The sequence below is a fragment of the Nicotiana tabacum genome, chromosome 22 (assembly GCF_000715075.1).
Source record: "Nicotiana tabacum cultivar K326 chromosome 22, ASM71507v2, whole genome shotgun sequence".
NCBI lineage: Eukaryota > Viridiplantae > Streptophyta > Magnoliopsida > Solanales > Solanaceae > Nicotiana > Nicotiana tabacum.
The window spans coordinates 34567351-34711529 of record NC_134101.1 but is presented as its reverse complement, the minus strand read 5'-3'; the positions used below and the strand labels follow the sequence as shown (position 1 = coordinate 34711529).

General features: G+C 39.3%; 7 protein-coding genes across 8 annotated transcripts; 4 read left to right on the top strand and 3 right to left on the bottom strand.

The window, feature by feature from the left end:
- Nucleotides 1–12383: 12383 nt before the first annotated feature.
- On the top strand, nt 12384–18675 carry LOC107775245 (ubiquitin-conjugating enzyme E2 34). 2 transcript variants are annotated; one of them, XM_016594960.2, is made up of 10 exons: nt 12384–12568; nt 14930–15070; nt 15515–15569; nt 16002–16040; nt 16228–16291; nt 16428–16489; nt 16588–16627; nt 17457–17484; nt 17804–17895; nt 18085–18675. In XM_016594960.2, exons 2-10 carry the CDS (start codon nt 15014–15016, stop codon nt 18341–18343), a joined length of 696 nt encoding a protein of 231 aa, XP_016450446.1. In that variant the 5' UTR covers nt 12384–12568; nt 14930–15013; the 3' UTR covers nt 18344–18675. The 2 variants fall into 2 exon arrangements, with proteins under 2 accessions (XP_016450446.1, XP_016450447.1); XM_016594961.2 differs by lacking the exon at nt 12384–12568 and adding an exon at nt 12647–12784.
- An 875-nt stretch (nt 18676–19550) lies between these two features.
- Nucleotides 19551–21443, bottom strand: LOC107775246 (RING-H2 finger protein ATL60-like). Its single transcript, XM_016594962.2, has one exon. The coding sequence runs from the start codon at nt 20759–20761 to the stop codon at nt 19859–19861; it is 903 nt and encodes a 300-aa protein (XP_016450448.1). The 5' UTR covers nt 20762–21443; the 3' UTR covers nt 19551–19858.
- Nucleotides 21444–44018: 22575 nt separating this feature from the next.
- Nucleotides 44019–45025, bottom strand: LOC142175795 (zinc finger BED domain-containing protein RICESLEEPER 2-like). Its single transcript, XM_075242791.1, has 2 exons — nt 44392–45025; nt 44019–44134 (listed from the first exon to the last, which is right to left on the bottom strand). Exons 1-2 carry the CDS (start codon nt 45023–45025, stop codon nt 44019–44021), a joined length of 750 nt encoding a protein of 249 aa, XP_075098892.1.
- A 16744-nt stretch (nt 45026–61769) lies between these two features.
- Nucleotides 61770–65691, top strand: LOC107807224 (O-fucosyltransferase 36). Its single transcript, XM_016631567.2, has 3 exons — nt 61770–63270; nt 63510–63759; nt 64802–65691. Exons 1-3 carry the CDS (start codon nt 62033–62035, stop codon nt 64976–64978), a joined length of 1665 nt encoding a protein of 554 aa, XP_016487053.1. The 5' UTR covers nt 61770–62032; the 3' UTR covers nt 64979–65691.
- A 27950-nt stretch (nt 65692–93641) lies between these two features.
- LOC107812150 (uncharacterized) lies at nt 93642–100246 on the top strand. The gene is made up of 8 exons (XM_016637182.2): nt 93642–94456; nt 94573–94637; nt 94720–94818; nt 95533–95580; nt 98039–98108; nt 98280–98351; nt 98755–98883; nt 99538–100246. The coding sequence occupies exons 1-8, from the start codon at nt 94259–94261 to the stop codon at nt 99679–99681; spliced, it is 825 nt and encodes a 274-aa protein (XP_016492668.1). The 5' UTR covers nt 93642–94258; the 3' UTR covers nt 99682–100246.
- A 1037-nt stretch (nt 100247–101283) lies between these two features.
- LOC107812149 (26S proteasome regulatory subunit 7 homolog A) lies at nt 101284–109802 on the top strand. The gene is made up of 10 exons (XM_016637180.2): nt 101284–102028; nt 103419–103500; nt 103628–103719; nt 103813–103890; nt 105781–105842; nt 106613–106757; nt 106914–107132; nt 107210–107391; nt 107909–108084; nt 109365–109802. Exons 1-10 carry the CDS (start codon nt 101936–101938, stop codon nt 109520–109522), a joined length of 1287 nt encoding a protein of 428 aa, XP_016492666.1. The 5' UTR covers nt 101284–101935; the 3' UTR covers nt 109523–109802.
- Nucleotides 109803–110773: 971 nt separating this feature from the next.
- Nucleotides 110774–117215, bottom strand: LOC107812147 (protein STRUBBELIG-RECEPTOR FAMILY 6-like). Its single transcript, XM_016637179.2, has 16 exons — nt 116392–117215; nt 115869–116004; nt 115686–115757; nt 115528–115593; nt 115348–115419; nt 115184–115255; nt 114757–114828; nt 114600–114665; nt 114430–114489; nt 114031–114344; nt 112963–113249; nt 112522–112790; nt 112023–112155; nt 111495–111625; nt 111228–111384; nt 110774–111114 (listed from the first exon to the last, which is right to left on the bottom strand). The coding sequence occupies exons 1-16, from the start codon at nt 116480–116482 to the stop codon at nt 111007–111009; spliced, it is 2106 nt and encodes a 701-aa protein (XP_016492665.1). The 5' UTR covers nt 116483–117215; the 3' UTR covers nt 110774–111006.
- Nucleotides 117216–144179: the final 26964 nt, after the last annotated feature.

Below are 144179 nucleotides of genomic sequence, written 5' to 3'. Positions count from 1 at the left end.
TCTGTGGTTACGAGACTAGAGCGGATCTTCTTATGATCTATATGACTGACTTTGAGGTCATCCTTGCCATGGACAGGTTGTATCCATATCACGCCATCCTTGATTGTCATGCCAAAACTGTTACCATGGCGATGCTAGAATTTCCTAGATTGGAGTGGAAGGGTTCGTCTATCAGTGCATCTAGTCGGGTTATTTCTTTTTTGAAGGCTCGACACTTGGTCGAGAAGGGTTGTTTGTCTTATCTAGCCTATGTTCAGGATACTACCACAGAGACTCCGGCGATTGATTCAGTGCCCGTGGCCCGGGAGTTCTCCAATGTGTTTCCTTCTGATCTTCCAAGCATGCCACCAGATCATGATATCGATTTCTATATTGATTTGGCTCCAGGTACCCAGACTATATCTATCCCATCATACCGAATGGCTCTGAAAGAGTTGAAGGAGCAGCTTGAGGAGTTGCTAGCAAAAGGGTTCGTCAGACCGAGTGTATCGCCTTGGGGTGCACCAGTGTTATTTATGAAGAAGAAAGATAGGACTATGCGGATGTGCATTGATTACCGCCAGTTGAACAAAGTTACCATCATGAACAAGTACCTATTGTCGTATATTGATGACTTGTTTGACCCGTCGCAGGGTGCCAGGGTGTTCTCATAAATCGACTTGAGATCGAGGTACCATCAGTTGAAGATTTGGGATTCGGGTGTTCCAAAGACTGCTTTCCGGACTAGATATGGCCATTATGAGTTTCTAGTGATGTCCTTCAGTTTAACTAACGCCCCGGAGGTATTTATGGATTTGATGAACAGGGTGTTCAGGCCATATTTTGATTCGTTTGTCATTGTCTTCATTGATGACATTTTGATCTACTCGCATAGCATGGAGAAGCACAAGCAACATTTGAGGGTGGTACTTCAGACCTTGCGGGAACATAAGCTATATGCTATGTTCTCCAAGTGCGAGTTTTGGCTAGATTTTGTAGCATTCTTGGGGCATGTTGTATCAGGCGAGGGTATTAAGGTTGATCCCAAAAAGATTGAGGCAGTTCAGAGTTGGCCCCGTCCTACTACAACGACTGAGATCAGGAGCTTCTTGGGGTTAGCAGGTTATTATCGCCGGTTTGTGGAGGGCTTCAAATCTATTGCAGCACCTTTGACTATATCGACCCAGAAGGGTGCTCCGTTCCGATGGTCCGATAATTGCGAGGCAAGCTTTAAGAAGCTCAAGACCGGATTGACTTCAGCACCAGTATTAGTGTTACCTTCTGATTCAGGGATGTATACAGTGTATTACGATGCTTCACGCGTTGGTTTGGGTTGTGTATTGATGCAGCAGGGGCGAGTTATTGCATATGCTTCACTTCAGTTGAAGCTCCATGAGAAGTATTACCCTGTACATGATTTGGAGTTGGCCGCGATTGTTCATGCTTTTAAGATCTGGATGCATTATCTTTATGGGGTGTCCTGTGAGGTTTACACTGATCATCGCAGCTTGCAACACTTGTTCAAGCAGAGGGATCTCAATTTGAGGCAGCGCAGGTGGCTTGAGTTACTAAAGGACTATGATATTACCATCCTTTATCATCCAGGCAAGGCGAATGTAGTTGCAGATGTCTTGAGCAGAAAGGCGGAGAGTATGGGTAGTTTGGCCTTCATTCCAGCAGAGGAGAAGCCATTAGCTTCGGACATTCAGTCCTTGGCTAACAAACTTGTGAGGTTGGATATTTCTGAGCCCAGCCGAGTTCTTGTATGTGTCGTTGCTCAGTCTTCACTATTCGAGCAGACCAAGGCTTGCCAGTTTGATGATCCGCACTTTTTAGTTCTCAGTGAGACGGTACTATACAGTGGTGTCAAGGAGGTTACTATCGGTGTGGATGGCGTTCTGCGACTCTAGGGTCGCCTATGTGTTCCTAATGTTGATGCCTTGAGGGATAAGATCCTAGAAGAGGCACACAGTTCTCAGTATTCTCTTCATCCAGGTGCTACGAAGATGTATCATGACCTAAGGCAGCACTATTGGTGGCGGCGGATGAAGAAGGACATAGTTGAGTATATGGCGAGGTGCCTAAATTGCAAGCAGGTCAAGTATGAGCATCAGAGGCCAGGTGGCCTACTTCAATAGATGACTATACCTGAATAAAATGGGAGCGCATTACTATGGACTTCGTAGTTGGGTTGTCGCGGACCTTGTAAAAGTTTGATGTAGTTTGGGTCATTGTCGACGGTTTGACCAAGTCGGCACACTTCATTCCGGTTGTGACCACGTACTCTTCAGAGAGGTTGGCCCAGATTTATATTTAGGAGATTGTTCGGCTGCATGATGTACCTATTTCCATTATATCAGATGGAAGCCCTCAGTTTACTTCGAATTTCTAGAGAGCAGTATAGAGTAAGTTGGGGACCCGTGTAGAGCTCAGCATAGCCTTTCATCTGCAGACTGACGAGCAGTCGGAGCGGACAGTTCAGATCTTGGAGGATATGCTCAGAGCAGATGTGATTGACTTCGGAGGGCAGTAGGATTGATTCTTGCCTTTTGCCGAGTTTGCTTACAACAATGGTTATCAGTCCAATATCGAGATGGCTCCATTTGAAGCTTTATATGGTCGGCGATGTCGTTCTCCCATCTGATGGTTTGATCCCGGCGAGGCTAAATTGTATGGTACTGATTTGGTGAAGGATGCCTTGGAAAAGGTAAAGTTGATTCAGGAGCGATTTCGCACAGCACAGTCCAGACAGAAGAGTTACGCGGATCAGAAGGCATGTGATTTATCTTTTATGGTGGGCGAGAAAGTTCTCTTGAAGGTCTCGTCAATGAAAGGGATCATGAGGTTCGGAAAGAAGGGCAAGTTGAGCCCAAGGTTTATAGGTCTGTTCGAGGTGTTGAAACGAGTTGGGAAGGTTGCTTATGAGCTTGCTTTGCCTCCCAGTCTATCGGGAGTTCATCCTGTTTTCCACGTGTCTATGCTCCGGAGGTTTCATGCCGACTTGTCACATGTGTTAGACTTCAGCACGATTCAGTTAGACGAGAGCCTGGGTTATCAGGAGGAGCCAGTTGCCATTGTTGATAGATAGGTTCTCCAGTTAAGGTCCAAGAAGATTTATGCAGTAAAGGTTCAGTGGAGGGATCAACCAGTCGAGGAGGCGACTTGGGAGACCGAGGAGGACATGCGGATCAGATATCCACACTTGTTCAGCACTCCAAGTATGATTTTAGACCCGTTCGAGGACAAACGTTTGTTTAAGAGGTGGAGAATGTAACGACCCGACCGATCATTTTCCTTTCTAGGTCCTCGTTCAACTAACTAAGACTCCCTGTATGTGCTTTTACTGTTTTATGACTTGCGGGGATGGTTAGTTCGGGAATTGGAAGGGTTCGGGTTAAAATCAGAACACTCGGTTCCTTAAGGTTGGCTAAAAGGGCTAAGTTTGACTTTGGTTAACATTTTTTTGTAAACGACCTCGGAACCAAGATTTGAAGGTCCTAATAGGTTCGTATGATGATTTTGGACTTGGGACGTATGTTCGGATCGGGTTTGGATGACCCGGGAGTGTTTCAACGCTTAATATTGATAGTTGGCACCTTGAAGGTTTTAAATTTCTTTAAATTTGGTTTAGAGTGGGTTTTGGTGTTATCAAGGTCTGTTTGGGATTTCAAACCTGGGAATAGTTCCGTATGGTGATTTAAAACCTGCACGCAAAATTTGGTATCATTCCGAGTAGTTTAAGTATGTTTTGGCGCTTTCGGAGTAAGTTGGAAGAACTTGAAGTTCATAAGTTGATTCAATTTAGTTTGGGGTGTGATTCTTAGTTTTGATGTTATTTTATACGTTTCGAGGGTGCGAGCGAGTCTGTTTTATGATTTCAAACTTGTTGGTATATTTGGGCGGGGCCCCGGGGGCCCCGGGTGTTAATCGGACGAGGCACGGACCAAGTTTTGGACTTAGAGGAAATGGCTGAAGCATCCAGCTTCTAGTGCAATTGCACCTGCAGAAGGCCAGCCGCATGTGCGAGCTCGCAGAAGCAAGCCAGCAACCGCAGAAGCGGCCTAGCAAAGGCTGCCCAGGAATCATAAAAGCGGGGGGAGGACCGCACATGCGAAGGCGCAGGTGCGAAGCAAACGATCACAGAAATCGGGGAAGGCACAGGTGCGACGTGCTCACTGCAGAAGCGAGCCGCTGGTCGGAGAAGCAAGAAATCCAGCTGAGGGGAGGACCGCATATGCGAGGCCCTTTTGCAGATGCGGTAAAGGAGCCGCAAAAGCGGAAGTCTTGGAGGCACTGAGCTTCATTTATTACGGGACTTAGGCCATTTCTAACCCATTTCTCTCACTTTTTGGGCAATTTTGGAGCTTCTTGAGAGGGGTATTCACCTAGCAACTTGGAGATAAGTAAATTCTATCTAATGTAAGTTAAATACATAGATTATGGGTATATTGTAACATCTAAATTTGTGAAAATTATGGGTTTAGATGAAAAATTTAGGTTTTGATAAAAACGGGGCTTAACCACAAAAATTGTTATGGAATTGAGTGCAAACTTTATATTTGAGTTCGTGAGGTTATGAGTAACAACTTTCTTCGAAAATTTCTGGAATCCGGGTATGTGGGCCCGGGGATAAATTTTAGGAATCCTTCAATTGGAGTTGAGTAATCACTCTAATAGTTAGAATATGAACTTTTGAATATATATTGATTGATTTATACAACATTTGACTAGTTTTGGATTGTTCGGCACCGAGTTGAGGCTTTAGAGTGAATTTGAGGCTGAAAAGTGAGCTTTGAGATGAGGTAAGTCTCTTGTCTAACCTTGTACGTGGAAATTTACCCCATAGGTGATTTAAATTAATGTTTGCTTCTAATTGTGGGGTCTACGTACGTACGAGGTGACGAGAGTCTGTGTGTAGCTACTAATTATGCTTATGTCAAGGTAGTTTTAGGACCCAAATCATGAATATTTTTGAAATGTTTACACCCTACTTGTTAATTAAAGTGCCTAAATTATATTAGAACTTATTAGAGGAATTGTGAAAGATCGTTAATGGAATTTGTATTACATTGTGTATTAGCCTTTAATAACGTTTAAGTCAAATGCTTATAAAGTATCATCTCTTCTTGTGGAGCGGGCAGAACGCCTCGACAGTAGATAGATGCATCTATGGTTCGTGCCACTCGACCCTCGGCAGTGTACACATTATTCTGGATCTGGTCGTACGATCTCAGCATAATCGTGCGTGATAATACTCGAAGTTTAATTATACATTTGATATCATTTCATAGCTTGAGAAGTTGAAATCATATATGACTGAATTAATTTGGGAATTTCCATATGTGAAAGAATTATTTATTTCCTGCTTGTTAATGAGTTATTATTATTATCATCTATATAACCCATGCTTATTTAGAACTTTTGTATTGATATTGTTAGCACATAGTAAGTGTCGATGTCTACCCCTCGTCACTTCTTCTTCGAGGTAAGACTTGATACTTACTGGGTACATGTTTGGTTAACCAAAGAATTAGATTCTCAGTCAAAGCCTATTTTTAGAAGTACTCGGGTTACTGATAATCAAGAAATTCAATATTCTCTCAAATATAAGAAAGGAAATCGGAATCAGAAATGGCAAAGTAATCAATAGAAAGCACAAGAAAATAATAATATTCCAATGTTCATCAGAACGTGTCCTTATAAGTGAAATTCCCTTCCCTTATATAGGAATTTACAAATATAACGTTTCTTCCATTTTATGACAGAATCATTATGAGCATTAATGACATTAATGAAACGTTATAATTGACAACCGTAACTGTTCATGAAGATTATGTAACGGTTTCGATTCTTCTTCCACATTAATTTTAGGTTCATGAATCTTCCCTCTTAACTGTCTTGATTCATCCTGTATGTGTCTCTTCACTGAATAATTTAGGCTCGGGCAATCGTACCTTTTCATCTCGTGAGTGATTTGCTCGTACCTGTTGTAAATCGCGACTCTTTTAATGCGACACTCCAGTTGTCATCTTCTTAGTAATCCACGTATCTTGCCATGTCATCCTCATATAATTCCACGTGTAATATTTATTTTTTACCAATACAATATTATTTATATACTCACGCTACACTTCAGCACTAACCGTGCAGGATCTGAGGTAGGTGCATTTGGTGGACATACCGATGCGCATCCCCGTTACCCGGAGGCCTAGTGGTGAGATGCTTCCTGAGCCATTTCGCAGCACCTAGAATCTCTCCTTTGCTTTCATTTTCTGTCTATTTTTATTTCAGACAATAGCTAGAGTTTGTATAATCTATTAGCGCTCATACACTTGTGACACCAGGTCTTGACACACACACTAGTAGATTTGTTTTTGGTTTTGGATTATTACTATTGTTATGCTTGCACTCAACTGCTTTCGTTTTATTTATTCAAATCTGTTGTTTCTTAATCTTTTAACTAATGGAATTTAAATACTTGGAAATTTATTAAAAAGAGGAAATCACATAGTTAGTCCATCGTTGGCTTGCGTAGCGGCGACGCTGGGCGCCATCATGCCCTATAAGAGAATTGCTCGTGACACTTACTCCGCAAAGGGTTGCTTGTTATGCTGAATTTAACATCGAAGACGATGAAACTCTGAAATATGTTTTGAGGACTTCGGATGGACACCGGGAACTTCTTGTGATAAAAATGCTGAAAATGTACGTCAAGTCTAAAGACGTTCGCAATATTGGAGTTCTGTAAAATAGGGATAACCCTCAATCATCGAGTGGTATTTTTGGAGCAGTTTTATCCGAACAGGTTCCGTTTGAAAGAGTTTGGCCAGATCTAAACTTATCTCCACGGACGAATAAGGAGCGAGGACATAATTTCTCCCCAAGTTTACATAACCCACACACCGAGTGGTAAATTTCGATTTTCTTTTATCTTAGTATGTTTTTTTTATGTATCATATTCATACTAACACCTATATATTTCAAAGGGGGTACCGTCCAGATATGAATTTTTACAAGTTATGAACCAACGGACAGTTGGAATATGTCCAATTTCGGTGTTTTGGATCATGGTGGTCCATCTGGGAGTCATCAGCAAGTCGATAATGTGCATCATGGGATATCAACAGATTATGAATTGTAAGTTAAGAGATAAAGTTAATATATAATGTTGGGATGAATTTGAGAAACTTATTATTTTGTTGGTTGTGTAGTGAAAACGAGCAACTTGAAGGTCTTGTCATTATTCTAGTTTTAAACTAATAAATAATCCGAAAAATAAAAACACATGCGCAAATTATGTAAAACATCAATAATTTTACTATTAGATATTTAATGTCATATATACAACTCAAAATACATATCAATAAGTCCAACAGCCTGTATGCTTTAAAGCATTGGATGGCCTGAGGCGCATACCATCCCGCCCGGCTATGCTATCAGGATCATCCTCATCACGTCAACTCTTTATCGGAGGATGCGCTGCAGCATGATCGTCAATAAGACTAGTAGGCTCAGTAGAAGCGGTCGTTGGGCTATTAGTAACCTACAAAATAATAAGATATTTTAGTATATGAAATATAGAATACTAACGTACGTGTTAGCAAAAACTTTTAATGGTCAAACCATGGTCTCATCGGGCTCCTAAATAAGATCATCCGTCTCCGACAAGCGAGTATTGCACAATGTGGCCTCCATGATGGGTGATGACAAAATCTTTAAAAAAAATATAAAAATTTTAGATATTACTGACTAATCTATAAGGTAAAAATAAATTGAAGTAATAGTAATACAAACAAACACGCGCCTGAGTAGCCACACAATGCTCCGTGGGAACTCTCCGAAGTGCACTGGAGTAGATGAAGGATGTGACGTCTCGACCTATTGTGATGTCTCCCTATCTGTGCCTGAAAGATCCTCAGCATCCCTCGATAATAAGCCATAACTCAGTTGTCGCCCACTATGCACCTCTCGTATCGGACGATCCTCAATAACCCTCCATGGCTCTAAACGATCAGGAAAATACTGATCCCAATCATACTGCATAATGGCGGTGCCCGCAATCAACACTGGAGCTGACGGGGTCAATTGTGAAGTCCCTGGTGATAGCTGAAGCTGAATGACGGCATATTATGACGAGCATCGTATGGCTCAGGGTAGTCACTTGATTGATCATCTCCAATACCCTTCACGGGTGCCTTAATTCCCCCTTGCTGGGGACCCCGTCCTCGTCGACCACCACGACCACGTGGGCCACCCTTTCCTTCTCTGGCCATACATGCCATGTCTAACATGTACTAGGGCCACGTGTGGCCCATGATGGTACTCCTCAGGCAGCACATAAGCAACCTCGTAACCTAACCGCGCATCCTCTTGGGCAGCTCTCAATATGTAAGAAGCAAGATCAGCAACCCGACGACCAAACCCGTGCACAACTATCGCTCTGTCGCCTGTAAGTTGTAGCATCTCCAGTCCCAACTGGTAGAAATGGTGTAAACCAGTAGCTTGCATAGGATACAAAATATTAATTAAGGAAGGATTGTAAAGTAATGTATTATGATAAATAAGTATATCAAAAAACATACTAGTGCCCCATGCCTCCCGGCGTATGGAACGTACCGACCACTAGCGCGATGAACGGGATTCCCAATCAGAAGGTGAGTAACACTGCGATACCAACCCATGTACTCATGCTCCCCGTCCAAATGGTCATGTGGAGGGTATGGCAGAATCAGGCCATATCTCTGATCCCAATCCTCTATCGGGGCCTCTAGACACGCCAAGTATGTCTGGTCGACCTTGCAACGATCATCCCGCTGGTAATGTGGGAAATGCCAAGTGTGCGGAATAGGTATAAGCTGGTGTCGACCAAAACGTCAAAGGACTCGCTCGGTGGAATGATGCTTGACTATATCGAGACATATAAGTGGGACTAAAGACATCCACATAGCTCGACCGCGGGAGCAATAATCTGGCAATCCAGCTATAAGCTCGTCGCTGTATGGGCACCATATGAACTATTTATTAAACACAAAAATCGTGAGTAAACACAAGACGCATCAAACATTATCAAACAAACTTAAGTATATATGTACATGAGTGTCTTCAAGTAAATCCAACAGATCCCTATAATAAGGGAGATGATGCCGAGCCTCGACCTCGCGGGCATGGCCTCGCTTATCTACCCACCTCTCAGCAAGTGGTGGAAACGGTAGAGGTGGTGCATTTGAAGCTATCGGTGGGAGAGGTGGCTGGATCTGCAGGAACCGCTCCCAGGCCCAAACCTAATATTGATTGGGGACGTAAAATTTAAGTCATTTTTTACTATCTCTGTTATAATAATGAAAAGAATTGATAATTTTATCACCTACAACAGCGGAATAAAACCGGTGACGTTTCTCATGGTGCACATGGACGACCTGCACAAGTGCCTATAAAGGTAGGCTAGAACAACTCCACCCTAGCTGTAAGTAGATAACTCATCTAGCCGCTCCAGATAATGCAGAAATCGCAAGCTAACTAGGTTTCTCGAAGTGTTCGGGAACAGAATACCACCAAACATCATCAGCAGCAATAACCTCGTCTGCCGGTCGATAGCCTCTGGCGGTGATTCGTCAGTAATCTCCACGTGCAGCGCCACCAGATACTGCCTAACGGGCGACAATTGCAATCGACTGGCACCACTCAAAGCAGTTGGCTCTGCAGGCTGGAAACCGGTGAGCCAATGCAACATATATAGATAGTCCTCTCCCGTATAGTCCCTAAGAGCATGCGGGTAGCTGACAGTCATACCATCAACGGGCAACCCGAATAGAACCTCCACGTCCTCTAGCGTGATGGTAGCCTCGCCGATAGGTAGATGAAATGTGTGTGTCTCTGGTGGCCACCGCTCTATCATAGCCGTTATCAGGGGCCAGTCGAACTGCAACCGACCGATCTCTATAATCTGGCAAAACCCTGTCCGCTCAAGGTGTCTAACTGTACGGGGATGAAGCGGGTGGTCCCTAATGAACTCCCAAAGATCGTCTATACGTCTAGGGTGGAAGATCTGAGACAGACACTGTCCATCCCAGATATGTGAAGACCTATGGCCACCTTAGAGCAACAGTAGCTCTCGAACAACAGGTCCAAGATGCACAGAGGGAAGCTCCATGACGATGTCTGTAAATTAAACAATATTAATTAAAATATTTTTCTCTTTAATCGTTTAACATCTTTAAATATATTGCGATATTTTTTATATTAATATTTAATCGATAAAGTTTCTATATTATTACGTATGTGGATAAATTTTCTATATTAATATTTTATATGTTAGTTTCTTATATTTTTTGACTAAAATTCGGTAGGGTTTTGTTTGTACTGTCTTCTTTTTTCAGATATTTTTGGGTTTTATGAGAATTAAATATTTAATTTTCATAACTAATCAAAATATATTTTATAATTATTCATATACAAAATACTTAGGTTGATAAATTTTATATATTATTATTTATATGTTAGTTTCTTATATTGTTTGACTAAAATTCGACAGGGTTTTGTTTGAACTGTCATTTTTCCCCCAGATATTTTTGGGTTATAAGAGAATTAAATATTTAATTTTCATAACTAATCAAAATATATTTAATAATTATTCATATAAAAAATACTTAGGTTGATAAATTTTCTATATTAATATTTTATATGTTAGTTTCTTATATTTTTTGACTAAAATACGGCAGGATTTTGTTTGAACTGTCACCATCTTTTTCAGATTTTTTGGGTTATAAGAGAATTAAATATTTAATTTTCATAACTAATCAAGATATATTTAATAATTATTCATATAAAAATACTACAAACTTAATACTAAATAATATTCAATTTATTTTATTCGTAACGATTTGTTTATTAACTTTTATATTTTACCCAAAAATCTGGCAGTGCATCTTTTGTACTGTCAACTAATTATTTTATGATTCATATCTAATATTTGATTGTTATCTAGTAATACATTTAATAAACACTTAATAATTGATTAACATTTGATCCATAATTGAGTACTCTAGTCAGGTTAGTTAATGAGGGCACATAGTTTTTATTTTATATTTCCCCCGTCTCATATTATCAGTCGTGGTTACTAAAAATAGTTGTCTCAAATTATTTGTCAATTTAAAAGTTCAAGACAAAATTGATTATCTTTTTTCTTTTTTACCCTTAGTAATAATTATCCTTGGATACTACAACACCTAACTTTGTTCAAATACCAATGAAGAAAGATTAAATATTAAGACATGAATAAGGGTAAAGTAGTCAAAATCCTATCCTAATTAATTTTTCTTAAGAGACGTATACAAGAGAATCATGACAGATAATATGAGACGAGGGAGTACTAAAGAATCCTAAAGGGCAATAAAGTCACACTACTCTAAATGGCCATAAACAACATCAACTAACATAAACTAAAATTTATTATCAGTTTTACTAGGCTAAAGGGCACTATATAACAATAAAAGGCACAACATAACACTAAAGGGCACTAGACAACAATAAAGTCACATATAACACTAATTATTCAACAAAGGAACAATATACAATTTTCATGATTTTTGCACATAAATAAACTAATCCGAATAAAAAATTAAATATATTAAAAAACGGTCACAAAAAGTATACAACACAGTAAAAACAAGTAATTAGATAATTATATACATGAGTTTTACTATAAAAGTGATTCGCAATACCTCATTTTAGAATTTTTTGAATTGAGAAAAATTGAATATTTGACCACCGAAACTAGCAATAAAATAGATCCACTACACGACAACGTCTTGGATCGGGTGTTAGCTCGCTAAAATAATGAGGGGACACGATTTTTGGGGGGACGGGTGGGCTCCAATGGAGCTTTAAGCTTTAAGAAAAGGGAGGACCGTTTTTTTGTTTCTGTCCGCGAGGAAAAAGACTGAGCATTTTTTAATATAGGTATAGCGCATATATGCGATGCGCTATACCTACCTGTCTTTTCAACTTCAGGTATAGCGCATCCTGTATATGCGCTATACCTGTACTTTGACCGATATTTGAAAATCAGGTATAACACATGGATTGCATGCGCTATACCTTAACGGACGCCGTTAAGGTATAGCGTATGCAATTCATGCGCTATACATAAAATGGTCATCAGTTGTTTTTTCAACCTATTTTTGTGCTTTGAGTGCAAAAAAGTCACATTTTGGTTCCGGACTCTGAAACAAAATCCGGAACCAAAATGTGGCTTTTTTGGACTCAATGTGTCCTTAATTTTTATATTAATAAATGACAAAATTAAGCAAACACGAAATACAGTTTAAAAGCCAAATTGTACCTTTTCCCCAAATAGGAAAAAGTCAGCTCCGGATAGTACTTGTTACTATTATTATTGAATTAAACGTTCATCCCAACAAAAGGAGAGTCGGCTGCAAAAGGAAAAGAGTCAGACAAGTCCTGCGAATTTCATTAGAAAGAGGGGTCAAAGCTAACTTATTTTTGAACTGGGCCACTCCTCACTACAGATCAAGCACGTCAGATTTGAGATTAATTCTCTTCTTGCGTTCCATTTCTTGCTCGATCTTCGGTAATCTCTTCTCCTCATTTTTCTCTATTTATACGTTCACGTGTCATTGCTTTTCTTCATTTCGACTATCTAATTATATCCTCAATTCATCATTTTTTTTTTTGTTTTTACTACTATACGAATTGATTTTCTTTGTTTGTCGACGAGTGTGTTTCGGAAAATTGGTTTTTGTTGTCCCGTCGCTAGTCTATTAATTCGACATCTTGTATTGCTGCGGTGAGAATAATGTACTTTAATTACGTATTATGCTTTAATTGCGGGTTATTTTGCAATCTAATTTGTTGAATTTTGTCCTGTGCTATGAAGTCTGCATAATTTTGGATTTATGTGGACTATATTGGAGTTTGTTTGGTCCATCGGATGTGAATATGTGATTGCTGAGAATTGGGCTTGTTTGAAACTTGAATATGCAACATAAGCTTAAAAGTATTTATAATATATACGCGTACAAGTTAGAAAAAATATCTTTTTAGGTGGTTAAGGAAAGCAAAATCAGACTGTTAGCAATGGTGAATTACGGAGGTCGGAGAGAACAGAATTAGGTTGTACTTGTGAGTCTGATTATTTATTGTGTTTGCTAGCACGCAAAGCTTTAACCTTTCTTTGCTATGATATCCATGAGGGGGAACGGGCTGGCAAATGATTCTGAAGCAGACAGAGTAAAAGCACATTGATATTTCTTTTGCCATAGTATAGTGGATGATTCTATATCTGGTTTGTGGTTCAATTGGGATCTAGAGAATATATAGCAGTCTTTTTACTCTTGTACCTTAGCTGTTTTCTCTTTTTGCTTTTATAAAATTTATTCGTCAGGCTCTTTTTTTTATGAAGTAAATTAGATTCATTAAAGATGCAAAGAGTACAAAAGAGATAGGATAATTAGCTCCATTACAAAAGCCTGTGCTACTATCAGGGAGCTAATGAAATCCACAAAAATATCAGCACTATTAACTGGGGTAATAAGATAGTTCCAGCTAAATAAGTTAACTAAACACGCAACCTTGAGGGAGTAGAGTGGAGTTGAAATGCCATCAAAACACCTTCGGTTCCTTTCTTTCCAAACACACCAAAAAATTGCAGCTGGCACCATTTTCCAGATTTTTCTGATGTATTTGTCAACTCTCCAGAAATACCAACTTTCGAAAGCTTGCTTTATTGATTGTGGCATAACCCATTTCAGACCAAAGGTAGTGTAGAAGAAGTTCCAAGTTTCTTTTGCAACTGAGCAGTGGAGGAATAGGTGGTTTACACTTTCTGACTGTTGTTGGCACCTGTAGCATTTGTTAACTAGTGTGATGTTCCTCTTGATTAAGTTGTCTTGAGTGAGACATGCCCCATTTAGAGACAATCATGTGAAGCAAGTCAGGCTCTTGAACAAGCAGTATAAAATATTGTGAACACTGAACAACTAGATAATGTGGTTCTCAAGGTAGCTTGAAAGACTTAGGTTCACTAAAATTTCATGTGTGGTAATAGATTGTACTTTTCTTGGCTTTGTACCTGTTCATATGCAATAGATGTATGAGTACAAAGGATGGACACCAGCACCTTCAGCCTAGGGGTGATCAGCCATCTCCAAAGAGGCCCAATCCCCAGAACAGCTTCTATTTATTGATTTGACATGACTATGGCGATATGCCACGCTCCTTCCATAGGGTCTTGATTTAGTATTCAGCCATAAACAGCTTATTGTTTGATTTAATCACGTAAAATTGTGTTGCTTTACGAAAGTCTAAGAAGAATCAAAATCGATTTTCAAAAAATGGAAGGTTGGAATAAAAGATCATGCCTTAACACGAGGGCTTGGTGAGGCAAAGTCAATTCCAACTGAGCAGGAATAGAGGCAAAAGAAAACACTGTTCATATTGGAGTGAATCCCAATCTTATTAGTATTTTGGTTAACAGTTTTCAGGTACTTTATATTTGTTTCCTTCTTATTTTATGACTTCTTTGAAGATTATTACTTTCCTTTTAATTAGTCTATGAATTTCCCTTTTTGTTTAAGTTAGTTTATTGAGTGGCTAGATTAGGAACCCTAGCTAGCTTAATATTAGAGTTATTAGGGTCCTTTTTTCACATATAGGATTCCTTGTGGTTCATAGGATCCCTTCAATTCCTCGTTTCACCACTGTTTCTAAGCCTTTGTTCTTGTGGAATTGATGGCCATGCTTAGCTGGAGGGGATAAGAAAATTAAGAAATGGAATTCACATAGCTAATGGCTTTACCATCTTTCTTTATGGTCTGCAGTCTGCATTGATTGCTATCGACTCAAGTTTTCTTCAAGTCTCATATACTAACACCCTTCTTACTTTGGGGTTTCCTTAAATTAAAATTGCTTATTTAATTTCTTATGTTTACAGGTGGTGGCATTTCTTTGCAGTCAAGAGAATAAGTGAAGCTTCCAAGGATCATCTCGTAGTTTTCTTCCATTTTGAAGCTTAGATATGGCAGAAAAGGCATGTGTAAAGCGGCTCCAGAAGGAATATAGAGCACTTTGTAAAGTATGTAACCTTTTTGCTGCTGGGAATATATTATACATAAATTTGTTGCATTACCAAACAACTTCCTTTACTCTCCCATGAATGAGGAAGACAGTCTCGCTACTTAAAGCGTTGGTCAACCACATTGGATCTTACATGTTATGAACCCTACTTGTGACTTTCATCTTCTTACCCCTCATGACATTACCACTCTAAATTTGTCATTAGCATTTGTTAACTTAGTTGAAGTTCGCTTTTCTCCTCCCCATTGCCACTTGCCAGATGTGAAAGTTTGACACTTGTATCTTAATTTCTGTCACAACTAAGAGCTAAGTTTTATTTCATTGACTTGATACTGGATGGCATCTCCTATGGCTTTGTCAACTGGTCTCTTCTTTGCTGTGTTTGGACATTTTCTACTGTGCTCTGATTCCTCCGAAACTGATGAAGCTTGTTATATTGCAGGAACCTGTCTCCCATGTTGTGGCCCGCCCTTCTCCAAATGATATTCTTGAGTGGCGTAAGTCCCTACTGCTTGTTCTCTATACCTGTATTTCTCAATATACTCGGTTAAACCTTTAGAATTGTATGAACTTTGTGTAGTTCCTTTTTATTATAAGTAAGCTTTGTTTTATTCTTTTTCCTCTTGATACCTCCTCTGTATGAATATTTGTTTCTTCTTCTTTGCGTGCCATGCATCTAAACACACTGTTGGTTATGCAGTCTAATAAGGAATGAACTTGGCTTGAATCACCTAAATGCACTGTCGATAATGCAATCTGATTAGGAATGAAATTGGCATGTAATCTGATGCTCTTCTTCTAATACATATTGTTTTACTAGGCTAATAGGCTTATTTGCCAGTAATGATCTTCTTTTAGATTCTTTTCATCAGATAACTCATTACCTGTTTTTCCTAATATTCCTACTTTTACATAAATCTCATGTCCAGATTACGTGTTGGAGGGGAGTGAAGGAACACCCTTTGCAGGTTTCTACTTTCTCTAACTTTGGTATTTATTGTGCAATGAACTAACACTGTTAGGTGATGCGGTCTTCTTCCTAGACCCCGTTTTCACTATCTTTTTGTCACCTCCGAATACTTTTCTCATTTTTCTCTGAGTTATTCTTGCTCTTGTGGTTGTTGCTTGTGAAATGCCGCCAACTCCAATAATAAGGTGGATATTATTATGGGAAGATTAAGTTTCCTCCAGAATATCCATTTAAACCTCCAGGAATCAGGTAATCTAAGCTCAGATCAGTTTGATATTCCCGGACTTGTTTCTCTTTTAGCAATGTATCTCTATAAGGCTTTCCTTTTTGTATTTTTTTTTTTTTTTTTTTGGAATCACCTCAACTATGTTTGCTTCGTCTGTAGCATGGTTACTCCAAATGGAAGATTTATGACGCAAAAGAAACTCTGTTTATCTATGAGTGACTGTAAGTGTTTTTGGAGTTGCATTCTAGTTACAATTGCTTGTTGCTTCGAGAGGATTCCATGTTCCTGACCTTCAATTGGCATATTTATTGCTTCACAGTTCACCCAGAGAGTTGGAACCCTATGTGGTCTGTGTCAAGGTAATAAATTACAATATACTTATAAAGATAAAATATGGTGATTTGTCTGGAAATAGTTGCTTTAGGGCCTATATGGTACAAGAACTTTAATTTTTTCTGAAAATATGAGAATAAGGGACATTTTTTGAATTGAATAAAACCTGTTTTATAATTAAAAAATGTGTTTCACCTCTTCCTACTTATTAGAAAGAGGTGTATAACTTGTAAAACCTTTGGAATTCAGCGTTAAAGGAATAAAAACAAATTAAAGATAAGAAATGAAACATTTGCTTTTCAGAACCACTTCTCTCTTTTCACCGCAATTCTCGCCTCACTTCTACCCATACAAAGCCTCAACCTAGGCATCCCCTTCACCCCCACCGTTTCCCATTGTTTTCTTCCTCCATAGCTCTGCTTTCAGTCAATTCCTTTTTTTGATAACCGAGAGATTCCGAGGGCCAGTGGCGCAATGTTTGAAATTCGGTGGATAATGGCCCACCTTTGTACCCTTCTCCACTTAAATACTAGACTTTTGTCTACGGCAGGGTTCGAACCCGTGATCACATGTTACGCGCTGCACTCTTACCACTAGACCAAAGCCCTTGGGGCTACTATTCAGTAAAATTTGTTGGAAGAACTTTATTTGCTTACCAGACTTGTTTCTACTTTTTTGTTATTATTTTTTATAATTAAAATATGATCCAAAAAATTTTCTGATTACTTTTCAGAACAAAACAGCGAAGGCATGTCCTCTTAATTGTTCTACAAAGATGAACGTGCTTACAGTTCTTATGTTGGCTGCATAATTCCTTTTTTTCATTTGAACTGATTTCCTCTATTTCCCATGCAGCATACTCACGGGACTGCTCTCATTTATGGTAAAGTTCCTGCAAGTCATACAAAGGATCTGCATTCCGTCTCATCACTTATTGTTTTCTGGGTTGTGCTCTTTCTTTTAGTTCATGTTCATTTTCATGACAGTTTTACATTCTTCTGTCTCTGTCCCTTTTTGTGGAAATTTCCATATTCGACGCCTGCATTATCCACAATGCATGTTGGTGCTATCTTGAAAACCATAGACGACTAAATCCATGAAATAATCTTCCATAATTCCTTTGTTTACAATCTCTTTTTGCTTTGTGAAGCATTCGTTTGCATTAATGGTAACTTTTATGTCTACCCATGCATTTCATACAGATGGACAACAGTCCTACCACAGGCAGTGTAACAACAACAGTTGCTGAGAAACAGAAGCTTGCTAAGGCTTCACTTGCTTTCAATTGTAAAAAGTGAGTCAACTGCAAGCCCGATGCTGCATACCTTGTAAATGTTTCAGATAATCGCCTTAAGCTGTATAGTTCCCACAGTACAAGATCTGTTTCATGAGAAATTGATCTACTATTTTCATAATATTGTGAATTGTTTTCACTGCGCCTTTTATTTGATCCCAGTTAACTTACTAATTATTTTTATGACAGCCCAACCTTTAGAAAATTGTTTCCAGAATATGTGGAGAAGTATGAAGAGCAGCAGCTCCTGGTGCATCCTGTTCAGGAGCAGGTGTCAACCATGCCAACACAAGCAGAAAATTCTACACCCTTGTTGGATGGTCTGAATAAAGTAGAACCCCATAAAGACATGAAAAACCAACAGAGGAAATCTTGCCCAACTTGGTTATTGCTATTGCTAGTATCAATTTTTGGCGTTGTAATGGCTCTGCCTCTACTTCAGCTTTGATGGTGATTGATTTCCATTAGGCAGGAAACATATTATTGTGTTACGCTGTAGAACAAAGCATCCAGAAATCTGTGGTTGTGTATTCCTTATCTGGGTTACTACTGATTAGTGCAAAATGTTCTAGGTTTTTCATATACCTATCAGGAATGTATAGGCATGGCCCTAGTGAAGATCAAACTGATCTCTAAAGTCTAGCTGATGTGTTTTCCTTTTCTAGTTTAGTAGTGTCTTGTCACGTCTAATATGAAATTCTGTGTTGTAATACGTAGTGAAGGGCACAGAGTTGCAAATGGTGTTTGTTTTCCTTATTTTTACCTCTACTGTTTGGAAAATAGTCTTTTTCTTTGGTACTTTTTTTCGGCGGTAGGAGTTATGGTTATCGAGCTTGTTCAGGAATGCAATCTACTAATCTACGTACTTCCCTTAAAAATCTATTCTGTATTAGTGCTTTTTTTTTTCTTTTTCCCTTTGGAGGTTGATCAGTCTTCCTAATACTTGTTTAAACGTGAGAATGTGAATTAGCATCCCAAAACACTAGTGTAATACACACACAAAAAAAAAAATGTGCAGTGTGTATGTACCACTACGTTGAATATTTGAACCTAAACTATGTAGAAGTATTGAAGGATACTTTTGTTCAATGATTGAAAAAATACCCTGGCAAGCTGTTGTGGTTACAATAAAATTTGGTAAAATGCAAGTTTAGAAGAGAAAATCTAATTTCCCATAAAATAGTCATGCGCCAATCCTCACCAAATAGTCAGGATAATTTTTCTTTTCTTGTGGCAAAGCACTTGCCTTATTCACCTTCAAAGACTACGCAAAGACAAACAACACATTTTATTTGTTAGATTCTCTTTTGGCAAAAGGCTTGCCTTTTCACCCTTACAGACTTCACAAAGACAAACAAGACAACCTAATTGTTAGATTCTCACATCGGAGTGGGATGGATTATTTGCCTCTTTATATTATTTTGGACTCAATGGACAATCCTCACCTCGTGAGCTAGCTTCAATGGACAATCCTCACCTCGTGAGCCAGCTTAGAGATTGAGTTAAGCTCAAGGTTCATTTCTTAAACCAAATAATCCATGTACTTTTAGGCCAAATACGGTGTGATCTTAGATTTGGGTGTCCACAACTATAAGCCTTCAGTTATAACTTTCCACAGCATAAATTTAGAAGTGATTGCTGAAACAGACAAAATTCATATGAAGAAAGAAAGCTGAAACTGTGATCATATCATTGTAGCAGCCAGAAAATATAAGAAAACTAACAGTCATCGAAATAACTGAAAATACTCTTCTGTAAGAGAAAGATTGCTCCATTCTCAAACAGAGAAGCCCACTGCATTGTTTACACATATACAATATATTCCCTGCCTATATGCAGATGAATGTTTCAACCTTTACATCTGCATCAAGAATCAAAAACTTTGAACAAGTGAATGAGAGTTCTGGAGATACCATTCTATAGCAAGCACCAGAAACTACCGATCGAAAAATATGAATTCTTACTAGCTCTGGCCTCTGCCTCCTTGTTCTACATCCACAATTCCGGGACTAGAAGGATTAACCCTTCTATCCCTACTCAAGAGCCTTTTCAAAGACCTCAATCTTGTGGACATTATTGGAGATTTCTGTTCATCTTCTGCTTCATTTGTCTGGTTAGGAATATCAATTACCAATGCTACACAACGCCTATCACTCGTAGAGGCAAATGACGACGACAATGATGATGGTGGTGGTGGTGGTGGAGGACAAGGCGCGTGAGAAGAAGAAGAATTAGGACCTTGTAAAGAGTCCTCCAAACTGCTCACTTGAGTCTCATTTCCCCAAAACAAGATATTAGTTGGGAAATTTGCCACCTCTATAGAAACTGAATTCTCTTCTTCCACAGCAGAGGTGGGATTCTGATCATCAGAAGATATATTGGAAACAGGATTTCTACAAAGAGGGCAAGTGGAATGAGATTGAAACCACATATCAATACAATCCACATGAAATCCATGATTACATTTAGGTAAAAGTCTTGCCTTTTCACCTTCAGATACATCACAAAGACAAACAGCACATTCTAATCCATCTTTGAATTCTTTAGGATTGAATAAAACTACGGGAATAGTTTTTAGGAGTGTGGGGTCCAGGCCCCGGCGGAGAGCGGATGTAACATTATTCACTTCTTGATGATGACTGGCCGAAGAAAAGTTGAAGCCGCGCCGCCGCCGTGTGCTGGCGTTAGGGTTGCCACCGTCTACTTGACGGCGGCGGTTCCAGAACCATTTTGAGTAAAGGTGGAATAAGAAAACGAAGACTATCACAAGTAAGATAAGTACAATAGCTACCACCATTATCTTTCCAGTGAGCTCAAACATACCTGACTCGTCTATTTTACCAGGGGTGTGTGAAGCATCTTCCATTTTCAGACAACTATTTTAAGAACCAGAAACAAGAACAAACTGGGATTTTTCGCCGGTGCTGCTACAAGCAACAAAGGGCGAAAAAGGAATAATGGAAGATTATTAAGTTTTAATTAGGATCTGACAACTGAAATTAAAACCTAAAGAAATATTATCAAGGCAAATAAAACCCAAGTGTCAGAGTTATAAGAAATGAAGCAGAATTTTGGGTTTTAAGAATAAACCCAGAAAGGAAATTTCTCGTATTGTCTATAAACTTTCTGAGAATGAAAACTAAGTAGGAAAAAGTTGTGAAAGAACACAGTAGAAAGGGAAAAGATGATGGAAGATTTAGCTGTAGTTGGCATATAAAATGGGAGCTGGGACTAGAGATGCTACGACCTATTACTTGAGGTGTGAAGATTGAAGAAGATAAAAGTTTGGTCTTAAGAAGGAGACAAACGGCAGAATTAGGAAATAGAAGAAAGTGTGTAGATTCTTTAGGAAAATGACAGTGGAAGGGATATTTAGGAAAGAGGAGTCAATGAGGAAAATGGTCAGGGAAAGACTCTCACCAAAGGCTGCTGCGGCGTCTAGAATGAGTAGTACTATAATGTAGAATAGATGAAACGACGAACAAGATTTCAAACTTCAAACAAACAAGTACCCTCTAACACTTTCCTTTATCACTTCAACAATTACCGGGGAAGCTTCTGCTCTGACCATGGTTTAATGGCGAAGTACAATGAGTTTTTTTCGAGAGTTAAAATAAGTTTTTTTTAATCCCAATTTTTTCATATGCATTTTATATATTTTGAATTGGTAACTATTATTACTTAATATGCATTTGACTTTTGAAATTCGACTCCGCCGTATAAATTGGGACATATGAAATACTAGGTTCGGCCGAACTCCTATCTTACCCACTAGATTCGTCTTAAAATTTCAAAGTGACAACATGTATTAGTGAAAAAAAGGCATGACACGTGGACTATTAACGAGGTGACAGGGCATGGTATGTGGACTATCAATAAAATGACAAGTAAGGGTCTTAATTAGATGAGTTAAAGAATGCGGAAAAGGCACGGTAAGAATACCTACGGGGTTACACTGAGAAAAGAGCCGGACCTGACAGCTGTAAAAGGGAAAACGGGAACGAAATGAATAAAGGCTGTCAAAAAGGAAAGATATACGATCCTGTCATAAATAAAGAAGAGAAATCAATACGGTTACAAGAAATCTTTAGCCATAAATATTTCCGTTACAATTGTATATGGTAACGGACAATCAAGGCAATTAATATCATTAGTGAGCCCGAATTAAGTAAGGGAATCGTTATAATTGTATGCTCCTATATAAGGACTGAAACCTCATTTGTAATGATATTAGATAATTATTGAAATTTATGTAATCATTCTTTACTTTATTCTCAAGGTTCTAACTGTAATTTTGGGAGTGATTATTAATCTGTTTCATATTTTTTTTGTCAATTATTTCCATTCCTTGATTTATTCTTTAAATTATTGGGAAAGTGAAGTAAATCTTGGTTATCAGTAACCCGATTTCTTCTAGATATTGACTTTGATCGAGAAATCTATTTTTGGGTTAAACGCAACAACCATTAGCTAAAAGAGAAGTTGTGTCGAGATTCTCTCAGGGATGGTTTGGTACAATAGTGGGATAAATCAGGATTCTTAATAGGATTACATATCCCATGTTTATATGGGATAATTTATTCCAACATTTTAATGTAAAATTTATCCCGAAATTAGCTAATATCTATAATCAAATATGAGATGAATACTATTTTAAATTTTATCCTTGGATTATTATCTTTATCCCTTGCACCAAATGACCCCTTAAGACTTATGTACAATGGCGGACCCACGTGGTGGCTAGCGGGTTCAGTTGAACTCGCTTCACCAAAAAATAATACTGTATATATGTATAAATTAGGATTAAAACTGTGTAAATTTTGTATAAATATTTTATTTGAACCCACTTGACAACTATCATTTTACGACTAAAATTATGTACTTTTAAGATTGAACCCGCTTGCACAAAATCCTTAGTCTGACACTGCATATGTAACCAATAAAATTAGGGAGCCTAGGGTTCGTTTACTTATTTAAAAGTATTAACAGTAATTTTATATTGGAATTTTGATATAATTTTATACAACATTCAATGGTAGAAGAAAGATAACAATTCAAGGATTAATTAATTGATAAGAATAAGACTAGTAAAATGGTACGATTGCTCTTCAGCCAATAGTCTTATCTGCATTCGTTCTTAAGATTAAAATTAAAACTTAAATTTATTTAATTTAAAATCAAAGACATACTTTAAGTTGTACATTGCATATCTTATTTTAATATCATTCACCAAACAAATCATAAGTACAACTTATTATTTATTGATCCAACCAAACAACCCCATAAGGAATGAGTAGTGGAGGTTGAGGATGCCACGCCCGTAGGCAGTGAACCCCAGTAGTGAGTTGAATATTCAAAACTCAAAAGGCTTCGTCGAAACAAAAAAAATTCATTTCTATTAATGCTTATGAGTTATATATGTCTCTTTTTCCGTGGTCTAAAATTTCATTGAGAATGGTACTCTTATTTTTAGATTATTATCTAAAAGTTGTAAGTTATGCAGCTATAAATTATGTAATATTAGTTCAACGCAAAGACGTCTCAATAAAATCCGTGGCCTAAAACCAAACTTTAATTAAGGGCCTTGATTTTTTTTTTTTTATCTATAGTATAGTTATCTTGTAAAATATAGTATGTAATATTGCATTGGTTCCTTTTTTTCTTTCTTTCTTTTTGTCTATAGTATAGTTATCTTATAAAATATAATATTAATATTCACATTGATAAGAAAATTTAAGTTAATAAGATGTTAGCCACGTATTTACAATTGGTTACGTTTGATCTTATTGTAAAATAATGTTATTTATCAATATGAAGATTTGAGTATCTTAATTCAAAGTTCTAAATATTTTTCTATTTGTTAAAAAATAGATAGTCTTTCTTTATAAGGATTTAGTATTTTTGTTTTCTTTTTTCTATAAACTTCAATATTGTTTAAACAACAATAAGATAGTAAATCCACGACTAAAAATATTTTTGGGACCCCAATATTTAGGGGGCCTAAAGCAAAAGCTTTACTAGCCTCCCCTCGAGCCACCCCTGGTTCAATGAGATGTATTGACTCTTCTAGAAAAGAAATACTGGCTTGTTACCTGAACGATGAACCTCATTAATTTCTTTTGCCAAAATGTCACAGAGTTTGAACGTTTTTTTGACCAAAAGGAGAATTATCTGACTCAAGGACTTTTTTTTTTTTTTCAATTTGGTTGGAGCAAAAGCTAGGCAATCCAGCCCCCTAAAGATTAATTTATGAATTATTGTGTGTTATCTAACTTCGCTCTATCAGATAGTTAGAACAGCTTTACTATAACTATATAAGTTATTTTCCCTACTTCAACAATGGTTGCACGATAAGAGACCTCATTCTATAATTGTTAAGTTTGAATACCTAAAATAAACATTTCAGTATTTTAAATTCGATATGTATATGTTGTTGGTGATTAGTTAATAGTGAATCTTCCTATAATTGTTAAGTGTGTGTTGTTTTCTTTTGGTTTTTCCTTATAGCGATGAAGTATGGGCATTGGTGGATTCGGCACCAAACTAACGTTATGTGTGCCATGATTTGTGAAGCGGAGAAAGTCAAAAAGAATCCTTGGCCATTCCGAGATTTCAGCGTATTAATATGATTGCTATTAAATTAGTACTATTTGTTAGCACAAGAGTTATGGACAACATGATGTTTGCCAATTTATTTTTCCTCCTAACTCCAAACCCACTCATCTCTTCCCTAAGCCTGCTCCTATTCCTATTCTAGGCTTTCTACTCTTTTCTTTTCCTTTCATTTCTTTTCTTCAACAAAAAGATCATTTCCAGCACATGCATGCATAGGGCGTATCTAGCCTTATCGTATCGGGTTTATTTGAACCTAGTACAATGCTTTTGATGCGGATCATAATTTATGTGTAAAAATTCATTAATATTATAATAAATAGTAGCTATTAATTTATAACTTATAACATGTTCAATGTTAAAATACTCAGATATTGAACCCATAGGGGTCGTTTAGTGTACGGGATAAGGTGGTACTAAATTTATACCATGTTTGATTGACTGTATAAATTTATCCCGGAATAAATTTATATCGTTAATCAAAGACTTAATCCTGAATATTCATTTTATCTCATCTTATCTCATTAAACTTGGTATTATTTTATCCCACTTTTCAAGTGGGATAAATTAGTGTAGGGATTATAATCCTGCGATTATAATCCCGAAATAAATTAGTCCGCGTACCAAATGACCTCTATCCATAGAGTTTAAATCTCGAATCCATGTGTGCTTGCATAAAGTGATCTGAAGTTTGTTGCTTACTCTCATGGGTGTTTAATAACAACTGTTTAGTGATGGAGACTGAAACAAAATTGACGAGTTTTATTGTTTTATTTATGGTCTGTCCCTATTGCAAAGGCAGCAAATATGCACATGGAATAGACCCAATAGATATTAATTTGTGATCATTATTCTTGGCTGTTACGTTACTGTTCCTCAATAACTCACTCTTCATTCTTCTATCAACCACTCTGGATATACATAATCCAAGCTTTCTTGAGCTCAAGCCATTCGAATTAAATTTTTGGATTCAGCATGGTAAAAATCAACTATACAAAAAGTTGTAGAATTCTCTCTTTAAATTATGTTGTTTTAAGTGTTTCGGATGGGCTTAGTCTAGTTTCTTAATAACTTACGAACAACAATTTAAGTTAATTAATGGTCCAGGCAGCTTGTGAGAGTGTACAACCACAAAAATGTTGTATAAATCTACAAAGTTGTAGCAGATGGACTCACATTGAATATTGTACTGAATATCCTAAGCTAAAATCTTAATGTTGTTATTTTTATGAATCAACAACTGTGTCATCCCCTTGGCCGTCTCTAAGATAAACATTAAGCATGATCTTTTTCTAACCTTCTACACATCTTTAGCTTTTTGATTGCAAGTGGATTTGTAACTTAGCAAACATAATTATTTACTTGGGCCGAGTATGGACGTCCCCTTCTCTATATACTGTATATCAAACTTAAGTAACCAGATTTTCTAAAGTTTATTTACCAAAGGTAACTATATATATTCTTTACGATTTATATACATTCCATTAAGGGATTCAGTTAAGCACCTTCAATTCACGGATTAGCGCCTTAAATTAAGGAATTCAATTACACTCTTTTTTTTTATTTTCCCTTTTGCTGTATTTTTCATTCCAGATTTGCCTAACAAAAGAAAGGCCGCCAGAGTAATTTTCTTGCCAAACTCAGAGTTCTCAGAGCATTTTTACGACCAAATTTGAAGGTTTTTTTACCGTCTTATTCTTTTATTTTTTGTCATTGCTCAAGAAGAAAAGAAGATCATTTGAGGTTTCTTGTAATCGAAGCTTGAAATCGTTGGCTTCGATTCGAGTTTGATGAAATTAGTTGAATTAGGCACTGAATTTGCTGATTCAGGACTCGACGTTGAAAATTCGGTTCGAAAGTGAAAGAATTCAACCTCAAAATCGAAAGAAACCAGCTTCATACTGGCGACTATGGAATTTGCAACAAATGGATAAATGGCAACAACTCGATAAAATTGTTGCTATAGAATAGATTTTTTGGCAACAAAATTTTCTTGTTGGCAAACATGTTAATTTTGTTGCCATATGCTATGATTTAGATAATAAATTTTAAATTTTAAAAATGGCATCAACCTTCTAGCAACAACTATAGTATTGTTGCCGAATTTTAATAAATGGCAACAACTAATTTTAGTTGTTGCAAAAATTAGAATTTTTAACATAATAAAATTAAATTATAAAGAGAATTGGCAACAATAAAAATTTTTGTTGGCAATGCACGTTAAATTGCCAATGAGATGCGTGGGCTGTGGCATAAATTTTTTCAATTTTCCGCCAAAATTAAACGCGGCAAACCTTTCGCCTTTTAATTACTTTTCTCGGACTTGTAGCCACGGGCGGCCCAAGAAAATTGGTGGCCTAAAGCCAATTTTTAATTTGGGGCCTTTCAGAAGGAAAAAAATTTATCATAATATCGATGATTCATTCCGATATTTCTACACATAGAACAACATAATTTAGCGCAATTGTCGCACAATAACTCACTTAAACCAATAAAATATAGGGCGAGTAATGTGCTAAAAGTATAGAATTTTGGCCTAACATAAGTTGTTAATAGTTTCTTTTATAAATAATTTAGTCTCTCCTAAGATATTGTTGATCTTAGATAATATAACCAAATTCATATAGATACCTCACTAATGATGTCACTCGTAAAATTTAAATAATAAAAAAGTTTTATATTCGCGACAAGGGTTTAGGAGGAGTGATTCTCTTTCTGTATTTTTTGCTCAAACGGTTACATCACTACTAAATTAAAAGTTATCTTGACTACCCTAAAAATTGTTGTGAGATGTATTTGATCCAACTTACCTTAATTAAATATATTGAGTTCGAGTCCTGCGGTTAAAAAAAATTCTGTTAAAACGTGTTCTCTCTTTTACTAGGTCTTACGCGGTACGAATCTAGATTAGTCGGGGTTTCAATACAAATACGAGTACAAAAATAAAAGAAAGATTTGGGGCCCTCAAAATTTGGAGGCCTAAAGCCTTTGCTTTAGTGGCTTGACCCTTGGGCCGCCCCTGCTTGTAGCTCACTCTCTAGTAACCATTCTTGCTAGGGTTTTTCTTATCAGTTCTACTTGAAAGAGCCCTTCCCCTGCTGCGTCCTCCTTGTTGCGTCATGTTGCTGCTGATCGGAGAAGAACCAGTAAGAACTTTATCTTCAATTTCTTTACCCGGTTGCTTCTTCACTAAATTATGAAAAATCAATTTCTGTGATTGTCTTTTATTAGTGAAGTACTTAATTGGGTATAAGTATCTTAAATTCTTGGTTGAATACATACGCCGCCTCTTAAACTTGTCCGAATTTTTCATTTAAACACTCGAACTAAAAGAGAAAAAGAGAAATCGCTTGATTTTGGGCCTTTAAAAAATTGTAGACTAAAGTCATATACAGAGAGTGTCTTATACTTTGGAGAGAAAAAATTAGAAGAAAATAAAGAATGCAGATATAATGTGATTTTGTGGTGTTATGCAAAATCGCCAAATTGAGATATTATGGCCATAACATGCTATGCTTTCTGTGCTCGTTTATGTGATATACACAACTGTGGATGCTAAAAATTTTACAAGTTAAATAGAAATACATCAATAGGCTATAACTATTTTATTTTGTGAACAGTCCCCCTACCTTTACAAATTACAATTGTGCACTGTAGCAGGAAAGATCACTACAACAGAGAAAGAGCATAGTTTTGCTTAATAGTTTGATAAAGAAAAAAATTGGAGTGCCTTGAAAGCTACTTGAAATTGTTATTTGTCCTCGTCCTGGTACTGAAAAATTGATTAGTCAGGCCCTGAAATTTGGGCCACTACAAATCTAACAACCATATATAGTACATGGTAGGATTTCTATAGTAGGTAGTTAGCTCTCTTCTTTTATGTTATATGGTGTTGGTTCTTATTTGATGATTTCTTAGCATTAGCTTGGTTATAAGAACTTTTTTATATCATTCATTGCTGCCCAAATTTTTTTTTTTTGATATGTACTTGTTTACTTTATAGTTTTCTTTTATAAAAAATATAATTATAATTTATCTTTTTTAGTAGGATGAGGATGAGTAAAGCAACATAGCTAACAATATGGTTCATCTAAAGATCAGGCTATTAGAAGAAGATTTACTTTTTGGGTTGTTATTAGATTAGAAATAATGACCTGTAGATGCTTTTTTTTAAAAGTAAGAACATGTGTTTTAGTAGTACTTAGTTTTTTAAAGTATGTAAATACTTAGTGCATCAGTTGTATTGACCTTTGCAAATATATATATCATGTATTAATTTATATATATTTGTGATATTTTAAAAGAAAATGTGAATTGTGTATGTAACAACTATTTTGTGTGCAGACGAGGACTATAAATATGATGGATATTAATTGAATATGATAATAAGTGTATGAGGTGTATTTGAAGTAATATAGGGCATAAGGAGAGCCCTTGGAACAAATCAAGTTTGAAATTACATGATAGACTAAAGTTCCAAATGAGTATACACAAGACCTAACTTTGAATGAGCATATCTATATATATATATATATATATATATATATATAAAGCGTTATGCAATGTACAACCTATAAAATAAAAAATTTTCGAGTCTAGTTTTCTATTTTCTAACTCTTCAAACTGTTTTTCATTTGGATATTCCTACAAGAAGTTAAGACCAAATTACCAAAGGCTGGCAGAGGAGTGAACTGGGGATGCGAAGCATCCGGAGCCGCGTCCGAAAGAAAGGCTGGCAGTGAAGTACAGCCATAGCATCCGGGTCCGCATCCGAGCTTCAAAGAGGAGTGAACTGGGGATGCGAAACATTCGGGGCCGTCCAAAACCCAGAAATCTAGGCCTATAAATACAAAATCGGGAAAATATAGTATTTTGTGTATTGGGGGTTAGGGTTCTTGAGGCGAAGAGGTAATTTTGAGCTCAAATTAAGTCCAATCAACAAAGGTAAGTTGTTAATGATATTTTGGGTTAATGTTTATCAATATACATGAGTTCTAACATCATTTTTACATCCAAATACTAGATTTCATCGTCAAATCCTCAAGAACACAAATATTACCAAAGTTGTAATTTTTCAAGATTGATTTACTAGAGGTAAAATTAACCAATGCTTCAACTCGTTTATTATGAGTAGTTAGAAGTATTTGAAGTATTTGTTACAAGTTTTAATGGTTGAAAGATTGGATTAAGAAACTCTAGTTCATTGAATGAATAGTACTTTTGAGAAAATAAGAGAAAAGATGAATGGTAATCTTGGCGATACAATTCAAGAATACAATGAACCTATGCAATTATTTGTTAGCAAAAGATGGAAGTGATCAACTAAGTAATCACCTGAATTGTACATTTTGCAAATGTTCATTATGAAAGATGATGAATAGTAACTTGGTGGCATTAGACAATTGATGTAGTATCATTAATGACTTTGAATGGGTATTTGTCACGACCTAAAAATCTCACCCGTCGTGATGACGCCTATCACGATACTAGGCAAGCCGACAACAGCAATAACCCACAATTTTTTTTAAATACTGAAAACATAACAATTAATTTAAGGGGAAATCTCCCACCAACACTGAATATAAATTTACTCCCAAAATCCGGTGTCACTAAGTACATGAGCATCTATACATTACAAGTTTGGTAAACCCGGTCTATAATAATCCGAGACTAAATACAATAAACAAGGGATAAGGAAGGAGAGACAAGGTCTGCGAAACATAGCAGTTACCTCTGAATCTCTGGAAAATCAACTGTGTGAAAGAATCAACACCCACTGTATCCGAGATCACCTAGATCTGCACACGAAGTAGAGGGTGTAGTATGGTGTAACGACCCGACTTGTTGCTTTAAGAATTAATGCCCCGTGCAGTGACTTAAGGTCTCGAGCAACTTTATAATAAGTATTTTGACCCGCGGGTGTGGTCGAGTTTGATTTTTCGGAAGATTCGGAATTAATCAAAAGAAACAATCCTTAATTTGAAGCTTAAATGGAAAGAGTTGACCGGAGAGTTGACTTTTGAGCAAATGACTCCGGAATAAAATTTTGATGATGTCAATAGCTCCGTATGGTGATTTTGGACTTAGGAGCGTGTCCGTAAAATTATTTGGTGGTCCGTAGTGGAATTAAGCTTGAAACGCCAAAAGTTGAATTTTTGAGAAGTTTGACTGGGGGGTTGACTTTTTGATATCGAGGTCGAAATCCAATTTTGGAAATTTGAATAGGTCTGTTATGTCATTTATGACTTGTGTACCAAATTTGAAGTCATTCCGAATTGATTTGATGTGTTTCGGCACAAGATATAGAATTTGAAAGTTCAAAGTTCATAGATTTAGATTTGAGATGCGATTCGTCGTTTTGATATTGTCTGATATGATTTAAGAATTTGACTAAGTTTGTATGATATTTTAGGACTTGATGATATATTTGGTTGAGGTCCTGGGAGTTCTCGGGTGAGTTCGGATACCTAACGGATCGAATTTGAATTTGGAGGAGGAGCTGAAGCAGCTAGGCATCTGGTATGATCGCACCTGCGCGAAAAAGGGCCGCAGGTGCGAGCTCGCGGATGCGAGGAATTAGTCGCAGAAGCGGAAATGCATAGGCTGGCCAGGCACCGCGGGTGCGAAAAATATTACCGCGGGTGCGAAGCCGCAGGTGAGAAGAATTCACCTCGGGTGCGAAAACCCTGGGCAATACAAAAACATAGGGGTTCCGAGGTTTTGCCATTTTTGTGCATTTCAAGCTCGGATTGGGCGATTTTTGAGCAAGGTTTTCATGGGAAAACTTGAGGTAAGTCCCTTGTGATCATTTCTACTTTATAATATTGAATTATCATCGAATAATCCGATTAGATTACATATTTTTTAGGTGTAAATCGGGGGTTTGAACTTAGGAATTTGAAAACGAAAATTTAATAGTTGGAGGTCGAGTTGTTATTGGAATTTGATAAAATTGGTATTGTTGAACTCGTATCGGAATGGGTGTTCGGATTTCATGAAAATTTTGTTGGGTTCCGAGGGGCGGGCCTCGCGTTGACTTTTAGGAATAAATTTTTAAGTCTGCGTATTATTATCCGGAATTATTTTCGATGAATTTTAATGAAGTTATACAATTAATTTGGTTAGATTTGAGCGGTCCGGAGTTCAATTCAAGCAAGAAGACGATTTTGGAATATCGGCATAACTTCAAAAAGGTAAGTGTCTTACTTACCCTCGAGTGGGGGAATTACCCCTTAGGCATCGAGTCTTATGTGCCATTTGTGAAATGTGAAAAGCCGTATACGCGAGGTGACGAGTACGTACTTGGGCTTATACGTGCAAAATTTTATTGGATTAAAGTCTTAGGCATTATTGTGTAGTAAATTGGGTAATCGTGGATAATTATTAAATCATTTGTTTGTCATGCCTAAATTCTTGTTGTTGAATTTATTTTTATATGATAATTTGATGAAATTATTACTTGTATATTTATGTGAATTCCGTGAGTTTGATGGTTAATATTTATTGGAATTTAATTTCATTATGGATTTTCCCTCTTCAAATAATTAATTAAGCAAGGTTAAGAAGAAGTGTTAATATAATTATCTAAATTTACATTAATGAAGGCTTTGCTTTTTGTTGAGTAATTTATATCTCTATTGATTATTTTTGGGTGTTATATACATTGTGTGGAGCCTTGGGCTATTTGTTGTGAAATTAATTAATTTTATTATATCTTTGAAAATTGGTTGTGTCCATTGGACAAATTGTGATATGAATTGATTTTATTATGTTGTCGTGATAATTTTTCGTGTAAATTGTTGTGTTGTGTGAGTTATTATTTTGGGGATATAAGGGTAGCATTTCACCGTTGATATTATGTGGGTATAAGGGTGGCATTTCACTGTTGTTGTGTTTGTTGGATTATTGTCTGGGCGGAGCGATAAGGGTGGTAATAGGGGCGATAAGTGTGGCTATTGATATTGTCTGGACGGAGCGATAAGGGTGGTTGTAGGAGTGATAAGGGTGGCAATAGGAGCGATAAGGGTGGCTATTGTCAGGGACGATATGTGATGATGTGTGGTGGTGGTGTTGATGATTTTCATGTGATGTTGTGATTTTTTTGTGTTTATTTTTATACCTTGTGCAATTTGTCTTGTTGTTAGTAAATTGATAACAATCTGATTTATGTTGAAATTGAAAGCATGTGGTTATTGCCAGCGGATTATAAAATGAAATGTGGGTACGAGGTGCCGTGAGTAAATAATGAGGATATTTGGCACGTGAATTGTCCGTGCAGTTGTGATATTAAATATGGGCACGAGGTGTTGTGATGAAATGATAATGATATTTGGCATGTGAATTGTCCATGCAGTTTTTATATGAAATGAGGGCACGAGGTGTCGGAGAAATATGATGATTTAATTATGGGCACGAGGTGCCGTGAAAATATGAAAAATGGGCTGAGACCCGTATTTACGAAAAATATGAAAATGGGATAAGACCCGTATTTTTATGATTTTGAAACGAGGTGTCACATGGTGACTCTTTAATCGAAAGAATTATATTCAAAATATTTATTTGAAAGGATTTTTATTCGAGAAGAATTATATGAATGAATTGTATTTGAAAGATATTTATTCGACGAAATTATATTTGAAAAAGAGTTTTATTCGTAAGAATTATATGTGAAAGATATTTAATTGAAGAACTTGATTTAACTGGGTATAATTGTATCTATTAATTATTAAGCGATATTAAATGGTGATTTTATTGTCTTACTGTGCATATCATTTGTTGTTTTATGTTGCCTTGATGTTATTTGTTTCCTATTATTTTGTATATTATATTGCACAAGTTATTAGACTAGTGAGTGTCTTGACTGTACCTCGTCTCTACTCCATTGAGGTTAGTCTTGATACTTACTAGGTACCGACCGTGGTGTACTTATACTACACTCCTGCACATTTTTGTGCAGAGCCAGGTATTGAAGATATCGGACTTAAGCAGAGTTAAAGCGGGATCGTAAGGATTCAAGGTAGAGTTGTTTGGTCGTCGCAGTCCCTTGGGGTCTTTTCATTTCATTGTACTATTAATTTGTAGTCAAACAGTATTGCATATTCGGTCCTCATGATCATTCCATGTATTCAGTTAGAGTTCGTGGCTCAGTACTACCAGTCTTGGGAGGTTATATATTGTAATTATTTTCGCTGTTAGTTTCTATAAAAACAAATGGCTACAAAATATAACTGAAATCGGTTTACCTAGCCTTAGAGACTAGGTGCCATCACGACGCCTATGGTGGAATTTTTGGGTCGTGACATATGGGTACAACCAACTCATTAAGTAACAATAATAAATAAAGAAGTGAAAGTAGTGACGAGCTTCTCAGCTTAGTCCAAATACAGTACTTTCCAACATAAAAGGATATGCATGCTCTCAAGTTCAACATTTAAAATTTCACATAAATTTTATATCAAATTTGACAGACAAAAAAAAAATCCCGAAATTTCCAAAATTGGGATATATGACAACTGAAATGCAGCAAATAATGCAATCAATGCATCCTCTCAGAGTAACAATCACACAGTCCTTCCATTCACTCCAACTTCACAGTCACTATTTTCTCACAGTCACTTAGCACTCGGCGCTCGGCACTCGCACTCAGTAGGTACCTACGCTCACTCGGGGTGTGTACAGACTCCGGAGGGGCTCCTTTACCCCAAGCGCTATATCAAGCCAATCATGGCATAGAACAATGAAACATGCTGTGGCGTGCAGTCCGATCCCATAAATATCCTCACAATTAGGCCCTCGGCCTCACTTAGTCATCAACCTCTCTAGTCTCTCGAGCTCAAGATGTCATGAAAATCAGCCCAAAAATGATAATATGATGCATAAATAAATAGCAACAGAGACTGAGATATAATATGAAATGAATGAACATGACTGAGTGTGAAATTATAATTTGAACATATAATTCAACCACGAAAATGACCCCAGTAGGTACCAATAATATCAACATATGTCTAACCATGATTTTATTTTACATACGAGTCTCAACTCAATTTCCTCTGACACGTAGAGAATGTACTGATATCAACATATTATTCAACTACACAGTTCCATGGAATTTGACCAAGTCACAATTCCTACGGTGCACGCTCACACGCCCGTCACCTAGCATGTGTGTCACCTCAAAACCAATCACATAACACATAATCCGGGGTTTCATACCCTCAGGACCAAATTTAGAACTGTTACTTACCTCAAACCGTGTAATTCTTTATTTTGCTATGCCCTTTCTACGAGAATTGGTCTCTGAAATCCTCGTATCTAGCCACAATTAATTCAATTTAGTCAATACCAATTATTGTAATTAATTCCACAAGGAAATACTAATTTTCCAATAAAAATTCGAAATTCACTCAAAAGTTTCCTGTGGGGGCCACGTCTCGGAACCCGACAAAAGTTACAAAATATGAATGCCCATACAACCACGAGTCCAACCATATAAATTTCACCAAATTTCGACATCAACTCGACCCTCATATCTTCAATTATAGTCTTTGAAGATTTCTACCATTTGCAACCCAATCTTTACCCATTTGAACTCAATAATCTTTCCATAAACATTATTGGTATGTGTATGCATAAATAATACTCTAACATCCAAGAATCATGCTCTTAATTACCCATCTTTACCCAAACTCAAAATTGAAGACTAGGGGTTAGAACCTTATCTCTTGGGTAAAGATCTTGTGATATTTTCTTGTTGGATTTAAAGCTTGAATAAGATCTTGATGAACAAAGCACTTGAGCTTCTTCCTCTCTCTAGAACACTCTCCCTTCTCTTTAAAAATATCAGATTTTGGCTCAAAAATGAGCTTCAAAGACTATAAATCAAAGTTGGGTTGGGTAAAAAATTAGAAAGAATGGAAGTCCCGACGCAGTTATGCAATCGCATAACACGTATGCGGTCCGCATAACGGCCGCATAATTTGGCCTCCAAAACTGGGCGTGACTGACTCAGTGTGTGGTCATTATGCGGCCCGCAGACCTGTTCTGCGATCGCATAATACAAAGCAGAACGGGTCTGCGGTCGCATAATGCACCGCAGATTTTTCTCAAATCTTGCCTCACATCTGCTTCACTCTGCAGCCATTCTGCGGTCCGCAGAGTGATTCTGCGGTCGCATAATGGACCGCAGAAACACATTTTTTTTTGCCACAAATATTCTTTTACTACCCAGTGCATTGTTCAATCCAAAAGGTTCGAGCTCGCGGGAAATTTCTATAATCTTTGTACTAATTGATCTATCTCAACACCACAATACCTTAATTTTCCTAGCAAAAATTCTCCGGGGTCGTTATACATAAGTCAACATCCAGTCAACCTTTCAACTTAAATTCTAAACCTTGGAACTAAGTGTTCCAAATCATTCCAAAACCTCACCGGACCCTAACCAATTACCCCGGCAAGTCAAATAACAATCGTAAATCACAATTTGAGCAGTAAATGGGAAAATGGGGTTGTAATACTCAAAACGACCGACCAAATCATTACATTCTCTCCCTCTTAAACAAATATTCGTCCTTGAACGAGTTTAGAATTATACCTGGAGTCTCAAATAGGTGTGAATATTTGATCCGCATCTCCCGCTCAGTTTCCCACATAGCTTCTCTGACTGGCTGGCCTCTCCACTGCACTTTCACTGAAGTTATGTTCTTTGATCTCAACTTTCGAACCTGTCGATCTAAAATAGCCACCGGCTCCACGTCATAAGTCAAATTACCGTCCAGCTGCACTGTACTGAAATCCAAAATATGAGACCGGTCCCCGACATACTTTCGGAGCATGGATTTATGGAACACTGGATGAACATCTGATAGACTGGGTGGCAAAGCAGGTTCATAAGCCACTTCTCCAATTTTCTTATGTATCTCAAAAGGCCCAATATATCGAGGGCTCAACTTGCCCTTCTTTCCGAACCTCAACACACCCTTTATGGGTGAAATCTTTAGCAGAACCTTTTCCCCAACCATGTAAGCAACATCACAGACCTTCCTGTCAGCATAACTCTTCTGTCTAGACTGCGTCGTGCGAAGCCACTCCTGAATCAATTTAACCTTCTCCAAAGCATCCTGAACTAAGTCAGTACCCAATAGCCTAGCCTCACCCGGCTCAAACCAACCACCGGAGACCGACATCGTCTCCCATATAAAGCCTCATACGGAGCCATCTGAATACTCGACTAGTAATTGTTATTGTAAGCAAACTCCGCGAGTGGCAAATATTTATCCCAAGAACCTCCAAAAATAAATGACACAAGTGTGTAGCATATTCTCCAATATCTGAATAGTGTGTTCGGACTGCCCGTCTGTCTGAGGGTGAAATGTTGTACTCAACTGAACCTGTGTGCCCAATTCTCGCTGCACTTCTCTCCAAAACTGTGATGTAAACTGCGTGCCCCGATCTGAAATGATGGACCTCGGCACACTGTGTAGGCGAACAATCTCATGGATATAAATCTCAGCCAACCGCTCCGAAGAATAATTAGTACCGACTCTGAATAAAATGCACGGATTTGGTTAACCGATCTACCATCACCCAAACCGCATCAAACTTCCTCAATGTCTGTGGAAGCCCAACTACGAAGTCCATGGTAATGCGCTCCCATTTCCACTCCAGAATTTCAAGCCTCTGAAGTAATCCTCCCGGTCTCTGATGCTCGTACTTTACCTATTGACAATTTAAACACCGAGCTACAAACCCAACTATATCTTTCTTCATTCGCCTCCACCAATAATGCTATCTCAAATCTTGATACATCTTTGCGGCACCTAAATGAATGGAGTACCGCGAACTGTGAGCTTCCTGGAGAATCAACTCATGCAAACCATCTATATTAGGTACACATAGCCTGCCCTGCATCCGTAATACACCGTCATCTCCAATAGTGACTTCCTTGGCATCACCGTGTTGAACCGTGTCTTTAAGGACAAGCAGATGTGGATCATCATACTGGCGCTCTCTGATGCGATCATATAAAGAAGACCGAGAAACCACACAAGCCAAAACTCGATTCTGCTCGGAAACATCCAATCTAACAAACTGGTTGGCCAAGGCCTGAACATCCAAGGCTAAAGGCCTCTCTGTTACCGGTAAGTATGCTAAGCTGCCCAAACTCTCCGCCTTACGACTCAAGGCATCGGCCACCACATTGGACTTTCCGGGATGATAAAGAATGGTGATATCATAGTCCTGAAGCAACTCCAACCACCTTCGTTGCCGCAAATTAAGATCATTCTATTTAAACAGATGTTGTAGATTCGGTGATCGGTATAAACCTCACAATGGACACCGTACAAGTAATGCCGCCAAATCTTCAAGGCATGATGCTAACTCAAGGTCGTGGACCGGATAATTCTTCTTATGTACCTTTAACTGTCTGGACGCATAGGCAATCACCCTACCGCCTTGCATCAGTACTGCGCCTAGACCAATACGCGACACACACAGTATAACACCCTGCACATGTAGGCAACACCAATACTGGAGTTGTAGTCAAACTGTCTTGAGCTTCTGAAAGCTCTCTTCACATTCATCCGACCACCTAAACGGAGCACCTTTCTGGGTCAATTTAGTCATAGGCAATGCAATAGACGAGAAATGCTTCACGAAGCAACGATAATAACCAGCCAAGCCGAGAAAACTAAGAATCTCAGTAACTAAAGATGGTCTGTGCCAACTCTGAACTGCCTCTATTTTCTTCGGATCCACTTTAATCCCTTCACTGGACACTATGTGTCCCAAGAATGCCACCGAACTAATCCAGAACTCATACTTAGAGAAGTTGGAATATATTTTCTCATCTCTCAGCCTCTGCAATACAATACCCAAGTGTTGGGCATGCTCATCTTGGCTACGTGAGTACACCGGGATATCATCAATAAATACCACAACAAATGAGTCAAGATACGGCTGGAATACGCTATTCATCAGGTGCATAAATGTTGTTGGGGCATTGGTTAGCCCAAATGACATCACAAGAAATTCATAGTGACCATAACGAGTCCTGAATGCCATCTTTAGAATATTCAAATCCCGAATTTTCAACTGGTGATACCCCGATCTCAAATCAATTTTGGAGAATACCCTCGTTCCCTGAAGTTGGTCAAATAAATCATCAATACGCGGCAAAAGATACTTATTCTTGATTGTAACTTTGTTCAGTTGCCTGTAATCGATGCACATCCTCAGAGTACCATCTTTCTTTTTTACAAACGAAACTGGTGCACCCCAAGGTGACACACTAGGCCTAATAAACCCCTTTATCAAGAAGTTCCTAAAGTTGCTATTTCAATTATTTCAATTCAGTTGGTGCCATACGATACGGAAGAATAGAAATGGGCTGAGTGATCGGCACCAAGTCAATATCGAAATCACTATCCCTGTCGGGTGGCATACCCGGCAGGTCTGTAGGAAATACATCCGGAAGGTTTCGCACTACCGGTACTGAATCAATAGTAGGGGTATCTGCATCAACATTTCTCACAAGGGCCAAATATGACAAACACCCCCTCCCCACCATACGTTGGGCCTTCAAATAAGAAATTACCCTACTCGGAACATAATCTAGAGAACATTTCCATTCGACCTTTGGCAACCCCGGCATTGCCAACGTTACAGTTTTTGCGTGACAGTCCAGAATAGCATAACATGAAGACAACCAATCCATACTTAGAATTACATCAAAATCAACCATACGGAACAATAAGAGACCAACTCTAGTCTCTAATCCCCCAATAGTTACCACACATGACCGATACACACGGTCCACAATAATAGTATCGCCCACTGGCGTAGATACACGAACAAGTGAAACTAAGGGCTCATGGGGCATATCCAGATAATGAGTAAAGTACAATGACACATACGGATAAGTAGAACCATGGTTAAATAATATAGAAGCCTCACTATGGCACACTGAGACAATACATGTGATCACTGCATCTGAAGTAACATCATCTGGTCTGGCAGGAAAAGCATAGAATCGGGCTTGACCGCCACCTGATCGTCCTCCCCCTCCTGGGCGACCCCTAGCTGACTAACTCCTACCTCGTGCTGACTGGGCGAGTGGTGAAGCAATTGGTGCTGAAGTCGCAGTCTGACTCCTCTGATGCACTGGACCTCCCGAGCGATGAGGACACTATCTCCACATATGCCCAAATTCCCTACACTCAAAGAAACTCCTTGGTACTGGTGGTGGTGAGGACTGAATTGGGCCCCGAGAACCAGAATAACTGCTAGAAGCACCCGGTGCAAATGAACCCTGAACTGAAGGAGCATGGGACGAACTCTAGGCTGGAAGGGCACTAAGAGATGACTGGCCCTGATGAGAACTATAGAACCCTAGACGGATGGTGCACCACGGTGAACTGGACGACCCGTTTGAGCGTGTCTATAAGGACGACCCCTGCCGCGGTAAAATTGACCCCCTAAAGGAACACCGCTAAAATCACCTGGTCCAGAAGGCCTCTTGGCCTCCCTCTCTTCACGTTTCTGACTGCGAACCATCTCTATCTTCCGAGCAATGTCAACTACCTCATCAAAAGTAGCAACTGATACTCTCTCCCGAGTCATAAGTAACCACAGCTGATATGTGAGTCCATCAATGAACCTCCTAGTCCTCTCCCTATCAGTAGGAACCAACCAAACTGTGTGATGATCCAACTCAGAAAATCTCATCTCGTACTGCGTTACAGACATGCCATCCTGATGTAACTGCTTAAACTATCTGCGTAGCTCCTCTCTGCGAGACTGCGGCACGAACTTCTCCAAAAAGAGAACGGAGAATTCCTTCCATGTAAGTGGTACTGCACCAACTAGACTGCGCCTCTCATAAGCCTCCTACCATCTGAAGGCAGTCCTAGAAAACAAAAAAGTAGTGAACGAGACTCCACTGGTATCCAGAATACCTGCTGTCCGAAGCATCCGTTGACACTTATCCAGAAAACCCTAAGCATCCTCTGACTCAGCACCGCTAAATGATGGAGTCGAAGCCTCCCAAATCTCTCAAGTCTCCTATGCTCATCATCTGCCATAACGGGGACTACCGGGGCCTGAGCAGTTGCAGCCGGCTAGGTTGGTAGTGCCCCTGGTATCTGAAGTCCCTGCACTACCTGCTCTGGAGCACGGGCAACGAGGTATAAGTACCTCCCCTGGCCTGAGAAGTGGCTGGTGTGGCCTGAGCCAAAACCACCTGAGCAAGGCCAGTGCAAACTTTCAATATGTGAGCCAAAGCCTCCTGTAGGCCTGGAATCTCGATGGGCTCAGCTGGTGCCTGAGCGGGTACCACCGGCTCAACTACATCTGGAATCTACTATTGAGTTGGAGCAACTGGTGGTGCTAGAGGTGCTACTCCAACTGCTGTACGAGCAACACCCCGACCTCTACTTCGTCCCCGGCCTCTACCACGGCCTCGGCCTCTCGCGGCCCTAACTGGTGGCACTGGTGGTTGACCATCCGATCCGGTAGTACATGTCCTCACCATCTGTGAGATAATAGAATAACAGAATTTTTAGTTTCCGAAATCAACAAGTTCACATGATAGAATACAAGAAAGTAAAATTTTCCTAAGGGTTCGGCAGCCTCTCGAAGATAAGTATAGACGTCTCCGTACCAATCCGCAAGACTCTACTAAACCTGCTCAAGACTCGTGAGACCTATGTAACCTAGGCTCTGATGCCAACTTGTCACGATCCAAAAATCTCAACCATCGTGATGGCGCCTATCTCGATACTAGGCAAGCCGACAACAGTAATAACCCACCATTTCTTTTAAATACTGAAAATATAATAATTAATTTAAGGAGAAATCTTCCACCAACACTGAATATAAATTTACTCCCAAAACCCGGTGTCACTGAGTACATGAGCATCTATACATTACAAGTTTGGTAAACCCGATCTATAATAATCTGAGACCAAATAAAATAAATAAAGGATATGGAAGGAGAGAGAAGGTCTGCGAAACATAGCAGCTACCTCTGAATCTCCGGAAAATCAACTGTGTGAAAGAATCAACACCCACTGTATCCGGGATCACCTAGATCTACACACGACGTTGTAACGATCCGGCCGGTCGTTTCGAGAGTTATAGCCCCATTTTCCTCATTTCTACTTCTTTTTGTGTTATTCAGCTATATTATATTATATCGGGTTAGTTGGTTCAGGACCGGAGTGGTTTCAGATTGAATTGAGACACTTAGTCTCTTAAGTAGAAACTTAAGTTAGAAAAGTCAACCGGATGTTGACCTATGTGTAAACGATCTCGAATATGAATTCTGATGGTTACTTTAGCTCCGTTAGGTGATTGTGGACTTAGGAATGCGTCTATAATATGATTTGGAGGTCCGTGATAGAATTAGGCTTGAATTGGCGAAATTGGAAATTTGGCGCTTTCAGTCGGCATTGGAAAATTTGATATCGGGATCGGAATGGAATTCCGAAAGTTGGAGTAGGTTCGTAGTGTCATTTGTGATGTTTTTGCAAAATTTGAGGTCATTCGGACGTGGTTTGGCTAGTTTTGGCATCGGTTGCCGAATTTAAAAATTTAGAAGTTCTTAGGCTTGAATCCGAGGGTAATTTGATGATTTGATATTGTTTTGAGTGATTCGAAGGTTCGGGTAAGTTGGTATGTTGATATATGACTTGTTCGTATTTTTGGTTGAGGTCCTGAGGGCCTCGGGGTGATTCCAGGTGGTTAACGGATTTGTCAAAGCTGGAAAATGCAGCTGAAGCTGCTGCTACTGCTATTTTCGCACCTACGAAAGAAAGAGTCGCAGGTGCGAGGCCGCTGGCGCGTAGGGAGTGCGCAGGTGCGGGCAATGCTGGGCTAGGCAGGTTGTGCAAGTGTGAGTTTGAGGTCGCATCTGCGAGCCCGCAGGTGCGAAACCTGGGGCGCAGATGCGGAAAGGAGATGCTGGGCAGGCTTCGCAGAAGCGGAGGAGACGTGCAAGTGCGCTTTCGCAGGCGTGGGGTTTTGGGCCGCAGATGCAGAATCTGGGCTCCTTAGTGAGTTTCGCACCTGCGATGAATTTTTCCGTAGGTGCGGTGGCGCAGAAGCGTGAAATATTCCGCAGGTGTGAAAAACCTGGGCAGAAACCATAAATAGAACCCTTCGCGATTTTGGTTCATTTCCATCATTTTCGAGTCGGTTTTTGGATCTTTTGGAGTGATTTTTGAAGGGTGATTCAAGGGCTATCACTGAGGTAAGTTTCTTGAGCCCTAATACTCGTATATTTGGTGATTTCTCATTGTTTAATCATGTAATTAGTGAAAACGAGGGGTTAGGACTTGGAATTTTGCGAGAGTAATTTAAGGATTTGAAGGATCAAACGATTTCGAATTTTGATGAATTTGGTATGGTTAGATTCATGAGTGAATGCGATTTTTAGTTTTGTAAATTTTGTTAGATTTTGAGACGTGGGCCTGGGGGACGGGTTTGAGCCAATTTCGGGTTTTGGTCTAATTTTGTAGCTTTTCTTGTGGAATTCATTCCATTAGCGCGTATTGATGGTATTGTATTGATTGTGAATAGATTCGGAGCATTTAGAGGCCGAGTCTAGAGGCAAGAGCATTGCGGGGTAGAGATTTGACCGGTTCGAGGTAAGTAACGACTGTAAATCTAGTCCTGAGGGTACGAAACCCCGGATTTGTTTTGTATCATTCTAATATTTTTAGTGACGCACATGCTAGGTGACGGGCGTGTGGGCGTGCACTGTTGGGGTTTTGTGACTTGGTCCGTCCCGAACAGCTGTAAAGTTGCATATTTTGTTGAAACTATATGATACTTATATGTTTTAGAAAAAGTTTATGTAAATTGGTTTGAATGCCATGTTTGGGCTAGGGGTGGGCATTCGGTATTTCGGTTCGGTATTTAAGAGTTTTGGTTCGGTATTTCGGTATTCGGTTTATCAATTGTGTATATCAAATACCGTACCAAAGTATTTCGGTACGGTTCGGTATTTTTTATTTTGGTTCGGTACGGTTTCTGTTTAATACATATTCATGTGTCGTACTACCAAGTGCTAAGAGCCTAAGCATTAAGCAAAAGGCAACAACACTAAATAATCAAATCCGCCATTCTGATTTCTGCCTAACAAAAGGTGTATAAGTAAGGCAGCACCACAACACTAAATAATCTGCCAACTGCTATTCTACCTAATAAAAGGCAGCAAGGAAGCAACACTAAATAATAAAGTAAGCAAGCCAGAAACACTAAATAACAAAAGGCGTGTAAGAGCACATGATTATCACATTCACAGCAAGTACACACCTGATTATCACATTCCTAACAAGTACTTGAAAGGGAAAAGAAGTAAATAAATATCACAGCAAGCTCAGATAGTAACAACTACTAACGAGTAGCAGCAACCAGCAGAATTAAACACAGTGCAACAAAAACATAGAGGGCATCCCTCTATTCAAGTTTACACTAATAGTCTCAAATCAACTTAGTCTTAATTCTTAAATACGGATTTCGGGAAGACGCTCAAGACAACGCCTAATATGCTTTCTTAAACAATATGTGTCATCCCTCTTTGGATGAACATTAGGAGCACGGGTCATGATTGCACTTGAACCTAAAAAAAAGATAAATCATAAGTTAGAATATTATTTTTTTGATGATAATAAAACAAAACTACAAAAGTATATCACCAAACAAATAGAGTATTAAACTTACCACTCAAGTTACAAGTTGCAACTATACATCAAACAATGCTAGTAGTGCTTGCATTATTTTCCATATCTAAAGATAATTCGACCAAATATGTCATATAAATAAACAAGTATGATATATTATTTTGAACTAAAATACACACAAAATATTAAAGCTAACCAAACTCGAGTTCCTCAAGATACTCCCAGTCTTCTTCAACACTAATAGGATTCTTTTCTTCTCTAAGCCAATATTGAACACAAACAAGAGCTTGCACACATTTAGGAGTCAATGAACTCCTAAATGAATCAAGAATACGGCCACCGGTGCTAAACGCACATTCTGACGCCACACTAGAAATTGGAATGGCCAACACATCACGAGCCAACTCTGAAAGAATAGGAAATCTAGGAGCATGTGTTTTCCACCAACTTAAAATATCAAATTCTTCACTAAAAGGCTCTTGTTCTTCACTAATGTATTTATCCAACTCCGATTTAGCACCCTCACTTTCATTGTCTTCCTTTTGTTTCTTCAAGTGAAGCTTCGTCTTTATTAATGATGCAGTTAAAATACTCCCACTAGATGTATTAGATGTGTTATTAGATGAAGTAGAACTAGATGGAGATTGAGGACAAGATCCAGTTGAATACTTTTTTAGATACTCTTCAAACAAAGAATTCATATAAGCATACACCTCATCATTTATTTTCTTCCCTTTTTCCTCCCCAAAAAGTTCTTCAAGTGCAAGACTAACATATTCAAATTTGTTACGTGGATCCAAGGCGGAAGTAATAAAAATCATTTTATTCATCTTTTCAGGCTCACCCCAATACTTCTTGAACTTTTCTTACATCCGCTCAGCCATTTTTCTCAAATGCTCATCCTCACTAATTAAACACATTTTCAAATGATAATAAAGTTCAGATACATCCTCAAAATGAGAATTACAAGTGACATAACGTGAACCTGAAACGTTTTTGGTGAGCTCGTGAAATCTTGTAAGAAACGCTATCACATTCCTCACATTCACCCAATCATCAGATTCAAGAGGACCTGCACTACTACCATCTTCACAAAGATGAGAACATAGATAAGCAGAAAATCCATCATCAAAAAGATGAAACTTGTCAAAGGCCTTTTCAAAGTTTTGTGCTCTATCCAACATAAAATAGGTGGAATTCCACCTAGTAGGAACATCCAAACATAATGTTTTGGTACATTCTAACTTTACATGTGCACAACACTGTTTGAATTTTAAGGTCCTTGCAGGTGAAGATCTCACATACCTCACAATATTTCTAAGACATGTGACAGAAGCATCAATTTCTTTCAAATAATCTTGCACAATTAGATTTAGTATATGAGCCATGCATCTCACATGAAGATGTTTACTACTCATCATATTAGTTTTTCACATATCTAATTTTTTAGACAATTCTTTGACTGTGACATCATTTGAAGAAGCATTGTCCACGGTAATAGTGAACACCTTATCTAATTTCCATTCAAGCAAACAATTAGAAATAGCTTTAGCCATCTCTTCACCCTTGTGACTAGTGATAGGGCAAAAATTTAGTATTCTTTTATGCAACTTCCAATCCCTATCAATGAAGTGGGCTGTCAAACATATATAATTTATTTTTTGCAATGAAGTCCATGTGTCTGTTGTGAGGCAAATTTTTGGTTTTGCTTCTCTAAAAGACCTTTTTAGATTTTGCTTCAATTCACCGTAAACTTCATAACAATCCCTTGTTATTGTTCTACGAGAAGGAAGACGAAATAATGGTTGAGTTATTCTCATAAAATTCATAAAGCCTTCCTTTTCTACAAAGCTAAATGGTAGTTCATCAATAACTATCATCTCAATTAAGGCCCTCCTAACCACTTCTTGATCAAATTTCCAAAGCGATCCTCCATCATTTTGGCAAGATTAAAAATTTATCTTTGTTTGACTATTATCTTTATCAATGTAAGGTGGGTATTCTTTGCATCTAGCTAAATGATTTTTCAATCTTGTTGTTCCATTCCTAGACGTATTAGCAGCATAAGCTTGCTTATAATATCTACACTTTACTTTACCGACCCCATTTACCGCAAATTTATCAAAATGTTGCCAAACTTCGGATCGAGGTTGCATGGCTTTTCTTTTCTTAGAATCTTGAGTATCAATTGTGTTGGTGTTGCTATCTTCAATAATAGGTAAACTTTTAGTTGAACCGGCATCACTTACTCTACTTTCATCCGCCATCTATACAAAATTAAAACAAATATAAACACAAATTGAGACTAGAGTTGAGTTTAGATAATCAAAGTCTAAAATGGAGGTTGACAAGTATTTGACAAGGATATCTATGAGTTTCTGGGCTACTGTTTCCCTAACATAATTTTGTAATCTCATTAGAGATATATTTATGTGATTATCTTTGACTATAAATACTAGTAATTGAGAGCAAGAAAAAATAATATTATGCAAAGAGTGGAATCTGGAAGTGAGTCTTCATGTCAAAGTTAGTAACCTTCTATAAGACAATTAATGTAGACGTTCAGTTTCCTTTTTTCTTTTACAAATATAGAATTTGTTAGCTGATTTCATTATTATATCAAATGAAGATAATCAAAATAAAGTACGCCACCTAACAAGAAAATGCCTCTTTGCACGCCACCTAGTGAAAGATAATCACATAAATTCTTTTTGCTTGCCCACCCCTAGTTTCCACTCATTCAAATCTTGTAGTTTAATAACTCTACTAAAAAACTAATCCCACTCTTTACAAGTTTACATGTCACTGGAATCTTTAGGTTCAAAGTTGAATTTTTCAGAACTTGTTTATGAAGAGATTAGCCATTAAAAAAAATAAGTGGCAAAACAAAGAGTTTTCCTTATTCCAAGAACTACCAATTAATCTACCATAAATTATTATAAAAAACTGAAGATTGAAGAATGAAAAGTTATGAACCTTTTGAAGAGTTGAAGATTGAAGAATGAAGGTAAAAAATAAGGAAACCAGCAGTCACACTTGAGAGTCGTCGGCGCCGAGGTCGTGAAGTCGCTGTGACATCGTCTGACTCGTCTCTATCGCGCCGAGGTTCTCATTTTTCTGAGTTATCTCTCACAGTCATAGCTCTTTGCCTCTTTAGCTAGGTTTCTGTTTCTCCCTTTCTAATTTCCTGTAGTGAAGTGAAACTAGGAAAATACTAAAGAGGGTAAGAGTTGGGCCTTATTGGGTTGGGTTGGGTACTAGGGCAGTGTAGAGAATTAGAGATACAATATATTAGGTTGGGCTTGGCAGTATAGGTCCAACATAAAATTCTTTAAAATTCGGTATTTCGGTGTACCGAAATTTCAAGATCCAAATACCGAGGACCGAACCGTTATACCAAAATACCAAAAATATAATACTGAATTATACCGAAATAACGAAAAAACCGAAACCGAAATATTGAATTAATTCATTCCGGTTCGGAATTTGGTTTTTCAGATTTTATGCCCACCCTTAGTTTGGGCCTTGTGCCACTGCTGTTTGGACCCTCAGGGGCCTTTTCTTACTATGCTCTCACTGTTTTCGATTGAAAATCTATACTCAGTCATGTTTATACTTGTTTATCGCATACTTAGTTTTATGACTCTATTTTGATGCATATAAATATTTTGGGCCGAATGCCCTGTTTTACTGAAATATCCGAGTGGCTTGAGAGGTTTATGACTGAGTGAGGCCGAGGGCCTGATTTGTGAGGATATTTATGGGATCGGGCTGCACGCCGCAGCATGTTGCATATTTATGGGATCGGGCTGCACGCTGCAACATGTTTGATATAGGCCAAGGGCCCGAGTGATTTATGCCATGATTTGGCTTGATATAGCGCTTGGGCTGAAGAAGCCCTCCGGAGTCTGTACACACCCCCAGTGAGCGCAGGTACCTGTTGAGTGCGAGTGCCGAGTGCTGAGTGACTGGGAGGCATGAGTGATTATGAGGTATGCCCGATTGGCAAGAGTGATTGTGAGGTATGCCCGAGTGGCACAAGTGACTGTGAGGTTTGCCCGAATGGCTGTTCATGATTTCATCATTTTTGCTCACCTTTGCATTTTTCCTCTATTTGAAAACTATTGAAAAATATCTTTAAATGATTTTTTAGTGGAACTGGGTTTAAACGAGATGTTTGATTCAAATTCTGATTTTAAAAGCATGTGGTATTTTACTAAGATTTCCTTATATGAACGTTATATGCTTTATTGCTCGTCACTACTGCTCAGTCTTTATTTATTGTTGTTACTTACTGAGTTGGCACACTCACATTACTCCATGCACCTTGTGTGCAGATCCAGGTATAGCTGGACACGGTAGCGGTTGTTGATTATTCTGATTGCAGATTTTTCCCAGGGATAGCAAGGTAGCTGCCTGGCGATCGCAACCCTGCTCTTCTCCCTCTTATCTTCCTTTAGTTGTATTTAGCTATTTTCCAGAATGAGTTAGTCTTGATATTGTTAGACAGATTGTAGTAGATGCTCATGACTAGTGACACCCCGATATCGGGCTTTTCTCTTTCCGCACTTTTGTTTTGATTTGAACTCCTTTGCGAAGGTTTTTATATTAAATAGCATTGAAATTATCTTTGAAATGAAAATATCGGTTTGTTTTGGAAATGAGTCGGCTTGCCTAGTTCCACGATAGGCGTCATCACGATAGGGGTTAGTTTTGGGTCGTGACAGATTGGTATCAGAGCCTAGGTTACATAGGTCTCACGAGTCATGAGTGGGTTTAGTAGAGTCTTGCGGATCGGTACGGAGACGTCTGTACTTATCTTCGAGAGGCAGCAGAACCTTTAGGAAACTCCACATTCTTAAATTCTTGTCGTGCGAATCTGTTAATTCTAGTAACTAAACATCTGTTGTTTCATTCTCTCACAGATGGTTAGGACTCGTGCTACCAGTCAGGAGGGCCAGCCACCAGTACCACCAGCCAGGGCCACGAGAGGCCGGGGCCGCGGTAGAGGTTGTGTTAGGGGAAGAGGTGCAACCCATACAACAGCAGGGGCAGTACCTGCAGATCCACCGGTTGTCCCTGATCAGGACCAGGTTCCAGTTGTTGATGCACCAGCTCAGGCACCACCTGTGCCTATTGTGATTCCAGGCCTTCAGGAGGCTCTAGCTCAGATTCTGACAGCATGTACTGGCCTTGCTCAGGCGGTCTCTATTTCGATGGCCGCAACCACTTCTCAGGCCAGGGGAGGCACTCAGACTCCCATCGCTCGCATACCCGAGCAGGTTATTCAGGGACTTCAGACACCGGAGGCACCACCAGCCTAGCCGGTTGCAGTTACTCAGGATTATGTGGTTCCCGCTATGCCTGAGAATAATCAGTGTAGGTTGGAGAGGTTTTGGAGACTCCAGCAACCACCTTTCAGTGGCACAAAGAGAGAGGATGCTCAGGACCTTTTGGACAGGTATCAAAGGATACTCTGTACTGTTGGTATTCTGGAGACTTGTGAGGTCTCATTCACTACCTTTCAGTTTTCTGGGGCTGCACTCAGATGGTGGGAGACTTATGAGAGGCGTAGGCCTGTTAGCCCAGCACCCCTTACTTGGCAGTAGTTCTCTGTGGTCTTTTTAGAGAAGTTCGTGCCTCGATCCCGCAGAAAGGAGCTGCGCAGACAGTTTGAGCAGCTTCGCCAGGGTGATATGTCTGTGACACAGTATGAGATGCGGTTCTGTAAGTTGGCCCGTCATGCGATCAGGTTGGCTCCCACGGACAGGGAGAGGAACACGAGGTATATTGATGGTCTCACTTATCAGCTACAGTTGCTCATGACCAGAGAGAGGGTTTCGGGTGCTACTTTCGATGAGGTTGTCGACATTGCTCAACAGATTGAGATGGTTCACGATCAGGAGAGGGTTGAGAGGGAGGCCAAGAGGCCTCGTGGTCAGGGTGGATTCAGCGGTGCTCCTTTTGGGGGTCAGTTCCAGCACGGTAGAGGTCGTCATTTCAGACAAGCTCAATCAGCTCGGCTATTTCATCGGGGTGCATCATCTGCCCATGGTTCTCACAGTTCTCATCAGGGCCACTCATCACTTAGTGCCCTTCCAGCTCAGAGTTCGTCCCGTGCTCCACCTGTTCAGGGCTCTTCCATGCCAGGTTCTTCTACCAATCATCCCGGTGCTAGGGGTTCCCTTCAGTTTCTGGCACTAGTGCCAGGGAGTTGTTTTGAGTGTGGGAAGCTTGGACATATGTAGAGGCATTATCCTCGTCGTCATGGAGGTCTATCTCAGCAGAGAAGTCAGCCTCCGACTTCAACACCAGTTACCTCACCACCCGCCCAGTCAGCTCGGGATGAAGGTCAGTCAGCTAGGGGTCGCCCTAGAGGGGGAGGTAGATCAGGGGGTGGCCAGGCCCGTTTCTATGCCCTCCCTGTCAGACCAGATGCTATTGCTTCAGATATTGTGATTACAGGTATTGTTTCAGTTTGTCACAGATGTTGTGATTACAGGCATTGTTCCACGTATTCATATGTTTCCTCGTATTTTGCCCATTTTCTGGATATGCCCCGTGAGTCTTTAGTTTCTCATGTTCATGTATCTACTCCTATGGGCGATACTATCATTGTGTACCGCGTATATCGGTCATGTGTGGTGACTATTGGGGGTCTAGAGACCTAAGTAGACCTTTTGCTGCTCAGTATGGTCGACTTTGATGTGATATTGGGTATGGATTGGTTATCTCCATGTCATGTTGTTCTAGATTTCCACGCTAAGATGGTGACGTTGACTATGCCGGGAATTCCGAGGGTTGAGTGGAGCGGTTTTGTAGATCATGTACCAAGTAGGGTGATTTCATATTTGAAGGCTCAGCGCATGGTTGAGAAGGGTTGCCTATCTTATTTGGCTTTTGTGAGGGATGTAGTGGAGAGACTCCTATCATTGATTCTGTTCCGGTGGTACGTGATTTTTTAGATGTGTTTCTTGTAGACCTGTCGGGCATGCCGCCTGACATAGATATTTACTTTGGTAATGATTTGTTGCCGGGTACTCAGCCCATTTCTATTCCACCGTATCATATGGAACCGGTGGAGTTGAAGGAATTGAAAGAACATCTTCAGAAACTCCTTGATAAGGGGTTTATTCGGCCTAGTGTGTCACCTTGGGGTGCATCGGTTCTATTTATGAAGAAGAAGGATGGTTCCATGAGAATGTGTATTGATTACAAGCAGTTGAACAAGGTCACAGTCAAGAACAAGTATCCTTTGCCTCGTATTGATGATTTATTCGACCATCTTTAGGGAGCGAGGGTATTCTCCAAGATTGATTTGAGGTCCAGTTATCACCAGCTGAAGATTCGGGATTCAGATATTCTTAAGACAGCTTTCAGGACCCGATATGGCCATTATGAGTTCTTGGTGATGTCTTTTGGGCTGACCAATGCCCCAGCAGCGTTCATGCATTTGATGAACAATGTATTCCAGCCTTATTTGGACTCATTCAATGTTGTATTCATTGATGACATTCTGGTGTACTCTCGTAGCTAGGAGGAGCATGCTCAGCATTTGAAGATTGTATTATAGAGATTGAGGGAGGAGAAGCTTTATGCGAAGTTCTTCAAATGTGAGTTTTGGCTCAGTTCAGTAGCATTCTTGGGGCACGTGGTGTCCAGTGAGGGTATTCAGGTGCATCCGAAGAAGATAGAGGCGGTGCAGAGTTGGCCCAGACCGTCCTCAACCACGGAGATTAGGAGCTTTCTTGGTTTGGCAGGTTATTACCGTCGCTTTGTGGATAGATTTTCATCTATTGCATCGCCCTTGACCAAATTGACCCAAAAGGGTGCTCTATTCAGGTGGTCGGATGAGTGTGAGGAGAGCTTTCAGAAGCTTAAGACTTCTTTGACCACAGCTCCAGTGTTATTTCTGTCATCAGCTTCAGGTTCTTACACCGTGTATTGTGATGCCTCGAGGATAGGCATTGGTTGTGTTTTGATGCAGGAGGGTAGGGTGATCGCCCATGCCTCGCTCTAGTTGAAGACCCATGAGAGGAACTATCATGTCCATGATCTTGAGTTAGCAGCCATTGTTTACGCCTTGAAGATTTGGCGCCATTATTTGTATAGGGTTCATTGTGAGATCTATACTGATCACCGGAGTCTGCAGTATCTGTTAAAGTAGAAGGATCTTAATTTGCGTCAGCGAAGATGGTTGGAGCTTCTTAAGGACTATGATATCACTATTTTGTACCAACTGGGGAAGGCCAATATGGTGGCTGATGCTTTGAGTCGCCGCGCAGAGAGTTTGGGGAGTTTAGCATATCTTCCAGCAGCAGAGAGACCTTTGGCATTGGATGTTCAGGCCTTAGCGGGCCAGCTTATCAGATTGGATATTTCGGAGCCTAGTCGGGTATTGGCTTGTGTGGTCTCCAGGTCTTCTCTTTATGATCGTATCAGGGAGTGTCAGTATAATGACCCCACTTGTTTGTTCTTCAAGACAGGGTTTGGAGAGGTGATGCTAGGGATGTGACTATTGGTGATGACGGCGTGCTGAGAATGCAGGGCCGGATATGCGTGCCTAATGTAGATGGGTTTCGAGAGTTGATTCTTGAGGAGGCCCACAGCTCGCGGTATTCCATACATCCGGGTGTCGCGAAGATGTACCAGGATTTGAGGCAGCATTATTGGTGGAGGCGGATGAAGAAGGATATAGTTGGGTTTGTGGCTTGGTGTCTCAACTGTCAGGAGGTTAAGTATGAGCATCAGAGACCGGGTTGCTTGCTTCAGAGACTAGAGATCCCAGAGTGGAAGTGGGAGCGGATCACCATGGACTTTGTAGTTGGCTCCCACGGACTTTAAGGAAGTTCGATGCTATTTGGGTTATTGTGGATCGGCTGACCAAGTCCGCGCACTTCATTCCAGTTGGTACTACTTACTCTTTGGAGCGGTTGGCTGAGATTTACATCCGAGAGATCGTTCGCCTGTATGGTGTCCCATTTTCCATCATTTCAGATACGGGCACTCAGTTTACATCGCAGTTTTGGAGGGCCGTGCAGCGAGAGTTGGGTACTCAGGTTGAGTTGGGCACCGTTTTTCACCCTCAGAAGGACGGGCAGTCCAAGCGCACTATTCAGATATTGGAGGACATGTTGCGTGCTTGTGGCATTGACTTTGGGGGTTCATGGGACCAGTTTCTACCACTCGCAGAGTTTGAATATAACAACAGTTATCAGTCGAGTATTCAGATGGCTCCGTACGAGGCTTTATATGGGAGGAGGTGTAGATCTCCGATTGGATGGTTTGAGCCGGGTGAGGCTAGGCTCTTAGGTACAGACTTGGTCCAGGATGCATTAGATAAGGTGAAATTGATTCAGGAGCGGCTTCGCACGGCGCAATCTAGGCAGAAGAGCTACGCGGATAAGAAGGTCCGTGATGTGTCTTTTATGGTTGGGGAGAAGGTTTTGCTGAAGGTATCACCCATGAAGGGTGTTATGAGGTTTGGGAAGAGGGGTAAGTTGAGCCCCCGGTTCATTGGTCCTTTTGAGGTGCTTCAAAGGATAGGGGAGGTGGCTGATAAGCATGCCTTGCCACCCAGCTTGTCGAGTGTGCATCCAGTGTTTCATGTTTCCATGCACCGAAAGTATATTAGAGATTTGTCCTATGTTTTGGATTTCAGCATGGTTCAGTTGGAGAGTGATATGACTTATGATGTGGAGCCGGTGGCTATTTTGGATCGGCAGGTTCGAAGGTTGAGGTCAAAGGATATAGCTTCAGTGAAGGTGCAATCTGAGAGGTCAGCTTGTGGAGGAGGCCACCTGGGAGACTGAGGGGGAGATGCGGAGCAGATATCCACACCTATTCGAGATTCCAGGTATGTTTCTAGACCCGTTCGAGGACGAACGGATGTTTAAGATGGGGAGGATGTAATGACCCGGACGGTCGTTTCGAGAGTTATAGCCCTGTTTTCCCCATTTCTACTTCTTTTTATGTTATTCAGCTATATTATATTATATCGGGTTAGTTAGTTTGGGACCGGAGTGGTTTCAAGGTGAATTGAGACACTTAGTCTCTTAAGTAGAAACTTAAGTTGGAAAAGTCAACCGGATATTGACCTATGTGTAAATGATCTCGGATTTGAATTCTGATAATTTCGTTAGCTCCGTTAGGTATTTTGGACTTAGGAATGCGTCCGGAATGTGATTTGGAAGTCCGTGGTAGAATTAGGCTTGAATTGGCGAAATTGGAAATTTAGCGATTTTGGTCGGCATCGAAAAATTTGATATCGGGGTCGGAATGGAATTCCGGAAGTTGGAGTATGTTCGTAGTGTCATTTGTGATGTGTGTGCAAAACTAGAGGTCATTCTGACGTGGTTTGGTTGGTTTCGGCATCGGTTGCCGAATTTGGAAATTTAGAAGTTCTTAGGCTTGAATCCGAGGGTAATTCGATGATTTGATGTTGTTTTGAGTGATTCAAAGGTTCGACTACGTTGGTATGTTGATATATGACTTGTTGGTATTTTTGGTTGAGGTCCCGAGGGCTTTGGGGTGATTCCGAGTGGTTAACGGATTTGTCGAAGTTGGAAAATGCAGCTGAAGCTGCTGCTACAGCTATTTTCGCACCTGCGGAAGAAAGAGTCGCAGGTGCGAGGCCGCTGGTGCGCGTGGGGAGTGCGCCGGTGTGGGCAATGCTGGGCTAGGCAGGTTGCGCAGGTGCGAGTTGGAGGTCGCATCTGTGAGCCCGCAGATGCGAAACCTGGAGCGCAGATGCGGAAAGGGGGATGCTGGGCAGGCTTCGCAGAAGCGGAGGAGACGCGCAGGTGCGCCTTCGCAGGCGCGGGGTTTTGGGCCGCAGATGCAGAATATGGGCTCCTATGTGAGTTCCGCACCTGCAATGGATTTTTTCGCAGGTGCGGTGGCGCATAAGCGTGAAATATTCTGCAGGTGCGAAAAACCTGGGCAGAAACCATAAATAGAACCCTTCGCGATTTTGGTTCATTTCCATCATTTTCAAGTCGGTTTTTGGAGCTTTTGGAGTGATTTTTGAAGGGTGATTCAAGGGCTATCAGTGATGTAAGTTGCTTAAGCCCTAATACTCGCATATATGGTGATTTTCTGTTGTTTAATCATGTAATTAGTGAAAATGAGGGGTTAGGACTTGGAATATTTCGAGAGTAATTTAAGGATTTGAAGGATCAAACGATGTTAGATTTTGATGAATTTGGTATGGTTAGATTCGTGAGTGAATGAGCTTTCCAGTGTAAATTTTTTTGGATTTCGAGATGTGGGCCCGGGGGCCGGGTTTGAGCCAATTTCAGGTATTGGTCTAATTTTGTAGCTTTTCTTGTGGAATTCATTCCATTAGCGCGTATTGATGGTATTGTACTGATTGTGAATAGATTCGGAGCATTTTGAGGCCGAGTCTAGAGGCAAGAGCATTGTGGGGTAGAGATTTGACCTGTTCGAGGTAAGTAACGATTGTAAATCTAGTCCTGAGGGTACGAAACCCCGAATTTTTTTTGTATCATTCTACTATTTTTAGTAACGCACATGCTAGGTGACGGGCATGTGGGCGTGCACTGTTGGGGATTTGTGACTTGGTCCGTCCCGTAGCAACTGTAAAGTTGCATATTTTGTTGAAACTATATGATACTTATATGTTTTAGAAAGAGTTTCTGTAAATTGGGTTGAATGCCATGTTTGGGCCTTGTGTCAGTGCTGTTTGGACCCTCAGGGCCTTTTCTTACTATGCTTTCACTGTTTTCGATTGAAAATCTATACTCAGTCATGTTTATACTTGTTTACCGCATAACTCAGTTTTATGACTCTATTTTGATGCATATAAATGTTTTGGGCTGAATGCCCTATTTTACTGAAATACCCGAGTGGCTTGAGAGGTTTATGACTGAGTGAGGCCGAGGGCCTGATTTGTGAGGATATTTATGGGATCAGGCTACACGCCGCAGCATGTTGCATATTTATGGGATCGGGCTGCACGCCGCAACATGTTTGATATAGGCCGAGGGCCTGAGTGATTTATGTCATGATTTGGCTTGATATAGCGCTTGGTCTAAAGGAGCCCCTCCTGAGTCTGTACACACCCCCAGTGAGCGCAGGTACCTACTGAGTGCGAGTGCCGAGTGTTGAGTGACTGGGAGGCATGAGTGATTGTGAGGTATGCCCGAGTGGCACGAATGACTGTGAGGTTTGCCCGAGGGGCTGTATATGAGTGATGTTTTTCCCGAGGGGCTGTTTATGATTTCATCATTTTTGCTTACTTTTGCATTTTTCCTCTATTTGAAAACTATTGAAAAATATCTTTAAATGATTTTTTAGTGGAACTGGGTTTAAACGAGATGTTTGATTCAAATTCTGATTTTAAAAGCATGTGGTATTTTACTAAGATTTCCTTATATGAACGTTATATGCTTTATTGCTCGTCACTACTGCTCAGTCTTTATTTATTGTTGTTACTTACTGAGTTGGCACACTCACATTACTCCATGCACCTTGTGTGCAGATCCAGGTATAGCTGGACACGGTAGCGGTTGTTGATTATTCTGATTGCAGATTTTTCCCAGGGATAGCAAGGTAGCTGCCTGGCGATCGCAGCCCTGCTCTTCTCCCTCTTATCTTCCTTTAGTTGTATTTAGCTATTTTCCAGAATGAGTTAGTCTTGATATTGTTAGACAGATTGTAGTAGATGCTCATGACTAGTGACACCCCGATATCGGGCTTTTCTCTTTCCGCACTTTTGTTTTGATTGGAACTCCTTTGCGAAGGTTTTTATATTAAATAGCATTGAAATTATCTTTGAAATGAAAATATCGGTTTGTTTTGGAAATGAGTCGGCTTGCCTAGTTCCACGATAGGCACCATCACGACTGGGTTTGTTTGGGTCGGGACAGAAGTGCAGGGTGTAGTATGAGACTATGAGTACAACCAACTCAGTAAGTAACAATAATAAATAAAGAACTGAAAGTAGTGACGAGCTTCTTAGCTTAGTCCAAATACAGTACTTTCCAACATAAAAGGGTAAGCATGCTCTCAAGTTCAACATTTAAAATTTCACATAAATTTCATATCAAATTTGACTGACCAAAACAGAATAATGTTTTTCCCGAAAATTCCAAAATAGGGATATATGACAGTTGAAATGAAGCAAATAATGCAATCAATGCATCCTCTCAGAGTAACAGTCACTTAGTCCTCTCATTCACTCCAACCTCACAGTCACTCTTTCCTCACAGTCACTCAGCACTCGGCACTCGCACGCAGTAGGTACCTGCACTCACTGGGGGTGTGTACAGACTTCGGAGGGGCTCCTTCAGCCCAAGTGCTATATCAAGCCAATCATGACATATAATAATGAAACATGCTGCGGCGTGCAACCCGATCCCATAAATATCCTCACAATTAGGCCATCGACCTCACCCAGTCATCAACCTCTCCAGTCTCTCGGGCTCAAGATGTCATGAAAATCAACCCAAAATGATAATATGAATCATCAATAAATAGCAACAGAGACTAAGATATGATATGAAATAAATGAACATGACTGAGTGTGAAATTACAATTTGAACATATAATTCAACCACAGAAATGACCCAGTAGGTACCAATAATATCAACATATGTCTAAGCGTGATTTTTTTAAAATACGAGTCTCAGCTCAATTTTCCTCTAACACGTAGAGAATGTACTGATATCAACAGATTATTCAATTATACAGTTCTATGGAATTTGACCAAGTCATAATTCCTACGGTGCATGCCCACACACCCATCACCTCAAAACCAATCACATAACACATAATCCGGGGTTTCATACCCTCAAGACCAAATTTAGAACTATTACTTACCTCAAACCGTGTAATTATTTATTCCGTTATGCCATTGCCACGAGAATTGTTCTCCGAAAGCCTCGTATCTAGCCATAATTAATTCGATTCAGTCAATACCAATTATTGTAATTAATTCCACAAGGAAATCTAATTTTCCAATAAAATTTCGAAGTTCACTCAAAAATCGCCCATGGGACCCATGTCTCGGAACCCGACAAAAGTTACAAAATATGAACGCACATCCAACCACGAGTCCAACCATATAAATTTCACCAAATTCCGACATCAACTTGATCCTCAAATCTTCAATTAAAGTCTTTGAAGATTTCTACCATTTTCAACCCAATCTTTACCCATTTGAACTCAATAATATTTTCATAAACCTTATTGGTATGTGTATGCATAAATAATAATCTAACACCCAAGAATCATGCTCTTAATTACCCATCTTTACTCAAACTCGAAATTGAAGACTATGGGTTAGAACATTACCTCTTGGGTGAAGAACTTGTGATATTTTCTTGTTGGATTTAAAGCTTGAACAAGATCTTGATGAACAAACCACTTGAGCTTCTTCCTCTCTCTAGAACACTCTCCCTTCTCTCTAAAAATGACAGATTTTGGCTCAAAAATGAGCTTCAAGGGCTATAAATCGAAGTTGGGTCGGGTAAAAAATTAGAAAGAATGGAAGTCCCGACGCAGTTTGCCACAAATCTACCTCGGCACCATAAAACCTTAATTTCCTTAGCAAAAATTCTCCGGGGTCGTTACACATAAGTCAACATCCGGTCAACTTTTCAACTTAAATTTTAAATCTTGAAACTAAGTGTTCCATATCATTCCAAAACCTCACCGGAACCGAACCAATTACCCCGGCTAGTCAAATAACAATCGTAAATCACAATTTTCCCATTACTCAAAACGACTGACCGACTCGTTACAGTATTAAAATATAAGAATGAAGTTGAATGGTCTAACATCTGAATCTATTTGGCGATTTGAGTTGTTGGAGGCTTGTGGCTAACTTATGAGCCCTATATGAATATTAATCAATATTTTAGGTCATGTTTTGATGTAATTAGGATATCTAATTGTAGATATCGATTTGTTGGTGATGTTTGAGCATTTTAATCAATATTGGAATGATGGAAGAATATTGAAATCTTGTGAATGTTAATAAGGCGAAAGCGAGCTAAGTTGATTAAAACTTACTCTACTTGAGGGACTTTCTCTAAAAGCATATTTTGAGTTAATACTTAAGTTGTTTGCAAATGTGCTTTCGTGTTTGTGGGGACAAATAAGTACGGATGTCTCAATGTACTAAAATATTATGTTGCATATGTAGTGTCATGCTGTTTTATAAAATTTTATTTTAAATCTTGTTGACAAAATGACACTCAAGGTAAATGTTATAAGTTTTTATCAAAACTCGCGTATTGAAAAGAGTATACATATTTGAGTGCTAAAGATAAGTTTTTATGGAAAGTATTTCTTTTGAAAATTGATGAGCAGAATAGCACTTGTGGTATCTTGTAAAGATTGAGGTTAAATTGCTAAAGGTTTTAGCATGTAAAAGGTTGTTTACTTAATTTTGTTTAAATGATTTAGATTTTCTATAAATGTTATGATTTGATAAAAATAGATCATTTGAAGCTACTATGCTAGAATCTATTTTTGAAGTATCAAATGTTTAAGAAGTTACTTGTGTTCACCGAGATTGACTTCGGATATATTGTGTTCGTTGTCATGAAACTACACGTACCGGTGTAGGCGTAGATGGCCACTTTGTGGTATAGACTACGGTAGGGTGCTCTCCCTCGAGAGAGTACTATTTTGTGCTATTATTAGCATGACTGAGTCGATTCGTACGACACTACGATGAGATGATCTGAGCAAGTAGGGTATATGATACTTGCCGCTAGGTACATAACCTAGTTGACCTTCTTATATCGATGATGGTATAATACTCCCAGTGAAAGGTAAGGATGATTTTCTTATGTTTAGGCCTAAGGAGGCGAAAGTGATTTCGATGACTTAAAGCAAATAAAATTATTTTGTATGATTTTATCCAAAATCTTGGGTTAATATAAATGTTTTAAAAGTATATATTGTGGGTTATGTTTCACTTGTCTTTTATTTAAATTGACAAGGATCATAAATTGATAAAACATTTTATCGTTTTATATCAAATATTGATGCATTATTTTTATAAAGTTTGTTCCAAAAACTTAAGTTAGAGAGAGTCTATGACACTTATTGAGTACCACTGTGGTGTACTCAGGCCTTAGGGGGACCCTTCAGGGTTCCGCTTACTTTACATGTTTCAGGATGATGTATGATACGTGGCATGCAGTCAGGCTAGGATGACTCTCTTTCCGAGGTATTATGAAGCACCACTTTTATTTCGTGGTAGCTATCATGTTCTTTCTTATTTTATTTTGTTGGAATTACTCCAAGTGTTGGTTCTATTATTTGGTATAGAGGCTCCATAGATAGTTGTGGGATTGTAAAAATAGAATTTTGGACGTCATGCATAAAGGAATAATTATTTAATTTGATTATATCATTTTTATGAAAGGTTTCATGTATGACTTTGGAAATGAAAAAAATATGTTGTGACTTGATTTGAAAATGTACAAGATTTTCAATTGGCTTATGCAATTATACTTGGTCTTGACATATGGGTTGGTTCACTCGAGTCGGGTAGTGTGCCGGGTGCCGCCACGTGAATTTGGGTCGTGACAAAGTGGATCTTCTTGATTTGGTGTTATTTGACTAAATTGGTGACTATGGATCGTTTGTATTGGTATTTGGAGGTTTTGTTTCAAATCTGAGATTATTTTGAGCATATTTGAGGTGGTTTGATCGACATTGAAGCACAATTTCGAAGAACACTTTTGTTGAACAATACAGAAAAATTATGATGATCGGGTAGACTTTGATAATAATTTACAAATATGTCAATTACGGATAACACAAAATCATGCCAATCTTGTAGAGTTTGTGAACTAACCGACAAATAGGTTGATTGCAGATTATACAAAATCATGATAATATGATAGATTGGTGAAGAGTTGAACAATTACAAAGTCATGCCAACCAAGTAAAAATTATGAACAATTAACATTATAGTTAGAGTAAATATAATGCATAAAATCTACCAATCATGTAAAAACAAATTTGACAAGCTATAAGTGTATGTGGGGCCGAAGTTATTTTTTAAATTATTTACCGACCAACCCCTTATAGGGCCATTCTTGTCCATCACCTTTTTTTAAGAGATGACTTTTGGTAGAAATGACACTAGGTAGCCATTCTAAAGGGTTGCGATTTAGAAATTAGCTAGTGCGTCCTCAAATTCAGTTTAATATTTCAGCACCAAAATATTTGAATTGACTTGAATTTATAATATTTTTAGTTTAAAATTTCAGAATAAAATAAATATTGATTAATCTGTAAATAGCATCCCGAAAATGGCTATATGTGCACTTGCCCCGTTGTAATACATCTTGGCCGAAGTCTTTAACGTAAGGCTATCCAAGTACCACGATGCCAATCTTCTTGACGGCCCAGGTTAATTAGGCGGAAAATTCCGTACAATTAATACGATCTTCGCTTTCCAATGTAGAAAACTGCAATTGTAATCTTTACCATCAAAATATAGCATAATAATGAAAAGTATAATGCTAGTACGTACTTTGTACTTTGTTTCTGAAATTTGATTTTTAATATTAAACTCTATAAAAACGACTGGAAACCAAATACCTCCTAGCTTCACGAATCACGAAGATGCTTTCTGTTCACTTTACACTTGGACCCCAAACCATACACACACTGCTCCAACTCGCTCTTCTTCTTCTTCTTCTTCTTCTTCTTCTTCTTCTTCTCCGCTCATATTTCTGCAGTTTCCTGCTCAGTTCCATCGTAAAGCAGACGCTGTTTCCATATGACAGAGAAGAGATAAAGAAAATTCTCAAAATTACTAATGCACATTTGATTTCCTTGAAAATATTATGAGAATGGAGAGAGAATCCTCTGATGAAGAAGAGGATCATGAGAATCTGATAGCGCAAAGTGAACGCCGAAACCATCGTTCCGAATCTCCGCAGCGCACCACATTCCAAATTGACGAAACTGCGAACACTCGCCGCTTCAATTTCAGCTTCAATAAGAGGTATTTCTTAGCGATTATACTCCCAGTTATTATCCTCATCCTTTACTTCACCACAGACATTAAAAGCCTCTTCAAAACCAGCGTTATAAACGTTAATTACGATGCCTCCATCAATCGCATGCGCGAGTCCGAATTGCGGGCACTGTATCTCCTTAGACAGCAAAACTTGGGGCTTTTCAAGTTGTGGAACCACACATTGCTTGATAATTCTTCTAATAAGCCTATTGCCAATAACAGTAATTTAGATAAACTGAAATCGGATTTGCTCAGTCAGATTTCATTAAATAAGCAAATTCAACAAGCTCTTTTGTGGTCTCATCAATTAGGGAACTCGTTAAGTGCATTGGATAATGTTACAGATACTAGTCTCGACGGCTATGGTGATTTACATAGCTGTAGGAAGGTGGATTATAGATTGTCTGAGAGGAGAACTATTGAGTGGAAGCCAAGGCCGGATAAGTATTTGTTTGCAATTTGTGTGTCGGGGCAGATGTTAAATCATTTAATTTGTTTGGAAAAGCATATGTTTTTTGCAGCGTTGCTTAACCGCATTTTGATCATTCCTAGCTCTAAAGTAGACTATGAATTTCATCGAGTGTTAGATATTGATCATATTGACAAATGCTTGGGGAGAAAAGTAGTTGTAACATTTGAGGAATTTGCAAAAGGACAAAAAGGTCATATGCACATAGATAAATTCATTTGCTATTTCTCTCAGCCACAGCCTTGTTTTATGGATGAAGAGCGTGTTAAGAAGTTGAAGTCATTAGGGGTTTCTATGAATAAGCTCGAAGCTGCTTGGATTGAGGATGTTAAGAACCCGAAGCCAAGGACTGTTCAAGACATTATGACAAAATTTTCCTCGGATGATGATATTGTTGCAATTGGTGATGTATTTTTTGCCGATGTGGAAAAAGAATGGGTAATGCAACCTGGTGGCCCCATTTCACACAAATGCAAGACACTCGTTGAGCCAAGTCGTCTTATTTTGCTCACTGCCCAGCGTTTCATCCAAACATTCTTGGGAGAGAACTTTATAGCTCTTCATTTCCGCAGACACGGTTTTTTGAAGTTCTGGTATATTTGCTTTTCCTAGCTGTATTTACTGTTCAATTATTTGTGCTTTAGCATATGCTCTAGTAGTGGGAATCAAAGGCAGGGACTTTTGGAATTTCTAATAATCTTATTACCAAATTGCCTTAGTATCATAACAGTTTAAAAATTCATATTACTGCTACAGTTACCAAAGCTTCTAAGCTTAGTACTTTTATCATGACATAGTTCCTTGCCTCCAATTTTATTTGTCTATTTCATAGCAATGCCAAAACACCAAGTTGCTTCTATCCTGTTCCTCAAGCTGCGGATTGTATCAACCGTGTGGTTGAAAGGGCCAATTCAGCAGTAATTTATCTCTCCACAGATGCTGCAGAAAGTGAAACTGGTCTACTTCAGTCACTTGTTGTTGTCAATGGGAAAACTGTACCACTTGTTAGAAGGCCTGCTCGAAATTCAGCTGAGAAATGGGATGCTTTATTGTACAGGCATGGGCTTGAAGGAGATCGTCAGGTGAGTTAGAATCCAACTCTTGGAAATGCACTTGGTTGATATTCATGCAGATTACTGGTAATAATTTATGTATCAGTTACTGAGAAAACCAGTTGGCCACTTTGTTACTGGATCTACTTTGCACTATTAATATGGACCCAGCCTTTTCTCTAAATCTTAGCTTATCAAAAGCAAATTGAGTTACCTGGGTAAACCCTTGGTCTTGATTGAAGTTAAATAGACATCCTATTAAACCTAGTTAAGGATAGAGTGTCTGATCTAAATTTCTAGGTCTGCTTCAGCCTAAAACTGGAAGAAGATTGCTCATCTCCACATTGTACTTGCATCTGAATCAATTTTAGACAGATCAAGTTAATTTCATTTTTAATTTAGTTTTAGCTAATAAGAAAAAGCCGAAAGTATGGTAAAAATAAACCATACTGTAATCAATCCAATAATGAGAGTAGACCTAATCTTTTCCCTAGATTTGCTAGCCATCCTAACCTTCTAATTATTATTGTTGCTTCTGTAGTTCACTATCCATTCAAGGTTCCTTACCTCCCTCCTTCCCTGTTCTATGAAACTGAAATTGTTTCTGCACTCGTAAAAGAAATGAACTTCATTTTTTAAACACGATAGAACTTTGGGATGGACAAGAAAGCACGCTACACGAGAAGGATTGTATAAACAGGCAAGTTGTTGTAACTAGGTTGTTTTGCGTTTAAAATAAAATTTTACTTGACTGACCTCAAAATCTGGATTAAATGAAGACAATTCGTTCAACTAAAATCCTTGGATCCTACTGCCTATTAAATATGCCGTTCAAAGTCATCAATCCAAGATGACTCATGTTTCCTCAATATTGCATAGTTTTATGGCTTCTCCACAATATTGTATGAAACGATGTTAAGACAAATGTATAAGAACCAGTCTTTTTTCATAGAACATTCTTCTGCAACTCTTGTTATAAATATTGACATAGGGTGATAAGCCATTATACATTCTCTTTTGGATCTTTTTTTTTTTCCGCATTCTCCTAAGTCTGTTTTTAATCTTCATGAAGGTGGAAGCTATGCTGGACAAGACCATTTGTGCTCTGTCTGGCGTGTTTATTGGATCAATGGGCTCTACTTTCACAGAGGATATTTTGCGGCTTCGGAAGGATTGGGGATCAGCATCACTTTGTGATGAGTATTTATGCCAGGGTGAACGTCCGAACTTCATTGCGGATGATGAGTGAACCTGATAATGATTGATTTTCTTATAGTCAGGTAACACATTCTGCTCCTGAAGCTGGAATTACCAGAAGGCGTTTCTAACAAGTTACCATGCCTGAGTTGAATTCCCTACTTATTTGGAGAAATGAAAGAATACGCTAGTTTAGAAGTTAGGACTGATTTCTGTCAATGTCAAGTACGTTCCGTACTTGGGTTGCAGTCTCATTGCGGCAGAAGGCATATTGGCCCGATTCTTTTGATCTGTAATCTAGTGTATCAATATTATTAGCTTTAGGAGATGGTCATTGTCTTGCTCCTTGTACCTAGTGTTACTTGATCATGATTAGCGTTATTTGGTCTGCTGCTCACAGCTCACGGAAGAGAAAGGTGCTATTTGTACATCATGCATCTTTACAAAGAGAAAGCGGGTTAACTCTCCTTTTTCACTTGATGAACAGAAGCTTATAACCGCAGAGGGAATTTGCTCCAGGAGTTTGCATTTTTCCGTGAGGGGAAGCATGCATTCAAATTGACCATGTAATTTTATTAAAGGAGACAGAAGTAGTTCGCTCGTATGCATTTGTAGTGTACCATTGTAATTTAGTTTGTACACAATGCATACTTAGGGCCCGTTTGGATTGGCTTAAAAAAAGTGGCTTTTAAGTTAAGTGCTTAAAAGCATTTTATAAGTGCTGGAACTTGTTTTATAAATAAGCAGTTACGTGTTTGGATTAAAGTGCTGAAACTTAAAACAAGCTGATGAAGTATTTGGTAAAAGTGCTGGTAAGCACGTTTTCTTGTTAAAATGACTGAAATATCCTTAAAGTTGTTAACATTATAAAGAAGATGATGACCATAATATTATATTTTCCGTTCATAGCTTCAAATTCAGGGGCAACACGTAAATTCATTGAATGATTTGATTTTAGAATATAGTTACACCAATTTAAAAAAAAGGAAGGATTCAACGACCAAAAAAATTAAATGTTATGGAATCAAAAAAAGAAGCTAAAAGAACAATATTTACAAAATATTGGAATATATCAAACATTATTTAAAAAAACTATTGTTTGCTTCACGTTAAGAACTTCAAGAAATTGACAAATATTGGAGAATGGGGAAAAAAAATAGTATGTTGTAGGGTTTTTACTTAGGGGTAATTTCGGGATTAAGAAAAATTATAAGGGATAAGAATGTAATATCTTTGGTCAAAGCAATATGGCTTTTAAGCCAATTTAGAAAAAGTTGGGTTTTCCAACTTATTTGTTTTGGCTTTTTTAAAGCAGATTTTAACTTTTTTTAAGCCCATTTTTTGGTTGCCAAACACTTCCACAAGTTAAAAACTGCTTAAAAGCTAGATTTGCATCCAAACAGGCTCTTAGTATTATTCACATGTCTTCTCAATCCTTCAAATCTCTAATTAAGTTGTGAATATTTCCTTCCGGAGAAAAAAAAGTCATAGTTAACTTTTCAGGGTCACGCAGAAGATCAAATAATCGAATGAAAGAGAAAAACACGTATTAATATGGTAGTATAATTAGATAAAAACTTATCGCACCTTTGTATACACCAAAATAATGAATGCACAAGTATCTTCACTTAATCATTATTAAGTGATCAGTATATGTTCTCATTCCAATTTTTAATTACTAAGATTCAATTATTTAATCTATATATCTATATATAAAGGAGTGATTTGGCAAGATGGTGTGGCATCTCTTGTATTGTAGGAAACCTATTTATCTTTTTCTCATTTTTTTTTTTACTTTTCCCTTTCAATTTAACCATTTATCTTAATTTAAAAAATTTATAAACATTACCCACGCCTCTTCATTCATTGTGACTTCTGTAGGCATACAAAATTTAATGGATTTAAATTTAATAAAATGATTTGGACTATATATTTAAATATGTTAGTCCAACTAAATATTATGGACTAATATAATTAGATTAATTATATAGGTCCAAATATATATGGACTAAATAAATAAGTCTTAATCCATTGGGCTAATCCATTTAGTTGGACTACAAATAATGAGTCCACTTCATTAGGCCTAATATGCCATATTCTTAGAGGCCTAGTTTGGTGCCACGTGTCAAATGACGTGGCACGCCAAGTCAAACGGAAGAGCCAATGGGATCATAACACGTGTCAAAATTATAATGCATGCCAAGTCACATTAAAAGGATAATGAAACCGCGTCACGTGTGCAAGTGACATGTTCTGACCAATCAAACGTGGCCTTGTCACACTTCAATTTGATTGGTCGGAAAGAGTTTGTTCTTATCATAACTCTTCCTTCCCACAATTATAAATAGCGGTCTTCATAACCCAGAAAAAAATATCATAAGTTATAACAAGAAGCAAGAAAGAGCTAATGGATCAAACACTGCAAATTCCTCCACAAGTTTCAAGTTCAAGCAATCAAGTTCAAGTTCAAGTTCAAGCTCAAGAACGAAGAACAAATCAAGTTCAAGTTTCAAGCTCAAGAACGGAGAACAAATCAAGTTCAAGCTCAAGAACGAATAACAAGTTGAGATTCAAGGAGTACGAGTTCAAATCAAAGTTCGTGCTAGTTGAATTCAAGATCATCGTTCGTGGAAACAAATATAGATTCAAGATCAAGCTCAAAGGCCCTTGAATTTATTTTCTATTGGAAAGAAGAATCGGAGGATTCATAGAGATTGTACACTCAAATATTTGAAATAAAATTCTACGATTGTTGCAATATTTTTCAGTTTCGATTATTTTCCTAACGCAATCAGAATTTGTAGACAATAAATTTATAGACAATAAAATACTACGATTGTTGCAATCAGATTTGACGCAATCAGGATTCATATAGTTTTCTTTTAAGGACAAACTCACGAAGAGGCCAACTTAAGGTGCAAATGGACTTATATGTCCACCTTAAGATTGGAAAGTTATAGTTTCCTTTTAAGGAAAAACCCACGAAGAGGCCAACTTAAGGTGCAAAAGGGACTTATATGTCTACCTTAAGATTGGAAAGTTATAGTTTCCTTTTAAGGACAAACCCACGAAGAGGCAAACTTAAGGTGCAAAGGGACTTATATGTCCACCTTAAGATTGGAAAGTTATAGTTTCCTTTCGAAGACTTCGTGGACTTGACGACATTGACTTGAATATTTGGAAACTTTGAAGATTTGACAGACTTTGCAGACTTCAACTTGAAGAGTGGCGAACATGAAGACTTCAACTTTAAGATCGACGGATTTGAAGACTTCAATTTGAAGACTTGGAGACTTGGAGGGTTTAAATATTTCAACTTGAAGAGCAGCAAACTTGAAGACCGGAGGACTTAAAGATTTGGTGAACACGAAGACATAGTAAATCCCTGAACTTCAGTGCAAATACTTGGTAGCCTCCTAAAAGACTATAATCGCCCCATTGAAGACATTGGTTTATCACGAAGGCTTGCCCCTCTAAGTCATATGAGATCCAAAGTTCAAAAGAAGAATGAAATTTCAGCCTGATTTTCAAGTATTGTTTGAATGAATTACTTCCATCATACTTCATTTGGACAACGACTAGGGCATTATGCATCTTTTGAACTTATGCGACTGAACTCAGAATGAAACTCTAAGCTGCCTACGTACCTCGGTGAAGAGGATCAAGTCATACTGTAGTCCAGAATGGGTGATATTTTTTTTTCTCATTTTTTTTATTTTGTTTATGTCCTAACTTTTGCCTAGGCCGCCCCTTTTGAGGTTTTCAACGTAGCGGACTTTTTTTTTTTACGTCCTAAATTTTGCCTAGGCTGCCTCTTTCGAGGTTTTCAACCTAGCGGACTCTTTTTTTTTATGTCCTAACTTTTGCCTAAGCAAACTCTTTCGAGGTTTTCAACCTAGCAATCCTTTTTTTGGTGGTGGGTCGTACACAGTTTAAGACTCATGCGGGCCAGGAGTGTAGGAAGATACAATTTATGCTCATGTCAAGGAGCGTTTCAACTTCAAGGATAATACTTCTTCGAAAAGTTTCCATTGATAGGGTCGATTCTCATGCCATCTGCACCAACCAGCTTGTAAGCCCCACTTGAGTAAACTTCTTGTACGACATATGGCCCATCCCATTTTGAAGTGAACTTCCCTACAGGTTTATGGAAAATAATTACGGGTCTTCGTACGGCAAGAACTTGATCCCCTACTTGAAAGGATCTCGGGCGAACTCTTTTATTGAAGGCGTGAGACAATCGAGCTTGATAACATTCAAGACTCTGTTGAGCTTCCAACCTCTTCTCATCAAGAGCCTCCAACTCTGCTAATCGAAGTCGAGCATTTTCTTCATCAGTGATCCTTTCTTGAATAGCCAGTCGTAATGAAGGTATTTGACGCTCGAGTGGTAAGACGACTTCGACTCCATAAATGAGTGAATAAGGAGTCGCTTGTGTTGGTGTGCAGTGAGTCGTCCTATATTCCTATAGAGCTTCTTCCATACGGTCATTCCAATCTCGTTTGGATTTGGAGACGACTTTCTTTAACAAGTTGCATAGAGTTTTGTTGAATGCCTCAGCTAGACCATTGGCGGCAGCATTGTACATCAAAGATTTACATTGCTTGAAGCCAAAGAGATCACAAATCTTGTTCATCAACCTATTATCGAATGGCTTTCCATTATCCATTATTATGTAACGAGGAATGCCAAAGTGATAGATTATGTTTACTCGGATGAAACTTGTAATATTTTCCTTCTTTACCTCCTTAAGAGCAACAACTTCAGCCCATTTTGAGAAGTAGTCAGTTGCAGCCAAGATGTATAGGTGCCCACCAGAGGACTTTGGTTGTGGTCCAACAACATCCAATCCCCAAGCTTCAAACGGCCAGGATGCCATAGTCAGTTACAACACTTCAGGAGGTTGATGAATAAAATTCGCATGGAATTGACAAGCCTTACATCTTCGAGTGTAGTCCAAGCAATCTTTTACCATTGTTGGCTAATAATATCCCATCCTTTTTATATAGAAGTGGAGCTTTGGTCCAGACTGGTATGACCCACATACCCCAGAATGTGCCTCTTGCAAAGCTTGGAGTGCTTCTTCTTCCCCTAAGCATCGCAAGAGTATTCCCTCGAATGACCTTCTGTATAGAGTATCTTTGTAGTAAAGGAAGCGAGGTGTACGACGACGGATTTTAGTCCTTCTCCTCGGATTTTCTAGAAGTATCCATAGCATAAGTAGTCGATAATAGGTTATCGCCATTCTTCTGTCTCAACTTCAGAAACATCAGCAAGATGCTTGAGTTCATTTTCTTCACCTTCAGCCTCATCAGGCTTCTTGACATCGTAACTACCTAGAAGCTGATTGACCACTAACTGAGAGTCACCAAAGACTTGCAATTGCAACCGCTTCATTTCAACAACCATTTCGATCCCAAGTATTAGTGCTTGATACTCAGCAACGTTGTTAGAGCAGAGTTGCGTCAACGTAAAAGAGTAGGGCAGAACTTCACCTTGAGAAGTGATAAATACTACACCAGCACCAGCTCCTCCGCGATGTGCATCACCATCAAAGTACATCTTCCATGGAGGCTGAACTTCAATAACCATTGCATCCTCATCAGGTAGTTCGTCAGTTAGCTCCCACTAACACTTGTCCTTTTATAGGTATAGGGTGATCTGCCAAGAACGCTTGTCCTTTTACAGTTTTTTGAGGGATGTACACGAATTGTTGAAATTGGAGATACCATCTCACTAGTCGATCACTAAGAATAGGTTTTGACATCACAAACTTGATGGGATTTGCTTTAGAAACAAGACGAACAACATGAGCTTGAAAGTAGTGCTTCAACTTTTGAATTGAGAAGACTAGCGCCAAACACAACTTTTCAATTGGCGAATAATTCAGCTCGTTTGCTGTCATTATCCTGCTCAAGTAGTAAAGAGAGTTTTCTTTCCCCTCACTATTTTCTTGGGCCAACATCGCTCCAATAGACCTTTCTTATTCTGAAATATATAGTATCAATGACTTTTCAAGTATAAGAGCTGCTAAAATCGGAGGCTTCATCAAGTAGGATTTAATGCTCTCAAAGGCATTGCTACATGCTTGGTCCCATTTGAAAGGGACACCTTTCTTCATAAGGCGACTGATTGGTTGGCACCTCCTAGCTAGGTTTGAGATGAATCTCCTAAGGTACGCTAACTTTCCTTGCAGACTTTTCAATTCGTGAATATCCCGAGGTTCAGGCATTTTCAAGATTGCATCTACTTTGGCTTGATCAATTTCTATCCCTCGATGTCGGACAATGAAACCAAGGAACTTTCCGGAAGTAACTCCAAAGGCGCATTTCAATGGATTCATCCTAAGTTGGTACCTCCGGAGCAACTCAAACACCATTCTCAAGTCTTTCAAGTGGTCGCCCCTCTTTCTTGATTTTACCACTAAGTTGTCCACATAGCATTCGACATTTTTGTGGAGAAGGTCGTCAAAAATATTCTACATAGCCCTTTGATAAGTAGCACCAGCGTTCTTCAAGCCAAAAGGCATTACCCTGTAGCAATAAATTCCCTTGGGGTGCGGAATGCAGTAAGCTATTTATCTTTTGGTGCCATGCAAGTTTGGTTATAGCCTGACGAACTATCCATAAATGACATTGCCTCATACTCAGTAGTAGCATCGATCATCAGCTCTGGAATAGGAAGCGGGAATTCATCTTTGGGACACGCATTGTTGAGATCCCTGAAGTCGATGCACACTCGAATGTGGCCGTTCTTCTTCCTTACATGGACAATACTTGAAACCCACGTTAGGCATTTAACTTCCCGAATAAATCCAGCTTCAATGAGTTTGTTAACTTCAGTTTCAATCAGGGGAACCAAGTCCGGCCTAAAGCGCCTTTGAGCTTGCTTAATAGGGCGAGCGCCATTCTTGACGGCAATGTGATGGACTACTACTTTAGGGTCCAAGCCAGGTATTTCTTTGTAACTCCAAGCAAAGACATCCCTAAACTCCTTGAGTAACTCAATATAAGTGCTTTATTCATCAACTTCTAGTAAAGCACTTAGGTAGGTGGGTCTTGGTTTTTCATTAGTGACAAGGTTAACTTCTTTTAAGGCATAAATCGTTGCCTTCACCCCTTCTTCAAGTTCGGGTGGAGCATCTTTCGCATCTTCATCTTCTTGAGGATCCACATCGTTAAAGGATATATGATAACACGGTGAAACATTGTCCAATTTCTCGTCATCCTCCATTAGAGATAAAACACCATGTTCGCCTTGTGCAGTAACATGATACGAAGAACCCACACTTTCTTCGTCTTCATCACGTTCTTTAGTGTAGACCACACTGTATGGCTTTACCTTCAGTACCTCATCACACGAAACCATGACTTTTGTTTGTCGCTTCATTCTAGAAGGAACCAAACTTTGAAAATCTTTAGAAATCTTCTGAATTTTGGGCAAAGCGGCTGTTTTTGTATTTCGATAATTTCTCTAGAACTTATTCCCCTTCTTTAATGGACCCAATCTCTCAAATACAGAAGTTCTCACAGTTGATTTTCCAAGTCGATCAAAGACAGAAGGTCTGTTAGAAGTGGCAGATTTGTCTTCTACGATGATATGATTGCTGCTCGCCCTTCTTATGGAGATGCGTACTGGTGACAGTTGCTTGTATCCCAAACCTTCACGTGGTTGCCTCGTCGCATCTTCTTATGGGAGCTTCCCTAACTTTGACTGCTCATTGGGATTATATCCAGCTTTTGCAAATAGCCTATAAGCACTAGGATCAAAACCTTCATATGTTCGCTTTATAGGGAGTGCCACATTCTGCAAACTATTTTGGGCTACAAACCCTGCAAGTGGCTTTGAGGACAACTTTACTGCCTCAATTCGTTTTACCGGAAGAGTTAACTCCTTTAGCATGTTAGTTTGGAGATTAGATGATTCGCCTTCATCTTTCTTTCTTTTAGGGACATATTGGAGTGCAGGACTTACTTTCTTGCCATAAGACGCAATATCCCCTCTATGAGATTTATTCGCGTTGGGTTGTACCTCCTCAGTAACAGCTTTGGCTCTACCAGCAATCACCTCAGCTCTTTTAGTTGTGGGCTCACCATTCTTGCTTTTCATGTCTTCATCAGCTTTTAGCTCCTTCACAATGCGGTTCTTCAAGTAGAACTTTGCATCGGCGAAGTGTGACTCAGCCTCGGTGAATGGCTCATCATCATCAACTATCTTCTTCTCGACTTCATCCTCGTAGTACTTCAAACATTGATGGTAGGTAGATGGAACCACTTTATTCTCATCTAACCAAGGCCTTCTGAGCAAGACGTTGTATGAAGTCTTTGCATCGATCGCATGCATCCATGAACTTGATTGCATATCTTCAATGGTGATTCCCAACATGATCGCACCTATGGCTCTTTGCCCCCCTTGGTTGAATCCTTGGATCATCACATGACTTTTCAAGAGTTCGTTCATGGGAATACCAAGTTCTTTCACAGTGCGAATTGGCAAGATGTTCACTGAGGATCCTCCATCAACAAAAATTCGATTTACCCTTTCATCACGCATATAGCCAACCAGGTACAACGGGCGGTTATAAAGAGTGTCACCTAGTAGAAGGTCGTCATTTGTGAACATAACGTTTTCCTCGCACGTGTTAACTTCTTGATGGATAGACTCGATGAGCTTTTCTGGAGATGGTGCCAACGGTAGGTCATCACTTTTTTCTTCCCCTTTATCAGCATTGCAACAAGAGGCCTCAATACTATCACGGGAAATCTTCATGCGAAACCAACATGGCAAGAAATCCTCCAAGGTCACTGGATGTCGTGGCTTTTGAGGATGGTGCACCTCCACTTTTTCTTTCTTCAAATGCTTAACTGGATTCTATCTCCTGTGTCTTTTCACTATTATTTTCTTTTTTGGTTGTTCTATTGATTCTTTTCGTGGGCTCCTTTTGTGGTGCCTATGACGAGTCACCAACGTCCAACCTTCATCATCATCAGATTGATTGACTTCAGCTTTGTCGTTCTCCAGTAATTCTACATCTTTACTTTCTTTAAAACCACAAAATTAACCCGGACTGAATGAGCAAAAGGTGATAGAGACTTGGTTTGCGCTTGCTTTCTCATCCTCAAGCACGATCTTCTTTTTGCGAGCCAAGTCCATAACTTTGTCCTTGAAGATAAAGCACTTCTCCAAAGGGTGGCTCACAAGTCGATGGTATTTGTAGTAATTCGGGTCATTTATTTTCCCAGCTTCATTTGGTCACTTCATCTCCAGAAGCTCAATGAGATTTAACTCGAGGAGTTCTTTAAAAATAGCTGGCACATCAGAATCCAGAAATGGGTACTCTTTCTCTTGCATTTCTTTTAGAGTCAACTTTCCACTTCGCTTATCATGAAAAGAAGTGGATTTCATACTCTGCTTCTTGCTCACTTTCGTCGTGAACTTTACAGGTGATGTATTGACATTCATAGCTTCTTTGCTTTCAGACTTGGGTACGAACTTGCCCCACTTCCTGACTTCTTGCTTGTCGTTCCCTTTGCAAGGTTCATAGATGGGCAGCCTTTCATTTCCAGCAGAGGTCATGCTCAATTCCATATCATGGGCACGAGTTGCAAGTTTTTCAAATGTGCTAGGCTTGATACCTTGCAAGATGTAGCATAATCCCCAATGCATGCCTTGGATGCACATCTCTATGCCAGAAGCTTCACTAAGCCTGTCTTTACAGTTGAGGCTTGCATTCCTCCAACGATTGATAAAGTCAATGACTGGTTCACCCTTCCATTGGCGAGTATTTGTGAGTTCCACCATGCTCACAGTGCGCCTTGTGCTATAAAAGCGATTGAGGAACTTCTACTCTAGTTGATCCCAACTATCAATAGATCTCGCCTCGAGGTCTGTATACCAATCAAAAGCATTTCCTTTTAGCGAGCGTACAAACTGTTTGACAAGGTAATCTTCATAAGTCCCAGCGTTGTTGTATGTCTCAATGAAGTGCACCACATGTTGATTTGGATTGCCTTTACCATCAAACTGTTGAAACTTTGGAGGTTGATAGCCAGCAGGCATCTTCAACATATTGATCCTTGCAATGTACGGCTTTGCGCATGTAAGGGAGGACTTGACAGCAACTTCATACTTGTTCTTAATGGTTCCTTCAATAAACTCTTCAGTTGATCGATTGGAATCATCCCTTCAGATGAGACAGGGATAGCCTTCGCGGATGCTACTTGTCTTGGGGGAGAATCACTCTCTGGAACTTCTGGGAGCTTGCCAGGTGCGTGGGTGGATTCTTCTTCCATCAAGATTCCTACCTTATCTGTTAGCTTGTCAATTCTAGCATCTTGATTTTGCATGTACTTGGTCAAGCCAGTGATTGCTTCCGTAAATGGTATTTGCTCTTTAATATACTTCATATAATCCGATCGCACTGATCCCAGATCCAAAAATCTTGTCTCACCCAGTATAAGCTGCTCAGGAAACAAGCCACCTCAGACACGATCAAAAGTCATATGTGATGCCACAATGGGCCAACAAGCTACCCACTCGAATGTGATACATAAGGAAAATGAACCCTGGAAGGGATTACTCAACCCACGCAACTAATTAGACAACAGAAAAGGTGTTATGAACCTTTCCCAGAAAATGGAAAACCAAACACACGAAAATAGATATAGGGGTCTGTAATCAACATCCCACTGTTGCGACGCGCAACCCGATCCAAACAACATACCCGTGGTAGCATGCCGCCCGATCTGCACAAAAAGAATCTATAGGGAAATACTTACCGAGCTAGAATGCTCATTACTACAAAATATCTGAATATCGGACATAAGCACGCTAAGTGCATCATACCATCCCTGGGAGGACCGACAACGCCATATGCTACAAAACTCAAGCACAACTAAGGTGCGATATATGATTTGAATCTAGAGAGCCATCCTGCTCATATAACACCATCCTTATGCGGAACCTCAACACATAAGAAAACTTACCAAGCCGTTTCAAAACTCGCACGACACAATGTAGTATTATATGAAATAGCCGGCGATGAAACGACATCCAACGTCTGAATACTCCTTCATAAGGAGCGCTATGCTAAAATGAACACATCCGGCGCGATATAGAGCCCACATTCATATCTAGATCCATCCACGGACCTCAAGCCGATTCGGATCGTACTGTACTAGTCTAATAATCCTTCAAGGGCTCATAATAACCCTTTTTCCCCATAACACACAAGAAAAACCATCATATACAGAACAAACCTTCACAGTCCACAATCAAATGAACCGAGCGCCCTCCAAGCATAAATTCTCACATGAACAATAGTACCGCAATCTTCATACTTGGTTCCAATCTTCAATCAATCAAGTGACTACATGTCACACTTATACAATCTCCCCGTGGGACGTGCTCCCACGACCTTCCACACCAGATAACAAGTCTGCACATCCATACCACCGACCGCACAATTGCTGTAAAGCAAATCAAAAATCCGAAATTACTATTCAAAGCCTCTTACACAGGACATCAATCTCAGGTGACTCTAAAGACTATACCAGCTTACTCTAACCACCTGAATCCTTTCCTACTCATCCGAGCTCTTGACGTTCTTGTCGACACCAAACTGCAACCTTGATCCACAACTTCTGAATCCCATGCCGATCACTACACTTAATCATGCCAATGCGCAAGAGTGAAAAAATTTCATCTTAACTTCCAAATTATTAATAGGGTAAACACTTCATCATATAGAAACCTTTTACTTAACTCGTTTCAAGAGATCTATTACAACACGTGACTGAATTCTCATATCCGCAGAAAATACCAACCTCGAGTAGTGGTCTAAACTACCATAACTCTTCCGGGATCCATCTGCACATAATATGCCATAATACTAGAAAGCCTCCAAATAAGATCAGTTACGGAAACCGTCAAACCTCGCATGTACCGTCACCAATCACATGAGTAACCCAACACACTGAAGGAGTTGATCATTGCCATCATTATGCCAATTCAACCATTGCTAACCAGACCCGACTTCTCCTAACTTACTCTAGATCTTCCTTAGAAATAACAACAACTCCTTTATCAATATAACGAACTCAATCCGCACTCATCCCGAGTGACCCCATTTCATGAGGCCACATTGTTCCCAAAACCCACGAACCATTTCATATCCTCCATGTGTGCATAATCGCGTCTTCAACTGATATACCCATTCTGATGACTCTTCTATAAGTCCAAAGTTACATACTCCCTTCCTCTTATGATACCCCGTAGACCAAAGGTAACAAAGAACACTCCAAGCTCCTTTATCATAATCTGCTGCAAAAGCTCGATATTCAACCATACCATAGACTCGAAATCCTTAGACACCACACCTTAACTTTTGAATTTACTAGGACCGTTATTGAGAGTCACCCACTCTGACTTGGTCCCGAATATAATCAACTTCAAGGCTCTACTAGCACATGAACGCCCTCTCAAAGAAGCACCCGGCTGAATCATCTTCCTTGAACTCGCCTCTACATGAAGCATAAATCCTGAGTCATCCCAAAGCCTGAGCATGAGTCGATAAGGCCAACTATAGCATGCATTCCTCAAATCGCTTACTCAAATTACCATTGATGTTCTCTTTCCTTAGTCGTAATAACCCATCAATATACCGATAACCAGAAATCTTATAAATAGACGACCATGCAATCCAACTGTAGGCAGTGGGACTCTCCCACTTAGCTTGAAGCTAATATTGTATAAACCTGGAACCCACCAAGATTCTTCCTTCATCGACATGATCTAGCACAATCAACCCTCCAAATTCCTCGAAATCCTTCCATTAACCTTTAATGAACACTTACCACTAGCCACATTTACATATTCAATCTCATTCCGGGTAGCCAGTAGAATTCTTCGTAGAAGCTTCATCAACACCACGCGACTGCTAACATGCTCACAGGAGATAACCCACCCGTGGAAATTCCATACCGATATCCTCCAACAACGTTGCATCGAGTACAGTTACCGTGAAGCCAATAAACCATCATGAGCCCGTGCTCATTCACCAGTTGTACAGGTCCGTTCACTTATCATGGACATCAACCTAAGGTGCGACAATACATTCCAATCCAAAGTCATGTTGTATCCTTCTTCGTATCAAGTAACTCCCTCCTTTCACAAGTGCATGGGCATTTTCTAGAAATTTAAAATAAAATACAATAACTGTCCGGAATACAACTTTGGACAGGAAGACAATACAATACTCTGAAGGAGACTCTGCTGATTGCGGGTCGTACATAAGCTGCAGCTCACCTAAGTCCTCGTAATGACCGAGCCTATGCGCCCACAAGTTCACTTGTCATATATGTACCTGTACAAATGTGCAACAAGCGTAGTATGAGCATGTAAATCAACGCGTACCCAGTAAGTATCCCGCCTAACCTCGAAGAAGTAGTGGCGAGGGGTCGACTCGGACACTTACTATGGGCTATAATCAATATACCAATGATATGATAAATTATGGATTTTTATGAAGCAGCGGTAAACACAATAACATGAGACAAGTAAATAGTTCTCTTGTTAATAGGGGATTTCCAAATTTATTTTCATCTTTTTAACAATTTATATCTCCGGCCAATGAGGCCATATCAATTTATCAATTTATCTCAGACCAGGGAGGCAACATCGTTATTTATAAATTTCAAGGCAAGCAATACAAGCATGCGCAAATCATGCCGAGGTCGTACGGCCCGATCCAATAAATATTTAAACTGTGCACTGCCAGAGGGTCGAATGGCGCGAACCATAGATGCATCTATTTACTACCGAGGCACTCGGCCCGATCCACAAATAATAATTATTTTCAAGAAAACACAAGTTTCTCATTTACAGTCAAGTATCTTATACAAACCTTCAAGTAAGTGAATTTAACTTTACACAATTCTTTTATCAATTTCTATCATGACTAAGTGATTATATTAGCAAGTAAGGACACAAACATTCCAAGTATAGCATGATATGGGTCCTAAACTACCCGGACAATAGCATAATAGTAGCTATGTACGGACTCTCGTCACCTCATACGTACGTAGCCCCCACAATTAGATACAAACCTTTGTTTAATTCACCTATGGGGTTAATTCCCTCTTACAGAGTTAGAAAGGAGACCTACCTCGCTCTGAAGTTCATAACCGGATCCCAAGCCATTCAATCAACTCAAATCGATGCCCAACACTCCAAAACTAGTCAATAATTATGCAAACCCATTAATATACACTGAAATTCTCAATATAATCCAATTTATAATAATTTCTAACCCCCGATCGAAAAGTCGATAAAAAATCACCCTCGGGACCAGATTCCATAATTTTTCGAAGATAAAGTTTACCCATAGCCACGAACTCATATATATAATTTCCATCCAATTCCATAACAATTTTCGTGGTTAAAATCCAAGAATACCAATTTCTAGGTTTCCTACCAAAACCCCACAATTTCTACAAATTTCCATATCTAAATCCATATATAAACCATGTATGTAACTCAAAACTAGTAGAAATCACTTACCTCATGCTTTATGATGAAATCCCCTCTTCAAAAGCTCAAACAATTGCCCCAAGCTGTGTGAAAAATGGGTGAAATGAGCTCAACCCCTGTTTTAAAGCAATCTGCCCAGGTGCTGCCCTTCTTCTTCGCGAACGCGGAACCTTCCTCGCGTTCGTGAAGCACACAAGCCACTACCCTAAAATTTCTCTTACGTGAACGAGAGGTTCCTCCCGCGAATGCGAAGCACACCAGGCCAAACCATCGCGAACGCGATCCATTTTACGCGAACGCAAAGAACAACCACACTCGCCTCACCAGTAACCCTTCACGGACGCGAAGGGTAAATTCTAGTAGCCCTCAACTTCCTCTACGCGAACGCGGGAATACCTTCGCGAACGCGTAGAAGGAAACCAGACACCAACAGATCTGATGCTTCAACCATTAACCAAGTCCAAATTCCAATTCGTTAACCCATCCGAAATCCACCCAAGGCCCTTGGGACCCCAACCAATCATACCGACCAGTCCCATAACACATTACGAACTTGCTCGAGCCTTTAAATCACATCAAGCAGCATCAAAATCATGAATCGCATCCCGATTCAAACTTAATGAACTTTGAAACTTTAACTTCTACAACCGATACCGAAACCTATCAAATCACGTCCGATTGTCCTCAAATTTTGCACACAAGTCACATTTAACATTACGGACATACTCCAACATCCGAAATTAGATTCCGACTCCGATATCAAAAAGTCCACTTCCGGTCAAACTTCTCAAAAACCTTCAAATTTCTAGCTTTGGCCAAATGACTCCAAAATGACCTACGGACCTCCGAATCCACTTCCGGACAGGCTCCCAATACCAGAATCACCATACGGAGCTATTCCTAGGCTCGAAATCCCAAACGGACATCGATAATATTGAATTTCACCTCAACTCAAATTTATGAAATTCTTTGAAAATGCCAACTTCCGCAATAGGTGCCGAAACGCTCCCGGATCATCCAAAACTCAATTCGGACATACGCCCAAGTCCAAAATCATCATACGAACCTGTTAGAATCTTCAAATCCCGATTCCGAGATCGTTTACTCAAAAATCCAAACTTAGTCATTTCTTCCAACTTAAAGCTTCCGAAATGAGAATTTTCTTTTCAAATCAACTCTGAACTTCCAAAATTTCACTTCCGACCATGCATACCGGTCATAATACCTGAAGTAAAGTTTCTCATGGCCTCAAACTGCTGAACGACGCACTAGAGCTCAAAACGACCGGTCGAATCATTACATACAATCTCTATGAATCTTCTGATTCTTTTTTCCAATAGTAAATAAATTCAAGGGCCTTTGAGCTTGATCTTGAATCTATATTTGTTTCCACCAACGATGATCTTGAATTCAACTAGCACGAACTTTAATTTGAACTCGTACTCCTTGAATCTTGACTTGTTCTTCGTTCTTGAGCTTGAACTTGATTTGTTCTTCGTTCTTGAGCTTGAACTTGATTTGTTCTTTGTTCTTTGTTCTTGAGCTTGAACTTGATTTGTTCTTTGTTCTTGAGCTTGAACTTGAACTTGATTGCTTGAACTTGAAACTTGTGGAGGAATTTGTAGTGTTTGATCCACGAGCTCTTTCTTGATTCTTGTCATAACTTTCGGTGTATTTTTTTTGGGATATGAAGACCCTTATTTATAGTTGTGGGAAGAAAGAGTTATGATAAGAACAAACTCTTTCCGACCAATAAAATTGAAGTGTGACAAGGCCGCGTTTGATTGGCCAGAACATGTCACTTACACACGTGGCACAGTTTCATTGGCCTTTTAATCTCACTTGGCATGCCTTGTAATTTTGACACGTGGTATAATCCCATTGGCTCTTCCGTTTGACTTGGCGTTCCACGTCATTTGACACGTGGCACCAAACTGGGCCCCTAAGAATATGGCATATTGGGCCTAATGAAGTGGACTCATCATTTGTATCCCAACTAAATAGATTAGCCCAATGGATTAAGATTTATTTATTTAGTTTATTGTCACGACCCGAAATTTCCCACCGACGGGACCGTGATGGCGCCTAACATTTCACTTGTTAGGCAAGCCAACGTTAGAAAAATCGTCAAACCAATTCCTTATTTCCATTCAGTAAATAACAATAATTAACTAAGATGAAATATAATAAGTTTGGAATATCATAAAACTGTATTAATTACTACCACTCGGATCTGAAGTTACAATTCACGAGTATTCTAGAATTTACTATAAGTAATAGTCTGAAAGAAATACAATTGTCTGAATGAAAGAAAACAGTAGGACATAAAAGATTGACGGGGACTTCAAGGTCTGTGAATGCCGACAAATCTACCTTGAGTCTCCGGACAACGGACCAGTAGAGAATCTCGATCAACCTGAGCCGGTATCAAAATCTATACAAAAAGTGCAGAGTGCAGCATCAGTACAACCCACCACATGTAATGGTAAGTGTCGAGCCTAACCTCGGCGAAGTAGTGACGAGGCTAGGACAAGACACCCACATATAACCTGAACAATATAATCCTGCTTGTGGCACCAACAGTAAATAAAGAAATGACATGAAAATAATGGGAAGGGAACATACAGTGGGGGAATACAACATAAAGAGTGAGAATAATGAAAAGACAGAATTAAACCGGAAATCCTTAAACGAATTGAGCAATTAACACAGCAAGAAAAACTGCACAGCATCACCCTTCGTGCTTTTACTCTCAACCTCACCAAATAATAAATAAGACTGCACGGCATCACCCTTCATGCTTTTACTCTTTTCCTCACAATATAAATAATCCATGCACGACATCACCCTTCGTGCTTTACACTCTTCCTCACAATATAAATAAATCACCCTTCGTGCTTTACACTCTTCCTCACAATATAAATAAATCATGCACGGCATCACCCTTCGTGCTTTATACTCTTCCTCACAATATAAATAAATCATGTGCGGCATCACCCTTCATGCTTTACACTCCTCCTCACAATTCACAGAATCAATAAAAATGGATAGAGAGAAGTTTCACAAAGAAATCAATATTTCATCAATGATTACTTTCACAATTTAACATCTCAACCTTGAATCAATATTTACAATTTTATCAACCTTGGTGGAACCGGAAACAAGTCTCCCAACATTTCACAACAACAATAAGCATGGATAACAAGATTTAAGACTACAAATTTGCAAGAATAAAATTTCAGTCGCATGCTATGACTCGACTACAATGCCTAGATGCTCGTCAACTCAACTATACATTGTATTCAACAACAAAACACGTAGCAAATACTCACACAATACCTATTCCCTCAAGCCAAAGTTAGACACGATACTTACCTTGCTCCGAAGGCCACTTAATTCTCAATCACAACTTTGTCTTTGGAATTCACCTCCAAACCACTCGTATCTATTCAAAAATGACTCAATAATATCAAATATTGCTAAAGGAATCAATTATATTTCATAAATTTAAATTTCCCAACTTTTCCTCCAAAAAGTCGAAAAATTGACCCCGGGCCCGCTTGGTCCAAACCCGAGGTTCGGACAAAAATCCTTTTACCTATTCATCCCCAAGCCCGAATATGTAATTAGTTTTGAAATCCGACCTCAAATTGGGGTCTAAATCCTCAAATTTCCGAAATCCCTAGTTTCTACCCTAACCCCTAATTCTACTATGAAAAATCTAGATTTTTGGTTGAAAATTCAAAAAATGTAATGGGTAATTGAAAGACAATGGTTTAGAATCACTTACCAACAATTTGGGAAAAAAATGGCTCTTGAAAAAGCACCTCTCACCGTTTGGTTTTTGAGAAAATGAATTTTTGGCTAAAATCTCGTTTTTGGATTCTGTTAAGTGTTGGGCGATAGTATTCATCGCGTTCGTGAGAGCACTGTCGCGTTCGCGATGGGTACTAGCTGCCAAGCCTATGCGTTCGCAAGACCCAGCTCACGTTCGCGATGGTTACTCTCCCATTGCCTTCGCGTTCGCGAGGAATTGCTCGCGTTCGCGATGAAGGAACGGCTGACTCCCCCTCCCTAATGCCTAACACTACGCGTTCACGATGGGCTTGTCGCATTCGCGAAGGGTAATGCCCTCATCACTTCGCGTTCGCGATTAAGCCTTCGCATTCGTGAAGAAGAAATCTTCCGCTGCCCAGTTACTCTTCGCGTTCGCGAGAGTACCTTCGCGAACGCGAAGAAGGACATGCCAGAACACCTGCTGTAGCAAAATACCAGATTTCCAAAGTCCAAAACATCCCGTGGCCTATCCGAAACTCACCCGAGCCCTCGGGGCTCCAAACCAAACATGTACACAAGTCTAAAGACTTCATACGAACTGGCTCGCATGATCAAATAGCTAAAATAACACCTAGAACTACGAATTTAGCACCAAATCAAATGAAATTCTCAAGAACACTTTAATATTTCTATTTTTTCAACTGGACGTCCGAATCATGTCAAATCAACTCCGTTTCTCACCAAATTTCACAGACCAGTCTTAAATATCATAATGAACCTGTACCGGGCTCCGAAACCAGAATACGGACCCGGCACTAACAATGCCAAATATCAATCAATTCTTAAAAATAATTAATTTTTAGACTTTTAATTTTTATCAAAAATTCATAACTTGAGTTAGGGACCTCCGAATTCGATTTCGGGCATACGTCCAGGTCTCATAATTCGATATGGATCTACCGGGACCGTAAAAACACGGATCCACTGGGATCGTTTACCAAAAATGTTGACCGAAGTCAACTAAAACCAACTTTTAAGGCATAAATTCTTAGTTTCATCAATTTTCAACGTAAAAGCTTTCCGAAAACCTGTCCGGACTGCGCACGCAAATCGAGGAGGATAAAAATGAAAATTTTAAGGCTTAAGAGTACAAATTCGAGTTCTAAAGCATAAGATGACCTTTTGGGTCATCACATTCTCCACCTCTAAAACAACCGTTCGTCCTCGAACGGACATAGAAAAGTACCTGGGCTGGTGAAAAGGTGGGGATATCTACTCCGCATATCGGACTCGGACGCCCAAGTAGTTGCCACAATAGGCTGACCTCTCCACTGCACTCGAACTGAAGGGTAGCTCTTTGATCTCAAATGGTGAACTTCCCGGGCTAGAATTGACACTGGCTCCTCCTCGTTAGTCAAATCCTTGTCCAACTGGACAGAGCTGAAATCTAACACATGGGATGGATCGCCGTGATACTTTCGAAGCATAGACACATGGAATACCAGATGAACAGCTGCTAAGTTAGGTAGAATGCAAGCTTGTAAGCCATCTCTCCCACTCTCTCCAGAATCTCAAAAGGTCCGATATACCTAGGGCTCAACTTGCCCTTCTTTACGAACCTCATTACACCCTTCATGGGTGATACCCGAAGTAACACTCTCTTATCCGACCATGAATGCAACATCACGAACTCTACGGTCGGCATAACTCTTCTGCCTGGACTGAGATGTGCGAAGTCGATCTTGAATAATCTTGACCTTATCCAAGGCATCCTGTACTAAGTCTGTGCCTAACAACCGAGCCTCTCCGGGCTCGAACCACCCAACTGGCGACCGACACCACCTGCCATATAACGCCTCATAGGGAGCCATCTGAATGCTCGACTGGTAGCTGTTGTTGTAGGCGAACTCTGCAAGGGGCAAGAACTGATCCCACGATCCTCCGAAGTCTATAACACAAGCGCGGAGCATATCCTCCAAAATCTGAATAGTACGCTCGGACTGCCCATTCGTCTGAGGATGGAATGCTGTGTTTAACTCAACCCGCGTACCCAACTCACACTGTACTGCCCTCCAAAAGTGCAAGGTAAACTGCGTACCTCGATCAAAAATGATAGACACGGGCACACCGTGAAGACGGACAATCTCACGAATGTAAATCTCTGCCAACCGCTCCGAGGAATAGGTAATTGCCACAGGAATGAAATGCGCTGACTTAGTCAGCCTGTCTACAATAACCCAAACTGCATCGAACTTCCTCTGAGTCTGTGGGAGTCCAACAACAAAATCCATAGTGATACGCTCCCACTTCCACTCAGGAATATCTAACCTCTGAAGTAAACCACCAGGTCTCTGATGCTCACACTTTACCTGCTGGCAATTTAGGCACCGAGCTACATAGGCAACTATGTCCTTCTTCATCGGCCTCCACAAATAATGCTGCCTCAAGTCCTGATATATCTTGGCGGCGCCCGGATGAATAGAATACCGGGAACTGTGGGACTCCTCAAGGATCAACTCACGAAGTCCATCCACATTAGGCACACAAATATGACCCTGCATCCTCAAAACTCCGTCATCTCCAACAGTAACCTGCTTGGCACCACCGTGCCGCACTGTGTCTCTAAGGATAAGTAAATGAGGATCGTCATCCTGCCGATCTCTGATGCGCTCAAACAAAGAAGACCGAGCAACTGTACAAGCTAGAATATGGCTGGGCTCAGAAACATCTAACCTCACGAACTGGTTGGCCAAGGCATGAACATCCAATGCAAGCGGTCTCTCACCAACTGGAATATATGCAAGGCTACCCATGCTGACTGACTTTCTACTCAAAGCGCCGGCCACCATGTTGGCCTTCCCGGGATGATACAATATGGTGATATCATAGTCTTTCAATAGCTCCAGCTACCTCCTCTGCCTCAAATTGAGTTCCTTCTACTTGAATAAATGCTGCAAGCTCTGATGATCAGTGAATACCTCACATGGCACGCCGTAAAGGTAGTGCCTCCAAATCTTCAGCGCGTGAACAATGGCTGTCAGCTCTAGATCATGAACCGATTAATTCTTCTCGTGAACCTTCAGCTGCCGTGAAGCATATGAAATAACCTTGCCACCCTGCATCAATACCGCACCCAGACTAATACGAGATGTGTCACAATATACTGTATAAGATCCTGAACCTGTGGGTAATACCAATACTTGTGCCGTAGTCAAAGCTATCTTGAGCTTCTGAAAGCTCGCTTCACACTCGTCTGACCACCTGAACGGGGCACCCTTCTGGGTCAATCTGGTCAACGGGGCTGCTATGGATGAAAACCCCTCCACAAATCGACAGTAATAGCCCACCAAACCCAGGAAACTATGGATCTCTGTAGCTGATGTGGGTCTAGGCCAGTTCTGGACTGCCTCAATCTTCTTAGGATCCACTTGAATACCCTCTGCTGATACAACGTGACTCAAGAAAGCAACTGAACTCAACCAAAACTCGCATTTTGAGAACTTAGCATATAACTGGCTGTCTTTCAGAGTCTGAAGAACGATCCGAAGGTGCTGCTCATGCTCCTCTCGACTGTGGGAGTAGATCAAGATATCATCAATAAACACAACCACAAAGGAATCCAAGTAGGGTTTGAACACCCGGTTCATCAAATCCATGAATGCTGCTGGGGCATTTATCAGCCCAAATGACATCACTAGAAACTCATAATGCCCATACCGAGTCCGAAAAGCTGTCTTAGGAACATCGGATGCCCTAATCCTCAACTGATGGTAGGCAGATCTCAAATCAATATTTGAAAACACCATGGCACTCTGAAGCTGATCAAATAAATCATCAATCCTCGGCAATGGATACTTGTTCTTGATGGTGACTTTGTTCAATTGCCGATAATCTATACACATCCTCATCGATCTATCTTTCTTCTTCACAAGCAACACAGGTGCACCCCAGGGCGAGACACTAGGTCTAATGAAGCCTTTATCAAGCAAATCTTGCAACTGCTCCTTCAATTCTTTCAACTCTGGCGGGGCCATGCGATATGGCGGAATGGAAATATGCTGAGTGCCCGGAGCCAAATCAATGCAGAAATCAATATCTCCGTCGGGTGGCATCCCCGACAGGTGTGCATGAAACACCTCTGGAAACTCACGAACAACCAGTACCGAATCTATGGAAGGAACCTTCGCACTAGAATCGCGGACATAAGCCAAATAAGCTAGACACCCCTTCTCGACCATATGCCGAGCCTTCACATAAGAGATAACCCTGCTGGTAGAATGGCTAAGATTCCCTCTCTACTCTAATCGAGGCAACCCCCACAAGGCTAAGGTTACCGTCTTGGCGTGACAATCTAGTATAGCATGATAAGGTGACATCCAATCCATACCCAGTATGACATCAAAATCAACCATGTGGAGAAGTAGAAGATCTACACGAGTCTCAAGACTCCCAAGGGTGACCATACATGAACGATAAACACGATCTACAACAATAGCATCTCCCACTAGTGTGGACACATACACAGGAGCACTCAAAGAATCACGGGGCACAACCAAATATGAAGCAAAATAGGATGACACATAGGAGTAAGTAGATCCCGGATCAAATAGAACTGAAGCATCTCTACTGCAAACTGGAACAGTACCTGTGATAACAGCGTCAGATGACTCAGCCTCAGGCTTGGCTGGGAAAGCATAACACCGGGGCTGGTCCCCACCACCCTGAACTACGTCCCTGGGACGGCCTCTAACTGGCTGGTCTCTACCTCTAACGGCATGACCTCCACCTCTAACAGTCTGGCCTCTACCTCTGGCTGCCTGACCCCTGCCTCTGGTTGGCTGAGCAGGTGGTGCAGTAACTGGTGTCGGGACCATGGCACACGAATTCTGATGCTGTGAGCTGCCCGTTGCTCGAGGGCAAAATCTAGCAATGTGCCTCGGATCATCACAAGTATAACATAACTTCGGTTGCTGTGACTGCTGACCCTGAAGCTGGCCCTGTCGACCTGAATAACCACCCTGATAACTCTGGAGTGGAAGTGCACTAATAGGAGCTGGTGGTGCACTGTAGGCTCGCTGGTCGAAATAATACATATGAGGGCCACGACCACCTGAGGCACCGTGGGATGCCTGGAGCGCTGAATGAAATGGCCTGGGAGGATGGCCTCTTCCAAAATACTCCTGCCTCTAGGTGAGGCACCGCCGAACTCACCGGAATAACGAGGTCTCTTGTCATACCCCTGACCTCCCTGAGTAAGAACCAGTTCGACTCGTCTGGCGATATTAGCAGCCATCTGAAAAGAAATCTCACTTCCCGTCTCCGTACCGATCCTTCAGACTCTACTAAGTTTGCTCGTGAATCGTGAGACCTAGGCAACCTAGTGCTTTGATACCAACTGTCACGACCCGAAATTTCCCACCGACGGGACCGTGATGGCGCCTAACATTTCACTTGCTAGGCAAGCCAACGTTAGAAAAATCGTCAAACCAATTCCTTATTTCCATTCAGTAAATAACAATAATTAACTAAGATGAAATATAATAAGTTTGGAATATCATAAAACTGTATTAATTACTACCACTCGGATCTGAAGTTACAATTCACGAGTATTCTAGAATTTACTATAAGTAATAGTCTGAAAGAAATACAATTGTCTGAATGAAAGAAAACAGTAGGACATAAAAGATTGACGGGGACTTCAAGGTCTGTGAATGCCGACAAATCTACCTTGAGTCTCCGGACAACGGACCAGTAGAGAATCTCGATCAACCTGAGCCGGTATCAAAATCTATACAAAAAGTGCAGAGTGCAGCATCAGTACAACCCACCACATGTAATGGTAAGTGTCGAGCCTAACCTCGGCGAAGTAGTGACGAGGCTAGGACAAGACACCCACATATAACCTGAACAATATAATCCTGCTTGTGGCACCAACAGTAAATAAAGAAATGACATGAAAATAATGGGAAGGGAACATACAGTGGGGGAATACAACATAAAGAGTGAGAATAATGAAAAGACAGAATTAAACCGAAAATCCTTAAACGAATTGAGCAATTAAAACTGCAAGGAAAACTGCACGGCATCACCCTTCATGCTTTTATTCTCAAACTTACCAAATAATAAATAAGACTACATGGCATCACCCTTCGTGCTTTTATTCTCTTCCTCACAATATAAATAATTCATGCACGACATCACCCTTCGTGCTTTACACTCTTCCTCACAATATAAATAAATCATGCACGGCATCACCCTTCGTGCTTTTACACTTTTCCTCACAATATAAATAAATCATGCACAGCATCACCCTTCGTGCTTTACACTCTTTCTCACAATTCACAGAATCAATAACAACGGATAGAGAGAAGTTTAACAAAGAAATCAATATTTCATCAATGATTACTTTCACAATTTAACATCTCAACCTCGAATCAATATTCACAATTTTATCAACCTTGGTGGAACCGGATACAAGTCTCCCAACATTTCAACAACAACAATAAGCATGGATAATAAGATTTAAGACTATAAATTTGCAAGAATAAAATTTCACTCGCATGCTATGACTCGATTACAATGCATAGATGCTCGTTACCTCAACTATACATTGTATTCAACAACAAAACACGTAGCAAATACTCACACAATACCTATTCCCTCAAGCCAAAGTTAGACACGATACTTACCTTGCTCCGAAGGCCACTTAATTCTCAATCACAGCTTTTTCTTTGGAATTCACCTCCAAACCACTCGTATCTATTCAAAAATGACTCAATAATATCAAATATTGCTAAAGGAATCAATTATATTTCATAAATTTAAATTTTCTAAATTTTTCTCTAAAAAGTCGAAAAATCGACCCCTGGCCCGCTTGGTCAAAACCTGAGGTTCGGACCAAAATCATTTTACCCATTCACCCCCGAGCCCGAATATGTAATTAGTTTTGGAATCCGGCCTCAAATTGGGGTCTAAATCCTCAAATTTCTGAAATCCCTAGTTTTTACCCTAAACCCTAATTCTACCATGAAAACTTTAGATTTTTGGTTGAAAATTCAAGAAATGTAATGGGTAATTGAAAGAAAATGGTTTAGAATCACTTACCAACAATTTGGGGAAGAAATGGCTCTTGAAAAATCGCCTCTCACCATTTGATTTTTGAGAAAATAAATTTTTGGCTAAAATTCCATTTTTGAATTCTGTTAAGTGCTAGGCGACAGTGTTCATCGCGTTCGCGAGAGCACTGTCGCGTTCGCGATGGGTACTGGCTGCCAAGCCTACACGTTCGTGAGACCTAACTCGTGTTCGCGATGGTTACTCCCCCCTGACCTTCGCGTTCGCGAGGCATTGCTCGCGTTCGCGATGAAAGAACGGCTGACTCCCCCTCCCTAATGCCTAACACTACGCGTTTACGATGGGCTTGTCGCGTTCGCGAAGGGTAACGCCCCCATCGCTTCGCGTTTGCGACCAAGCCTTCGCGTTCGCGAAGAAGAAATCTTCCGCTGCCCAGTTTACTCTTCGCGTTCGCGAGAGTACTTTTGCGAACGCGAAGAAGGACATGCCAGAACACCTGCTACAGCAAAATACCAGATTTCCAAAGTCCAAAACATCTCGTGGCCTATCTGAAACTCACCCGAGCCCTTGGGGCTCCAAACCAAACATGCACACAAGTCTAAAAATATCATACGAACTGGCTCGCGTGATCAAATCGCCAAAATAACACCCAAAACTACGAATTTAGCACCAAATCAAATGAAATTCTCAAGAACACTTTAAAAATTCTATTTTCTCAACTGGGCGTCCGAATTACGTCAAATCAACTCCGTTTCTCACCAAATTTCACAGACAAGTCTTAAATATCATAATGAACCTGTACCGGGCTCCGAAACCAGAATACGGACCCGACACTAACAATGTCAAACATCAATCAATTCTTAAAAATAATTAATTTTCAGACTTTTAATTTTCATCAAAAATTCATAACTTGAGCTAGGGACCTCCGAATTATATTTCGGGCATACGCCAGGTCCCATAATTCGATACGAACCCACCGGGACCGTTAAAAACGGATTCGGACTCGTTTACCAAAAATATTGACCGAAGACAACTAAAATCAACTTTTAAGGCATAAATTCTTATTTTCATCAATTTTCAACGTAAAAGCTTTTCGGAAACCTACCCGGACTGCGCACACAAATCGAGGAGGGTAAAAATGAGATTTTTAAGGCTTAAGAGCGCAGATTCGAGTTCTAAAGCATAAGATGACCTCTTGGGTCATCACATTTATATATATATTTGGACCTATATAATTAATCTAATTATATTAATCCATAATATTTAGTTGGACTAACATATTTAATATATAGTCCAAATTATTTTATTAAGTTTAAATCCAATAAATTTTGTATGGCTACAACTTCATAACCTCCAATTATTTAATTTGTTATAAATTGCATCTTGGGTTGTGACTTTTGAAATCCGTAACCCCTATTTGTTTAATGTGTTATAGTAAATTGCATCTTTTCTTCTTTTTTTTACTCACTCAGCGTCAACTCTGTGTTACACTTCAGTTTTATTTTTATTGATGAAGAAATAAGTTCTCCTCCTCCGTTACTATTTTTTGGGTATTTTTTACTCTCCTCTTCAATTTTCATTTTCTGCTGCTTGAGTTTTCTTTACTTGGTTGCTTTGTGCGTATGAAAAATATTGGAGTACTAAATAGAAAATTAAAGTAGAGAGTAGCAAAATCAAAAGTTGAGTGTGTGAAAAAAAAAATTGATCCTACAAGGCCAATATGCCAGCAACAATTTTATTGCCTCAACATCAACCTCCGACACCCTATCAATGTGGCTGACTTTATATTTCAAGTTTTTTGTTTTGTGTTAATGCCTTTATTTTACACACACACACACACACACACACACATATATATATATATATATATATATATATATATATATATATATATATATATATATATATATATATATACAAATTTATACTTGTATATTGATTCTGTTTTTTCTTTTTTCCTTTAAATTATTACATTAAGGTATTTTTTGGGTGGAAAGTACTAATTATATGCCAATGATATGGGTAATTATTAATGAATTGCCTCACAAAATGTAAGAGTACCGGGTAAATGCATAAACAAACGCAATAATGTGCTTATGTGCGTTGTTGTGTCATATGAATGAATAGAAAGTTAAAAACTTTCTTACTTATGATTTTATCGATTTACAAGATCAATTTTTCCGTCTAAAGGTACAATTATCTTATCATTTATGGTTTTAATGGTTGTTTGGTATTTGGTAGCTTTTACTTTGGTAATTTTTCGCAAAAGAAAAAGGTGAATATTTCTATCATGCAGGAGAAATAAATAAATGTATAAAGGAATAGTATATGTGAGAGAATACGACATCGTTAGAAAATGATTCATTTTTATTACAATTTTAGAAAACTTAAAAAGACATTACTATGTGTTAATGAAATAGGATAAGGATGTACGGAAAATCGCTAGAAATCAATAGATGGTTAAAAATATAACTGATGGACCACAAGGTGGCGTAACATCTCTCTTAAAAGAAACAATTTTCGTTTCTTTTTTCTCCCTCTTTCAAGGCACCTCTAGCATTACTACGAAAAGTAAAAATTTATTTCAACAGAAACAACTATGCATTTTGTGAATCATTTAATCTAGTGGTATTGTATTTCCTTTCTATCAATTGAATTGAATAGTTCCAAATCATCTTATACTTAATTATAAAAAAAAAATCAGATTCAATTACAAAATAATAATAATAAAAGAATGCGTTAATTAATAATTTTTTCGTGAAAAGAAAAAAAGGAATAGTGCAATAAATTTTGAAAGCAACAATAGGTTTGGGAAGGAATGTATTACTACTCACTAACACCTATATGCATATAAGATTTCTCATGTTAAAAAATTAATCGAGGCAATCTATGCAATGTCAATCGTCCTTGCCATTTTTCTATTTAAGGGTTTAATGAAATTAATATTAGTTGTTTCTTTTTTATTGTCTAAAGAAAGCTTAGTGGAGGATCTATTGACATATTTTCAAGTCTCATTGTTTGGCTTAAGTAATTAGTGAAGTTCATGATCAACTATCAGACAATAATTATCTCTTTAGGATAACAAAATTAGCTTTAAAATTGATGATATGGAATATTTTGGAGCTAATTAGAAAAAATATATTTATAAAGAAATATATACACATGAAAAATTAATCTATTCTATCTCGGGTAAATTTATAATTAGATTATATTACAATTTAATTTTTTCTTTTATAATTGTGCGAAGAGCGGATAAATTTATTAATTTGGTATAAATATGGAATTAAAATAATATTTAGAAGTTATTATTAGCTAGTTGGTTGGTTTGCCATAACGGGATTAGTTTTCCCTAATGTTCTATTTCGGATTCTAAAGATGTATTTCCACCCTTCCTCTTCTATCCTCTTTCTTACTAGTTACCACTTATCACTACTTGAGCCACCTCTAGTGCAAAATTAATGAGTATTAAAGTATGTATTTTGAAGAGTGCCTACTTAGAAGTTATTATTAGGTAGGAATGCTTTAGCGGTAAGCAACCTCAAGTGGCTTGAGTTTATGGAAAACAGCAGTATAGGGTATGTGTACACTGGGTTGTTGTTGTTGTTGCCTACTTAGTTTCTAGGGCTGAGGTGTGAATCCGGTGAAATTCAAAGACACGTCCTACGAGGGCGGCGTCAAATTCGTGAGTCCTGTTACTGGTACGGAACGGTGGCTTGTTTGAGCAGTCTGCGCGAGCCGCACCTTCCTTCATTCAGCTTCACTTTCGGCGCTCGGTTCTCTTTTGTATTCATTCTCTTAAAAGACAGTTACACTTTCCCAGTTTTTTCTGCTCTATCAATCGACTTGTTCCGTCACTCGCGTATTCCGTTGGTGTTTGCATTCGTGTTTACATTATAATCAATTGAACAATCTTCATTCTTCACTTTGTTGATAATCGTGCATTGAATCGATCATGAAAGCTAGGTTAGTAGTGTTTCCAATCAGAGGAAGGAACTGGTGCTTCAGCCGAGCGATCGAGTCATCACAATCGGAAGCTCAGTCTTCAAATACTCCTTCTACATTCAAAGACCTTTGGAAGAAGATCTCCAAATCTACTCATGACTCCTCCAAAGCTAATCTCGAACTCGTCATTGATTTCGCCTCCAATAAGGTCCTAGTACTTTTCATGCCTTCATTTTATTTTATTTTTTAAAACTTGTATTTTGGTTGAAATTACATTTTAAGTTGAGGTGATGAAATGGTTGCAATGTTTGTTAATGTGTTTAGATGAATAGAGCTTGGAGTAATTTGGAAAAAGCGCCGGAAGGAAGTTTAAAGAATAAACTTCACGGGTAATTTCTAGCTTTTCTTCCATAAGAAGTACTGCACTATAACCGAAGATACTGAAACTAATTAGATAAGTGGTGATATTAGGCTAGGATTGCGGCTTCTCTCTCGTGTTAAGCCTTCGGAGATCTTTTTGAAATCCATTCCTAAGGAGGTAACGCATGTGGACATTACCTATCCCTCAAGGTCTGTGCCTCTCTCTCCTTTTTTTTTTTTTGAATTTATAGAGTTGGAGCTTGATTTGTGTGGTGCAGGATTTTTTCTGTGTAATGCAAGTGTTCCTTTGAGTCATAGAGAAACCTGAGTAATTGTAGATCCTATTTTTTTGTATTAATGAGTATATAAAAAGACAGTGTCGGTACTTGAATTCAAAGTTAAACAAGTGTGATATCGAGACTCAACCTCCTTTTTAAATTTGTTAAGAGAACTGTAACTCTTCTTAGCTTGACATGAGCAAGTAAATATAAAAGTTTAATTGGTCGGAGTTGACTAGCAGAGAATGAAAGTAGTAGTATTCCATCAATTATACGGGCCAGAGACTATCTTATCCCTAAGTTATCATGTCATTTCATGGCCTTATAGAATGGGAGTTATTTGGAGAAAGATGGCTTTATATACTTTTATTGAATAAAATTGGAGATAATTTGTTTGGCTTCGATATCTCTGATTTCACTTTGAAAAGTTGATTAAATTTATATCCACATTCACAATATCATTCACATTTCTTATCCATAGCATTGCTCGAATTTCTTCAATTTTATGTACCATGTTTTATCTTTTATCTCTTGGATTACGCGTGCTTAAACGAAAAGGAGGAAAGTCACATTACATGAGCACCTCTACCTTTAGTTTCTATATTATCCAGCTGTTTGCTCCAATGATGTCTTTCATTCTGCACAGTTTAAACGGACGGCTTGTTCGACGGAGGCTACGCCATATTGCCTCGAGGTAGGGTATAAAATGCTTCTTTCTTTAGTTGCTGTTTTTATGCTTCTTTGCACAGAGTCATTTGTTGTTTGTTTAAATCTAGCTCCTTCATATTTTCCCTTTATCAGAAGGTCTTGTAATTATGCTATTCAATCCATGTTGCATCCTCTTTCATGATATCTCTTACACCAATCTAAAGAAGCTTCTATTTTTACTTGGGATATCATATGTTCTAAACCTAGGGCATTTATCTCTTGTTTCTGGAACTCTTGTTTTGGCTGGCCTCTATCAGTGTAACAGAAGATTTATCATTGATTTCTACAGTTTATGATTTCTGGCAATTTTGAGTGCAAGCCAATTAGCAATGAACCGGAAGATCATGACTTAATCCTTGAACACAAAATTGACTGTTTTTTAATCTTGCACTTAGAAAAGAAAACAGTTTTACTTAATAAAAAAACAATTTTAATCCCTCTATCCCAATTTATCTGATCCTCTTTCCTCTCTGGGCCTTCCCAATTGTTTGACACACTTTATACTTAATAATACTAATGCTACTCCTTTCCGCTCTAACAAAATTCAAGAAGTCAAATTAAACCTCATTATGATGATCCGCTAACTTTGTAATAATACTTCAATATAATCTTCCTTCTTTATATTCTAATATTCTTCCGCATCATTTTATTTCCTTTTCAATTCTTTGAGAATTCTTCCTAGATGTTTCTTTCTTTTTTCTGTCCCACCACTCCTAAAGTTAACAGTTTAGCTCCGATCTTCTTTTTGTGATCATTTTTCTTTTCTTAATGTTTCTAGATAAGTGAGCATTTTAGAAACAAAAGAAGCACCAAGATTGCAGTGGGTACATCAGGATCCTTGCAAGTAATTCAATTTCCATATCCAGGAACCTTCAAAAACTCAGTTCCTACCTACTTTTGCCTGAGAGATAACTGAGAGAATCTAAGAAGCTATCTACACCATATACATTTTCCATGTTGCACCAAAAGGCTAAGAGAGATAAGACATTGACCTGTAGCTTGTGATGTTCTCTCTTTTGCCTTCAAAACATCTGAGATTCCTTTCTTTCCAAATGACCCACCAAATGCTGACTGGTAGGGTTTTCCAAATTTTCTTCCTGCCTTTTCCTGCTCCTTTCCATGTCCAGCAGAAGAGAAGAGATTTTGGCATTGCCCATGTGACACCAAAAATGCTGAGAAGCAAACAGTGAAGGAAGTGGTGATTTGCATCTTCTTCTGCCTTCTCAGACATGTAGCACTTGTTGCAAAAATTCATGCCTCTTTGTTGGAGGTTATGTTGTACCAGAATAGCCTCGTGTGCAAATGTCCAGCAGAAACATGCTTACTTTGTGGGGTGCTTTAGAACTCCAGGTTTGTTTCCAAGGGCATTCTAGTCTTGTACTTTTGGCGGAAGATTGATCCAGCCATTTGTAGCTAGAGTTTATGGTGATAGCCTATCCTTCTGCGATAACCAATTGAGAGAGTCTGAGTTGATGGGTGCACTTTGAAAATTTCCCAATAGTTGCAAGAGTTGGAATATTCTGGCAAGTTCCTAATCATTACTGTTTCTTCTAAAACAAATTTCCCATCCTGTGTATGCAATGCAGTCAGCCACTATAGCATGAGGGTCACAAGAAGCAATTCTTTTAGCCTTTTCTATTTCCTCATACCTTTTCCTGCAAGCCGCCTCTCTTTCTATGTGGTTTCTGCACTACTGCAAATTGTCTACTATATATTCACAGCGGAAAGCAGATGCTTGAATCTCCTGATCCAAAGGGCTCAAATCCTGAATATGATTGGTTGGTATTTAAAAGCTTTTTCTGCTTTGGAGGATCATATTCTAACTACGATTAGAGTATTTTGCATTCATAATCTATACTAGACCAAATGAAGCGAGGGCTTTCAATGGTCATAAAATCACACTTGGGAACTTAATCGTGGTGGTCAGGCAAAAACATTTACACTTCCATTCTTCTCAGATTCTGACGTGAACATCAAATTCATCCACTTGCCTGCAAATGGGTAGCTGTTCTTATTATTTTTGACTCTGGATTCAATAGCTTAAAATAGATCCTGAAGATTGCCTCACTGTTTGAGATACTAATCCTTGAGGATGCGTTTTATTTTACAGAAAAGAAACTTCCTTGTGTTACTGGCATGAATATCTTAAGTAACTATATGTTTTTTCAAAAAACTATACCATTGAATTGTATCTGATTGAAGTCATGCCAAGGGACAATGGAACAAAATCATTTTAACCTTGACCAAGTTACCCAGTCAATTCTCCTCTTTCTGAACCTTGAATGAGTATTTGCTATTTTAACGATGATGCTTTCCTTTACCCCAAAAAAAAAGATGATGCCTTCCTACTTTCTGGATTTTACTTCAGGTGTTGTCAATCAAATTTAATTCAAATACTCTTTCCTTCAATATATATTCATATTAATGCATGATTTTGCTACCAGGGGGGCTATCATCCACAAGAAGTATTTATATGGATCAGTTATATTGCTTCCGCTGACATCAGTTTTCATGGTATTTATACACTATTTATGGAATGTCAAGTCGCTTCTTTAGTTTTTGTTTTCTTTCTGATCATATCGAGATGTAGGTTTTTTCTTACTATGCACCTCTTTTTGATGTGATCCTCTTGATTTGAAGTGTTCTAATTCTCTTGCTTTTCTCAATTATTTCCATGTCATGCAGGTGCTACCCTTGCCTAATATACCATTCTTTTGGGTCTTATTTCGGACATACTCTCACTGGAGAGCTCTTCAGGTGAATAATGTTTAGAACTGATTAGAATGTAGAGAATATTCACATACCTTTCATAGCAGAATAGATGTAAATAGTTCCTCTTTGTAGATTGCTTTGGCAAAAGTAGACATGTATGCACGTGCATACTCATATATGGATCGCAATTATCCATCATGTGATTCCATTTCATTGCACTGCTTTTTTTTTGTATCGGTCCAGTACACTTCCTCCCCTTCCTTCCACTCTTTCAAGTCATTTACTTTTTGAAGTTCAATGTGTGCCCCCTGAAGTTTAATGCGTGCTTACAGACATTCTAGTTATTGATTTTTGTATTTACTATGTTGCTTCAATAATTTGTCTTTCTCTTCTGAAGAGCTCCTGCTTTTTAGGCTGCTAATTACCTTTACGTTTTTTGGATCTTCAGGGAAGTGAAAAACTTCTTCAATTAGTTACAGACGGCTCCTATCACCAGAAGTCAGATGAGGGAATAACAGACACGAGTACAAACACAAAAGATGACCTGCAGAGAACGAACAGCTGTCGTCCACCATGGGTAGAATTTCACTTGATACTCTGCAGAATAATTTGAAATGAGTGCGATGTGTTACTGGGAATATGGCTATGTGCAACATATTCTAATTTATCCATGTTTTTGGAACTTAGCTGGAAAAATTATTAAATTTTCTTTTGTCTTCTTTGTTTTCTGCTGTCCTACATGCATCATTAATCCTATGTACATCACATTCTAATTTGTCCATCTTTTTGGAACTTAACTAGGACAATTACCAAAAATTTATTGCGTTCCTTTGTTTTCTGCTTCCTTAGCAGTTCTTCTTTAGTCACTCTATTGCAGGATATAATGGTATACTTAAATCTGCATCATACACCTTTTTTAGATGTAAAGAATCTTGGTGATGCATGCATCAATTTTCTGCATTATCAAAGTAGTAGTTTTTGAGATGCACACTTTTGCTTCTAAAACCTGATCTTACATTCTCTGCTTCTTCTACTTCTACTAATTATTGAGTTGCTTCTATTCTGTAACATTTATCCTTGTATTGTATACTTGCTTCCATGTTAGTAAAGCATGACATGGCTGGATCATCTTGTAGTTATTGGTTGGAGTCGTTCATTTGTTTATGCTGCTTTTGAAAAATGCCTGCGAAATGCATATTGACTGCGCTCTTGCACTTGCTGGTATTCACAGATATTACTACCATCCGAAGACCTTCAAAAGCTTATTCGATTTGGAGAAGCAAATGATAGTCTAACTGAACCGACCATATCTGATATCTGCCAGAGATTTAGCTTGAACACAATGGATGTTATTAAGTACAAAGATTCACTATAGCTGAATTACACCAATTGCTGCAGTTCGTTCCATATCAATGAAATAACAGTTTATGAGAATTGGAATGATTGGAGCAACTTCTTAGACCCTTGAGGCTATGGGGAACCAAGAAATTTCATATTAGTCTTAGCAAGTTCTTCAGGAATACTCAACAAAATGTTGCTCTCCTGTATTTTTCTGGAGGCTGGGAAGGTGCTCAGCTGGTTCAATTAGCTCTGCCTCTATGCATTTGTTACTTTTTGACTTCTCTGGAACTGGCATAGCAAGAATGACAACATTATGACAAGATATCTGCATCGTTGCCACTGACTAACAAGCATGTTACCTATAAGTTTCCTTGATTCAATTGTGCTTCCTGCAATAATATTTTCCTAGAACTATAGCTTTGGTGTAGTGAACTCGATAGTTGTATCTCTTTATTTTGTTTTAGCAGTTGCTAAGAAGCTTAGTTTCAAAATTGTAGCTTCATGGACCAACCTTTATTAAAGCGTTTAGGCGCTTGACCATGATTGGTAGTTTATGTTCGGCGTTCAGATGTGCATGAAACCAAAGCAATGTCGTTGCAGAACCTGAATGCTCGAGCATCTTTTAAACTTGTCTCATAAGAAATCTTCCTTGAACAAACTTTTAACTTTTGAGAGTAAACCCTTGGCCTTGGACAATCAATGGCACTTAAATTTGAATTAAACAAATATAATGCGATATATCGGGTTTATATGGCCACCTCATGCTAATTTGGAATTGACGCGTATTTGGTCAATTGATTTAAGATATAAACTCAATGCAACCAAGGGTAGGCTGTATGCTTGAAATTATTCATATGAAACTTCACATTAGAATATGAGATGAGAGTGGATTGGCTATATTCGTTGATGACATTCTTATATTTTTATTCTTTTTTTATTTCAATGCTGATATTATGAATGAGTCAACATTTCCGAACTATTGACTGTCCAACTTGAGAACAGACAAATAATGCACCCAAACTTGGTGAACATTGTCCTTTTTGGTTCAAATTTACACAGGGCGAAGACGATGGAATCGGTCCATGGATTTTCTTCATTTTATTTTGCTACATTTGTTATTTCCTTTTATGTTTTTATTATTTATTTTTTATGTTAGGCTTATTGGTAGTTTAATAAATGATTGGCTACAAGAAAAAGTTTAAGTGAATGTATCACAAGTTTTAACAAAGCTATCTTATTTTCTGTTTTCAAATCATTTGATGCATAACTCTTCCATGCCTCTTCTCAAAATTATATCCCCACATTAAACAATGAAGAAGCAAACAAAAGCAAAAAATAAAATAAAAATGAATATAAGAAAACAAGAAAAAAGATATTTTGTTATTCTCTTTAACATTATCTTTACTTTATTATTTCGCAATACTAATAGTTTTATTTATTTTTTCACTTTTCTTACCTTTATAATGTGTAAAAATTTACTTAAAGCAGTGAAAGGAAGTTGGTAAAATTAATTCATGAGCTAATAAAACAGAACATAGCTTTGCAGAGAAGAACAAGTTAATACAGATGGTTCAAAATTTGTCCGATATTACTCCCCAATCATAAATGGTTACACAAAACTTGAAAGAGGGAGGTTTACTTCAAGCTGAAACTTCAGGGGAAGTATATGTAATTTTCTCCTTCTTTTACCATGTTCAGTTGGGCAAGACATTGGACATGGCACAACTTCGAGGATTAGGGCAGTATAGTAGGTAGTGTAGAGTGTTCATAACAATAGTATGAGCACGCAGTCTCGCTTTCTGTTGGTAATAGGTTTCTGTTATTTTCTTTCATTGTTGGCCACCAGTAATCTTGTTGTTTTATCATATTTTTATATGGCTTTTTGGTACTGTCCCTTCTTGTCTATATTTTCATTAATATGCTTCTTATACTTTACGGAGCCGAGGGTCTATTGAAAACAACCTCTCTATCATCACTCTATCATCACAAGGTAGGTGTAAGGTCTGCGTACACACTACCCTCTCCACGGTGTGAGATAATACTGGGTATGTTGTTATTGTTGTAGTTGGGCCCAAAAAGAAAGTGGCCCGTCCAATCTAGGAATGATCTGGGCCTTTTATTTCGTGCTGAATCGGTCGGATATATCCGGCCCAATAAAGCACCCTGCATTTTGACATAAAATGAAGATCTCATTCTGCTGATACCTCCTTTTACTGCTTGTTTCTCAAGAAAAAGGGAATTAAAATACAAATCTCTTTGTTAGAAGAACGAACTCGCATCTGAAATCGATGGCACCCGCAGCAGATATCGAGGATGAGATCAAGGACGAGAAGAACCCTCCCCCACTTGATGAAGATGATATTGCTCTTCTCAAGACTTATGTACTCATTTATAACCCTAATTTTTTTGCATTCTTGATTTTTTCCTGTTTTCTTTGAGTTAATTCTTCATTGATGACTATTGAGATAATATCGCGAATTTTGCAAAATTGTATGAATGCTATACTTTTGTTTTTGTTACTGTGGTTTAGAATTTGATGAACAGTAGAAGAGTTAGGACTCTTTTAGAAGAATTTGATGAACACTATACTTGGACTTGTTAGAAGAGTAGGGAGAGTTGTAGTTGCTATGTTAGTGGCAGATGTTGGACTGTTGCAACTCTGTACCATCTTGGTACCTTTCTAATAAAATCTTACCTTGTCAAAACAAAACAAAAAGAAAACAAAAAAAGAGTTTGATGAACACTAGACCTAGTAACAACATCTAAAGTTATGTTTGGCGTATTAACAGGGGTTGGGGGTTGGTTGGGAATCAGAAAATTTCAATCCTGGGCTGCCTTTGCCTTAACAAGCCCTTGAGCAGTATGTGTGCTCGATTGAGTATGCAGCCATGGAACTGTTAAATCTCTTGTGACTCTCAACCAGATTTGCTCATGGTATAGACTAATTTTTTATGGTCGAGAGGTCCATAATTTTACTTTTATTGTTTATATTTACTCTTTCTTCTTTTTCTTTTTGTGCTGCTTCAGTTTTGTAATTTGCAGCTTAGAATTGATTTAAACTCAAATTCAAGTCCTTTCCAATCACTTGTAGGAATGAAAATCCAGAAATGGTAACTCCACCTAACCATGTGCCTAGTTTGAAGGTGGAAATATACCAGTAAAATTACATCTGCAATTATGAGTTGTCCATTCTTCTGCGAAGTTGGATAGATGCAGCGGTATATGGGTGGCCAATGTGGCTTCCACTGTCCCTTATTTGTTGCTATCTACTTTTGTACTTCTAGTTGGAGATCTTCCACTCCTCTGTAAGGTCCATGTATCTTACTAGCTGATGCCCTTGCAGTTGAGCTAATTTCTGGGAGTTTGGCCGCTTTATGTCACTCTAGTGTACTGAGGGTCTTCTGTTAAGCACGGATAAGCTGCCTTTGGTGAATTGTGCCACTCGTTGGAAAATGGAACTAATTTACTTGTTTGTCTCTTATTTTTTTTGTTTTCTTGGTAAATTATTCTACTCATATTCCTGAGTGGTGTTTTGTCCTTGTTAAGTGTTGCACAATTTGGCACCATTGTGCTGCAACGATACTATCTACCTTAGTTTTGGGCTTGGTTTACTTTTGACGATTCATTATGATTTTAGCTTAGCAAATTTCGTAGTCAGTTTCATCTTTTTCTTAAAAAATTCTTTGTTCCTTTTGCAATGTCCAGATAGCTCAATGGTTGTTTGTTCATTAATATCAACTTTGTACTAAATAACATAATGACTTTGTGCAGGGTTTGGGACCTTACTCCACGAGCATAAAGAAAGCTGAAAAGGAAATCAAAGAAATGGCCAAAAAGATAAATGATTTATGTGGTATGTGTTATGTCTCTTCTTGATTTTGTATTTTATTATGTATGGGGACTTCTTTTTTGACCTTGTTAAACCTTGTGTTTCTTTGTTGCATATTATGATGAACTACATCTTCTTTAATTTACTGTAGGTATTAAGGAGTCTGACACTGGGCTAGCTGCACCAAGTCAATGGGATCTGGTTTCTGATAAACAGATGATGCAGGAGGAGCAACCCCTTCAGGTGTGGTTCTATGGAAAATTGGAAATACTGATCCGTAATTCTTTTACTACTCAAGTACTTTAAAGCTTTAACTGAATTTGTTTTTCTGAGCAGGTTGCTAGATGTACAAAGATAATTAGCCCCAATACTGAAGATGCGAAATATGTGATAAATGTCAAGCAAATTGCAAAGGTATGCATCACGTCTTTCCTATATAGTACTGCGTCCAGTTCTAACTTTGGTGAATGGGGGTACCTAGAAAGACGGTGCTTGCGAAACCAGGTTTACCATTTTCATCTGGAGAAGTGTTCAGAATCAGAATCTATATCTTGGCTATAAAATATGGAATGATTTTATTACCAAGAAATAAGAAGGTTTACGCTTGATTTTCTGAGGTATATAGATAATCAGTATGTTCAAATTTAAACTTGTAAGGAATGTGGTTTCGTTGGATGAAGTAAAGGTGATTTCGTTGCTGGCATCAAGAAGATGCAGAATAATACAAAAGATATGAAAGCAAAAAAAAATAAATTGTTAGCTCAACTACAAAAGACTATTCTAGTACCAGGGAGCTAACAAAGTTCAAAAAGTTGTCAGGAAAATCTATGGTGAGGTAGTGTCAACTATAAAGATACAAAAGACATCTATCCTTGAGGGAATGATTTGCAGTTGATAAGCCTTCAAAACATCTGCTGTTCCTTTCTGACTATACACACCAAAAAATACTAGCGGGAATCATCTTTTAGATTGGCTTGATGGCCTTACCAACTCTCCAGTTGCACCAGCACTCAAAGGCTTCTTCAGCGCTATGTGGCATTACCCGGTTAATACCAAAAATAGACAAAAACATATTCCATAAGTCAGTAGCAACTTTACTATGTAAAAATAGATGGTTGTTAGATTCAAGGTTCTGTTGGTACATGTAGCATCTATTGACAATCTGGAAGCCTCTTTTCTTGAGATTGTCTTGTGTGAGGCATGCTTGATATAGGGCTGTCCAGCTGAAACATATGATCTTTGTTGGGAGCCTAGTCTTCCATACCAGCTTTCATGGGCAGTTTTCAATCAATCAATTAGGAGCATATGAGTTTGCACTTTGCATAGCCTGCTTTCACCGAGTATTTACCATCCTTGGCACTGCCCCACGCTAACTTATCTGCTGTCTGGGCATTCATCATGTGGCCTTCTAGTCTGGAAAGTAGGTTGGTCACTTCTTCAATTTCCCATTCTTGTAGGTTCCTTCAGAATTGCATGCCGCCAAGTGTTGTTCCCAATTCTGAGAGATGGAGGAGGTAGACTCACATGCTATCTGAAAGAGGCTTGGGAATCCCTCGATCTGGATAGTGTTGTCAGCCATCTATCCTTCCAAAACCTGATATGCATACCATTGCCTGCTGTAAGCTGGGTGTTTTGAAAGAATTCTTCTTTAAGTTTGTATATGCTCTTACATAGGCCAACACCATGTGGGGATCTAGACAACTTGGAGCACCGATGATTTTGGACTCCATGTTTTGCCTTGATTACTTTCTTCCGTAGGGTTTGCTCCTCCAGTGTGTATCTCCATTACCATTTCATGAGTAAGCATTTTTTTGTGTAGAGCCAAGTCTTTTATGCCCAGTCCTCCCAGGTGCTTTGGCAGCACAACATTAGCCCATTATATCAGGTGAAACTTGTGATCCTTGCTGTTACCCTCCCATAGGAAGTGCCTCCTGATCTTATCCAGCCGTTTCAGAACCTTGTTAGGAATTGGAAATAGTGCCATGTAGTAAGTCAGAATGCTGTCTAGTACACTATTGATCAGTGTCAATCTCCCACCCATTCACAAATATTCCGTCTGCCTTGATGCCAACCTTTTCCCCTCTCTATCTTCTAAGAAAATATACTGAGCATATAAACATGACGATTTCCATGTTATTATGTCTTCAGTCTGAAGGGTTTTACTCTTCTTCTTTGGGGTTGGATCTATGATTTTATGTTTATAGACATCACGGAAGTTTGTGCAACATTGTTTGTTGGATTCAGTCTTTAATGGAATGAGGATCTTGAACACCTTGTTTGACTATGCTCATTTTATACCTGCAGTTTGTTGTTGGATTAGGGGACAAAGTTTCACCAACAGATATAGAAGAAGGCATGCGAGTCGGGTATTCTTTTTTCTCCTTCTCTGTGACTCTCTCTCTCTCTCTCTCTCTCTCTCTCTCTCTCTCTCTCTCTCTCTCTCTCTCTCTCTCGATAGAATATGTACACAACCCAAATAGATTTTTTTTCTTCCTGAAGTTGTTTTTTTTTAAATAAAAGAAGTTATGATGTATTGTTTTCTCGTAATTGCATTTGACATAATAAGAGTCCTATGTCATATTGCCCCAAGAGTGGTTTGTCAAAGGAAGAGGGCTATTGCAACATCAGGATCCTTCAGAATGTTAGTAGTGATCTTACCTAGAACTATTAAGGATTCACAGAAACTAATTAATTGATTGCTCTATATGGGGATGATAAACTGGACCTTGTGCAACATTTGACAGCTCATTTTCCACACTGGTTGGTCCACTTAGTCACAATACTCATCTCCTTGATAAATGGCTGAAGAAGCATTTGCAGCTTACTATCTTATTTAATTGGTGGATTCATGTAATCTAACAGAATGTGACCTTTGCTTATTGTGAAGCTTGGCATTTGAGTCTTATGACCGTATTAGCTGTTAATTCCTTGTGGAATGTATTTAAATTGCTTAGCTTTCTTTTCATATTAGAGATACCTAGTGCTAGGCATTCTCGCGCTTTATAGGTGGAATGAGGATTTAGTGGGAAAATCTAGCTGTGTATGTAAGAATAACGAACTAGCCACACCTGCTGCTTTACTGAATCTTGTCAGAGTCCGTTTGAACCTCCGTATGACCATATTGTTATCGTTGCAGGGTTGATAGGAATAAATATCAGATTCAGATTCCATTGCCTCCCAAAATTGATCCTAGTGTTACCATGATGACAGTTGAGGAAAAGCCTGATGTAACATATAATGATGTTGGTGGATGCAAGGAACAAATTGAAAAGATGAGAGAGGTACTCATGATTGTATATTCTTCTGTTTTGGTATTATTTGGTATATGTCCGACTCTGACCTTGTCTGCTTAACATCCTTGCATTGTATCTTTTTGACATTTGCAAACTAGATTTGTCTTTCGGACTGCTTGATGAAATTCTGCTTTTAACTTGCAGGTTGTTGAGTTGCCCATGCTTCATCCTGAAAAGTTTGTGAAACTTGGGATTGACCCCCCAAAGGGTGTTCTCTGTTACGGTCCTCCCGGTACTGGGAAAACACTGCTTGCTAGAGCAGTGGCAAATCGAACAGATGCTTGCTTTATTCGTGTTATTGGTAGTGAGCTTGTTCAGAAGTATGTTGGTGAGGGAGCTAGGATGGTTCGTGAACTTTTCCAGGTTAGATGTAACCTTGTTGGCAACTTTTTAGCAAGTTTTCGTAGTTTCAATTGCTGACCACTTTTTTGGTAAGGCAGATGGCACGCTCTAAGAAGGCATGCATTGTCTTTTTCGATGAAGTAGACGCCATTGGAGGTGCAAGATTTGATGATGGTGTAGGCGGAGACAATGAGGTTCAGCGTACCATGCTTGAAATTGTGAACCAACTGGATGGATTTGATGCCCGTGGGAATATTAAAGTTCTCATGGCGACCAATAGGTTAATATTTCCTCTATGTTTTAACTTTTGTTCCAGTAGTCTCTCTTGGGGGTTGCAGGTGCTGAAACAACTTTGGGTGATTTATTGCAGCTTTTGATAAATGAGTGACGCAGAGTGGGTGTTATATCCATGGCTTTCTCTTTAGCCTGTCTACTGCTTTTATTTGCTTATCTAGTAGGACTTTGACATCAATAGCATACATTTCGATGTGTATCTTGATGTTACCTTTGTGTCCTTTCCTAGCAAAAGGCCACATCTGACTGAAACATATAAATTATTTCTTGCTACTTTTGGCTGTTTGGTATAGCATTTGATTATACTCCTCTTGCTCAGGGGATTTCTCCTATGCTCTTTCGAGTCTCAATTGTTTCCGTTGGTATGAAGTTGATTTGTGGTAACAAAAGAAATAATATTATTAGTTTATTGATATTTGGTATCTAACTGCTGATTTGCAGTTTATTATCTTATCCTCTTGCTCAAATAGTAACTCCATTTTGTTTTTCCTTTTTTTTTGCAGGCCTGATACTCTTGATCCAGCATTGCTACGTCCTGGACGTTTGGATCGCAAAGTTGAGTTTGGTCTGCCTGATCTGGAGAGCAGGACCCAGATATTTAAGATTCATACGCGGACAATGAACTGTGAGCGGGATATTCGATTTGAACTTTTGGCACGTCTCTGCCCAAACTCTACTGGTAACCCCTCATATACCTTGACTTATAAAAAAAAAATCTTGCGTACGTTGCACCATGAGTTGCATATTAAACCTTAGTGTAGCATCTTAAGTATCTAACTTGTGCACTGTGTTCAATTAAAAAGCTCTCCCCCCCCCCCCCTAGTCTGCTTCTAGAAGGGGGACTTCTACCACATCTTAACTCACTATTTTTCTCTTAATTTTAAGAGTTACTCAAAATGTTACATTTTGGCAATTAGTTAAGTCTACATAATTTCACAAGCTCTAAGAATTTGAATTTCTTTATCAAACCTAGTTCTACAACTTTTGGATTCTGTTTGCTACTACCATCATAGACGCAAATCATAATTTAAATTTTAGGTGTCAAACATTTTGAGTGTAACTTTGCTTGTTTCCCTATTCTTGAATAAATAGAAACTTACTTGCCAACATTCCTTGTGAAACATTGCATTATGTACAGATCGAACCTTTCATCTTATTTATTGTGCCTAGTCGATATGAGCGCAAGGGAATATAGTCCTTTGGTAGTTTACATCAGGAGTTGCTTGAATATATGATTATGAGGTTGTATCTTCTGCTAAGTACAACATCAGAGCCACACTCATTCCACTGATCCCAATTCCCAATATTTTCTGGTTACATTTTGAATCCAAATTCTCTTATGTTATATGATCGCTTCTTTTGTTTCTCAATAGATTTTAAAATTTAAATTCGAAATGTTCTGTAGCAGTCTATTAAATAAACTTGAGCTGTTCTATTCCAGTGAATTATTGTGTATTGAGACACCAAATATCGTTTACATAAATAATAGGGGTTTAAATATCTAATTTTGTAGAAAACTTTAGATTATTGGTACCCATGATGTTGGATGGTGTTATGCCAATAGGAAATCTAGGGTGAGTACTTGCAGATTGAGATCTCTGTGAGCTTGTCCATCAACCAGTTAAAGCCAAAGCAAAGATAGCAGCACCAGGAGGAGAAGCTGGAAGAGGTTGATATATAATTAAATTTGATGTATTTGAAGGTGAATTTGGCAAATAAGTTAGCTGCTTTTGCTAACTTTATGGCTTTCAACAATATGAGGAATGTGGTTGTGGCTGATGGATGTTTATGTAATGAGTATATGGATATTTATAGACTTTCATAGAGTTATGGTTGATATACTAGAGAAGGTTTGCTTTCACATAAAAGAGAAGTGATAAGTTCAATGTGTAGTTATCAGATGTACGAATATCAGACAGTTACGGGTACAGTTTTGACTTTTTCACTGATTCCTTCCAGGAGCTGACATAAGAAGTGTGTGCACGGAGGCTGGAATGTATGCTATTCGAGCGAGGAGGAAAACTGTTACAGAGAAAGACTTCTTAGATGCCGTCAATAAAGTCATTAAAGGATATCAGAAATTCAGTGCAACACCGAAGTACATGGTCTACAATTGATTGCACTACTCTCTTTTTGGCCTCCTTGGAGAAACAATGGAGCATTGGCAGGAATGGGCTGACATTGCTGTTTGATATTTAGTTTATCCTGTGTACTCGATATGAGAATTATGCTGTTTACTCAGTTTCACCATCCAGTTATCCATTAGACTTTGTACCTTCTTATTAATCTCTGGATGCTTCTGTTTGTTGCCAACAAAAACACCGGACCAATTTGTGCTCTGTAATGCATGGTGATTTGGTGTTTCGAGTTAAATCTAAGAAACTGTAATTTCTGATAGCTTCCCTTTCACTTATCTTAATTTTATACCCATGGGGTGTGGGTGTGTGTGTGTGTGTGTGTGTGTGTTGGATGATGTTTACTTCTGCTGTCAGTTCTTCCACTAGTCAAGGTAGTTATCTTAATGGCAAATTAGAGCTGTTATTATCGTACTAGCATTAAGCATTTTTATGTCCTAATTTGTCGAATACTATCTTCTGCTTGGGTTCAGACTTTGTGCTAGCAACACTATATTTTCGCAGGTGCTCGTTCAAGACTCAAGTGCACCTTCTAAACCGAAACTTATTATCCACATTCTTCATTAAGAGAGATAATATATATATATATATATATATATATATATATATATATATATATATATATATATATAATTCTGATTTCCACCATAACTTACTCGCCAATAACCTACTTGCTACATCCTGTACTGACGCTATGCGCTGAATCAAATTGCTATCTCTTTACCAAATGATAAATTGGATTTCTATACACTACAAAATTCCTATTTGAAAGAACTATTTGTCCTTCGTTTTCCTGATGAAACTGCAGTAACACTAAAATAGGAACACAGACCTTCATCAGCATATTACAGAAACGGGAACATTTATATCTGCGAACTATCGCTCGAAATAAAATTTTACAAATTTTTGGTCCGTGTTAGAGCGAACAAGTACCTGTGTATCTAGAGGTATGTCACATTGTCCGTGGCTCATCATTGAAGTACAATCAAGCCTTGGATGCAACATAGTGATCACCTAAATTGTGTTTTGCCCAGTTTCCGTTTCATATACTGTTTTTGATCTAACATGAAATTTTCAGGTTTGTTATTTCTTCCGAAGAGTGGCACCTTCAACCGTGTATTTCAGTTTCAGTTAAGATGGAAAATTTTCAGGTTTCTGAGTTGCACATTTATCTGTCAGATGTCAATTAACTTGCCGCTAACAATATTGTGGAGCAAAGTACCAAAGCCAGTATAAAGTCCAATAATGTATGTGTTAATAAGGTTCTCTCATAAGTCAAGATAATTTAGGAATGTCAGAATCTGGTATTAATCGAAAACATTGCAACTTGCTGGACTGATCAGCATCAGGTAATCTCCCATAAACAGCAAAGAATTTAGGGGAAAATATTAGCTGGAATAGTCAACAGAGTGAGTCAATATTGCTTGGAACTGAGTTTCTTACTTTTGAACAGCTCTTTCGTCTCCTCAGTCCTGATCAATACCGTGTAACCTCTTGCTCAGGTTTGCTCGTTGCACTAGCCGAACCAATGCTTGAACCACTTCTGACATAGGTGGCCGGAACTCTGGCTCGGGCTGGCACAACATAGATAATTACCATTGAGATAAGACAGGCGATTTAAGAAGCTACATTCTTGAAAAATACATGCTATATATAGCGGATTTATCATTTTGACTTAGTCTCAAACCTGGACACAGAGAGCAATAACATCAGCAAACCGTGACAGAGATTTAACAGAATAGAGTCCAACAAGCGCCGGATCGACCATCTTTTCCAGTGCATCAATATCATGGAGCTGAGGTGTTGCCCATCTAACTAAAGACTGTTCAGATCTTGGTCGTGAGCTGAGTACAGAAGAGCAAACGCATTATTTCAAAAAAATCCCTCTAAATTCTCTTATTCTTTGTCTTCAACAGATTTGGATTGGAAATCATATGTGCTTAAATAACTTTACCAGTCAAAAGGTTTTCGTCCAGAAAAAAGTTCCAACATAACCACTCCAAAGCTGTACACATCGCTCTTCGTGCTACACTTTCCAGATATAGCAGCCTCAGGTGCGCCATATCCTGACTCTGTATTTAATCCCTGTAGGGAAAAAAGAAAGAAGTCCAAGTCGAAACCATTTAGAAGATACTGATGTGTAGCTGATTTCCACACACACGATTTTACTCTACTTATGTGAACGAAATGGTTGATTCAATCTATCATGATCGAAAATAAACGAAATGGTTGCTGTTAATAGATGCAATACGTAAAACTCTCTATAACATAGTAAGGTTTCCTCTAAAACAAATGACCTTTAACCAGTTTTCGGTGATTGATTATTATCCCTTTACTCTTCAGCATGACATTCATATAAAACGATTAAGTTGACTCCCAAATATATTCTCCTTTGACAACTTGAAACTGAATTATGCATGAGAATATTTCACAAAAATATCCCAAAGAACACTTCACAGTAAAGCACAACACAAAATGTTACCTGATCTGTATCAGCAATAAGGTTTGCCAACCCACTGTCTGATAGATGAGGATTCAGATCAGTATCAAGTAAAATATTTTCAGATTTGACATTTTTGTGAACTAAAGATGGCGAACAAGCTTCGTGTTGATACCTGCAAAGGATGCTTAAATTAATTAGCTAGTGAAAAAACATGCTCATAAAATTGAAGAAGTCGCAACGACAGATAGAAAATTCATCGCGAAACTCTGATTAGCTTTTTGATTGAAAATGAGCAAGTTTTGTGTTCTAGAACTTCAAAACCTCTATATTCATTGATATTTCCAGTTCAAACTTGTAAGTTTGATTTCCAAATGAGAGACAACTAAATCTATTGGTAATCATCACAATTCCAACTCAAGACTAAGTGGTCGATTTACTTTCATGATGTTAATATGTTTCTCCTCCAAAAATTTGCTCCAAGCTGCATTAATGTTATGCGATACCCGATGAAAGTAAATTTGTAGATTATGAAACTCACTCTAGTGCTCTTGCTGTGCCAAGTGCAATCTTGAGTCTGCTATCCCATGTTAGTCGTGTGCCGTCTTCTTCATCCATCCGATGCAGGAAATCATGCAGAGAACCAGTTCTGTAGAATTCATAAATCAGCAGGTACTGCCCGTGTTCTGAACAATAACCAATCAGTTCAGTCACATTTGGATGATGCATCCGGGATATGTCAGAAACCTGGTTGAGAAAATCTTCAGGATTCCGGAGCTCAGTTGAATTAATTTTCTTGACAGTCAGAACCTACATCATTTCAAATAATATTAGGAACTTAAAAGAATTGGATCACTTATATGAGCATAGAGAATGGTAGCTGCAACTTGAAATAGTGAAAAGATTTCATCATGCAGAATCCAAATTCATAAGAATGATTTTCTTTTTCCTTTTATAGATATTCTCAAGAAAGAGATCTTACTTCGCCATTATCAAAGTGAGCCTGATATACACTCCCAATGGATCCCTCGCCAATAAGGTTTTCATCACTGAAGCGATCAGTAGCCATCTGTAGGTCTGCAAATGAATATTGCAAAACATTCATTTGATCTGTATGAGTTTCATTCTGAGGAACAATGGGTTTTGCTGAAATAGTATCTCCATTAAAGGATTTATGAGGATTGATTGGTGGAGGTCTTAGAGTCGCCGAGGTGGGAGTTTCAACAGCTTTCATGCTTGTTGTGGAGGAATTTTGGCTAAGTTTCCTCTCTGCAGCAAAAAATAGGTGATGAATACAAAATTCAGGTTCAAAAGCTAACACAAAACTGAAATGAATATACGTAAAAGGGGCAAAAGCAAGCCAGAATTCTGATCACATGACAATACATAATTTAAGGAAATTGAGATAAGGCCTAAGAAGTATGAATCACCAAGTTGCAAATGAAGTTCCATAAGGGAAAGAGAATTGATCATTCCCTTTTCTGGAACTTGCATCCTGAGTTATGAGTGCTCTTGTAAGGCAATTACATTTCTGAAAGATCTTGTGCTTATATGGGTGCTGATTTTCTAACTTGCCAAAACAAATTTATCTTATTCTACTGATGTACCGCAATAGATTGTGCTCTATATTCAAATAAGCTAACATGGACAGGAAGGATCCTATCCACCATAAGCACCAGGTAACTCAAAACCTGCTGAATTTCTAACACTAGGTCTTTGCAGCTTTAAGCCTGAAACTTGTCTCTTTTGTAGATAGGACCTTTCTTAGTTCATCAAGTTGTTATTTATGATGGTAAAGCTTGTTCCTTCTTAGTTATTTCTCCTCTGTATTAGTGAAAATCCCTTGCAATGCTACATTAATAGTTTATTAACCAATTAAAGGCTACAGTAAAGCATAATATTTAAATGCCCTATTTCACAAAACCATCTAGATTTATAACATGTGGACTAAATATTGGTATGATTTTTGAAGAAAGTAACAATCAAGTTGACCAAATATGTTTATCAATGACCAAAAAGAAAAGAAAACAGTAGTCACAAAATTATATACCTCGTTCTTCTTGTGGATGAAGAGCAATTGGCTGAACGTCAAGTTTTTCTATGTCTGTAGACGACTTTCTATGTCTTTTCTTGATACTAAAGATAACTGCAACTGCTCCAACCACTGAAACTGATATGACAATGCCTGCAACGCCTCCACCACTTATACCAGATTTCTCATCTCTATCACTGCTACCGCCACCAGTGAAAGGGCTGCCATTGCCTCCGGATTTGTGACTTCGATTACTGGACCTATTCGCAGGGGATGTGCCAGGTGGAGATGGAGGCGCTGGCCCTGAGCTTCCCGTGTTACTGTTAGATCTTCTACAATTGTATCACAATGAATTGAATTATAAAGTTATTGTTTATCAATGATGAACAATAATTTACAAAGTACTGAAGAACTCACTGCAATATCCCTCTTAACTTCTCAGGTATCGCGCCAGTAAACTGATTGTTTTCAAGATTCCTAAAGCATAAAGGAATCAACATGACAAACAATAAATTGCTGAAAGCCTGGAAATGAAACATTTGACATCAGGGATAACATTTACACACACAAAGATGTGCATAACTCACAGATTGTCAAGAGGAAGATTGGCGAGGACATCAATATTTCCTGTATACTGGTTGTTCTGCAGGTAGCTGCACAACATAATACTAGAACTTCAATATTTGAAGGACGGTGTACTCAACCAATACAGTACAATAATGAACCAGAAGATACCGGTCTTACATTTTCTTCATACTAGTCAGTGACTGGAAGCTTTGAGGAAGTTTACCGGTCATTGAATTGAAAGAGATATCCCTGAAGCATAAATGTAAACAACCAAAAGTAAGAAACAATGGACAAAGCATAAATGTAATCAACCAAGAAAAAACAAAAGATACATGTCAAAGACTGATTTATGTTGATGATACTTTGAGGACCTAAATTTTCAATGCATCAGGTCAAGGATCAAACCCATTCTCATCATTAATATGGCGACAAACAACTAGGCATCTTTGGACCCTTTACACTTGGTGGCAACAGTTCGCGTAATAAACTGAAGGGATAGTCTACATATCTATCAAGAATAGCACATTATACGTTGAACTTCTCAATCGTAACAGGGTAATTTCAATGTATATAAGAAAGGGGAGAAATGAAGAGAAGGCCTTACAATGTATTGAGAGAAGAAAGTGATCCAAACATGTCATTCAGTTCTCCTTGAATTTGATTATGGCTCACATTTCTACAACCAGACACAACAATTGGAGAGAAAATTAGAACAATGAGCCTAATGGTCACCTATATAGATGAGTTTAATTTAAAATTTTCACTTACAAGTATTGAAGGGAAGCCATTTGTGAAATCGAATAAGGTAAGCCGCCAGTAAAACCATTACCAGCAAGGTTACTGTGTTACGAGGCAACTGGTCAGAATGATGTATGTATAGTAAATTCAAAAAAAAGAAGAAAAGGACTAGAGCCTGGAATTAAGGACAGAAAACTAAATTCCATTTACAGTTTCTGCACATTTGGAGGAAGCTGATAAGGTATCTGGTTTCCCAGATTATTGTTGCTTATGTCACTGCAAATTAAAGTACCCCAAATATTACAATTTCTAGGACTTAAATACAAATCAAAGAAGGAAGGAAATAATTTGAAGGGTATTAATCTTACAAGTTGATCACAGATGTCAGACTAGTTAATTGGTATCCCATTGATCCAGAGAGTCCTAGACCGGATAAATGGCTGAAGGAAAATGAAATGAAAACTAAACATTAGCAATTTCGAAGTTGAAATTATAACGTGCATATTGAAAAAATGATAGGTATATATGGGTACTGAAGAGAACCATAGTACATTTCATTAACTCTATTGCCGTAGCAAGTAATGCCTTTCCAGGACTCTCCACAAGGATCACTACCGTCAGATGAGTTCCACTTTGTAAGCTGCGCCGGTGAATTTAGGGAGCTATACATTACTCTCAGGGCAGAAGCTGAAAATTAATGTTGGCCATTCTGTGAGCTCTTTTGACATTTCAGTGAAAATCAGCTAGATAATTCAGCTTTATTAAACAAAATATTAAAAAATATAGTAGAAATAATTTAACTTTAAACTTCTTAATGAAATGATCATTTATAACTATATGAATATCTATGGTTTGTTTTGGATCATAAGTTTTCTTGGTTGAGTGATTGAAATCAAGAAATAATTCAACTAACAGTTCGAACCAAACAAAATTCTTTCTTACAGAATTTCCACAAAAAAAAAAAAAAAGAAGCTAAGTTTGTTCTGTCCTAATCAATCAGTCCGATGAATATATCAATTCAGTAATTTAATTTATTCATTTCAAGCAGAGGTAGAGCCAGGATTTGAAGCTGACCGTCAGATGGATCCGTGCCGGCATTGGCGAAGCTGTGATTACTTACGAAGAGAAGAGCCACCATTACCACTTGGATCACCACCAAGCTCATCCTGTCCCCTTCTCCGAACCACCACCAACACGAAACCGAAGTGCCAGCTCGGGAATACGCGAGAAGGCTTTAATTTGTCAAAGCTTAACTTTTTATTGTGAAAAATGGAAAATGATATAGAGTGATCCTCTTGATAAAGAAAAAGAATTATATAGAGAGGGAATTAAAAAAACAAAAGGAATATCGTGAGGGAGGAAAAGGGGCCATCCCAAAAGAAATATACGATCTGCTTGACCATCCCTTGGTAAGTTTCTTTATTTCACATATTTGGTATATCACGAAGGAATGAAGATATATATGCTGCTGGAGACCCCATATATAATATATTATTCTGCATTATATGACTGAATATCGATATGCAGGTAGAAAGAAATATCACTATCGTCAGTAAAACTGACTGTAGATTTACATATATTGCTTGAATAGGAAATAATTCCAACGTTATGGAACTGGAAATATAATGTGAAAGCAAATTGACATAGGTTAACGTTGATAAAGTTGCATGCACGATTGCATGGTAAAGTTGGTGCAGAGGGGAATTAAGGGAAGGGAAGGGAATGGTAGCTAAAAGAGGAACGAGGAAATGTGAGGGAGAGAGAGACTTACGGGTACCGGGTTGCCCCAAAAATGGGGTCCGGGTTTATTTGGGGACTGTGAATTGTAAAACTACAAAATCTTTAACCTGACTCAGTATTTAAATTCTGTGAACATGCGGTCAATCCTTAATTAATCATTGTCAAATGCCCACTACTGATAGATCTTCAGAAGAAAGACCAAAGATTGGTGAAAAACAGGGGAAGAAGGACCAAAGAGTATTTAGAACGAGATTATTTATTAGGTAATTACATGTAAATCTCTTCGTAAAGATTAATTAGTGTTCTCGTATCTAATATTTCTTTTTTAGTATGTCCCAAAAAAATGTTATACTTCATTTTGAAAATAATTTAACTTTAAATTTTTTATTTTATCCACACGAATTTTAGACCACAAATTTCAATTTTTTTTTTTATTGCATCCAACTGTGGTAGTAAATGACTTTCAATTGCTGGGCTAGGTGAGTAGAAAACAACTTAGACCCATAGGCCATAACTCTTCATGTTGCTATTTTTGTCCTAACTTGCCTTAATTTGTGCAAGAAAATTACAGCCTCGGTCACTCCATGTTGGAATTGGTTTTTGCATTTGGAGAATAATGGACGCAGTGACCAGGAATTAAGAGATTGTTTGGCTAAGCTTATAAGCTGGTTAAACTAGTTTATGAGCACTTTTCGGCTTATCTACGCGTTTGGTAAAGTTAAAAGTGCTTATAAGCTAAGTGCTTATAAGTCAAAAGTTATAAGCTGGTCACCCCAAACTTATAAATTTTTAGCTTATAAGCACTTTAAGTTTGACCAAATTTTTTATTATTTTATCCTTAAAATATTCTTTTTTAGAATAAAACTCTTACATCGATACTCACTGCTTCAAGTACTATTTCAACCTAACCCCCCCTCCCCCGCCTCTTCAAGTCTGCAATGCTCATTGACTATTTAAGATAAGCAAATTCTCTATTCCTTTGCATATTTATATTTATGTGATTGTGTATTAATCTTTGAACTGTATGTAATAAATGAGGACATATCAAATTTTTGGTGTATTGCTTTCTAAGTGTTATGGTGATAAAGACAGTGTTTGTTTCTCTTCAAATATTTTGTCCTATTTAGGTTTATTTTTTTACTGAGAAACTTTTATCAATTTATTAATTATTATAATTTATGATGATATGCTTATCATAAAATAAATTATATTTATCATAAAAGTTATCTTATCTAAGCACAGTTGTACTTAAAATAAAATGACAAATAGAATATTTTGTATTTAGATCGATTTGGAATCTAAAATTTTGAAGAAATTACGCCCTTATAAGTGGAAACACTTCTAAGGTTATTTAAGTCATTTTAACAGAAAAAGAGCTTATCAACACTTTTTTATCAAATACTGCAGTAACTTATTATCAATTTCAATACTTGTATCCAAACACTTAAATGCTTATTTATTAAATACGTTTCAGTACTTAAAAATACTTTTCAGCACCTAATACTTATCAGCTACTTCAAATCAGCTAATCATATTTGTATATATACAACATTTTGCTTTATGCCAGTAGTGTTATTAAAATGAATTATAGGCCGGAGAGTGTAATTTGATTTATAGGTTCGACCGAATTCAATAGCTTTGGTTCAAATCTTGTATTTGTATTAAGAAGTTCATTGTATGTGTATAAATTATTAATTTAGAATCCAGTATTTTAAATAGATTGAAATTCAGAATCCATAAACTTCAAATTCTGGCCTCGGCTAATTTTATGGAACTAATTTCTGGACACGAGCATTGCACGTGTGTTCCATATCAGTTGGTACAAAAAATTTAAAACGATATAAACAATATTAAAACTTGTGCATAATTATTAGTAACTGAAAATTTGAAAGGAAAAAGCACAAGCTTAAATTGATGAATATATATTCAGCCTATTCGTATGACTCAATGTCACTATTATATTTTTTAGTTGTAGACATTAAACTAAAATGGTATAACTTTTTCTTATGCAGTTCTTCTAATATACCACATATTCAACTTGGCAATTTTCTCGAATTTTGATATTTCATTAGTACATAGTTTTAATGTGAATATAAGCAATGTCAGTTGTGTTTGCAAGTGCTTCACATCTTAAAGTTTGTGCCTTGTCTTTTAGAAGTTGTAGCCTCTTTTTACAGCCGCATGCTGTAAAAAGTTGTCGGATCACACGTAAAATATCAATTACAATGCTTTTAAAAAGATTTCTCGCATTAATTCGGCTTGACTTCAAGTTATTGGCTAGTCTTTTCATCTTTACCTAATGCATCGTGTATCCATTTTTTGTGTTCAATTTGCAATATTCTTTTGGTGAAGCACGTGACACGAAGCTTCTAATTTTGCCGTTGATTCTAGACCTCATAGATATATTGGAAAATAACTTTTCTTTACTGTTCCTTTTTTTATTCGGCGATTTTCTTCACTATTTCATTTCTCGAAATATTAATATATGCAATTGATTGCTAGAATTTATTTTAAAACAAATCTTTCATCTTTTTGTCTAAAGATATTCTCCAGGTTTCATCTCATTGAATTACAAAATACTTATAATTTAACTCTATAAACAAAGATAAATCCTAAGCAACATTGATTATCAGAAGGAAACGATTAACAAAAATAACCCATAGTCTTTGAATGTTTATCGCGGAGAAAAAGGAAAAAAATAGCTCTAGTAATAGAACGAGTCGTTTTCATAATTAGTCCGGAAAGCAAAGCGCAAATTTATATCCAAAGAACAAAAGAAAAAAAGAAACAATTCAATCAAAATAAATTATGTTAATCAAGAATAACTGCATCAGATTTAAGATCACATGCGTATAAATTATAGTCTACAGATATATGTGCTGAGTTTCCTTTAAAGACCGGCACAATGAACTTTGATCACATATATGATGGGGATAAGAGCAATAGAGCAGCCCCCATAAACTAAGTTCACTGAGATTTCTTTACACAGGCGTTGTAATTGGAGTAGAGCAAAATTAAAAAAAAGAAAAAACAGAAAGAGCATGTTCTTCTGGGAAAAAGGGAGTTGCTACGTAAGAAGAGAAAATGAAAAAATGATGAAGTAATTTGACACTTTGGTGTCTACTTTTATAGTGTAGTAAAATATGAGTAAAGACTATGCATAAATGTTAGTACTATAACCGGTAGAAGCTCATAGGACCAAACAAATAAAAGTTGGAATGTGAAACAATGCAACTGATTTTTTATTTATTTTAATTTAATAGAAGGCAATTTCTTACTCATGGGCAAAATTGGTACTTAATTTTTAATGGGTATATTTGTAAATCAAATTTTAACTTGACGTCTTCCCACTTTTAGTATGATAAGTTGATTTACAATAGTTACGGTCCAAATGGACTCTACTTCTATTCCGAGTCCTGATTTTATCTACTTTTTCTCTTTAGGTCTGTTTATAAAACCGTGCTCCGTTGTGAACTTTGCCGGCCTTCGCAGAAAACACCAGCTTCCATTTAGGTGTTATTTTCGAATGTTAACCTTCTTTAATCAGAAAAAAAACAGTATGTATGCATTTAGTTAGGTTCCTTCATTTTTGCGTTTGGTATGTCTCTTTTTCCTTTCTGAATGTAAGGTTTCAGCCTTTTTGAGAGCAAAAAATCTTGAGGCGTCGCCATTCTCATTGGCATTATTTAGGCTGAGGAGTGCAATTGTTGATTTTGGGGGTAATTGATGAACCCTAATCGGCAGAAGAGATTGTGGAGTTGAATGTCTTAGAGAGAGAAATATTGAAAGGGAGAAATGAAATGAAAATTTTCTCTCTTGTATTTTTGTACAGTGTATTCACATACATATATAGATGATGTATCAGCTAACTAACAACCTAAACTAACTGACTAACTACATAACTGATTCTAGAAGATTCTACACAGCTATATACATCTTCACTATCATATTGTATTCTCATTACTCCCCCTCAAGCTAGGTGGTGCAAATATGTTCAGTACACCTAGCTTGCTTACAAGATATTCATGCTGTGGTCATCCCAATCCTTTTGTTAGAATGTCAGTGTAATGACCCGATCGGTCGTTTTGAGTATTACAACCCCGTTTCTCCATTTACTGCTTAAATTGAGCTTTACAGTTGTTGTGTGACTTGCCGGGGCAATTGGTTCAGGTCCGGTGAGGTTTTGGAATGAATTGGAATACTTAGTTCCAAGGTTTAAAGCTTAAGTTAAAATAGTGAACGGATGTCGACTTATGTGTAAACGACCTCGGAATTTAATTCTGATGATTCCAATAGCTCCGTATGGTGATTTTGGACTTAGGAGCGTGTCCGTAAAATTATTTGGAGGTCCGTAGTGGAATTAGACTTGAAATGCCGAAAGTTAAATTTTTGGGAAGTTTGACCGGGGGGAGGGGGGGAGTGACTTTTTGATATCGGGGTCGGAATCCGATTCTTGAAATTGGAATAGGTCCGTAATATGAAATGTGACTTGTGCGCAAAATTTGAGGTCAATCGGACGTGAATTGATAGGTTCCGGAGTCGTTTGTAGAAACTAGAAATTTCAAAGTTCATTAGGCTTGAATTGGGGTGTAATTCATGGTTTTAGTGTTGTTTGAGGTGATTTGAGGGTTCGACTAAGTCCGTATGATATTTTAGGACTTGTTAGTATATTTGGTTGAGGTCCCGAGGGGCTTGGGTAAGTTTTGGATGGTTAGCGGGTTGGATTTTGGACTTGAAACTTTGCTGGAATTTTTCTGATGCACCATCTGGTTTTCTTCATCGCGTTCGCGAAGAGGAACTGAGAGGCTGAAAATATTTATTCTTCGCGTTCGCGAAGAGAAGAACGCGTTCGCGAAGGGTGGACTGGGTTTGCATCGCGAACGCGAGAGGTGTTACGCGTTCGCGAAGAAGAGAGGAAGTAGCTGAGGACCCCAGACAATTGGTCTACGCGTTCGCGTAGGGGGTGTCGCGTTCGCGTAGTGAGGGAAAATGAAGCATCGCGTTCGCGTAGAAGGCATTGGGGCAGAGGCACTTTGTGCTTCGCGAATGCGAGGGTGAGTCGCGTTCGTGAAGGAGGAATTTGGACGAGAACTATTTTGTGCTTCGCAAACACGAGGTACTGACCGCGTTCGCGAAGAAGAAAAGCCTGGGCAGTGAGTTTAACTTTTGAAAATGGGACTTCGTCCTATTTTCCATTTTTGACGGATTTGAGCTCGGGAAGAGGCGATTTTCGGGAGTTTTTCAAGAAAAACAACGAGGTAACTGATTCTAACTCGGTTTTGGTTAAATTACACGAATCTATTATTATTTTTATCAACAAATTAGTGTTTTGGGTTGAAAATAGTAGAAACATTCATAGACTTTAATTGAGGATTTGAAGGTCGAGTTGTGGTCGGATTTGAGTAATTTTGGTATGGTTAAACTCGTGGTTGAATGGGGGTTCGGATTTTGTGAATTTTATCGGATTCCGAGATGTGGGCCCCACAGGTAATTTTTGGGGCGTAATTTCGGATTTTTGGAAAATATTAATATTTTGATATGGAATTAATTCCTATAATTTTTGTGAGCTGAATCAAATTAATTGTGACTAAATTCGAGCCCTTTGGAAGTTGATACGCGCAAAATAGAATTTCTGGAGCATTGCTTAGCTTGCTCGACATTGGATTTGGCTTGTTCGAGGTAAGTAAATCTTCTAATCTTGGAGTTGAGGGTATGAACCCTGAATTTATGTATTTCGTGAATTGTTGGAAGGTGACGCACATGTTAGGTGATGGGCGTGTGGGCGTGCACTATAGAAATTATGACATAATTGTTTCTGTCGAATTTTATAGTTAAATGATCTTGGTATTTTTCATGCAATTTTATGAGTTAAAAGAAATTGAGCTGAAAAGCATATTAAAAAAAAATCATGTTGAGGCTATGTGCCAGTATTATTGGGACCCACAAAGGTCATATTGCTGTGAAATATTTATTTTAAATTGAAAATTCATACTTAGTCATATTCATTTCATTGCATATCATATCTCAATCTCTGTTGTTATTTATTGATACATCATATCATCATTTTGGGCTATTCTCATGACATTGTGAGCCCATGAGAGAGGCTGGAGAGATTAATGACTGAGGGAGGCCGAGGGCCTGATTATGAGGATATTTTTGGGATCGGGCTGCACGCCGCAGCAGGCCATGTTGGCTTTATATATATATCATTACTATTATATGGATTGGGGCTGCCCGCCTGCAGCAGGCCTTATTGTCTTATTATTGCACGTGAGTTGGCCGTGCAGATTCATATATTATTATTGCACGTGAGTTGGCCGTGCAGATCCTTATATTATTATTGCACGTGAGGTGGCCATGCAGCACGTGAGTTGGCCGTGAGGATCCAAATATTTATATTATGGCACGTGAGTCATGAGTTGTCCGTGCTTATAACGCTTGGGCTGTAGGAGCCACTCATGAGTCTGTACACCCCCAGTGAGCGCAGTCGACTATAAACAGGGATCAGGCTGCACGCCGCAGCAAGTATTGTATAGCGCTGAGTGATTGGGTGTGCTGAGCATCGTGAGAGAGAATGCGAGATAGTGAGATTGAGTACTCTGAGAGTGTGAGTACATGAGTACAATCTCTGAGGTACATTGCATTGACATGCACACATGACATATATGCATAGAGATGTGTTTTCCTCATGCTGTACGGTATCACATTATTCATGATTTCTCTCACATGTTGACAGATGGGCATAATGATGCATTTGTTTTACACTGGTTATCTAGAAAAGAAAATAAGATATTTTATTTATTATTGAAAAGATTTTGGAAAAATTACTGTTTTCAAACTTATTCATATTTTTGGTAACTTCGGTGTACGATTCAGGTTTTCATTGATGTACTTGAAAGGCAGAACTATTTCAGAAGTCATGATTTAGCTGAGCATTTATTCTTGAGTTACTTCTTTAATATTGTTATGAACTATTATTGGTTATGGAAGTTGGACTCTGACCTTGGTAGAAGCTCGTCACTATTTTCAACCTACGGCTAGGTTTGTTACTTACTCAGTACATGGGGTCGGTTGTACTGATACTACACTTCTGCACATTCGTACATATGTTGGCTGCTGTGCTCGATGGTTGCGGGATCTGAAGATGTACCTGCGTTCCTGTTGTAGCTGCCTTTTGTTCAGGGTAGCCTTATATTTATAAAAGTTCTGATTATGTATTATCCAAACAGACTATGTATTTATTTCATTTCCGCTTTGTACACTCTATTCTTAGAGGCTCATGATTTGTACTACCAGTTCTTGGGGAGATGTATTGGTTTTAGATATTTTTTTTAATTAATTTTATTGGAATTGGATTATTGAAAATTGGCTTACCTAACGGGTTGGGTTAGGTGCCATCACGACTAGTGGGATTTTGGGTCGTGACAAGGTGGTATCAGAGCCCTAGGTTCATAGGTTCTACAAGTCATGAGCAAATGTCTAGTAGAGTCTTGCGGATCGGTATGATGGCGTCCATACTTATCTTCGAGAGGCTATAGGGCATTTAGGATATATACTTCCCATCTTTCTTTCCTTATCGTGCGGGATTGATTCAGCTTGAGACATAAATTCTTTGAATTCCTTCCACGTATTCGTATGCGCACATGAACGCTCGGTATCAGCTGTGTATCGCCGACTTGTGATTCTATGAACGAGGTTCGAGGTGAGCATTCTGTGTTTTGGTGATGGTCTAGTCTGGAGGACTTGAGGCCATGGTTAGACCGCAGTTTAAGCTCGGTAGCTTTAGTTATAACTTGTACATTTGGACTTATATGTCCGGTAATGTTCCTACGAGTGGAATTTATGGCTCGATGAGCAGTGGAATGTCCTTGTGATGAGTACGATATAACTGCGGGATGTGTTAAGACGATTCGAATGTGACGAGAAGCATTTCTGTGAAATGTAAAGGAAAGGCCATTGGGTGTTTGATTTTCGTTTTGATGTGACGTACAGTCTCGAATGTGAATGTTTTGAAAGATCTTTCACGTGTTTAAATTGTGGGACAAATTAAACTTTTAGGTCTGGTTAACGAGTTGGACTTACAAAGCTTTAGTGATTGCGTAGAAATTGTGACTGCGAGAAGATATAACAAGATGCCAATTTGAGGCTAGGGAGGTGGGTTATTTCCTGGAGAGTAATCTATGTAGGTATGTTCCTTGTAATATAAGTGGATGGTTTCTTTTCTGCCAGTGAGGCGTATGTGTGGAGATTTGAATTCGAATTTGGCTGAGAAAGTCGACCTGAGTATAAAGAGAATGATTGCGATCTTAGCGGATGATTTGGGGTATTTTTATGGTTGGCATTGCACGAGCTTGAGAAATATTTTGTGGCACTGACTACGGTATTATAACAGTAATAGGGTATGGGTATTGTGAATTATGGAGTGTTTTAATCTATGACTTTGAGCCAAGTGGGGGAGCCTGATATAGACAAATCAATTCATGGGTATGTGTCAAATTTTGTTTGGGTCTAAAGTATACTTGGGAATTAGTGATGACTTGCAGAGGTGGAGTTCGAAAATGACTCGAATTAGGAAAATTCCTGGTTACGGATTATATTGTACGGATGAGTAAAAATCATGGGATGAGTGAGTTGTTATTGGTGAATGATGTAGTGCGCACGGAGTATGAATTTGGTATGTGGTGTTAAAGTATAGTTACATCTTTGAGAGCTGTTGTGCTAATGAGGCACATGTCTTTTAGCCTATTTGGGCGGTGTAATGTGGATTTGAACAAAGGGGGTAATTCTCGAGAAAGTTCTAATGGATTCGAGATTTATATTTAACAATTTAGAATTTTTGACGGATTTGTTTGCGGCTAAAATCTGAGATTTAAGGTGGATGGTGTCGAGACTTGTGGCATTTTTGTATATCATTATGTATTTTATATTTTGGTATCAGGAAGGTGAATGAAATAGCCTTAGACTCAAATAAGGTATTCTCGGAGTGGGTATTTCGGGTGTGGTATTTATATGGGTAATTATGATGTGGTGAGACTATACAGATATTTTGGTGGTAATATTCTTGGGATTGGTGACCTACGTGGTTTAGTCGAGTTATAGGAATTTAGTTCTAATAGCTTGGTTATGTGCAGATGGATTTTAAAGTGTTCTTGATGAATTCTTCCATGGTTTGAACCAGATATTTTCTACTGGTGTAAGAAACGTGTTGTGTATTGTGATTTCCTCTTGGAAGGAAGCAATATAAAGGTTTCTAACTAACCGGATATGTAATTTGCTGGTGACCAGAGTTGATAATGAGATTCTTGTGCTTTTCACATGATGGCAAGATATATGTTATGTGTTGTGCAGAAGTTAGATTTACATGTACAAGGTGGCAGTTCAGTCTGGAAGGAAGGTAACGAAGTTTGGCAGAATGGTCATGAATTCTTAGACAACATGGGCGGTTCCAAATGACTAGATGAATACGATTACTACTTGGTGTATGAGAAGGGTGCATATTTCAGAAGGCGCATTGTATTTTGACTTACGAATGTTTAATTAGTATTGCGGTACTCACATGGTTGATAGACTGCTGATATTCAAATTTTGTCCAGTGGTACGGAAGAACTTTCAAAGTATTTCTCGTGGGATGATCGTGTATGAGAGAGATGTTAGGCATTCGGGCGGTGGAGATGGAATCAAATATGGTGATTCGCGTGTTCAATGGATTTGGAGATTGGGAGTTCCCAGGAGCATATTGTTTCATGGTTGTGGACTGTGAAGTTGTGGCCGGAGCTATCCAGATAATGAAATATGTTATGATTTAGTCATTATGGATATTCATAGGGATTTTTATCTATTTGTGGGTAACCCGAGTTGATCTGGGGGTCCATAGGTAGGCCCGATTAAGATGTTTATTCTACACCGAACCGGAATGGTTGGTTCCATACTGCTATTATTAGGGGATGTGTCATTCGATTGTTGTTGAACTTATTCGTGTTCTCAAATAATATGTGAGTTACTCCTTTATGCTACGAGGAGCTGTGATTCATTGGTTATGTGCACAGATGGTGCGGCTCTATTTGAGCTTTATAGCGGAATTTAAGTGTGATGAGTATTTGGGTATTGCATGATCGATAGTGTAATGGTTATGTTCTTTCAGGTTTTGTGTGGCATTTTTTTGGTCATTTTGCTCTCTGTGGTTATTGATTTTGAGCGGGGTGGTTCGAGGTACATATTATAGACCAATGTTTGGATGGGGTCACGTATTGCAGCGGAGTTATGTTAAGGTATGAACCTTGTGTTAGAATCGGGTGATGGTTCTACAGTGTATGATGAATTTTCAGCGTTTCGTTGTGGCGGTACTTGTTAATCTGGCAGGGCAATTCTCTCATTTGAGTCATTTTCCATGACTGGGTACATTTGAATTGCTGCGTATTGGTGCACGGATGGCACGAGATGTGGCTCTGAGTTATATTGGTGCGACATGTCTATAGAACAATTGTGTTTAGTAATATAAGGTCATTGGACCTAGAATGGGTAGTATCAGGTTTGATTTCGGTATATTCGGGAATATAATATTGAGAGTCGGCTCAGAAAGTGATTATGGTTCTGGTTGGGGCGAGTGAGTTCCGTGACTTGTTGATTTGGTAAGTGGTCATGAAATTTCGCAAGTTTCTTTTATTATCAACAATGTACGAAGGTTTTGGGATGAGGTTTGGTTCGATATGGGTTTAATACTAGTATTTGGTTGGTTTTGGAGTAGTTACTGTGGTCAGGAATGGTGCTATGAGCATGCGAGTTGTGTAATATGTTAGGTGATTATGTCTGTAGTTATGGTTATGGTTATGGCTTGATACAGCTTGTTCAGACTCATACAAGGTGTAAATGTAAGATTCGTGTCTTGAAATAAATTCTAAAGGTTGGAAATTAAATTCCAAGGTTTATGGGCTAAAGTTAAAACAATGATTTTAGTTGTATTATGTTGTCAAGCTCATATGGAATAGGGTGACGTGGGTTCAACCCCGGGTATGTGTGTGGTAAGATGGAACAGTGATTTGATGGCTTGGAAACAACTCTTGGCACGTTCGAGGACGAACGTATATTTAAGTGCGGGAGAATGTAACGACCCGAACGGTTGTTTTGAGTATTACAACCCCGTTTCACCATTTACTGCTCAAATTGGGCTTTACAGTTGTTGTGTGACTTGCCGGGGTAATTGGTTCGGGTCCGGTGAGGTTTTGGAATGAATTGGAATACTTAGTTTCAAGGTTTAAAGCTTAAGTTAAAATAGTGACCGGATGTCGACTTATGTGTAAACGACCTCGGAATTTAATTCTGATGATTCCAATAGCTCCGTATGGTGATTTTGGACTTCGGAGCGTGTCCAAAAAAATTATTTGGAGGTCCGTAGTGGGATTAGGCTTGAAATACCGAAAGTTGAATTTTTGGAAAGTTTGACAGGGGGATTGACTTTTTGATATCAGAGTCGAAATCCGATTCTGGAAATTGGAATAGGTCCGTAATGTGAAATGTGACTTGTGCGCAAAATTTGAGGTCAATCTGACGTGAATTGATAGGTTCCGGAGTCGTTTGTAGAAACTAAAAATTTCAAAGTTCATTAGGCTTGAATTGGGGTGTAATTCATGGTTTTAGCATTGTTTGAGGTGATTTGAGGATTCGACTAAGTCCGTATGATATTTTAGGACTTGTTGGTATATTTGGTTGAGGTCTCGAGGGGCTCGGGTAAGTTTCGGATGGTTAGCGGGTTGGATTTTGGAGTTGGAACTTTGCTGGAATTTTTTTGCTGCACCATCTGGTTTCCTTCATCGCGTTTGCGAGTGGAGCCTCGCGTTCGCGAAGAGGAACTGAGAGGCTGGAAATATTTGCTCTTCGCATTCGCAAAGAGAAGAACGTATTCGCGAAGGGTGGAATGGGTGTGCATCGCGAACGCGAGAGGTGTTATGCATTCGCGAAGAAGAGAGGTAGTAGATGAGGACCCCAGGCATTTGGTCTACGCGTTCGCGTAGGGGGTGTCACATTCGCGTAGTGAGGGGGAACGAAGCATCGCGTTCGCGATTGGTTGAACGCATTCGCGTAGAAGGCATTGAGGCAGAGGCACTTTGTGCCTCGCGAACGCGAGGGTGATGTCGCGTTCGCGAAAGAGGAATTTGGACGAGAACTATTTTGGGCTTCGCGAATGCAAGGCACTGACCGCGTTCGCGAAGAAGAAAAGCCTCGGCAGTGAGTTTAAGTTCTGAAAATGGGACTTCGTCCCATTTTCCATTTTTGACCGATTTGATCTCGGGAAGAGGCGATTTTCGGGAGATTTTCCCATTTTCCATTTTTGACCGATTTGATCCCGGGAAGAGGCGATTTTCGGGAGATTTTCAAGGGAAACAACGAGGTAAGTGATTCTAACTCGGTTTTCATTAAATTACACGAATCTATTATTGTTTTTATCAACAAATTAGTGTTTTGGGTTGAAAATAGTAGAAACATTCATAGACTTTAATTGAGGATTTGAAGGTCGAGTTGTGGTCGGATTTGAGTAATTTTGGTATGGTTGGACTCGTGGTTGAATGGGGGTTCGGATTTTGTGAGTTTTATCGGATTCCGAGATGTGGGCCCCACGGGTGATTTTTGGGGCGTAATTTCGGATTTTTGGAAAATATTAATATTTTGACATGGAATTAATTCCTATAATTTTTGTGAGCTGAATCAAATTAATTGTGACTAGATTCGAGCCCTTTGGAAGTTGATACGCGTAGAATGGAATTTCTGGAGCATTGCTTAGCTTGCTCGACATTGGATTTGGCTTGTTCGAGGTAAGTAATTCTTCTAATCTTGGAGTTTAGGGTATGAACCCTGCTCCATCATTTTTGGGCTATTCTCATGACATTATGAGCCCATGAGAGAGAGACTAGAGAGATTGATGACTGAGAGAGGCCGAGGGCCTGATTGTGAGGATATTTTTGGGATTGGGCTGCACGCCGCAGTAGACCATGTTGGATTTATATATATTATTACTATTATATGGATCGGAGGTGCCCGCCTGCAGCAGGCCTTATTGGCTTATTATTACACGTGAGATGGCCGTGCAGCACGTGAGTTGGCCGTGCTGATCCTTATATTATTATTGCACGTGAGTTGGCCGTGCAGATCCAGATATTTATATTATAGTACGCGAGTTTTCCGTGCTTATAGCGCTTGGGTTGTAGGAGCCCCTCATGAGTCTGTACACCCCCAGTGAGCGCAGTCGACTATAAATAGGGATCGGGCTGCACGCCGCAACAGGTATTGTATAGCGCTGAGTGATTGAGTGTGCTGGGCATAGTGAGAGAGAATGCGAGACAGTGAGATGAGTATTCTGAGAGTGTGAGTACATGAGTACAATCTCTGAGATACATTGCATTGACATGCACACATGTTATATATACATAGAGATGTGTTTTATTCATGCTGTACGGTATCACATTATTCATGATTTCTCTCACATGTTGACAGATAGGCATAGTGATGCATTTGTTTTACATTGGTTATCTGGGAAAGAAAATGAGATATTTTATTTATTATTGAAAGGATTTTGGAAAAATTATTGTTTTTAAACTTATTCATATTTTTGGTAACTTCGGTATACTATTCGAGTTTTCATTAATGTACTTGAAAGACAGAACTATTTTCAGAAGTCATGATTTAGCTGAGCATTTATTCTTGAGTTACTTCTGGTATTACTTGTTTAGTATTGTTATGAACTATTGTTGGTTATGGAAGTTGGACTCTGACCTTGGTAGAAGGTCGTCACTATTTTTAACCTACGGCTAGGTTTGTTACTTACTTAGTACATGGTGTCAGCTGTACTGATACTACACTTCTGCACATTTCGTGCAGATGTTGGTTGCTGTTGTTGCTGTGCTCGATGGTTGCAGGATCCGAAGATGTACCTGCATTCCTGTTGTAGCAGCCTCTTGTTCAGGGTAGCCTTAGATTTATAAAAGCTCTATTTATGTATTATCCAAATAGACAATGTATTTATTTAATTTCCGCTTTGTACACTCTATTCTCAGAAACTCATGATTTGTACTACCAGTTCTTGGGGAGATGTATTGGTTTTAGATATTTTCTTTTAATTAATTTTATTGGAATTGGATTGTTGGAAATTGGCTTACGTAACGGGTTGGGTTAGGTGCCATCACGACTAGTGAAATTTTGGGTCGTGACAGTCAACCTCCTGATCTCTGGTTCCCACATGTTCTGTCTTTATCAATCCCTCATGAATCTTTTGTCTGATAAAGTGACAATCTATTTCTTTATGTTTCATTCTTTCGTGAAATATTGGTTTGGCTGCAATTTGCAATGCAACCCTGCTATCACTGTATACTTCAATTGGCAACTCTACGTTTGTCCCCAACTCCTTCAGCATTGCTGTCAACCATACTATTTCTGATACTATGCTTGACAAGCTTCTATATTCAACTTCAGCTGAACTCCTTGATACTGTGTTCTGCTTTCGACTTCCATGAGAGCAAAGAATCTCCATACTTCACTAGAAAACCTGACAATGATTTCCTTGTGTTGGGACATGATGCCTAGTCGGCATCACAGTTTTGCACTCAACCTGTTGCTGCTACTGCTACTTAACAGAGTTCCCATTCTTGGTTCTCTCTTAATGTATCTTACCACTGTCAATGCTGCATCCCAATGAGACTTCTTTGTACTCTGTAAAAACTGACTAAGTGTTTGTACTGAGAATGCTATGTCTGGCCTAGTTAATGTCAGATACAATAACTTTCCAATGAGCCTTTGATATTACCCAATGTCACTTAGCAAAGTATCATTCTCAACTCCTGTCAGTTTATCAAGCTCTGGCACAGTCAACTTTGCATTTGGCTCTAAAGGAGTCCATGCTGGCTTAGCACATGTGAGCCTTAACTCAGAGATTATCTCCAATGCATATTTCCTCTGGTTGATTAGTATACCTCTCTTTGATCTGCTGAATTCCATTTCAAGGAAAAACTTCAATTCTCCCAAGTCTTTGATCTTGAATGCTTGGTGCAAAGAGATTTTGGTGGCTTCAATCAGTTGTAAATTTCTTCCTGTTACTAGCATGCCATCTATATAGACTAGAATTACTGCAATGTCTCACCCTTATTGTTTGATAAACAAAGAGTGATCCACACTTCTTTGATGAAAGCCAGAATGCAGAAGTGTCTCTATTAGCTTAAGGTTCCATTGTCTACTAACTTGTTCCAGTCCATAAAGGGATTTTACAAGTCTGCAGACCATACCTGACTCCCCTTGACTTGTAAAACCCTGTGAGGGATCCATATAGACTTTATCATTGAGGTCTCCCAGTAGGAAAGCATTATAGACATCTAGCTGATGAATGGACCAATTTTCTACAGCAACAAGAGAAAGAACAGTCCCGACAGTATGTAATGACCCGGCCAGTCGTTTTGAGAGTTAGAGCCCCAAACCCCTATTAACTACTTTCCTCATATCTATTTATGTTATTGTGCCTTGCCGGGATGATTGGTTTTAAGTTTTGGAATGTTTTGGGACACTTAGTCCCTAAATATGAGCTTAAGTCTTAGAATTTGGACCGTAGTCAGAACTATGTGAAGACGGATCTGGAATGGAATTCCGTCGACTCTGTTAGCTCCATTGAGTGATTTTGAGCTTTGGAGTGCGTCCGGAATGTGTTTTGGAGGTCTGTAGTAGATTTAGGCTTGAATTGGCGAAAGTTAGATTTTTCGGCGATTTCGGCCGATAGTGAAAATTTTGATATCGAGCTCGGAATGGATTTCCGAAAGTGGTTTAGGTTTGTAGTGTCATTTGTAACATGTGTGTAAAATTTGAGGTAATTCAGACTAGATTTGACGTGGTTCGGCATCGTTTGTAGAATTTGGAAAATTGTAAGTTCTTAGGCTTGAATCCGTGCTTAATTCATGATTTTTGGTGTTGTTCGATGTGGTTTGAAGGCTCGACTAAGTTCGTATGGTGTTATAGGATTGGTTGGTAGGTTTGGTTAAGGTCCCGGGGGCCTCGGGTGTGTTTCGGATGCTTAACGGAATGAAATTGGACTTAGGAAAATCTGGTGTTTTTGCTGGATCTGCTATAATCGCACCTGCGCAAGTCTACCCGCAAGTGAGAGCAAATTGGCGTAGAAGAGGGAAAATGGAGGAGTGCTAGGGGTTGCAGGTGCGAGGTGTTTTCCGCATATGTGATGCCCGCAGATGCGTCAGGGGACTTCGTAGGTGCGCAAGGTCCGCAAAAGCAGAAATGAATTCCGCAGGCGCGCACGCGCAGATGCGGTCCTTTCATCGCAGGTGCGAAGGCAGAGGGGGCAAGTGAATTGCGCAGATGCACACAATTTCTGCACAAGCGCACCCGCAGGTGCGGAAATACTTGGGCAGTGGTTAAAACCGAAGGGCTTCGCGATTTTTGTCATTTTTGGACTTTGCAACTCGGTTTAAGGCGATTATTGAGAGCATTTTTGAGAGATTTCTTGAGGTAAGTCCCTTGTGCTTATTTTTGATCAATTTACTTGCTTCCCCATGTATTTTCCCACCTAGTTAGTGTGTATTTAAGGTGAAAATTGGGAATTGGAGGCTAGGGATTTGGAAGTTTGATTGGTGGATTTGGAGGACCATTTGGTGTCGGATTTTAGTAATTTTGATATGGTTAGACTCGTGAGTGAACATGCTTTTGTATTTTATGACTTTTACCCGATTCCGAGACATGGGCCCCACATACGAATTTTGAGTTAATTTTGGAATTTTCGTTAAAATATTGATTTCGTTAATTAGATGAGTCTATTATTGTTGTAATTATGATATGTAATTGCTTTTGGCTAGATTTGGGCCATTCAGAGCCAGATATTCGTGAAAAGGGCATTCTTACAGATTAATTGAGCTTGACTCGAGGTAAGTGGCTTGCCTAACTTTGTGTGGGGGAAAATTCCTTTAAGATTTGGAACTATTGTGTTATGTGAGCGCCGTGTACATGAGGTGACAAGTACGTACACGGGCTAGTTGTAGTAAAACCCGATTTTCTTACCGAGCAACAACATGTTTTCCTATTATTTTGAGTTATACCGTTTTAATGAGTACTAATCTATTTTCATTCTTAATTGAGTTATTCCAATATGTGTAGCTATCATGTTTAGTCTAATACAACATGTCTACGTGTCTTAATTGTTTATGTGAATTATGTGCAGCATGCTTAGTGATTTTTCTGCTTCTTCCCTAACTGGTACTTAGTCTAAATTGTAAGAATTTCGTGATGTAGTTGTATTTCTATCATTCGCGCTGCATATTTACTTTGGGACTACGGAACGGTATGTCGGGAGATCCCCATGTACTGCATATTTACTTTGGGACTACGGAACGGTATTCCGGGAGATCCGCCTGTACTGCATATTTACTTTGGGACTACGAAACGGTATTCCGGGAGATCCCCCTGTACTGCATATTTACTTTGGGACTACGGAACGGTATTGCGGGAGATCCCCCTGTCTTGCATATTTACTTTGGGACTACGGAATGGTATTCCAGGAGATTCCCCTGTCTTGCATACTTACTTTGGGACTACGGAACGATATTGCGGGAGATCCTCCTGTACTACATATTTACTTTGGGACTACAGAACGGTATTCCGGGAGATCCCCCTGTCTTGCATATTTACTTTGGGACTACGGAATGGTATTCAAGGAGATCCCCCTGCACATTTACTTTGGGACTACAGAACGGTATTCCGGGAGATCCCCCTGCTCATTTACGTTTGGGACTACGAGACGGTATCTCGGGAGATCCCCTGTTGTGTTTCTGTGTACTGAGTTGTTACCTTCTATGATTTCATTGTTGTTAAATTTCAACCTTTATTTTATTGCGGTATTACACTCTATATTGTTTTATTATATATTTACCAGTAGGGCCCTGAACCGACCTCGTCACTACTCGACCGAGATTAGGCTTGGCTCTTACTGGGTACCGATTGTGGTGTAATCATGCTACTCTTTGCATATGTTTTTCGTGTGCAGATCCAGGCGCACCTTATCAGCTGCCCTATCAGTGAGGCGGGACAATTTTGGAGACTTCAAGGTATATCTGTTACATCCGCAGACCTCAGAGTCCCCTTCTACTCTTTCCCATGCCCATTATCTTCTGTATTTTACCTTGTTAGACTCTAATGTATAGAGATACTAGATCTTTCCTTCTGTAGTTTGTGATTCACGATGTTCCGGGTTTTTTGATTTGTTGTGTAGTTTTGAATAATTGGTTAAATTTATATTTTTATTTCAATATTTTGCAAAATGTTAGGCTTACCTAGTTGTAGAGACTAGGTGTCGTCACGACGTCACACGGAGGGGGAAATTGGGTCGTGACAAGTTGGTATCAGAGCTCTAGGTTCGTCTGATGAACATGCACCCGTGCCCCCTGATAGAGCCGCGAGAGGCCGGGGCCGGGGTAGAGGCTGAGGACGTCCATGTGGTGCAGCCAGAGCACCCGCACGTGTTGCTACAGAGGAGTCCCCGGTAGCTCAAGCTGGACGGCAGACACCTAAGATACCTGTTGCTGCACTAACCCTCAAGGAGACTCTAGCCCAGTTTCTGAGCATGTTCATCACCTTAGCTCAGGCTGGATTGATTCCACTTGCTCCTGCCACATATGAGGCCAGGGGAGGAGCACAGACTCCCATCGCTAGTACTCCGGAGTAGCGGGTTCAGGTCGACCAGGTTCTAGAGATTGTACCAATGCAGCCGGTAGCTCCAGCTCAGCCCGAGGTTAGGGCAGCAACTTCTGAGGCGGAGCAGCTCAGACTTGAGAGGTACAAGAAGTACCACCCACCTACTTTCAGCAGATTGGCTACAAATGATGCTCAGGGTTTTCTGGAGGAGTGTCATCGTATTCTACGTACTATGGGCATAGCGGAGACGAGCGGTTTATTTTTACCACATTCCAGCTTAGAGGAGCAGCCTATCAGTGGTGGCGTGCGTATGAGTTGAGTAGTCTGGCTGAGGCAGTTTCACTTACATGGACTCAATTCTCGGACATGTTTTTGAGAGAGTATGTCCCTCAGAGCCTCAGGGACTCATGGCGCGCGGAGTTTGAGCAGCTACGCTAGGATGATATGACTGTGTCAAAGTATGCTGTTTGCTTCACTGATTTGGCCCGACATGCACCGACCTTAGTTGCCACAGTTCGAGAGAGGGTTTGACGGTTTATTGAGGGTCTCCATCCTAGCATCCGGAGTAGTATGGCCAGGGAATTGGAGATGGATATTTCTTATGAGTAGGTTGTGGGTATTGCCAGGAGATTCGAGGGCATGTTTGCCCGAGATAGAGAGGAGAGGGAGGCCAAGAGGTCTCGATAGGCTGGTTAATATTCTGGAGCTCGTGCCCCAGCAGCTCGCCATGGTAGGGGTTATATGAGCTGCCCCGTTCATTCAGCTCTTCCACCCTCCAGCGGTGTTCCAGCTCCTTCTAGACCCCAGGAGCCTTATTATGCACCGCCAGTATCTAGTGTTCCTCCTGCACGGGGTGTTCCTAGCGGCCAGTCTAGCAGACCTGGCCTGAGCCAGTCAAAGCAGCCACGCCCTCCCAAAGCTTGTTTTGAGTGTGGCGACACTCGCCATATGGTGAGAGATTGCCCCAGGATTAGGAGGGGTGCACCTCCACAGACTTTTCAGCCACATCGTGCTCCACCGGGTCCTCAGGCTATGATTACAGCACCAGCTGCCACCCCACCTACTCAACCAGCTCGAGGTGGAGGTCGGGGAGGTAGAGGTTACCCTAGAGGGGGAGGCCAGGCCAGATATTATGCACTTACTTCTCGTACAGAGGCAGTTGCTTCTGATTCTGTCATTACAGGTATTGTTCCGGTCTGTCATAGAGATGCGTCGATATTATTTGACCCAGGCTCTACATATTCTTATGTGTCCTCTTATTTTGCTACGTATTTGGGCATATCTCAGGATTCTTTGAGTTCCACTATTTATGTATCTACTCCTGTAGGAGATTCTCTTATTGTGGACTGCGTGTATCGGTCGTGTTTGATTTCTCTTAGTGGTTTTGAGACCAGAGCCGATTTATTATTGCTTAGCATGGTGGACTTTGATATTATTTTGGGCATGGACTGGTTGTTGCCCCATTATGCTATTCTTGATTGTCACGCTAAAACCGTGACGCTGGCTATGCCAGGTTTACCGCGATTAGAGTGGAGAGGTACCTTAAAGTATACTCCCAGCAAAGTTATTTCTTTTCTTAAAGCTCAACGAATGGTTGAGAAGGGGTGTGGCGCGTATCTAGCTTATGTGAGAGATGTCAGTATTGATACCCCTACAGTTGAGTCAGTTTCAGTAGTGAGGGACTTCCCAGATGTGTTTGCAGCTGATCTTTCTGGCATGCCACCCTACAGAGATATTGATTTTGGCATTGATTTGTTACCGGGCACTCAGCCCATCTCTATTCCTCCATATCGTATGGCTCCTCCTGAATTGAAGGAGTTGAAAGAGCAGTTACAAGAATTGCTTGATAAAGGCTTCATTCAGCCCAGTGTGTCACCTTGGGGTGCTCCTGTCTTATTTATGAAGAAGAAGGATGTTTCTATGCGGATGTGTATTGATTACTGCCAGTTGAACAAAGTCACACTGAAGAAAAGGTACCCATTGCCTCGTATTGATGACTTATTTGATAAGTTACAGGGTGCCAGAGTATTTTCCAAGATTGAATTACGTTCAGGTTATCATCACTTGAAGATTCGAGAGCGGGATATCCCGAAGACTGCTTTCAGGACTAGATATGGTCACTATAATTTTCTTGTGATGTCTTTTGGGCTGGCCAATGCCCCAACAGCTTTTATGCACTTGATGCACAGTGTGTCTCGACCCTATCTTAACTCATTCGTCATTGTATTTATTGACGACATTCTGGTATACTCCCGGAGTCGGGACGATCATGAGCAGCACCTGAGGACTGCACTTCAGACCTTGAGAGAAAAGAAGTTATATGCCAAATTTTCAAAGTGTGAGTTTTGGCTAGACTCAATGGCATTCTTGGGTCATATAGTATCGAGTGAAGGGATCCAGGTGGATACAAAGAAGATTGAAGCAGTGTAGAGTTGGCCCAGACCGTGCTTAGCTACAAAGATCCGGAGTTTTCTTGGTTTGGCAGGGTATTACCGTCGCTTTGTAGAGGGTATTCTCATCTATTGAAGCACCTATGACCAGGTTGACCCAGAAGGGTGCTACGTTCATGTGGACAGAGGAAAGTGAGGAGAGCTTTCAGAAGCTCAAGACAGCTTTGACTACAGCCCCAGTATTGGTATTATCTACAGGTTTGGGGTATTATACTGTATATTGTGATGCATCGCGTATTGGTCTCGGCACGGTGTTGATGCAGGACGGTAGGGTGATTGCCTATGCGTCCAGATAACTGAAGGTGCATGAAAAGAACTATCCTGTCCATGACCTTGAGTTAGAAGCTATTGTTCATGCCTTGAAGATATGGAAACATTATTTGTACGGTGTTCCTTGTGAGATTTAAACCGATCATCAGAGTTTGCAACATATGTTTAAGCAAAGAGATCTTAACTTACGTCAGCGGAGGTGGTTGGAGCTACTTAAGGATTATGATATCAGTATTTTGTACCACCCTGGGAAGGCCAATGTGGTGGCCGATGCTTTGAGTCGCCGAGCAGAGAGTTTGGGGAGTTTAGCATATCTACCAACAGCAGAGAGGCCATTGGCATTGGATGTTCAGGCCTTAGCCAGCCAGTTTATGTGATTGGATATTTCTGAGCCGAATCGAGTATTGGCTTGTGTGGTCTCTCGGACTTCTCTTTATGATCGTATCAGGGAGCGTCAATATGATGACCCCCATCTGCTTGTCCTTAAGGACACGGTCCAACACGATGATGCTAAGAAGGTTACTATTGGAGATGATGAGGCATTGAGGATGCAGGGCAGGCTATGTATGCCCAATGTAGATGGTTTGCGTGAGTTGATTCTTCAGAAGGCTCACAGTTCGAGGTACTCTCTTCATCTGGGTACCACAAAGATGTATCAAGACTTGAAACATCATTATTGGTGGAGGAGAATGAAGAAGAACATTGTAATGACCCGGCCGGTCGTTTCGAGAGTTGTAACCCTGTTTTACCCATTCCTACTTCTTTTGGTGTTATTCAACAATATTATATTATATCGGGTTAGTTGGTTCGAGTCCGAAAGGAACTCAGAGTGAAATGAGACACTTAGTCTCATAATTGAAAATTTTAAGTTAGAAATGTGGACCGGATATGGACCTATGTATAAACGGCCTCAGATTTGCATTTTGATGATTCCAATAGCTCCATATGGTGATTTTGGGCTTAGGAGCGTGTACGAAATATTATTTGGAAGTCCGTAGAGGAATTAGGCTTGAAATGCCGAAAGTTTAATTTTTGAGAAGTTTGACCACGAGGTTGACTTTTTGATATCGGGGTCGGAATCAGATTCTGGAAATTGGAATACCTCCGTTATGTCATTTATGACTTGTGTGCCAAATTTGAAGTCATTCCGGATTCATTTAACATGTTTTGGCACAAGATTTGTAAATTGAAAAGATTGAAAACTCAAAAGATCGAACCGAGGTGTGAATTGTAATTTTAGCGTCGTTTGACATGATATGAGACCCCGAGTATGTCCGTATGATGTTTTAGGACTTGTTGGTATATTTGGTTGAGATCCCGAGGGTCTCGGGTGAATTTCGGGTGGTCAACGAAATTTAATTTTGGCATTTCAAGAACGTTCGACGTCGTTTCTTCGAGAATAAGTGGTATCACATTAATAAAATGAGTTCCAAATTAATATTTGATTGAAGAATTGGATCCGTATTGAAATTTCTGAGCCATACCAAAAAGAATCGTCGAATTCGGACATCGTATGAGAGAGTTATGCCCATTTTCGTATCGGAAAAGATTTTCCATCGCCGCGAGCGCCCAGGGTAGCGTGGGCGCTAGCCCTGGCGCTGGGATATTTAAGGGTACTGGAAATTGTGCCACAGGCAGCGCCCCACGCTACCTGTGACGCTCAAAAATATCAGAGGCTCTGTAAACGGCTCTTTTGGCCATTTTTGACATAAAAATAGTTGGGGAGCTCGGTTTGGGCGATTTTCAGAGGCGAACATCACAAATTGGACTGAGGTAAGTGATCTTAACTTGATTTGGTCCGTTATTCATGAATCTAACATTATTTCCAGCACTTATTTCATGATTTGGGGGATTAGAATAGAAATGTTTCAAAAATTGATTTGAGGGTTTGAAGGCCGAATCGGAGTCGGAATTTAGAAAATTTTGTATGGTTGGACTCGTGGTTGAATGGGCGTTAATATTTTGTAACTTTTGTTGGGTTCTGAGAGGTGGTCCCCACTGTTGATTTTTTAGTTAATTTCGGATTTATTTGTGAAATTTGGCATTTTCATATGGAATTGATTCCTACACCTCGTGTTGATTGTATCAAATTATTTTGACTAAGATTCGAGGCGTTTGGAGGCCGAATCGTGAGGAAAAGGCTTATTGGAATAAAGAATTGCTCGGATTGAGGTAAGTAACGATTGTAAATCTAGTCCTTAGGGTATGAACCCCGAATTTTGTATCATTCTACTATTTTTAGTGACGCACATACTAGGTGACGGGCGTGTGGGCGTGCACTGTTGGGGATTTGTGACTTGCTCCACCCCGTAGCAACTGTAAAGTTACATACTTTGTTGAAACCATTAATACTTATATGATTTAGAAAGATTTATGCAAATTGGGCTGAATGCCACGTTTGGGCCTTGCGCCAATGCTGTTTGGACCCTTAGGGGATGTTTCTTACCATCCTCTCATTATTTTCGATTGAAAATCTATACTCAGTCATGTTTATGCTTGTTTACCACATAACTCAGTTTATGACTCTTTTTTGATGCATATAAATGTTTTGGGCCGAATGCCTTGTTTTACTGAAATGCCCGAGTGGCTTGAGATACTTATGACTGAGTGAGGCTGAGGGCCTGATTTGTGAGGATGAGTGTAGATTGGGGCTGCCCGCCTGCAGTATACCTGAGTGAGGCCGAGGGCCTGGTTTGTAAGGATGAGTGTGGATCGGGGCTACCCGCCTGCAGCATACTTTATTATTATCGCACGTGAGTTGTCAGTGCAGATTATAGCGCTTGGGATGAAGGATCCCCTCTGGAGTCTGTACATACCCCGAGTGAGCGCAGGTACCTACTGAGTGCGAGTGCCGAGTGCCGAGTGCCGAGTGCTAAGTGACTGGGTGGCATGAGTGACTGTGAGGTATGCCCGAGTGGCAAGAGTGATTGTGAGGTATGCCCGAGTGGCAAAAGTGACTGTGAAGTTTGCCCGATGGGCTGTATATGAGTGATGTTTTGCTCGAGGGGCTGTTTATGATTTCATCATTTTGCTCACCTTTGCATTGAGCCTTTGTTTGAAAAAAACAAAACTGTTGGAAAAATATCTTTAAATGATTTTTACTGAAACCGGGTTTAAACGAGATGATTTGATTCAAACATTGATTTTTAAAGCATGTTGTACTTTACTGAGATTTCATGATATGAACGTTATATGTTTTATTGCACTTCACTGCTGCTCAGTCTTTATTTATTGTTGTTACTTACTGAGTTGGTGTACTCACGTTACTCCCTGCACCTTGTGTGCAGATCCAGGTGTAGCTGGACACGGTAGCGGTTGTTGATTGTTCTGATTGCAGATTTTCCCGAGGATAGCAAGGTAGCTGCCTGGCGATCACAGCCCTGCTCTTCTCCCTCTTATCTTCCTCTAGTAGTATTTAGCTATTCTTCCAGGCTGAGTTAGCCTTGATATTGTTAGACAGATTATAGTAGATGCTCATGACTAGTGACACCCCGATGTCGGGCTTTTCCTTTCGTACTTTTATTTTTGATTGGTACCTTCTTTACAAAGGTTTTTATGTTAAATAACATTGAAATTATCTTTGAAATGAGAATATCGGTTTGTTTTGGAAATGAGTCAGCTTGCCTAGTTCCACGATAGGCGCCATCACGACAGGGGTTAGTTTGGGTCGTGACAGATTGGTATCAGAGCTTATGTTACATAGGTCTCACGAGTCATGAGCAGGTTTAGTAGAGTCTTGCGGATCGGTACGGAGACGTCTGTACTTATCTTCAAGAGGCTGCAGAACCTTTAGGAAACTCCACATTCTTGAATTCTTGTCGTGCGAATCTGTCGATTCTAGCAACTAAACATCTGTTGTTTCATTCTCTCACAGATGGTGAGGACTCGTACTACCGGTCAGGAGGGCCAACCACCAGTACCACCAACCAGGGCCGCGAGAGGCCGAGGCCATGGTAGAGGCCATGGTAGGGGTAGAGGTGCAGCCCGTACAACAGTTGGGGCAGTGCCTACAGATCCACCGGTTGTCCCAGATCAGGACCAAGTTCCAGTTGTTGATACACCAGCTCAGGCACCACCTATGCCTATCGTGATTCCAGGCCTTCAGGAAGCCCTAGCTCAGATTCTGACAGCGTGCACTGGCCTTGCTCAGGCGGTCTCTATTTCGACTGTCGCAACCACTTCTCAGGCCAGGGGAGGCACTCAGACTCCCATCACTCGGATACCCGAGCAGGTTATTCAGGGACTTCAGACACCAGAGCTACCACCAGCCCAGCCGGTTGCTGTTGCTCAGGATTATGTGGTTCCTGCTATGCCTGAGGATGATCAACGTAGGTTGGAGAGGTTTGGGAGACTTCAGCCACCACCTTTCAGTGGCACAGAGAGAGAGGATGCTCAGGACTTTTTGGACAGGTGTCAGAGGATACTTCGTACTGCTGGTATTTTGGAGACTTGTGGGGTATCATTCACTACCTTTCAGTTTTCTGGGGCTGCACTCAGATGGTGGGAGACTTACGAGAGGTGTAGGCCTGTTGGCGCAACAACCCTTACTTGGAAGCAGTTCTCCGTGGTCTTTTTGGAGAAGTTCGTGCCTCGATCCCGCAGAGAGGAGCTGCGTAGACAGTTTGAGTGGCTACGCTAGGGTGATATGCCTGTGACGCAGTATGAGATGCGGTTCTTCGAGTTGGCCCGTCATGCTATCTGGTTGGTTCCCATGGACAGAGAGAGAATCATGAGGTTTATTGATGGCCTCACTTATCAGCTACAGTTGCTCATGACCAGGGAGCGAGTTTCGGGTGCTACCTTTGATGAGGTTGTCGACATTGCTCGGCAAATTGAGATGGTTCGCGGTCAGGAAAGGGTTGAGCGGGAGGCCAAGAGGCCTCGTGGTCAGGGTGGATTCAGCGGTGCTCCTTTTGGGGGTTAGTTCCAGCACGGTAGAGGTCGTCATTTCAGACGGGCTCAGTCAGCTCGACCATTTCATCGGGGTGCATCATTTGGCCATGGTTCTCACAGTTCTCATCAGGGCCACTCATCACTTAGTGCCCTACCAGTTCAGAGTTCATCCCGTGCTCCACCTGTTCAGGGCTCTTCCATGCCAGGTTCTTCTACCAGTCATCCCAGTGCTAGGGGTTCCCTTCAGTTTCTGCCGCCAGCACCAGGGAGTTGTTTTGAGTGTGGGGAGCTTGGGCATATGTGGAGGCAGTGTCCTCGTCGTCATGGAGGTCTATCTCAGCAGAGGAGTCAGCCTCCGACTACAGCCCCAGCTACCTCACCATCCGCCCAGTCAGCTCGGGGTGGAGGTCAGTCAGCTAGGGGTCGCCCTAGAGAGGGAAGCAGATCAGGGGGTGGTCAGGCCCGTTTCTATGCTCTCCCTGCCAGACCAGATGCTATTGCTTCAGATGCTGTGATTACAGGTATTGTCTTAGTTTGCCACAAAGATGCCTCAGTATTATTTGACCCTGGTTCCACGTATTCATATGTTTCCTCGTATTTTGCCCATTTTCTGGATATGCCCCGTGAGTCCTTAGTTTCATCTGTACATGTATCTACTCTTGTGGGTGATACTATTATTGTGGACCGCATATATCGGTCATGTGTGGTAACTATAGGGGGTCTGGAGACCTGAGTAGATCTATTGTTGCTCAGTATGGTTGACTTTGATGTGATATTGGGTATGGATTGGTTATCTCCATGTCATGCTGTTCTAGATTGTCACGCTAAGACGGTGACGTTGGC

What these genes read in the sequence shown, in the direction of transcription:
- LOC107775245 (XM_016594960.2), top strand. Translation starts at nt 15,014, where the DNA reads ATGGCAGAAAAGGCATGTGTAAAGCGGCTCCAGAAGGAATATAGAGCA. An exon ending in TTTAAACCTCCAGGAATCAG is followed by an intron (nt 16,292 to 16,427) that starts GTAATCTAAGCT and finishes CTTCGTCTGTAG; the next exon opens with CATGGTTACTCCAAATGGAA. An exon ending in CTTGCTTTCAATTGTAAAAA is followed by an intron (nt 17,896 to 18,084) that starts GTGAGTCAACTG and finishes TTTTTATGACAG; the next exon opens with CCCAACCTTTAGAAAATTGT.
- LOC107775246 (XM_016594962.2), bottom strand. Translation starts at nt 20,761, where the DNA reads ATGGAAGATGCTTCACACACCCCTGGTAAAATAGACGAGTCAGGTATG.
- LOC142175795 (XM_075242791.1), bottom strand. Translation starts at nt 45,025, where the DNA reads ATGAATAAAATGATTTTTATTACTTCCGCCTTGGATCCACGTAACAAA. An exon ending in TCTTGAGGAACTCGAGTTTG is followed by an intron (nt 44,135 to 44,391) that starts GTTAGCTTTAAT and finishes TCTTTTTTTTAG; the next exon opens with GTTCAAGTGCAATCATGACC.
- LOC107807224 (XM_016631567.2), top strand. Translation starts at nt 62,033, where the DNA reads ATGAGAATGGAGAGAGAATCCTCTGATGAAGAAGAGGATCATGAGAAT. An exon ending in CACGGTTTTTTGAAGTTCTG is followed by an intron (nt 63,271 to 63,509) that starts GTATATTTGCTT and finishes TCTATTTCATAG; the next exon opens with CAATGCCAAAACACCAAGTT. An exon ending in GGCTTGAAGGAGATCGTCAG is followed by an intron (nt 63,760 to 64,801) that starts GTGAGTTAGAAT and finishes ATCTTCATGAAG; the next exon opens with GTGGAAGCTATGCTGGACAA.
- LOC107812150 (XM_016637182.2), top strand. Translation starts at nt 94,259, where the DNA reads ATGAAAGCTAGGTTAGTAGTGTTTCCAATCAGAGGAAGGAACTGGTGC. An exon ending in TTGATTTCGCCTCCAATAAG is followed by an intron (nt 94,457 to 94,572) that starts GTCCTAGTACTT and finishes TAATGTGTTTAG; the next exon opens with ATGAATAGAGCTTGGAGTAA. An exon ending in CTACGCCATATTGCCTCGAG is followed by an intron (nt 95,581 to 98,038) that starts GTAGGGTATAAA and finishes TTTTGCTACCAG; the next exon opens with GGGGGCTATCATCCACAAGA.
- LOC107812149 (XM_016637180.2), top strand. Translation starts at nt 101,936, where the DNA reads ATGGCACCCGCAGCAGATATCGAGGATGAGATCAAGGACGAGAAGAAC. An exon ending in TTGCTCTTCTCAAGACTTAT is followed by an intron (nt 102,029 to 103,418) that starts GTACTCATTTAT and finishes GACTTTGTGCAG; the next exon opens with GGTTTGGGACCTTACTCCAC. An exon ending in GTTCTCATGGCGACCAATAG is followed by an intron (nt 107,392 to 107,908) that starts GTTAATATTTCC and finishes TTTTTTTTGCAG; the next exon opens with GCCTGATACTCTTGATCCAG.
- LOC107812147 (XM_016637179.2), bottom strand. Translation starts at nt 116,482, where the DNA reads ATGAGCTTGGTGGTGATCCAAGTGGTAATGGTGGCTCTTCTCTTCGTA. An exon ending in TTATTGCTGATACAGATCAG is followed by an intron (nt 111,626 to 112,022) that starts GTAACATTTTGT and finishes TTTTCCCTACAG; the next exon opens with GGATTAAATACAGAGTCAGG. An exon ending in GGACGAAAACCTTTTGACTG is followed by an intron (nt 111,385 to 111,494) that starts GTAAAGTTATTT and finishes TTCTGTACTCAG; the next exon opens with CTCACGACCAAGATCTGAAC.